The sequence below is a fragment of the Astatotilapia calliptera genome, chromosome 5, assembly GCF_900246225.1.
Source record: "Astatotilapia calliptera chromosome 5, fAstCal1.2, whole genome shotgun sequence".
Classification (NCBI taxonomy): Eukaryota; Metazoa; Chordata; class Actinopteri; order Cichliformes; family Cichlidae; genus Astatotilapia; species Astatotilapia calliptera.
The window spans coordinates 4,635,395-4,779,573 of NC_039306.1; the positions used below are offsets into that span (position 1 = coordinate 4,635,395).

At 41.2% G+C, this 144,179-nt stretch overlaps 3 protein-coding genes across 6 annotated transcripts; all 3 read right to left on the reverse strand.

Annotated features, from left to right (window-relative positions):
* Positions 1 to 2,117: 2,117 nt before the first annotated feature.
* On the reverse strand, positions 2,118 to 30,642 carry LOC113021925 (zinc finger E-box-binding homeobox 1). Of its 2 annotated transcripts, none has more exons than XM_026166787.1 (8): positions 30,384 to 30,642; positions 10,238 to 10,522; positions 8,693 to 8,902; positions 7,808 to 8,001; positions 7,483 to 7,594; positions 5,688 to 7,207; positions 4,940 to 5,123; positions 2,118 to 4,370 (listed from the first exon to the last, which is right to left on the reverse strand). In XM_026166787.1, the coding sequence occupies exons 1-8, from the start codon at positions 30,439 to 30,441 to the stop codon at positions 3,724 to 3,726; spliced, it is 3,210 nt and encodes a 1,069-aa protein (XP_026022572.1). In that variant the 5' UTR covers positions 30,442 to 30,642; the 3' UTR covers positions 2,118 to 3,723. The 2 variants fall into 2 exon arrangements, with proteins under 2 accessions (XP_026022572.1, XP_026022571.1); XM_026166786.1 differs by having other exon boundaries at positions 7,808 to 8,004.
* A 3,820-nt stretch (positions 30,643 to 34,462) lies between these two features.
* On the reverse strand, positions 34,463 to 87,573 carry gli1 (GLI family zinc finger 1). Of its 3 annotated transcripts, none has more exons than XM_026166789.1 (13): positions 87,257 to 87,573; positions 46,859 to 46,968; positions 44,813 to 44,997; positions 43,943 to 44,038; positions 43,657 to 43,855; positions 42,742 to 42,907; positions 42,452 to 42,559; positions 42,159 to 42,299; positions 41,148 to 41,297; positions 40,668 to 40,832; positions 40,090 to 40,332; positions 39,641 to 39,944; positions 34,463 to 39,433 (listed from the first exon to the last, which is right to left on the reverse strand). In XM_026166789.1, exons 2-13 carry the CDS (start codon positions 46,927 to 46,929, stop codon positions 36,879 to 36,881), a joined length of 4,383 nt encoding a protein of 1,460 aa, XP_026022574.1. In that variant the 5' UTR covers positions 46,930 to 46,968; positions 87,257 to 87,573; the 3' UTR covers positions 34,463 to 36,878. The 3 variants fall into 3 exon arrangements, with proteins under 3 accessions (XP_026022574.1, XP_026022573.1, XP_026022575.1); XM_026166788.1 differs by having other exon boundaries at positions 44,777 to 44,997; XM_026166790.1 differs by lacking the exons at positions 46,859 to 46,968; positions 87,257 to 87,573 and adding an exon at positions 45,228 to 45,264 and having other exon boundaries at positions 44,777 to 44,997.
* Positions 87,574 to 111,772: 24,199 nt separating this feature from the next.
* LOC113021927 (inhibin beta B chain) lies at positions 111,773 to 117,397 on the reverse strand. The gene is made up of 2 exons (XM_026166791.1): positions 115,622 to 117,397; positions 111,773 to 114,782 (listed from the first exon to the last, which is right to left on the reverse strand). The coding sequence occupies exons 1-2, from the start codon at positions 115,962 to 115,964 to the stop codon at positions 114,001 to 114,003; spliced, it is 1,125 nt and encodes a 374-aa protein (XP_026022576.1). The 5' UTR covers positions 115,965 to 117,397; the 3' UTR covers positions 111,773 to 114,000.
* Between the last annotated feature and the right edge of the window lie 26,782 nt (positions 117,398 to 144,179).

Consider the following 144,179-nt stretch of genomic DNA (forward strand, 5'->3'; position numbering starts at 1 on the left):
TGTGGATTTTCCCCCCAAACCCTCTCACTCGCTCACTCTGTGGCCTGGGTAATTTTATATTGACTGTGGGTTTGGCAAAAGACAAAAAAGAGCAGAAAAGAGGCACTGCTGTGGGGGTGGTGGTGGAGGGGGCTCTGCTCTGTTTTATTGGATGTATTTATTCATTTTTATGTTTGTATTATTTCAAGTCATGTGAGCACATTGGGAGGGGCTAAGGTTATGTGCGGATGATTGATCAGGGAGTCTATGGTGCGCTTCCAGTTTGCTGCTTAAATTTGATCAACTTTTCACCGTAGACAAAGCATGTGGCTTGTGTGCATTTACTGCATTTACATTTACAATATGGCCATCAGTCAGCACTGCTGGCTTTTCATTTGTTTATTTTAATTTCTTTGTTTTATTTCTTCATCCAAACTTTCAAAATCATACCAAATGTTTCCATTTATGACACCGAGATAATGTAAACACGTGGAAGCACGTGATCCAGCCTATATTCCGTAACGATATCTCGCTATGTGTTTTTTGAATGCTCTCCTAATCCTGAAACTGAAGAGAAATTTCTGTTGGTAGAAACCAGATGGCATTAAAGCGCCGTCTGACCAAGACCAAGCTCTGTGATGTGTTTTATTTCGCTTTGGTGCGATGGTGCTAATCAGCCCCTAAAACTCTAATCAGACAGAGACAGAAACAAACAGACCTCGCTCCTAATCAGCAATTTGTTGGCATCAAAAGTCAGACTCTATTACATCATCCTTACTTTGTTCTTGCTTTGACTTATTTATTGCATGATATATATTTAAAGTAAAGCAAAACACAGCTTGTGCTTTTGTGTCAGGATGCAGACAAGACAGCAGATGTGCTGCAGGCTCGTGGAGAAATTAGTTTACCGATGCATTTTTTAACTGCATTTTTTTCGCACACGCAACTCTTTTTTTTTTTTTCTGATTGATTTTTTTCCTGCTGGCATTCTGTGTGGCATTTATTAATTAGAATTGATTTGTGCTTCTCTGCATTGATCAAAAATCATTTATTTTTCACAATCAACATTTGAATTAGCTGGAACCTTCTGAATCCACTAATCAGCGCGTCTCTAAACGGACTGAAATGAAGTGTGGAGCTAAGGCTCAGGTTTGAATTCTCTTCTTTCAGTTTTATCTTCATTCTCACTCTTGTAAATTTTAGGTTCAGCTTACTGTTGGAAGAAAAGATGCTAGATTAGGAAGATAATGGCTTACACAGATGTCTTGATCTTATTGTTAGATCCACCCACCAGTGGAATACATCTGTAGCTCTGTTCGGTGTGTCACTCAGCTGTTACTGGGAATTGAAACTTAAAAATGCTCAGCACTCAATCTGACAACCTGTTACCCATGACTGGGCCTTCCCGCAAGTGATGCTGCATAACCGAGGTGTTATAGCCCTCTTAAAAACTATAATGTAAAAATTTGTATCAACTTTGCTCTAAGTCAAAGAGCAGGGCCAGCCAGTGCTGCAGTGCAACAGTTTACTGAAGGCCGCTGATGCATGGCACCCAAAAGTATCTAACCCACGTCACTTGGCAGGGTTCGTTATTGTTACGGTTAGCTGACTGTTTACCCAAACTACCGTTAACCTAAAGCTTAGTGTATCAAATATCAGCAGAACTGCTCAACCTCTGTTTGCCCCAGCCACACACACAGGTTCACAAGCGCAAAGCAGGCACCTCTGATGAATCATCATGCAAATAAAGAGAGCCACAAAAAAGCCAGTGTAACAAAACAGTCTCGACATCTTGAGTGTTGATGGAAACTGTTTACTGTGATGGGAAACTGAGTGGTCCCCACAACTGAGCTTCAAAACGGTCTTGTGCAGATGTTTGTGCTTAAGCAGAAAATTCAAAAAGTTGAGGCATTTGATCGTTTTTATAGCGATGTTGACCAGAAAATCTTTTAAGGTGCTTTCTGATTTCAACACTGCTAAAAAGAAACCAGCCCATTTTGGGGCCACATCGTGAGGTTTAATTCAAAAAATCAAGGAAATGAGAGGTTCTGCTGAAAAACGTCTGTACAGTTTTATTACAAATATCCACAAACATGCAAAAAATATATATATATAAAAGATAATACAAATATTGCATGAGTGCTAGGAAAAAATAAACAGTACTTGATATAATGAAAAAGTGTGCAGACACTGAGGGAAAGTAAAACTTTTTTTTTCGCTCACCTTTTTGGAGCAAAAATATCAGGTAAGGAACTATACAAGAGGGGGGTGGCACTTGGCGTGCCACATATGCACACACACACACATGCACACACACACACACAAATGTATTATGACCAAAAAAAGCATCTTTGGCCCAAGGTATGCATGAATGCTGCAAGCTTAGTCACACCTCATGCACCACCGTCTTATCTCATCGTAGCAAGGCTTTGTCGGATTACTCACAGTGTCAGAGTACATCTGAGGCACTTTTCACGTTGACTACACTGCAGTCAGAAAGAGGAAGTTAAAAGCTCATGTATGTGTCCTGAGTCTTGACCCTCTTGCCACACCTCAACAAACAGCCACAAAGTGCGACACATTATTATTATTCAGAAGGTGTGAAAACATGCTGAAGCACATGAAAATTTTTACGAGAAATGCCCGACATTTCAGCACTGAAGGAAATCAAGCCACTCTTTTTAATTATTACATGTACAGTGCGACAGTGCAAATTGTATTTGCTTGCTCTTGGGAAAAACCCCAAAGGCTGACTTCATCTTTGCCCCCTTTAACCTCTCATGCAGAAATGTAGAAATGACTGTCCTCAAGCAAGGTATACACTTTTAAAGGTGCAGTCCGATGCTTTTGGTTTTTTAAAAAAATAAATAACTACCTCCCACTTCTGCCTTCCCCTTTTCCCCCTTCTTACTCTTGGTGATTAGTTAAAGCCACAGAACAGCATAGTTAACCTGAAACCTTATAATTTCACAGCATAAATGTCAAGAGCCCTACAATATAACCTGTACTATACATACTCAAGCAATCGCCGGCTTTGGGACAAAGGACTAACTGCATGTGCATCTCAGCTGAAAACATGTTGCAGTTGTTGCTAATTCTTAAAACAGAGGTAAAGATTTGCATCAAATAAAAGGATAGTAGAAACTGAAAGTTATTTGCACTTGAGAATAAATATGCTAACTAGACATCGTGGCAAATCTGCTTGTAGCCTTTAACTTCTGGCCTTGATGCCACATTAAATTAAGACCAGATGTCTTTCCATCCTGCTTCCTTTAAGCTTCTAAGGCCACTCATTGGTGTGAATCTACACGCAAACAAATAAAGTACAAAAAAAAGTCAGCTGAATCCTGGATTTAGAAGGACAAACAAATGCTTTTTTTTTGTTGTTTTTGTTGTGCAACAGTCAGCAGCAGCAAGCATGTAAAATAGACAACATCATATCTGGATATGTGACATGACCTCAGACTAGTCAACCCATTTTTTTAGAGGTTCTGAAAGACAACAAAAAGGAAAAAAGGCAAATATTATAGATACATCAAGTCTATTTTACAGGATAACGCTTTGAAACTCGTATTCGCACATACATTTGATTGATGGCTTTGTCCTCTATAAGGCCATACATCCTTTGACAGTTCTGTGCATTTTGTAAGATAAGTAAATAACAAAAATCAGTCTTTATTACATACGTAAGAAAAAAAACAAGTCTTAATAGTAAATGGGTTTTAATGGCTGGTTAAAGTCACCTTAAGTTTTAATTCTGGGTAACTCTGTTAAATCCAAACTCAGTTCACATTTGTCCAAGTCTCCATTCCGGTCCTCGGTGTCTCTGTCCCAAGTTTGGCTCTCTGTATTGTCAATATGATCTTGCATGTCATATCTATTTCTCTCACTCTGAACTCCATTCTCACCTGCAGGTGATTCTTGTATGGGGTTACCTCCCAGTTCCTCTGCTGGGTCTGGCAAATTCACATCTGCCTCTTCTTTACGGTCATCGCAAACTCTTTCTTCCCCTTCTTCCTCCTCCTCCTCCTCCTCCTCCTCTTTGAGAGCATCCGGCGCTCCATCCAGACTGGAATCACTGAGAAAAGAGTGTGGAGTTTGGGTTTCATCCAGTGACAGAGGGGCGTCTTCAGAGAGGCGTCCCACAAGACTGTTGCCCGCTCCCGGTGTGAGAGGCATGTCATCTTGGTCTTGGTCTGGATCCTGGTCTTTGCTGCAGTATGCGTAACGGTGGTTCATGTGCTGGGAGTAAGAGCCAGAGTGGGAGAAGCGTTTGCCACACTTGTCACATTGGTAGGGTTTCTCTCCGGAGTGCAGTCGGCTGTGTTCAATCAGATGGTGCTTATGCTTGAAGGCCTTGTTGCAGATCTTACACTCGTGAGGACGTTTGCCTGCAATGAACACACAAACCGTTTCTATTACTGAGTTTGTGTCTGACATAAGTGTAAAAAACAGTTGACGTTTGTGATGAAGAACTAAGAAAGCTATGTAAAGCTAGAGAAGCAGTTGTGTACATTTGCATCAAGACTGGAAACAGGAAAACTGTTTGCCTGGCTCTGTGTAAAGGTAACAATTTCTGATTTATCGCTCTACATGCTATGTTTTTTCTTTCCTGTGAGAAATAGTCTGACACATAACCCTAAAAAAACCACAATGCTTCTTCCTGAGATTCAAACGTTTCAATTTGTGAAATTTAGAGGTATTAGCAGGTTTCTGGACAGTCATGTTAGCTGTGCCACTGCACCATTTCTATCATGTCAACAGCTGTTGGCCTTAGCCCCATATGCACCTTAAAGACATGAGAGTTGTGTTAAACGTCAGCCAGAAAGCTAATAAGCATCTTTTGAATAATTTCAGACTATTTTTTTGAATTTTTTTTAAGAGATAGCACCAATAAGCGGTACGTATATATTACAGGAAATATCACATAACAAGAGCAGGCCATGCGTGAGTCACAGACCTGTGTGCTCATATTTGTGGCGAAGCAATGAGCTGCTCTTTTGGAAAGTTTTTTCACAAATATCACAAGCGTAAAGCCCCTCGTCTGTCTTCTTCAGTCTCTTTCTTCCCGGCCCTCCTTCTCCATCGAACCCTTCGTCGATGAGTGAGAGATAGTCCAGAGCACCACGGTTCAATGCCTCGCCCTGCAGGAAAATGATAGCAGTTATGCATATATGTACTACTGGGGAAAGTTCAGTTCAGTTCAGTTCATTTTTATTTCAAACATTTCAAACATGTGCCTTCACAATCATTACAAAATATCATTCCATTATTTGTTTGAAAAGGAGTAGGCTGAAGTATTTACTTATTTGTCCCTACCCCCCCAAGTTCACTTGGTAATTTTTTTCATCTCCCCAAGATACAGCGGTAGTCACAACCACAAAGGCATTTTTGAGACGGATGTTTGTGTGTCTGTTTTTCTGTGGAAATGCTTCGCGTACACTATAGTGTAACAATCATACCAGATGGAGTCAAAAACTTTACAGGTGTGTGCTTGACACAAAAATAAACCCTGAGTTCAAAGACATATGTAGTGTGATTCATGAATGTAGTAGGAGTTTAATATCTGCTCAACTGTTGCTGATCTGACCGCCAATTCAGCGTTTTATAACATGAGATCATCTAAGTATTGCTCATGTTTCGTTTTTGTTATTTATATAACATCTTCCACAAGTATACGTTACACACCCCACAAACGCTGGGCTCACCATTAAACCTTGTCTCTCCTGATAAATCTTTTTCAGTGTAGCCTCTGCATCTGCCTCCATCATGTAGGCTAAAGGAGAGAGAAACCCCGGGGTGTTGGCCGTCTGGTTGAATGGAATTGATGTGATGCCTTCATGCCCTGAAAGCCCCACACCAGCCTGGCTGAACATTGGAAACCCATTGTACAAGGAACCTGGAAACACAGGAGCTCCGGCCACACTGAAGACCGGATGCGAATGCAGGGGGAGGTGTGAAGTCGGACTTGGTCTACCAAGCTGCTGGGTCCCGAGCTCCCTCCTCTCTCCTCTGCCTGAGCTGCCATTAACAGTTTTGTTCCTACTGCTCTGGTCAGAAAGCTGCTTGGGCAGGGAGAGGTCCAGAGGTTCGTTCTGTGCAGACCAGGGGTTGCTGGTTTCTTTCTGGGGTGAGGACAGTTCAGGAGAACAACTTGTGAGGTCAAGGCAAACCGGAGAAGTGAATCCCGAGGACAGAGCTCGTTTCCTGCCTCGAGGTGATGACAGCTCTGGGGAACGGTGTGTCAGCTCACTTGGGCTGCCCTTTTCCTGGCTCGGCCAGTGCAATCGCGAAGACAGGGCGTTATGGTGGAGCTGTGGGGGCGAGTGCATTGCAACCAAAAGGTGTTGTGGTACGGCGTGCCAGTTGTGCTTCTGCGATGGCGACTTATTTCCAGAAAGACCATTTGTCACTACACTTAATTTGCTGTTTTCTGGTTGGAGGACAGATCTTGGAAAGAATATAGACGGTGATGACGGGGCTTTACTGCGAAAACCCTCGGGTACCTCCGCTGCTTCTCTGTTGAGCTGACAGAGGTGGCGCTCATGATGCAGAAGTGCAGCCACACTGGAGAAATGCTGCGAGCACCAACGACACATTATCCCAAGAACACCCCTCTCTGGTTCGACCGATAGCGTGTCTCTTCTCCTGTCAGGTGAAACCTTTCTCTCATGCGATCCTCCGTTTTGATGTGCTCTTCTTTCCTCTTCATCTCCTCCTTCTCTGACAAGATCTTCATCTTTTTTTATGTCTCGTTGAAACATCTCCTGCAGCATATGCTCAAATTTGGTCCCCCCGGAGTGGAGATAAGGCAGTAGACTGGTCCCTTTGAGCATACTGGCCCTCAAAGAAAGCTCTGATGGGTCCCAAATCCTCGCCAGGTCTGACGCACTGGACAAGCTTGCGGTGCTTTGATTGAGATCCTGCAGTGAAAGCTGAAGGGGATCCACCGGTACTTGACCCAGAGGCCTGGTATTATCTTGGTTCTGCAAAACTAGCACCGAGCCCTTTTCATTACTACTTCTACCCCCACCAGCAGAGGGAGATGTTGGAAATGAGTGGGGGTAGGAGCTTTGGCTGTGTCCATTAAACACCCCGCTGGCTCCTCCTGGGTTTCCTCCTCCATGCCCGCCACCACTAAGGCACTTTTTACTGCTTAAATGGGAGCTGTAGGAGCCAGAGTGAGAGAAGCGTTTTTTGCAGTTGGAGCACTCGTAAGGTTTCTCTCCTACAAGATGAGACACAAAGTGGAGGCATTAGAGTCAGGATGCCACAGAGCAAATTGAAGAAAAAAAACAAAACCTTTCTGCGTGGGTGTGATCTTTTCACATTTTTCACAAGTCTCTTGTCCTGTGATGAATTATACTCGTTTCCTGTCAACACATCAATTTGGGTATAATTTTATACCATATAACTTGCAAAATAAGTAAGGGTTAGCGATAGAGTGGAAACAATAGCAAATTGATGGGTGAGTACAACTGTTTTGATGTTATTTTGTCTCACCGCTGTGGATGCGGAGATGCTCTTTGAGGTGGTGTTTGTACTTGAATGCTTTCCCACACTGCAGACATTTGAACTTCCTGGTCTCCATGCCTTGGTCCAATGTCATGGCACTCTAGGGCGACAGAACATTGTAATCAGTTTTAAACTACAGCACAGATACTCGGCTTTTTTTAGGATGTGAAGACGTAAGGTTGCCACTTCTGTGGATACACAGTTGCAAATAATCACCTTATAACGCTACATAAATGTTAATAAATCATTTTTGAATAAGTCGTTGCGATTTTGAAAGAAATTTAGCTTTGAGTTTCTTTTTGTGTCTGCTCACTTTGTCCTGCACTGGGTTGTGAAGTGCTAGGTGCCGCTCCATCTCCAGCCTAAGGGTGGCAGTGTATCCACAGAGCGGGCAGACCATGTGCCCCCCCTCCCTGTCTGGACAGTACTTGACATGGTCCCTCAAAGAAGCTCCTCGAGGATATACCCTGCTGCAAAATGGGCAGGCCTGCTGGGCCCTGCCTACATCTGCTGACAAGAAAAAGGTGACATTGTTTCTTTTGATAGATCAGCTGAAGTTTTATATAGTTTCATTTAATATACCCATCTATTTTAGAAGCCACAATATATATACTCTCAAGATTGAACTTCCATAGGATGCATCTTAAATAGAAAAGCAGCTGTCAGTATATCGGAGGCCATATAAGCCACCACTCGTACTCTACTTAGTACAAGCAAAGTGACCCAAATAAATAAAAATAATAATCATCTGAATAAAATAAGAACAAATAAAAACAAAAATACAATTTTTATAAGGACAATTAGACAGTGGGCTTAGATGCGTGCTTTAAAATACTCTACAGTTGCCACTTCTACAGAATAAAAGTTTGTGAGATTTAGTGTTATATTTATTTATTATTACATATTCAAAAGCAAGTACACAGAGCTGTGCATGTACAAATGACCTAACCTGAACTATGTAAATTACACTCTCACTTCGCTAACCTTTAACCTCAAACTAGCAGATATATAAAAAGCCATTACTTTGCTTTTTCGTTTCTGAGAATTACATTAGCATATATGATCTGATATATGTTATCACTGCGATTTGCTGTAAGCGTGGTGGTAACCGGCAGCCTCGAGAGGAAAAAGTTAGCATAAATTAATAATTGATTAGGTTCTTGTTGAGTATGATTGCAGCTGTGGCGCTTTGGCCTACCTGGTCCCTCAGGTGAGCAGTGCTGAGCACCTGGCGACCAGATAGCAGGAGGCAGGTCATCGTGCCCTCTGCTCGGGCGGTACACAGCTGCCGTGCCATTATGGTTCAGGTGATCTAAGAAACTAGCTGAGGTAGAGGCCTTCCTCAACTGAGCCAGGATTTCATACTGGGACAGGTCCTCCAAGGCATTCTGGGAGTCTGAACTCTTACCTGCAGGGAAAGTGATAAGCATTGGATATAGAAAAATATAAGTAACTATGAATTTATACGCATGCATTTTTAACTGAAGGTTAGGACTTGATTAATCTGTTGAGATGTGTTTCTGCTTTATTGGCTATTTTAACAGAAGAACACCAGCATCGGTACAAGGTTTGTTTTTCATTCAGTTAATTACCTAAAGTAGAATAAATTTTTTTTAAAGCACCAGAAGAGGCAGCTGTTTATTAAAAAAAAAAAAAAGACGGTGTACAACAAAAAGACCCCCGTGTGATTCCTTTGAAGATACATATTGATATATTACTGTTCCTGGGTTATCCAAAAGCCGGTGTCGGTGCTTTCTCTCTGAGTGTGCGTGTGTTGTCAGTGAAGCAGCATGTGCGCGCAGACTGAACGTCAGTTGCCAACTTTCACTGTGCAACTGAATCTAAGGGGACTAAACTGTTTATGTGAAGACTGACAGATGAAACAATGAATTTAGGGAACTATTTGGCCAGATATGAAGCTAGATTTAAAAATTCTTTGTGATTCGTGCCCTTGAGCAGAGTGACAGGCAGAGAGAAAAAGCCACAGATGTACGCGAAGAAGAGACGGCGCCTCCTATCACAACTCCAGCCAATCAGCTCGGCTTAAAAGCGACTTTGAGAAAGATTTTTCAAATGTTTGCAGATGTTGGCATATTTTGAGCTGTTTTTTAATGTGGTGAAGGGAAGAGCCTGTGCGGTTGAGCGTTGTAAAAACTCTGCTTCGCCTTCATCAGGCAAGGCCAAATCACACGAGGCGAGGGAGCTAAGTGATTGTTAGTAGGCAAGCCGCGTGAGCCTTTGATCTCTCCTAAATAAAAGGGAAAGCCTCACGTCGCGCAGTTCTGATTTCAGTACCGTAACGTCACCTCTTTGATGCATGGAAATATTGTGACATTGTGTGGGATGAGTTCTTTTGTCATGCTTTCAGAAGGCTGCCTTTTCAAAGAGAAGAGTGAAAAAAAGGAACAGCTTGTAGGGAAGGCATGGTTTCACGAGGAGCTGATATGAAGATGTATCTAGAGGGCTCTGAGAAGCATCATGAGACTGGTGGTGTTGCATCAGAAAAACACACAAACTTGTTTACACATACAGTAGTGTTAAACACCCCAGCAGCAGCAGCAGCAGCTTCAGTTGTTTCATACATATACAGTATATGTACATTTTGCAAGCATAACTGATTTGCTGTGTTAGCCTGGGCTTAATTCTGTGGAAGCACAAGCAGCAATATTTTAAAGCTCAGAAAATATGGAATTAATTTAGAATGGCAAATGAGGTGCAGCTATTATGTAAGCTTATAACTTACAGTACATCCTCAGCGGGTCCTGGTCTCCCTCCCTTTCAGTGGACATGAAGGATGCGTCCTCTGTGGCCTTGGTCTCTGACTCCACCTGGCCCCAGCAGTTCCTGCTGCCGGGGCTGAGGCTGTGCAGCCGGGTGGACTGAGCAGGGCTGCCAGGCTCCTCTGTCCCCTCGCTGGGCGTCAGGCTCGTCTTATCCAGGCTCTCCTGGCAGTCCTGGGGCTCCAAGCTCCACAAACCCACCTCATCCTCCCCCTCAGATCCCAGTAAACTCACTTGGTCGGCATCAACTGCAAAAAGATGAGACAAAACTCTCAGTTTGGACACAGGACTTCATTTTTCAATGCGGCAAACCATCAGTGTGCTCATTAATTCTGAAATGGCGCGCTGAAATTTCAGTTTAACCAGAAATACTCTGCGCACGTATATTTATTGAGACACCACTTACTATTTTTGTGCCATCCAAATCAATAAACGGAATTTTTTTAACCATCACTCAAAATGCAGCAACATGTGTTTCTTATCATTTCAGATGGCATTCAGCGGGGTGAGCTACAGATTATTACTAATGAAGACCAGAGACAATGCTCCGCGATTAAATAAAAATATGTGAGGAACTGAAACCAAACAGGGAAGAGAAACACAAGCAAAAATTCAAAAATGTTTTGCAAATTTTAACAGTCCAAAGGGGGGCAAACACAAAATGCTGTTGTTATTTATTGTAGTTTTGCCGGTTGTTTGTTTGTTTGCATTGTTTCTCGGAAAGTAAGATGAATGACACTCTTGTCCTTTTTAAGTCGTTCAGTTGTTTCTCGTTATGAGACGCTTCGTTTGGCTTTTTGTGGTTCGATGTGCGGTTTATGATCAATATAAGTAATTTCTGGTCAGTCTCCAAAAAAGATAGTTTGAGTCTGACGCAACTGAGAACAAAGTGTGGCTTTCATTTTGAAAATAAATGAAAAAAAGACGTGTTACCGTACCCTTAGAAAAGACATATAATATACAAATGTATTAAATTAAGGCCACGATCAAACATAGCATTTTGAATGAGTTTATTTAATTATTCCATCTTTCTGTCATTGGGAACTATTTCAATATAAAATTACTTTTTTGTGGTTATTTTATGTCTAAATTCATTTTTCAATCACTTGATGGTGCGTTGTGTGACTATGCAGCAGGAATGTAATGGAGCAGTCAGAAAAAAAGACACATAACATATCGTAATTTAAAAATATGCCCTATGTGCCCAGAATGGAAAGGCGCATTACTTTTTCCCATGGCAAAGACAATAAATGACAATCACAAACACATGCCTTGGATTTCATATGTAGGCTCTTATTTCCAAGGCTTTTTTGAGGACGCTCTGTTTTTTCCTCTCTGATTAGCAATATCTAATCACAACCGAGTAACGACCCTGTACGACAAAGCCAAACCGTTGTCGAAGGGTGCGCGAAGGCCGTGCCGGCACACAGAGGGCTCCATCTTTAACCTCCTAAGACCCGAACTCTTCCACGACATGCATTTTTAATTTCTCTTTGATATTTGGGCACATTGGGGCCCGATGAATGTAAAAACAAAGAATTACCAGATTTTTTTTTTTACCTTACTTTTGTTTTTAAGAAAAATAAGAGCCACATATGAGGATATTCATTTAAAATTTTGATAGAACAGTAGCAGTATAATGTCCTTGTAAGTGGATATCAGGCGCATGTAGAGCAAAATTGAGTATTTTGGTCTAAATAACCCAAAATGTGATGTCCACATATGTGGACGGCAGGTCCTAGGAGGTTAAAAATAAGGATTCTGATTTGCAGCATTTCAGCCATGCTCTAACTTTTCTCTTTATTATTATAGGAGTGCCTTATGTTAATAAGATCAGAAAGAAAATAAGGTTTCACAGCTCATTAAATTTCATGAAACACCAACAAAGTTTATTCATTAAACTGTCAAAACAACGCTCAGTCACTCTTGAAAGATTTTTTGTTTGAGCTGCTCCAACAACACTCACAATAATTTATGAGTGCTTTGCTTTCAACTCATCTGCACATCAAGCTACAGCCCACAGCTCGCAGTGACACAAGCCAGTGACTAAACAATGACTACGGGAGACATTTTAGAAAAACCTAACTCATCAACTTTACAGCTAGAAGAAACAAACACACGCAGATAACACACACACACACTCACTCACCGTAATACTGAAAGCGCATGAGGGGGTTCAGTACTACAGAAGGGGGCAGCCCACAGTCACAAACACCTAACGCATACTTTACACATATTCCTTTGATTAATGCTGGCTAATCTCAAAGTGGAACACCTACATGTGTATCTGTTTGTATCAGCAGGTTGTGTGATCTGCCCCAACTTCACTGCACCAGGGCACTGAGCGCAGTCAAGCGAAATTCTGGTTCATCTGAGGCGAGTCAACCAATGCATGCTTCAAGCATTGCTGCTCCACAAAGGTGGAAAGCAATGACTTGCTTTTATGGGGGGAACAAAACCGGTCATTAAACGTGCTTTACCGTAGCAGGCACCTATGAAGATATGCGATGCGGTTAAAGGCGGCCCATCGGGCCTGCAGGAGACTCGGGGATGATAGGACGTACCGCTGGGACAAAAATGAGGAAAATCTGGTCTGGATTAGCATCAAATTGGCTCTAATTTTCTCTCTCATAACAGTGAGTGACACTGAGTCTACATGTGCTGTCATTAAAGCACACCGAGCTGGATGGTTTTCATTATCTGGCCTGTTGATTTATTTATTTGGATGGCAACCGCATCCTTCAAATATTTTTTTGTTGGAACAGGACAGTGAGATATTTGAAGAGCGTGAGAGTGCCTGCATTGCCTGCTAAGTAGACACTAGGTACAGAGGAGTGTAAGAGTGATGGATGCACGTAGCCTGTAAGCATCATAAGAAAGTGTAACTTGTAAAATGAGAAAACACACAGCACAGCACAGCAGAAAATAGTACACAGCCATGGTGCAGGAACTTTAGTGTGCGTGGGAAGAATGTGACTCATATCCAGACTGTGCTGCATCATGCTTGACATTGTCGATCATTCAGTCTTCAGGGGACTGATTCTGATCGTTTGACAACAACAGTGTTCAGATCACACACTGGAGTGCTATTTTAATCTGTCTGCTGCTTTCCCTGCATGTCAGTGACAGAACATCTGAAAGATTGGCGGCCTGACTGCCAGAAACACGTCTTTTTTTATAAATCCTGGCACGCCAGTCAGAACACACACTGCTGTTCTGGTTGTCGCGCGACGTGCAGTCCATCTTGAAATTCGTCTTAAGCCTAAAAAGTGAAACTTATCATTTGGTTGTTCCCAACGAAAAAGGGAGATAATGCCTGAACCACTTCATAAGCACAAACAAAGATTTTACAAAAGTAAAGTTCCAACAACAACAAAATCTGGCATAAAGAAAAAAATCCTGTTAGCTCTGAGAAGTGCACACAGTCTCAGTGCTGGCCTAAATCGGCACTGTTTATATGCCCGAGGGCATCTCCTGTACAACACCATGCTAAACTGCAGTTTATTTTACGACGCACACATGTGATCTAGTATTGGCTCAGTAATTATGTGGCTAAATGGTAAACACGCAATAATTGAAATTACCTTGTTTGTTTCTTCTGGTTTTAAATGGCAACAAACAAGGCCAAGCCCAATTTACCGCCCAATGCAAATGTTCCCATTCCCATGTTGATTTTCTACATTTAAAAATTAATACTTCAAAGAAACAGTAAAATGATTTAATATTGTTAATGATATTCAGTAGATTTTTACTGCTCAGTGGGAGCAAAAATTCAATAAAACTTTCTTTTAGGGAAATATTTAAGTCATGTTGGTGGTTGTCATCCAACTGAAAATGGTTACTTCTTTTGAAGAGTGTAAAAGCTCTTGCCTGGATTTTATATAAATGCGCAGAGTATGAAAAAAGGTTGTGTTGTCATTTTTGGTATATTCACAAATCAAATTCTGTGTATATCTCACGACAAGCCTGGTATTAAAATTTGTTTTAAAAATATAAAATAAAAGTCAATATCAGAAATTAATTTTAAAGAGCTCAATTTAGATCTTGAAAAATACTCCATTTATTTAATTTTTGGCTGCAAACTTTGAATTTATTTTACTTTATTACTTTTGAAAGATTCATACTAAATCACAAATCAAGGAAACATTTTTACAATAATCAGAAAAAAATGATGATTTGACACAACACATGTAAATGTAACATGAGTCATGACACAGTCCCATGGTGCCAATCTCACATTAAAATGACATCTGATGCATTTCAGTACATTACTGTACAACATGTAGGTGGTAAAACTGTCAGAATCAACATTCACACAGCTGAACACACAAAATTAAAAGCGTAGCTCTCCGCCATTTCTGTAACACACACTAACTAAATATATATATATACACGCATATCTAAATATACTCTGTGTATTATTTTAAAAAATTGATTTGGTCAGTGTGTGAAATAATGCTTCTCCAATCATTGTAAATTTGCGATGAGTTCACAGGTGTCAAAAGAAAACACAACACTTGCTATTTTGAACTCAATAAATTACCACATGAGGGTCACGGACGCCCACATGCTAAACGAGAAACAAGAGCAGGAAGATGTCTGTATTGCCATTTTACAGTACCTATGAGAGCAGTTCAGAGGCGAGGTAGGTCCATGTTCATCTGCACAGCACGCTGGTGTCGATAGCTATCACCTCTGTTTAAGAATACATCGCAAAAATCTAATATGCGCTTTAAAAAAAATTTCACTGTGGCAGCTCTCCTATTCATACCTGCTGTCTGACATTCGCACAATGAGTCAGGGGAGGACCGCAACCAAGAACAAACACCTCCCACCTGATCTTCATCTAAGCAGCAATTCACATTCTCTCTATGATTCTCAGGGCAAGGGCGACTACTGATTGTGGCACCCTGGCCTGCTTTAGTTACTTACCTTCACAACACTGAGTGGAAAAAAAACCCATGCTGATCCCAATGTGCCAGACATGTCTTATGCCTCTGTTATGATAGTAAATTTCATGGCTGGCAAAAGAGAAATCAATGTTTCCATATTGCAGATTGTTAAGATGCTGGATAGCAATAATATGCAAGTTTAAAGGCGAGCTCAAGTGAATTGTCATCTGAGAAGTTTTCTCATGTTAGTATGCAACTCTTAATTTCAAATTTTCCACATGTTTTACAGATAATATAATGAGGGCTGACAGCAAATTGAAGATTAAATGCTCCAAATTGCATGTTAACCAGTAGGAATGGTGGTAATGTAATGTTTTGCTGCACTTTTACTGCATTTCTGTGGCCAGTGAAAAGGAAGTGCAAACATTCTTGTCTAATGATGGAGAAAATAACCACAAACACATTGATATGAAAGTCTGTGTTTAACAGTCAACTTTTAATTTAACTTGATTGCAGTCGTATCTTTGCTGGTTGGCAGCGAGCCACACAAGCACGCGCACGCACACACACACACATACACACAGGAAAAAAAAGTCTGCAAATGGCTTCTGGCGAGAACAAGACTGAAAGTGTGACACACTGATAGGGATTGTAAAGGTCATATTAGTGTGGAGGAAGAGATGCTTAAATGTGATGTGTGGTGCAGTATGTGATTTTGCATTCTTGCAGTGTGTTTGGTACACAGCGTTGTGGTGCGTGTTAGAGAAATGGGGTGACAACTTGCCTTGCACAGACACCAGTGCAGGAGAAAGATTACTGCGCAGAGCGTAAACTATACTAACGGCAAGACAGAGAGAAAGAAGAGGTTGTTCTGAAAGGAAGAGATAAGAGAATAAGAAAAGAAGAGTGAGGAGTTGATAAGAAAATTGAGAGAAAGAGACAGAAAGCAACAGTGTCAAACTGTCCTTGACACAAATCCTCCAACTGATGCTGAACTGTGAAAACACGTTACAGAGGGAAATTCCCTCTGCAGACACACATAAACTAAGTTACAAACATAAGCTGCGGGCAAAACGGGGAACAAGACCAGCTCACTGTGTCAGAAAACTGCAATACCATCAAATGCAGCAATAAATGTGTGTGTGTGTGCTTGTGTGTGTGTGCGCAAACCTTAAAAGAGTATCTGAACTGCAGTCTGAGATAGAAAAGTGGAAGTCCATGCAATGCCACAGCAGCACAGTCACAGCTCTGTGCTTTAGATGTCCCACTTATTAAGAGACACCACCCTCTCAGAATAAGAAAAAAGGAAACACCACCACAGCATTTGCAGCCGAGGGTCAACATCTGCCTTTGAAAGACACAACAATGAGCTTAAGAGCTAATTTCCTTAAAGCCGATCAAGGCGACGAGAAAACAGAACAGCGTTGCGATTTTGCACACCAAGCATCGACCTTTAAATTGACAACAAAGATGCTGTATTGAAACTATTTTGCCTTTGTTCAGCGTGGTTTTTAATGATCCGGTTCAATTAGGGCCCTTGTGACACAAAAATAGAACCGCTTTTGGCATTTTTATAGCTTCAAAGGCACTGAGCCATTTAGTGATACTAACAAAGTTGATTTGTCAACAAGTTATGCTTTTAGTGTGACTGCGCTGGTGTTAGTTTCATTATTCACATATGAGCTCTCGGTTCAATTTCAGAGGACGCTCGGCAAATCAAAGTACAGCCCCCAAAAACGCCTACTGTAACACACATTGTCGAGCTGTACGCAGCTCTCATGGCTGCTTTGAGAAGGCCAAGGCATTTGAAAATCAATTGATATCAGTATTACTGATCTGTTATACTTTATCAACATAACACATCACTGCGCCAAACAGACCACATGTGCTTAATGGAAACCTGCTCTGATGCGAGTTCAAACAGCTTAGAGATTAAACCAACAGCAAACAAGCAAAAATAGTGTACGCCAGGGCAAGCGAGCAAAATGAACTGTACGCTTACTGTAAATTACTGTAGTTTGCCGGTAACGTAGTCGGCCTCATGGCCTGCTGTTGTCAATAGCTTTCGTCGTCAATCCAAAACACATTTCTTTCTCTTTTCTACATCTGATCGGTCTAATCGCCTCCTTCGCGCTTCGTCATGCGTCCCGGATATCTATGCTTAGTTTCAGCACGCTCTAAATAATGAGGAGAATGTGTGAATTAATGACTGGTGACTATAGCAGCCTAACTGTGTGTACAGAGGTTAAAACACATCTGATTTGGTGCTGCAGCACGATGATGCCATGATAGAGAGTCAGACATCAAGAACGCAAAGGCGAAAAGAAAGAGGAGTAGTCAGAATGAGCAGTGACAGGAAAGCCGTCCAGATAACTTCTATTCTAATCACACCGCAAAGGTGCACTTGCGCCGGCGAGGCGGTGAGAAAAGTGTGACTCAATTTGGAGGTGCATTACAAGAGACAGTGTGAAGAGGGACAGGCACTCTCATCCCCACTTGTACAGTCCCACCCAACTATGTATTCTTAGATTGTGGTGAGTCAACTGTTGACTTCCATGATATATTTTTGTAACCTATAATGATCTTATATGATTTTAAGCACAGAGTTGACAGCTGCTTTAACAAGAACTTAAAAGTTAACAGCTTTACAAGTTTCAGGAAGAAGGGTTATAAATCATTGAGTGTCTCAATACAACAATTTCTATCCTCTAAGATGGGTAACGTCGCTTTATAAAGAATGCTGCTTTAACTTAGTTATAGACAATGCACGCATAACCTGAAACACACCGCAGCGGCACCTTGCCATTCTGGGTTAGTCACTTTGTGTGTTTTCATGAATGCTGAAGGAACAACAGAGCAGGAGGTAAATGAAAAAAAGTAGAAGAAGAACAAGAGGAAGAGCAGCACCTCTGCCTCACATTTTAGCCTCTGCGTGCAAATAAAAAGCCAAATAAATGGGCCCTGAAAACTATTAAAGCAACTCGAGTTAAAAATGACTTGAGCAAATTTTGCGGTTCATCGAACAGAATCACATTGTTTTTTGCATTATGTATGCGAAAATGTAGCAATCAGTTTTCCTCTTTGCAAAAATGAGGCAAGGTGTGGTATGAAGAGGTGTGCAACAAGGCTTTGTGGTTGTCTGTCGTCTTCCTTTGGAGGTTTCCTGTATGCTGCTGCCTGCATGTTTGCCACCGTGTTTACCTGTCCTCCCGACCACCGCAGTGACATTTATCAAAGAAAACAATGTTACCTTGACTGACACAGACTTTTACCTTCAAAGCAAAAGAGGTTTCTGCATCAGTGACCCTCTTTTTGCAGTGCTGCATGCCACACAGTAAAGAGAAAGAGTCAGATGTACTAAATAGTAGTTTAAAAAAATCTATCTATATATTAGGAACTAGAGCAAAAGGCAAAACTGCACATTTACGTAGATTACATATTCAAGTCCACAGTATTCACTGTTCACAGCAATTGACCCCAGTTGAGCTTTTGTAGGTCCGTTTTCATTGTTTTGATTCCAAAATGATAATAAGGCCCACACGAGACAATCAGAAAGTGACCTACTAAAGTTAGAAAGTGACACACTGCCACCATCATTCTGGACTTCCCAACTTTGTCAGGCTAAATTGCCCTTTTTGACTCACTTGGTGTGTCAGTGACTCACCGCTAGTGACAAGTTGACTTCACAACTGCATACATGCTGTGTGCGAGAGCGTGTTTGTGTATGCATGAATTATGCTTTGCTGCCATCGCACTCTGTGTGCATCTGCTGCAACTCAGAACGGAGCTGGTGAGAAAGGTTAGCTCGGTTAGAGGAACACGTTATTTCGAGTTGGCCCTTCGCCTCCTCCTGTGGCGCGGTTTCCGTGTGCCGAGGGATCGGTGCTGGAATGCAGAAACGGTCACGGGGGGACCCACGCGCTCACCACATTGTGAATCAAAACCCAAACTGTGCTTCATTAGACTCCTGTCATTGCAAAGACTCTCACACCACTCTATAAATATCCCAGTCTGCCCCCTCCAAATTTGTTTTCCCTCTTTTTTCTGACACATGAAAATGCTCAGGGACTGTTCCAGACTTCAGATGTGGCTCTTTATTTTGTACGTTGGCGCAAGAAACCACACAATAGTGGCTCCTTTTGAATATTAAAACATTCCCTGACGGGGATACAAAGGTTCTGAAGTTTTTTAATAGGGATAAACACTAAATAAAACTTCTCTTTGAGCTTAACAGTTATGCAATGTGGGATTTGGTTAGTTCAACTCAAGCAGCAACGTTGAGTTACTCACTCCATGAGATTTGTTTTGAGGGGGAAACAAGTATGTCTGGTATCCCACTGACTTAAAACATCTGTATATAAGATGTGTTAGAGGTGTTTTGCATGATTTAGTATTAAGAAAAGATCAAAATTCCTTAATCTGAGCACTTAAAGCAGATTTAAAACAGAATACACTTCTGAGGAACCCACCCCATTAAGTTCTGAAAGATCAGAACACAGCCCACAGTGGTATTCGCCACTGCAGAAACACACTGAACTGCTTCTATAGCTGACAAAAGGACTGATCAGCTTCACATTCAAAAGTGAAAAATAGTAGAAAAAGTATAATATCCAATAACATGTCTTAATCAAGCTTTGTAATAATACATTTTCTTCTGTTCAGACAGCCTGCTGATGAGACATACCTAACATACAAATGTGGCGCCATCCTCTGGCCTATGTTGGCATTACAAATCCCCCAAATGAGCGATTATGACACCAAACTATCAACTATCAAGTGACAAAATGTGACGTCATCATAGCAAAAAGAAAAAAAAAACGTGCCGCTCTGCTTTATTTTTTGGCCTTTCTCTAAATTGCACACGCCCGTGAACAAAATCGTCTCCCCCTCTGCCCTGACCGGCTTTCTTTTGTCACTTTTTCTGTCCTTGAAGCGCGCACACGTCAATAGATGCAGACAAAAAAGAAAAGCACGCGCTATTAAACTGGTCGTTCTGTGGTTACGCAGTTCTCATTAGTAAGATTTATGAATCATACTGCATATTAATTTACACACATGCGAATACTGGTTGCTTGCCACTTGATACGTGCCGTATGTGCGAGTGTGTGTGTGCTGTTGCGCAGAAGAGGCCTGAAAACCAACTCCTTAAAAAAGAAACTAATTAAAGTCACAGAGAAAAAATGCAAAGGCAGCAGAACCACACAAGAAAGTGTGTGCATGTCATTACTGACCTGGCCCACGTTTTAGAAAAAAAGAGGCAAGAAGAGAGAGAGTGTAAAACCTCGACGAGTGAAATAATGTGCATAAAAAAAGACTCAACAAGGAAAACGTTTAAAAAGCAAACTTGGGGAGTTTAAGAGGATCTTTGATGTGTATCAGAAGAGGAAAGCAGCCTTGCGACTGGGACGACAGTAATTTTAAGTCAAAGCAGAAGGCTCGCTGACTGGCTGCCTTACTGGCTGCCTGGCTGACTGCCTGGCTGACTGACTGTGGTCTTTGATGGCGCTGGCTGTTTGAAGTGGTTTTCGGGGGATGGGAGCAGCGTGTGGTGTCAGTGGGACAGGGGAGGCACTCGGAGAGGGGGGGACATGATGGCGACCGTACAGCATTGGGGGAGCCCGGGTTGGGTGGAGCAGACGACAGGGAGAGAGGAGGATCAAATAAAGAAAAGAAATGGATAAAAACGGGAAAGTGAGATATGTGGTAACAGCGATACAGGAGAACCGAGGGGATGATAAAGAGCAGGAAGAAAGAACCAACGACTGAGGGGAATGAGGGACGACAGTAAAAGTTTAAAATCTGTGGATTGACAGTTAATGAATTCACAAAAGTAAAGCTTTCAAATCTCAGTCTCGTCCCAGGATGAGGCCTGGACACATTCGCACCTACCGATTACTTGTATCATTTAAGTGATGTTACCTCCCTCTGATAAGCTCCCAGGGTGCCTTATGACTTATTTCCCCTTGCATCCCTCCTGCAGTGCTGCACACATGCACTCTATAATCATAACTACGCTGCTTCCCTGAGGTACCAAAGTTCACTGTGCAACTAAAAAGGAAAAAGAAATTGATTTTGTACAACTTTAAAATATATATATATTTTTTTTAACTCTGACTTTCCATTTTTCTTTTATGAGTAACCGGCCCTTATGATTAAAAACCTTCCCCGTTTTGGCAATTTTGCAACCTGTCACATACCACCAGAAATTCTGCAAAAAAAAAAAAAGGATGAGATAAGACTATCTAGTAGACTGTTACATGATGATAAATGAGAGATTGAACCAATACACGCTGCACTGCTTCCTTTCTAGCCCATAATACGTCCGGTGTATGCATCATGTTCTTTATCATACCTGAGCTTAAGCCTAGTTCGCATGATCTCATAGTGTATAATTCTAGCATGCATCTTTGCTCCATGTGAGGCAAGTTTGACCAGAGTGTTTTGGACTGACCACGTCCGAAAACATGGCGTTTAAAAAACATACGGCTTTGCAAGAACGGGCATCTCATTACTTTTCTAAGATTTCCAGTTGCGACCTTATCATGTTTACTCCTATGTATGCAAAATCACTTGACTGATAACATGAATTTTTGCTGTGCAGAGGAAATGCATTCACCATCTCTAAAGTAAATGATGGAGAGGCTCAGGGTTTCTTCCACTCGCAAAAGAAACCCAAAGAGTGAGCTAAAGGGAGTGTGATTGATATCAGCGTTTCAAACACCGAAAGCCTCGACTGTTACAGGTGGGCATTCATTCCACAGGTGAGGAATGTTTACTCCCTACCAAGTGACTGTGTGTGTGTGTGTGTGTACACCAGAGAGATTGATGTGCAGGGCAGATATAGGTGGTACCAGGTGATCACAGGTACAGAGAGAGGGAGTTGAACTTTCCCATGCGTTCTTGTTGTCAGTCCTGGCTTGTTAGAAGGCCCTTTTGTGAAGAGGTACTGCAGTGTGGAACAAAAAATAAACAACAACAACTCACAGATTAACCGATGATAAAGTATTCCTTAGTTACAGCACTAGTCTGGGTATTTCAAACATGTGCAGTACTGTGCAAAAATCTTGAGCCACCCCTCATTTCTTACATTTTGCATCCAAGGAGCCACACAGAGCCACACACTGGGCTTTCTGAGGGTCTATCAGTGTTGTTTTACTCAGTTTCACTCAAGTCCTTGCACCTGACCATTTTCAGAGGAATGCTTTTTTAGGCCGCTAATGAATCATTCAAGCAAAACAAAGGTCACTAACTGAAGTGTTATGTTTACACATAACAGACAACTTAGCAAAGAGACAATTACAAATTGTATTTTTAGACACTTTGTTTTTAGTAACAAAAGCACGTAATTTGTTCTGATTTATTTAGCTGAATTGGCAAAAGAGGGCCAAAAGTAACACATTCTGAAAGAATAATATTTTTTCCACTAATGAGGTGATTCCCAGAGAGCCATTAGCTGAAAACTTTGCATATCTTGGCGTGGTGTGCAGTGTGTCCTAAAACACATTTTTCAGAAACTGGACAAGAAGAAAAGAAGAAGTGACAGTCCGGAAAAGAACAAAACAAGCAAAAAAAACCAAAACGTATGCATTAACTGTTCACTGAAGCCTCGTCAGAAGTGGACTAAGAGCATTCTTAAGAAAGGGAAACAGGGAGACAAGGCTGAGGTAGGCAAGAACTGGACTGATAGTCTGTGACAATAGGACAGAAGTACAACAGCGATTGTCTACGGTGGAGGCTCTGTCATGGTTCAGGTCTGGATTTCAGTCAGTGGTCAGAATCAGAATCAGAATACTTTATTAATCCTGAAGGAAATTAGGGTTACAGCAGGCAGCACGCTAATGGCGCATGCACACTTACAAAGGAACCTTCTGACCAACTTTACACAAACATCACATTGGGGAGACATGTCAGAAAGGTAGGCTGATAGGAAAAAAACAACGAAAATACATAACATGAGGTAAGAGGAGGAGAAAAAAACTCCACTCAGACTGAGCTCCTAGTGGGAGAACAGTTTGATAACAGAAAAAACACCTCAGCACAAAAAGCACATGACTATCAATACATGGTGTAGGGGATAGAGGTTATATTATAAATGATAAATGCAGAAATATTTAGTCAGATTTTGCTCCACCGTGCAATACCATGTGGAAAGCACTTGGCTGGCAAAAACATTTTTCAGCATTACAACAAACCCAAACACACTGACAATGCAGTAAAAGCATACCTGGATCGAAAACACACAATGCAACACTATCAGTTATGGACTGGCCTCCTCTGAGCCCGGAAACAGTTTGGTCCTGACAGAGATCAGAACAAAAAGGAAGAAACCTCCAAAGAAGAGCTTTGCATGTACTCCAAGATGCCCGGAGACCTTTTCCTGAAGACTACTTAAGCTTGTTAGGATTTTACAAACTATATATATATATATATATATATATATATATATATATATGCAGCTGCAGTAATGCGGACGTTGCACCGGTCCGTCGTGGTGAAGAGGGAGCTGAGTGTAAAAGCGAAGCTCTCAATTTACCGGTCGAGCTACGTCCCTACCCTCACCTATGGCCACGAGCTGTGGGTAGTGACCGAAAGAACGAGATCGCGGATACAAGCGGCAGAAATGAGCTTCCTCCGAAGGGTGGCTGGCCTCTCCCTTAGAGATAGGGTGAGAAGTTCGGCCATCCGGGAGGGGCTCAGAGTAGAGCAGCTGCTGCTCCACATCGAAAGGAGCCAGCTGAGGGGGTTCGGGCATCTGACAAGGATGCCCCCTGGGCGCCTCCTGGGTGAGGTGTTCCAGGCATGTCCCACCGGGAGGAGGCCCCGGGGCAGACCCAGGACACGCTGGAGAGATTATATCTCTCGGCTGGCCTGGGAACGCCTTGGTATTCCCCCGGACAAGCTGGAGGAGGTGGCTGGGGAGAGGGAGGTCTGGGCCTCTTTGCTTAGGCTGCTGCCCCCGCGACCCGACCCTGGATAAAGCGGATGACGATGGATGGATGGATGGATATATATAGTATTTTGTTTATGTTTGCTTGCTAATGTTTCAATAAATTGCTGCACTTATTTTGCATTTTTCTAGCAAAAGATAAATAAATGTGTGGTGGTGCAAGACTAGTGCACAGTACTGTAGCATTTACACCACATAATAATGCAGCATTTTAAAGCTACATACACAGTTAAAAAAAAAAATAATTAAGCTGGATTTATGGTTTTTATTCATAGAGAAGAATTTTGGGAATTTAACCAATGCAGAGTTTATACAGATGGAGTAACAACAGATCGATAAAGAAGTGAAATTTTTTTAAAAGGAGAAAATAAAATGCTAAAAAAAAAGCTCAGATGAGAGGCAAAGACAAGCTGCAGAGGAAAGTTTTCCTTGTTATTGATTTTGTTGTTTTGCACTTGGTTTTCCGTTGGCAGGAGCCAGGCTAAAAGATCAACAATGGCATGAACAGGCTCATCATATTTTTGACACTGCCCCCAGGTCATGGTAAACACAACTACAAAGTTCTGAGTAACACATAAGGAATACCAAAACAGCACTATGGTAAACCACAGCTCCTTTAATTCCTTTTACCAATCTTTATGTACTTTAGACTCTCTACTTGCAGTTCACATGCACCACGTGTTTAACCCTTGTATGGTGTTCGGGTCTGTGAGACCCGTGTTCAGTTTTTTTCAAAAGAAAAATTAAACAATTAATTATTTTTTCACGTGTAAATGTGTTGTGTCTTTCCACTCACTCCACTTGATTATAACTGATTTATTTATAACATTTTATATAAAAGAAAAACGAGAAGCACATTAATTCATAAATGTGATCTAACAAAGGTAAAGGGAAAAAATTAACCATGTTTGCTGTTCATATGTCTTGTAATTGGGATGAAGTAAACATCTGTTGAGTAATTTAACATAAAATTGTTTGATAGTGTTAATTTGGAAAGCCAAAACTCTAGCGGGTCCACCAGACCCATGAACACTGGCTGAGTAACAAAAATACGAACACCACACAAGGGTTAACCTATCTATTGCAATACTGTGGTAATGAAACAACATTTTTAGTCACCAGAAATGAGTTAAGCACTGACTAATATTCATCTTAAAGACATTAAAAACCTACCCCCCCCCCCCTCCTCCCCTGCAAAAAAAAGTAAACTCTGTCAAGAACAGATGAAAAGCGATTAAAAAGAAGAAAAAAGTGTTAAACTGATGAATCCACAGACAGTGTTTTTTGGCAGGTGTTATGTGGCCTCGCCTTAGCGGTGATCAAGGCAGAGCCCACAAATACTGTCCATCTCTCGACCTCATATCAAACTATTCCTCATTCAATCTCCTGCCCTGCTTCCTTTATATACTGGCACGCTCTCAGCCAGCTGAGGGGGCCTTCCTGCCTGCCAGGCTGCTCTCATTTCTCTCCCTGTCTCTTTTTCTGACTCTCCTCTCTCTTTCTCTGCCACCCATCTGGCCCTTGTAATACATGACAGCTGAAGCAGGGTTTCCAAATTTAATTTGAGGTGTGATAAAAACAGCACATATCTATAAAGTGTATGCAGAGAGCCTGCCTATCTGGATAGTTTTAACCTCTTTTTTCTGTCAAACATGTGCAGCATATCAAACACACAAACGCAGGCTGCCTGCAGTAAAAGAAGATCCACAAATAGACTTGATGTTGAGGAGCAGTGCCAAAGCAATGTCAAAGAACATAATAATAAGACTGCAAATGTACTGAAGGTAATCGATTTGCAGCATCAGGGTATACAGTGTGTTAAACTTTCTCGAATCTCCAATGTGAAAATACAGTTGTTGTTAAATATGTGATAAGTACATGCCCAGTCACCTATATATATATACACACACAAACACACACAAACACACACACATGCATACACACCTCATATGCTTTGTGGCCAGCAGTGTTATCTTACAGTTGAAACGTGTGATCCACAGACATACACTCACTTCTCGAGTTTCCGTCTACCGAGGCCTCTTCATAACTACAACGGAGTTGCAATTTTTCTACAAAAGAATCAGAGTGGTGCAGTTTGAATGAAACCCTCATTACTGCAAGCATCTCCCAGCGATTCCAAATTAATTGCATACTTTTTGTTGCCATACCCTGAAAGGGACGCTTTTGTAACAGCTGAAAAAAATTGGAAGAAACCACGGCACTGCATTAATTAATCATTGCAGTGGCAATATTTTCCAAGTAATCGCTGCTGGAGAGGATCCCTGCTATGGCAGTCGTGCGGCATGAACGTACAGTAAGACATGAGACTGTTTTGGCGGCTTGGCTTTGTAGGAAACATCAGAATGAGCAATAATTGAATGAGCATGTTTAAAAATTCCAGAGGGACTCAATCAAGGGATTCCCCATTTCTGCCGTGTAGATCGGGTATCAAACACGCAGAGCAAGAACGGGAGAAATCTGTGACACTTGGAGCTGTGGGAACGTTTGAGAAACAAACAAGGAAACGCTTAGATTGTCCTTGATCCATCGCCCATCGTGACTCCTCTGTTTCTACCCTACACACCCCTCAAACCCTACATCTCATCTTTTATAACCGAAGAGCTGTTTTCACCGTCTCTGTCAACCCCATCATTTCCCCACCTCTGTCATCTTCCTCTCTTCTCGTCTTCTTCTGTCCCTCCCACCCGCTGGTTCTGACGCCTGAGCTGAGCCCCTTGAAGAGTCCTGGTAATAAACTGTGGTGCCTGAGCTCTTCATTGCTGTCTCGCTCTCCCCACCCCTCATCCCAGAGCGCCGATACATCTGCCATTAAAGTAGGCTCGGTCCAAAAGGCCCAGCCCCTCCGCTCTGTACAGTACAAGCACGTCAGCCTTTAACGTTCCAACGCTTCCCCCCCCCCCCCCAGTCTCTCCTTTTTCTTTCTTTTTTTTTTTGTTGCTCAAATCCTTTGTGTACAGTGTGCTATGCTCACTGTGGCAGCGGTGTGCCAGAAAAACCCACACAAACACACGTATGCGCACACATACACAGTCAAAGACACACAGCTGGGCCCCAGCTGCATACAAAGACTGGGGTTTGGAAATCAATGAAGGAGAAAGAAGAAAGGGGGGAAAGGAGTTTAAATATATTGGCACTTGAAAAAAAGGAGAAAATGAGAAAGGGAGAGAGAGAGAAAGCTTTCTCTTAAACAGGCACATCCACTCAACGACAGAGTGAGGTTTTTAATGAACCAACAAAACATAAAGTGCAAAGCAGCAGAACTAGATATGTTTGTGAGGGTGTGCACGGTCCTGAAAGCAAAGATTCAGTCTGATCACATGTGACAATGTTGTTCTGGCAAGAAATGGCTCAGGGGAAAGCCCAGATACAGTTAGAATAAATTATGCCAAACAAATGCAATAAGAGAAAATAAGATATGAGGAGTTGTTTCATTACGTCTGTTTTACAGAAACTGAAATAACTTCTCACAAATCTGTCTCGATCCCTTTCACTACTCTTCTTCTTCGACAATTTCAGCATCTGTGTCACTGGCTGTGTACAGAGGCCTGATGTTGAGCTGATGGCTGTGTTCTCGGCTAATTAATTCTCACACTCTAACTGGTAGATCAGTAAATACAGGTTTAACTGTATAGGTTTCCAGTCTTGATCGCGGGACTGTTTCCAATCTGCCAGGAATGAAAAGTTGTAATTTCCTCACATTGCTCGATATTGCTGAACATTGACGGTTTTATTGGGGTAGACAGAGACATAATCAATGGGCGCCTTGGAGAGGGAAGAAAAGTTAGTGCTTTTTCTCTTTCTTCTGGTTTGGAAGAGATCCCCAGATCTCTGTCTTATGAGTCGGGTCTGCCAAATTCATTTGGTTTTATCAAGGACCTTTAACTCCCTCCTCGCACAGCCGCCTCCAGCCCAGCACATTCCAAATCCTGCTTTAATACACACATCTGCACTCTAACATGAGGATGCACATGCAGCAAGCATGTTGCACGCAAAAAAACCCTCTTTGCATGCACTGATGTGTTTGTGGCTTATACTTTGTGTAAGTACTCTGGTTGGTGCACTAAGCACTGATAATAATTACAAAAGAGAGCCTAAAAATAGATGTTTCACGGAAAACATCCATCAACATGAGTTAATGTGACTAAGCTTAATATCAATTCATAATCAGTTTCCTTTCAGTTCCTGTTCGTTTTTAACATGCCTTCATTTCTTCAGATCCTATTACTTAATAAATTTTACTGGAAACTGACAGCAGGTGATGCTTATCTCTTCTCTACGATCACTGCAAGAATTTAAAAAAAAAAAGAAAAAACTGGACAGTTTTTTTCTGGTGGCCTGATAAGTGACAGGTCCTTGTCAGTAAGTGTGCTTTTTAGCTGATAGCTTTCACGGTAGCGTGATGCTGTTGATCTGTGAAACAGAGTGAAGTCGGTCGACAAACTGCATCGTGACAGTCAAAGGTGAGAGTGTGTGTGTGTGTGCACATGCACACACGAGTACCCGTTAAAGCTGAGCGGTCAGAGAGGATCTCACCCTGGTGACGCTTTGCTAGAATTCACACCTTTATGAATAAAATGAGGAAGCACTTAAACCAAACTAATAAACGAGCAAACCAACTCCTTACACCAGCTAGCTTTGTCGCGCTTGCATGCCAGATCTGAGGCAAACAACAGCAGTGTATGGTTTGCGATGGCTCTTAAAAGAAACTCCATCCATGTGTTTGTGTGCGCCCTTGCCCTGGCCACTTTTTAATGACAAAATATGCTCTGAGATGACAAAAAAAGAGCCCAAACTAACCCAACTTAATTCTTTCTGTCCTGGGGATTCATTTACATTTAGAGTAATGGCTTTTTCTGCAGTGAAGTGCCAGCAGCATATACTCCATTATTATTAGCATAATTCAGAGGTTTTAGTCTAAGGTTTCCATTTGATATATTTAGAAAGGGGTTTCAAGTTAAATTTAGGGTTCGAGAAACATTCAGTGTTCAATGTTGTGGATAATTTTAGAGTCCGGGGTTAGGGAAGTAGGATTTGATTCCAACATATATTTTCAGTCCTTATTAGAAGGCTGGAAGAACAACTGTTATTTTAAATGTGTGCCTATCAGAACTCACAAACAGAAGCAAGGATACACACACCTGAAGAGCGACAAACAAACATGTGCTGCTTGCTGCATGCAGAGCAGCGTCTTAACAAACTTTCTAAATACAGCATGCAGTCTTGAAGTTCCTCTTAGAACAGTTTTGGGAAGTGCATGCAGAGAGACTGACAAGATCTGAAGCCTCAAGGTCAACTGACACTTTCAGCTAATTCTTGATAATCAAGATGGATAATCACAAAAGAATTAGAGAAAGATAAAAAATGTTAACTGTGCACCATAGCAGAGCTGAAGAGTTGTGCACAAGGAATTTCTGCTTTGAATCACATTTAGAAATTTTGTTTTTTAATGTACATATTTTTTAATGTGTACTTTTATTTTCTTCTTTTTTTAAATAAAACCCTTTTTAGTTGCAGGACACTAATTCAAAGCTTTTCCTTTTTCTCCAGATGCTGCACAGTCTATTTTTGACAACCAGCAGACAAAAGAATATCGAACTGCATAAAAGTTGCTGCAAACTAAAAAAAATCCAACAGTAAAAAATAAGGGAACTGAAACCTAGAAAGCTGCAGTGTCAGAGCAGGTTAACGTTCCGCGTGAAAAGCAACTAAACTGCGTGTCAGAGGTTGCGTACGAGCCAAGCGCACTGCACTACATAACAGGGGGACTGTAAGATGTAGTTTGACAACAAGGATTTCCTAGTAAGGAAAATAAATTAAATAGTCTATCCGACTTCATTACAGTTTATTGGGCTGTATATAGTTCTTTGTGCTTTTTCTTTTTATTTAGAAATGATTTTTTCTTTTTAAATCAGTAAAGAAAAGTCCAAAAGTTTTCCTTAAAAGCGAGCAGCCACAAGTTTTGAATTCCCAGGTAGAATAATCCCTGTGGTCCAGACAGAAACTGACGGTTCATCCCTGTGTATTAATCTGCAAGGCTTTCACAAGACATGTAAGGGAAAAAAAGCGTATGAAGCATGAAATTATAGTATACAGAACAGCACTAAACGGGGGCTAAAAGAAAGTGTAGTTTTCATCTGGAAATCACACAAGAAACGAGCGCAGTTCTCAGTGAGGGCTCCTGCCCGCTGCAGCAACACGCCAACATCATTACCAACTTTTTCAAAAAGTTTTCGTCTTCACGCCTCTTACCTCGGTTTCTCCTGGGGTTGGCTTGTTTCCTACGCTTTCCCCGACTTTCTTCTGTCATCTTTGGGCTTTGTTTATTTTCAGGAAAAAATAAAAAGTTGTCTGGGGAGCGGTGCGACTGCGTGTCCTGAGTGGCTGCCTTGAGAATGAATGGTGTAGAAGCATCGCCTTCGGTCACAGCGGGAGCCTCAGACCTTGATGGGACTCCCACGCGAGCGAAGGCGACGAGCCGTAAGGAGTGATGTCAGCGGCAGAGGCTGGCCCTGAGGTCAGTCTTGGCATCGTAAACATACACCTTCCCCAGTCCGAGTGCTCATACAGCCTGACAGTTACAAAAAACAAAAGACCCGACTCTGTTACACTTTGACAGCATATCTCGAATTTGCTCCCTTGCACCTCCTCTCTACCCCGAAAGCGACAAGGTCCTCGTTGCCTCCATCTATTGGGGAAAAATTAAAGCCATACTGGCCATACTGAAAATGTTCCTCCATGCATTATCTAAAGACAGCTGCTGAGATGAATGAAAATGTTATAAATTATTAATGCAGTTAAAGGTGAATTAGGCTGGGTTGTTTATGGGGCCAGTTATTATTAAGATTTTTTTTTAAAACAATGGTGAGATTTGGTGATGGGATTAAGAGTGTTCTCTTCGTTGCAGGTGTAATTTTTTATAATTTAGCTGATCAGGAAAGGCTCTCCCTGTCTCTGCAGCGTGAGCTCCTTTCTCATGGAGCCACCACAGTAGGCGCAACGTCTCTACTTGAATCTGTAGGCTCTCTGCCTGGGACTAAATTATAGGCTCAGTCTGCAACATTTTTACACTAAATGCAGGTTAATGACAACAGGTATATATAACCCCTCTCCACCGCCCATCCCCCCCCCCCTTCCCCCTCCCCTCCGTGTTTTACGGCTTGGCTATTATTCAAGCCGCAGTCGCACCTGCGCCCGAGTATCCCGGAGTGGACCCCGTCCTGCGCCCTATTCAGCTTGGGATGGCTGTAGGAAGTGATGCATTGACAGTCTTTTGTGTTGCAACCTGCACCGTAATCTGTTTTGCAACTGAAAAAACATCCGAAATAAAACTCTAACGTAGCGTTCAGGACCCCTACCTTGGCTCTCTCTTCTTTTTTTTTTGCCCCCTCCACCTTTGAGTGGCTTTGCCGCATAATAAGAGCGACCAGGTAGCTTTTCACGGCGCATAATGTGTCCCGCTGCAGGGAGTCCACGTGGGGCAAACAAACAGGGACCTGACAGAGTGACCCAGATTAAGTTAGGCTAAAGATGGAGAAGTAAAGGGAGATTATACACACTGACTTTTTTTTAACGAGAAGGCAACCCAACAGCAAACGGAGTAGCCAACCAGAATGAGCAGACTTTAAGAATCAGAATAAGCCTTAAGGGATATATTTGAAATATATAGGCATTTTTATAGTACTCAAATTACTTCCATCTTGTTACTTTTTCCAACACTACATGAGCTCAACTTTACATTTAAAACAAGACCTATACCCCGTCCCAAAATACATTCCCCTTTCATTCCTTTGCCATCATGACATGAGGAGGTTTTTTTTTTCTTTAATGGATTCTGGAAGAGAAGGCATCCTGAAGGTGGGGAGGGAGCACAGGGCAGAAGAAAGAGAAGGACACAAGGGTCATCATGGCTCTTTGTGGTAGGATGGATGGAGGAGAGGGTGGAGAGGAGGTGGATGAGGAGGGGCAATAAACTTTGGCACAGATGAGGGTCACAGGGGTGCAGAGGTGCCTCAGAGGTCCTGGGAGCTGCTTTCTTTCTTTTTTTGTAAATTTTAAATACCTCCACATCCACGTCGATGCGATGGATAGGTGGATTTTTCCAAGCAAAACGTGAAGTGATTTCACTCAGGTTATAAATTTTGGTTGAAGGTCACGTGCTGCCTGAGCTAAAGCATCTATTCAACAAACAAAAAAAGATGCGCTATATTACACTTATTTTCATAAACTGACTACACCCAGGTGGAGCAACACTGTGGTGGTATAGTTTGAGTTTTGTCCTGTCATGCTTAAACAACACCGCTCTCTCTCTCTCTCTCTCTCTCTCTCTCTCTCACACTCACACACACACACACACACACACACACACACACACACACACACACACACACACACACACACACACACACACGAAGGAAGCAGTCCTACTGGGGTTTTGTCCCAATCTGTGGTCTGTGGGTTCAAAGCTTCTTGCATGGGGAGGAGAGCCCTTACACAGCATATTAAGCAGGAGTTAATTATATGCCAGTCTAAGTGACAAAGGGAAAGAAAAGCCTTCTTCTGAATGGCAAGACAAGAAAAGAGAAAAGTCATTATGCTGCCCACTTCTTTGCATTTGAAAAACTCTGTTCTTATTTTGGTATTTCCATTCGCCACAGAAAAATGGTGACCACATTACAGACGAGCAACAACACTATCTTGATATTACTGCCATCTGACTTATTACATTAGATTTTTTTCTTTTTTGACACGCACTCGCTCTGGTTTGGTGAAAGGAGACGTGTTTTGCCTCGCAAAGCCTTTGGTCTGAAAGAAGAAAGAGGATAATGCCCATTTTGAGCATATCAGAGCAGGTCAGTGCGCTTTAGATTTGGTCATTTTGTCAAGCAAGATTACAGTGTAACCACTAAAGCTTTGCAGTAAATCCTTTAAAATGAGCACCATTCAAGTCTTTTAGAAGGCATTATCTTTAAAAGGGTGAAATTTTACTACTTTTTATAGAGCCCATCTCTGTCAGTTGCATCTATAGGTGGCCTCTTAAGTGTACATGGGCGAGGTAAAATAAGTTTGTTTTGCACTAACATGTGCATGTGTATGTGCATTTATTTATAAGTGTAATTCTTCTTTTTGTCCTCTCTCAGCATAGATGCTTCTGCAAACACCTTATGTGACCCCTCTGTGGAAACAGAGCTATTGTTTCAAATCACAAATCTGGATATGCCAGAGTGCAAATCAGTAGTCCCTCAGTAAAACTTCCCCTTGCCTTGGAGCAAATGAGTCAGCTTCAGTATCACTGCCAGGCTGTAGTGGCTGCCCGTGAGTCTGCTGTGCCATGCCACAACACCGCAACGCCAATATAGTCTAAGCACACTGGGGCCCCGGATCAAAATTAGCCACTGGAGAAAGTAAAGGTAGTGACAACATCTTAGAAAGCCAGCTCTGTAATGTAAATCAGCTTTTCGGGCTTATCAAGAAAAAGAAGAAGAATCGATTAAATGACAAATTATTTTGGTCAAAGGAGGAGAAATCTGTGTAACCAGTAGTTATTAGGAGGTGACACTGGTATTCTAATATTTCAGTTTTAAAAGTTTGCCTGTAGTGACTTTATTACAAGTTGCAGTCAGTTATAAATCAGTTAGCTGGTTTGGCTCGTTCGCGCGGTGCTTTTATTTAATGACGTTATGGTTACTACAGCTCACGCGCCTGTAAGGAAAACCGAATGCCTTCGTTTTGACCTTTTGACTGGGACTATGGTTGGGCGCATTTTAACGATTTCACGACAAAACATGAACAATAACGTAAACTGCGACTTATGGTCAACTTACCAAAATTCATAATGTTTCTTTTAATCAGTCGCTCAGTGTTTAGAGGTGAAGTTTGAACAGGTGTACATGGTTCTCCTCGTCCCGGCGGAAGGATACCTCGTGGAGTCCCAGGATACAGCAATAATCGCAAGTTTATTACAGGGAGGAAATATACTTTTCTTTTCCGTTTTCTCTAATTTTACTCCAGTCTGAGGGGGAAAAGACTTTCTGCTTAAACTATTCTTGACTCATGTTCACACCACCATCTACCACTGCGTTTCCACAGTGCCCACTGACCACAGAGCCAGTCCAGCCAGTTTCGCTGCTCATCGACTTAGCAGACCGCTCAAACCCATAACACATAACTGCTATGAGGTTTTAATAATAATAAAAACAATTAGATGGAAACAGTCTGTGGGATTAAAAACACTGATGATTTAGGACCAGAGCCTTCAGCTTGGTCGTTTGGACAGACCAAATTTGAATAATTTGGAAGAGTAATTCCATTTAAACCCTCGCGGGAGTGACAGATTAAGTACAGCAAGCAACGCTATCAGGTCTTCGTTTGCAGAGAATTAAATTTAAAGAGCCTACAGTGTCTGCCCACGCTCCTCATGTTCTACTGCACTCTACTGGAGAAACGGAGTCACTGCATTAACTCACCAGACAAAAAGACTGCTTGTAGCAAGGACAAATATTAAATCCTCTTTATATACAATTTTGTTTGTTAACCTAGATCCATGTTTAACGCATAATTCACTCTTCAACACATGAGCACTACAAAAAACAACAACTCCATATTGCTCATTTGAGCATATGTGGAACAAAACTGCATCACACAACAAGAAACATGCAACAGAAAAGTTGGACCACAAACATTCTGCATCCATCCCAAACTCAACATGTTTATTCATAAAATGGTAAAATATAGCACATATGTATAAAAATGTAGAAAATTGTACACAAAATATAACACTTGGGCTTTTGTCTAATATAGTTATTGCTGCTATTTTAATTTTCGGTAGCTACAGGTGATATTCTTTTGCCAGCAAAAAAGTCAGAATGAAAGGTGACAGTTACATAAAAAAATACACACATAGAAGGCGACATCCATGAAGTTCATTAATATAAAAAGACAATTTTTTTTTACAAAACATTTCATACATTCTAAAGCATAGCACTATCAGTCAATGTTCATGCCCTTATTTCTAGTGTTAGTGTTGTGTTAAAAATAGACTATTTGTGCATGTTTTTCTCATTTGTAGATGTCTTTGGTAGATTGTACTCTCCCCCCGTTCCTGCTAATGCTTAGTAAACTTTACAGTGGCATCATTATTATTATGAGCTGAAAAGTCATGTGAAATGCTTCATCAATACTTTAATGTGGCTTTGCTGAGTGTAGGCACGGTCAGGTGTGTTCTTGAATGACTATTTTAAAAAAATACTGCAAATATTCTTTATTGTCAAAAAAAACCAAGAGGTTCATGTTATTAGTAATAAGAGACGGAGACACACAGTGCTGCAGTCAGTGCAAAGCCACAGTATAAAATTAGTTCTCGTATAAAGCGCTGCAGCCTACTTCTGCATCATACAGCTCAAAAGTTGCACAAAAGTACCTCAGTGTGCCAAGAAAATGACGATTTTACAACAGTGGTAGCAATTATTTATTTAAAAAAAACCCACTCATGCCGATGCCCTGTTGTGGACTATTAACGCAGCATTTTTCATGCAACTCCTCTTTGGGATTAGAGCCAAAGTGCAGCAGCACCGTACTCTGAATGTACCTCAGATTCTCAACAGTTAGGCAACTATTAATAATCTGTACAGACCAGCTGAGTCAATTTGTATCCAGTAGCTTGAATACCCACCATACTCAGCTGAGTCACATATGAGCTGTAGTTGAGGTTAACTTTGAGTAAAGGGATGTTTGAGTATATTACACATGTTGACATGTAGTGGGGATTGTGGATACGTGTTATGTTCGAGCTTTGCTCACTGTATGAACACAAATGGAAAAAAATACATACACAGCTGCTTTAAGAATAATTACAGTAAACATGTGGAGTGCAAACTCTCTGTCTGGAAAGGCAATTACAACATACATGTAATATGAACACCAAAGATTCAAACACATCCTGAGTGTCTCTGTGCGGTCACGTGCAGGGGAAAGTGTGTTTGTGTGGGAATACTGACATTGCTCTGGTAGCATACTGTGTTGCTCCTGATAAGGAAGAAATCCTCAGCGATAAGGAAAAATGATTTCACGATCACTAAAAGCATTTTTTCTCTTAACTTGTCAAACATTTTACTATGACATCCCTCAGCATTAGCCTTCAGAAACCAAGCAGTCCATTAAGACAGGGGTATTACCTAATGTCACATACATGACACGCTGTATAAACTTATTTACATGTTTCCTTCTGTGCTCCATACGTGACTGGAATGCCCGTTCAGAAAGAAGTTCAGCGTCATTCAGGCAAACAGCTCCGTGTGCAGGCACAGAAAAACACCGAGTACCGAGGCAGCAGGAGATAACTGCGAGACGCTGATCAGGCACCTTTGGTTTTAAGGTTTTTGGGTGAGGATTTGTAAAATTTCGACCTGTGTGGAGGGATCACAATAGTAGCTTGGTCTCAACTAAAATTTTCCAGAGAAGTATTAAAAGATGCTCGCTAGCTCGGGATCCTGGTTTTAAAAATACGGAAGATGTTCAGTTTACATATAAAAGCATACAGGTATAAAACAGCACAGATTTTTATTCTGTTTTAAAACTTTTTCTGTTTTTACACAACTCAGTTTTCTTATAATGTACGAGAGAAAAATCATGTTAAGGGACAGAATTTGTTTTCTTTTCTGAAACCTCAGGCTGGTTGCATTTAACCTGGTAAAGGCCAGAGTGTGATTGTTAGCCTTAATTTCTGTATAGCTGCCAAGGAGTTGTCTTCTAAGACAGTGTATTCAGGTACTTATTCTCCCCAGCTAGTGAGGTTAGCATGGATGTCATGTCGCCCACAGCCATGTTAGACAGGCCAGACCCTGCAGCCAAGCTGACAGAAGTCTGGGGTGTGGTGAGGCGGGATGAGGCCTGGGACGAAGATCCCGGTTGATCTTGGATGGGATTGTTGACATCGCTGAACGACGAAGAGTCGGCATCGTCGATGATGGAAGTGAAGTCTATGCGAGCATTGTCCAAGTCCAAGTTTTCTAGGGCGTTTGAAATGGGGCCAGACTCAGGATAGTTAGCCAAAGGGGTGGACTTTGTGCCACCTACTGGGTCCAGACTGGACCCCATACTGTGCTGCTGGTTAAGACAAGGCCCGTTTTGAGCGTCCATGTTTTTCTCCATACCGATGTTTATCTGACCCGAGTAGTATACGTTGTTGTTGTTGTTGGAAGGAGAGAACATTTCACTCTGGGGATGCTGTGGATGCTGGACAGGAGGAAGTCGAACGCCTCGCCTGGGACTGGAAGTGGAATGGACAGGGCTCAGGTGTGGTGGGCTGCCAAGGTAGCCTCCTCCCACCTGTGACAGACTACTCTGGCGGCTGAGAGGTTTTCGGCCCTGAGGAGGTCTGGGGACCACCATTTCCTGGTTATAACATGAACCTTGGAGACCTGCCATCTGCTGGTCTTTAGGTGTTACTGAGCTTGGCACACGGCTGTGGGCCTGAGGACTCATGACCAGGTTCTGGTTGGGGTAAGGATAGGTCTGGCTGGAATAAAGATTTTGGTTTTGGTGCTGTGGACTGTGTTGGATCATCGCTGCCTGACCACTCAGATCCATATTGTCAGAGAGAGGAGAAGGTTTTAATCCACTCTGCTGCTGCTCTTGCTGCTGCTCCCACATGAGTGCTTGCTGGGACTGCACATAACTCCTCACCATCATCTCCTTTACCTGCATCATTGGGGTTTCTGACCTCTGACCATCAGCCAGTGCAGAGCCAGCGCAGCCCAGACTTAATCCCTCTCCACTGGGAAAAGGGTTTTGGTTTGGCCCTTGAAAGTCACACCTGGGGTTGTTAGAGTTCCTCATCATTACCTGCCCTGTTTGTTGTGGGTAACCCTGCGTTTGCTGCAGAAGCATGCGTTGATGATGGAGCTTAGCGCTCTGACAGGCATCTCCAGCTCCCATCCCAGGGTGGAACTGCTGCTCAGGCTTGATTATGAGTTTGTGGGTTCCATCTGAACTGCTGTAGAGGCCTGTTTGATTGTTGAAGTGAGCCTGCGTTTGTTGTGGGTGCAAGCTAGTTTCTGAATACTGCATAGCTTGCTGGTTCTGAAGAGTATGGCTGGATGTTTGGACCTGGCTATGGGTGTCATTCCAGGGACCTCCAGCGTCACCACCTTGGCCTACACTAGGGTAATGGGGACCAGAGGGACTGAGCTGGCAATTGCTCATACTGTACTCAGCTTGTTGCAGAAGTGCATTCGACATGCCTTCTGAATGAACAGGTCTTGCCTGTGCCATTGGATTTACACCAGCGCTGGCAGTCACGTCCCCTCCCTGGCTCGGGTACTGCCGCTGCATGTAACCCCTCTCGGGGCAGCTCAGGGCATCATGGCTCGGGGACAGCTGAGTTGAAATGGGACCTCCATCTACTCCTCCAAGGGTGTGATTGTGTTGCTGATATCCCATGAAGTTTCTCTCTGCAGGTGGCAACATCATGGAGCGATCCCTGTTGTCAGCGTGGTGGGGCTCCATACCTATAGCTTCCATCATTACGTTCTCCGTAATGCTCGGAGGCCGGGGGGAATACATATGGCGGGCAAGGCTGGTGTCAGAGCCACGGTGTTGCAGTGCATTCCTTCGGCCCATCATGGCTACATTATTAAGGCTATTGAAGCGCTTGGGAAGAGCTTGAGGGTCAGCAGCGGCACGAACTGGGTCACTGGCTCGCCTGTTGTTATTACCTGGAGCTTGGTGAGGGTAGATAACACCGGTGCCATACTCTGTGTTGGTGCTATGCCTACGAGGACCAGCTTGCTGAAGGAAAGGAGGCAAAGGCTGACCATGGTACTCACTCAAAACACCTCCTCTTCTGCCAGGAGTACCTGGCTGCTCCATATTAGGTAAAGGAGTAGGTGGTGGTCCACCAGTGGCTGCAGCGTATTTGGCTTTTAGGCTGTACTGCTGAGCTGGGGTTAAATTAGGAAGGCCGGGCAACCCGCCTCCAGGACATGGAGCTCCTCTGCGATTGGTCTCAGGAGAGAGAGGGTCTCCCCCAGCCTGTTCTGCGCCCAGAAGGTGACATCCTCCCCCAACCGTTGCTCCCATTTGCGAGCCATCACTGGAGCGTCGGCTGGACAGGTAAGGAGAAGCCATGGAGGAACGACGGCTCACGGTGTAGGCTGAGCTTAGACTGCTGGTGCCACTTCCTCTCCTGTCATTAGTAGAGCAGGCAACTGTTCCCCCTCCAAGCTCATGATTGGACAGCTCCATAACACGTCGATTTGAGAGAAGTGGAGAAGGTGCACACATTCCCATACTCTCCCCTGGACCTGAAAACAAACATCCAGGAGGAAACAGCTTAGAAGTGTTAAATCGTTACAAATTAACAATATTTTATTTAGTTTTTTAAAAATTCAGTGTGTTCCAGTGAAAACATTACTGAACAGCTAATGTAACAATCTAAGGTATATTTAAGCTCAGCAGTTGTAGTTCTATGTTTATGCATTGATTTTAACTTGTTTTATGACACCATGTACCAGGTATTGCAGGAAGCTTGTTGCTGCCACCGCGTCCAGGAGGGGTTGGCCTGCGGATTTGCTTCAGCTTGTCAATCTTTAGATTCTCCAGCCTCTTCAGAGCCTGCGCTGACATTCCCATTGTTCCCGGCTCCCCTCCACCTCCCCCTCCACCTGCAACACCATCTTCCAATGCTGTGAGGTCCTCCAGACTACCGGCTGCATTAGGGTTCATTTCTACACCGCTGTCGTTGTTGTTGGTGCTCCCCAGTGGAGAACGTTCGCTACTGCAGGAAGACTGACCACCAGGGCTTGGTTGGGATTTCTGGAAGATGTGAGAGACAAAGTTAACTTTAAAAATGGGATAAAGTTTAATAAGAAAATATGGAAGGGGTCCCTATTTTTTCCACTACATTGGAGTTTTGTTATGTTATTCATTTGAATGATATAGAACAAATTGTAACCCTCACCAGAGAAGTCTCAGGAGCCAATAGTTTGCAGTCTTCTCTGCGTGCTTCTTCTTTCTCCAGCAGCAGTTCAGAGTTGGGACCTCCAGGGTTCATAACTGAACCGGGGGGACGAGGGCCAGTGTCTCCACGATGTTTCTTGGTGATGTGGGCCTCAGGGCCGTGCACGGTCTTTACATGTTTACGCAGAGAGCTTGGATCTGTGTATCGCTTGGTACAACCAGGGATTTTACACACATAAGGTTTCTGTAAAAGACAAAAGCACCTTATGTGAACTCCTTGCATTCTACAGTTTACTTTACTGCTGCTTCCCTGCTATGTAAAATCTTATGATTCAAATAGAAATTATTTCCAATTTATGTTGTGTATCTTGGCATGTGAATCTCTACAATACATTTATATTAATTTATACAATTATTTTACATGAAAGCGTGTAATGAAACAGCACAAAACAGTTACATGTTACCCTTTAGGAAGAAAACACATGGTTTAATCAAATAACACTGTTAATAATACAGAGCTTACACAGCAACATGCACGTGACATTCAATAGCTAAGCACTTTTCGGAGGTGAATCTTACCTCATTGGAATGAGTTCGGTTCTGGTGTTTAGCTCGGTCTGAAGCATTGGAGAAGGCTTTGTTGCAGCCTTCATGTTCGCACACATATGGTTTCTCCCCAGTGTGAGAGCGCAAGTGGGTCTTCAAATTCTCCAGGCGAGAGTAGGCCTTATTACAGCCTTCAAACTAGAACAGCAAATATACATAATTGTTTAATTAACACTGTTACAACAGCTACGCTGCAAGAGAGGGGATGATTAGAGTCTGTAAAAGCTTTGACAACAAGCCTGCGGTCCTATAACAATATTAGATTTGAGCTTCAAAACAGTAAAGCGAGTTTTAAAATATAAAAAAAGGTTGTTAATCCACACTGAAAATAATATATGGTATGCATGTCAAGGTACACAGGAACACAGAAGCATGTTGGAATTGAAGATATCTGGACAAGGAAAGAGAAACAAGAACTAAGAGGCAAAGCAAAGACTTAACACATGTGCTCACAGTGCACTTGTGTGGCTTCTCTCCTGTGTGTCTGCGCATGTGAACCACCAGCATGTACTGGGCTTTGAAAGGCCTCTGTTCTCGAGAGCACTCCTGCCAGTGACACACAAACTCCTTCTTCTCCCCGTGGATGTGCTCGTTGTTGATGTGCTGCAAACACAAAAAGATTCATTGTTAGTGACAGATAGTGGATACTCCAATGACATGTTTTGGGATGGAAGCATTCTATAGTTCTATGCTACACATGAACACAAACTAAAGTCCTTCTACACAACACACGGTAAATAAAAACGCAGAAAATGCAAAAGACATTCAGTGTGCCTATTTAACTTCATATATGTTGATGTTTGCCTTATTTTAACATCTATTACTGATCTGTAAATACTTAAATACTACCTTTTGACATAACTTTCACAGGACGTGAAGGTTTGTGTATCCTTAACGGAGGTGGGAGAGTTGAAGAGACTTTCATTGGGAGTGACAAGAGACTAAGATGGTTTGCACATGTGCAGAGGAGAGATAGTGGATACAATGAACAAAGGATGCTGACGATGGAGCTGACAGGCAGGAGGAAAAGAAGAAGATCACAGAGAAGGTTCATGGATGTGTGATGCAGGACATGCAGAGGGTTGGTGTGACAGGCGAGGATGCTAGGCTGAGATGGAGCCATATGAGCTGCTTCCTCTGAATTTAGTAAACATCTGCAACAGCTGGGTATCTCTGTGTAAGGCATGATAAGTGAGGATCCTACAGGTCAGTTAAACTTTGTACTTTTCTCCTTCTCAGACAGCTTAGCGGTCACATACAGAAACTGTATCTAATCCATTATCCACGGCATCTCTTCAGTTTAGCTAGTTAAAGGGTTAGTTCACCTATTTTACTGTTAACTGTTACAATATATAATATAAAGCTATGAAAATGCAATTTGTTTTGTATTGTATTATATAACCTCCTTTCTGTTCCTCTCTCTACTTTGTATCTGAAGGCTGGCAGCCCTGTTCTTAGTCTTACATGAACTAGCTGGTCTTGTGTGTCAAATTCCTTGTTGCAGCTCTCCCAGCGACAGTTGGTCTCATAGACGGCTTCTGGTTCAGGCTTCCCGTCCTCTTTGTCCAAATCATCTCGCCCATCCAGAAGGCCCAGAAGAGGGTCCTGCAGACACATGTGTAGAAATGAAGAATAGCTCCAGTTTATTTTGTGCAATTATCTAAACAACATATTTTCAGCCATTAAATATATAATTTCAGGCACTTTCACTGTTTTTGAATCTCTTTCACGTTGACATATGATCATCATTACTGTACCTGAGTGCCAGTGGAAGAAGGGCTAGCTACATCTCCCTCTGACCTCTCCTCCAGGCTCTTCACATTCATGCCATCAATCGCACCTCCAAGGCCTGGCTCTGTCTTCAGCTGCAAAACAATACTCTCATAATATAATCTTTGTCTTTCTCCTTATTCAAAACTTAAATGTGTATATATAAAATATGCATTCATTCTTTGTCATTTATCCGCCGCTTTCTCTTCCCACTTCCCAACTATGCTCTCCCAGCTATGAGAAGCAGAGGGTGTGCTGAGTGAAAGAATGAGCTTACGTGTCCGTGTTTGGGCGGAGCATGGAGCCGAGGATTGTGGGGAGGTAAACGTGAAGCTTGGCAGGGGCCTGGTGTGTGTCCTCCCAGAGGTGTTCCTCCTCCTCCATACATGGACCCTTGTTGTCTGGACTGGCAATTTATATTGCTGGAATAACCGAGCGATGGACTGTGGAGCGGGAGATAAAAACAAATAAAGGGAACTGATAAGAAACTAAAGAGAATCAGCAGCTAGTTTGCTAAAGATGGTGCAGCTAGAAATACACTCTTAATGTATTTTTTGTCAATTCTTTAAAAATGAAGAAATACAGTTTGTTCAACTTCACATAATCTGCTTTTATTATTTAAAACCATTTGGCTGAAACATGTGTCACCATCTGGCGTGGCTTAAGGGATGTCATCACATCACACCTGATAATAAATATTGAAGAGGGCTAAATGAGAGGAGAGGGATTATCAACACAATTTAAACATGAAAGAAAAAACGTCAGCAAACGTGCAGGACATTACTTTCAAATACTTTAAAGTGGACTTATTTATTGTTTATTCACCTGTTCATCCATGCTCTTCAGAGGGCTATCTATCTATCTATCTATCTATCTATCTATCTATCTATCTATCTATCTATCTATCTATCTATCTATCTATCTATCTATCTATCTATCTATCTATCTATCTATCTATCTATCTTTGCAGACTGGCAATTTTGCATGTGTTCAAAGTAAGTAATAAGGTCAGAGTACATACAAAAAATCCCTGAAACCTTCAGCTCAGGCTTCAGACTGATGATGGTGCTGGAAATGAGCATAATAGGTCCACTTTAAATATTTAACCTCAGGTCTGTTTTTATTGACAAAGGGTGTAACCGAGGAGGATAACAGTGACTTTCAAATCATATAAAATCAAGTGATATCAGACCTCATAGCGCTCACAGAGAGATGACCATAGGAGCTAGCGCCGTTGGGGTTGCAGCGAGAGTTTACAAAGGCCACTAAGGAATTCGGTGAGGTCCGGATTACCGTCTGCAGGTCCACACTGGCATCAGACAGAGGAGAGATGGACAGAGCTCGCTTTTTGCTTAGCTTAAGCATGGAACGAGGTGTGGAGAACCTCGAGCCTACAGGAGAGATGACAATGAAAGCAGAAGGGTTAAATTTCAGGATGGTTTTTTTTAAAAAAATATCTAAATTGAGGTTTTCCTTACCATCACCTGATCCAATCTGATCAGAGCCATGTTGAACTTGGCAGAAATTGTGATGAGACATCATGTTCTGGTTACAGTAGGGGGCGCTGTTACCACCTGCAAAGCATTACACTGAAATGCACTGCTGCAAAAAGCTACATTATTTTTAAGTAGGGGAACAAAGACAGGATTAATGGGTCGCTGCAGCTCAGAGAGTCAGAAAGAAGCACGCACATGCCGAAAATCTCACAAGCAATTTAGGCTGACCTGCAGAGCTGTGCAAGTAAAACTTTTTCAAAACTTTTCACCTTTTCTGTAATGACACATTTCTTGGTGGTATCTAGTCTGGACCCTTTTTTTTTTTTAGACTTTTAGGGGTAATAGAAAAAAAAATTAAAATAAATAGCAAATAAGTAACATGAGGTACAAATGTAAGAAAAGCATTTTAGTACTTTGCATCAGCAGCCACATGAGAGGTTCATTTGACTGTTTTGATAACATTCCACACATGACTGGTGATGTAACATACATGCATACAAATTTAACCAGTTACTCATTAACAAGTAAGTGTTCAGTCATATCTGTATCTATATATGGATATATTTGTACGCACACAACTCTTTTAGCTCTAGTTCGTCTTTATTTAACTGACTAATTTAGAGTAATCCACCCGCCTGCTGTTTTACTGCAACCTCACACTCCAGATTTATATCTCCACAGTAAAGCCAGCCAACTGTTAACTTCTGTTCACTCCTTTTGTACATTGTTTTTTGGTTTCAGTCTCTCAGGTATCCTTAAATCCAAATCAATAGCAGCTGTGAGGTTAACGGAGATGTAAAAGATACTCTGACTCACCCTCTGTGGGCGGCATACCCCTGTGGCCCATCATACCGTGGGGTGGTGGGGCTTGAGGGTGCCTCATATATTGATCCAAGCAGGGGCCAATTCCCTGCCCTGGTCCTGATCCATGAGTCATGGGATTATACATAGCGTGGCAGTCCTGGGACGGGCCGTCGAGGAGCGGAGCACGAAGCGAAGACGCATTACTGTAGGGAGACTGATCTGATGGGACTATGCTGCGAACATCAGAGAAAAACAGCAAAAGAAATTTGAATAAATGTGTAAACTGCAAATACTCTGAAAGGGAACTGTGACAAGGAATGATAATGATTTCTGATACACTGTTGTGCACTCTTTTGTAGCATTTTTATCATTTTATTTACAGTCATGCTGATTAAACAGTCATCTAAACCAAAATCACAATAAATAAATGAAAGCCTGATAAATGGGATAAAATTATACTCACTGGAAAGCTTTATTTCCAGCCTGTAAGCTAGAATTACATATAGATGTTTTCTATTCCATGCCTGGAAAAACTAGCACTGCCTAAAGACTAGAACTACTATTGTGCTGTGTCCTTCCCACCACTAGATGGTACACAGCCCTTATTTCGGCCTAAACTTTGGAAACTTACTCATCTGGGTTTTCCCCTAAGCTACAGACATGAATCTTCATTGGAACTTTCCAGTCTTCATGAATTTCAATGGATTCTCTGACATTTCTTTACTCTCACTGGTTAGCTCAAAATTGGTCTCTCCTGTTCTTTTCTTGCTTTTCTCCGTCCCTGTTGCTCTTCTTCTAAAAGGGAAAGACTGCATCTCTCCACCTTCTCCTAAGTCGCCCTTTGAGTTCTTTAATTCTTTTACCACAACGTGTATTCCACACAGGAGCTTAATCTGTCCTCTCTAATCCACTCTGCTGGTTCCCCCCGAATTTACCTCCCTCCCATTCCTACTTTTCTCTTCTCCCATTCATCCTTTCTGTTATACTTTTCTGTTTCTCTCGCTCTCCTTCCTCTGCAACTCTCTGTCTCTTTCTATCTTCCTTTCTCCCCACACCTCCTGCTCCTCTGTTCTTCCTCTGTCCTGCCCAGCCACCTTTCTCTCCAACTCTCTCTGCTTCTCCCTCACTCTGGGTAACCTGAGTGGGGCGCGAGGCAGTCATGCAGAGCGCAGCGGGGCCTGGTCAGCCTGTAATTAGCAGCTGTCAGAGAGAGGCCGAGTCCACCCGCAACCTGGGTGGCATGAGAGAAGGGAGGGAGGGAGACGGCGCGAGGGTGGATAGAGGAGGCGTGAGGGGCTGAGTTAGCACTGTGTCCACGACAATTGCAGACATATCTGAGCTTCTGTACCCTGAGAATATCTGTGTGATTGATTTCTGAGCCTAAGATATCAGTCGTCTCTGCTTTCTAGGAGAGCTGATGTGATTTATTGTTAATAAAATACAAAAAAAAGTCAGATCTCTCAGATTTTGCTGATCTGTAGCAAGATTAGAAAAAAGAAACAGCTCTGGTTATTAAAGATGACAGCATTGTGCCATTTTTAGCATAAAATCTGGCAACAAACGTGAAGGTCTAGTACAAAAGTACACGACAAACACCTACAAACTTTATTTATTGAGGTTTTTGAGGGGAGTTAAATCCTGGAGTAACTCTACTCTTTGCAGAAGTTTAATACCTTCTTGTCTGCAGGAAGAGAAAATCATTTGCTCGACACCCACACCTGACAAGCTTGTGTCGTCGTAGGAGAAGTTGCAGATCAGCGCCAAGCAGATAATTTAGCTGAGTTTGACCAGACAGTTTGAAATTGTAGATAAAACTAGTATCAGAATGTAAATTCTGTAAATTACAGAACAGAAATATTGCAGCTGTTTTTGAAGAAAGCCAGTAACACTGGTTTATCTTCCAGGCAGCACTGAAAAATCTCAACTGTAGCTCATTCTGTGTGTGTGTGTGTGTGTGTGTAATAATGATGGTGATTATATTGTTATCAGATTTGCTGAAAATGTCGAGCTACTCTCTTGAGTTCTCTCACGTAAAAGAGCTGCGGCTGTTTAAAAGCAACAGGAGGCCTCGCTCCGTGCTCGCTGCCGTCTTACCCTCTGGAGGGCTGGCTGGGTGAAGTCTCGTAGTAATACAGCCCCTGGTGTGGCTGCATGTCCACTGGCATCGGAGCTCTCAGACCTAATGCTCCCCTTACACCCTGGACCTGACACAGAGAGAGAGAGAGAGAAAAATAAAGAGACGAGGACACGGTTAGGATGAAGAGAAGGAAATCCAAACAAACCCAACTCCACCAAACAAAACTGAACTCCACCAGAAAGAAAATCCAAATACAGAGAACAATTGTGGTTGAGGGGGAAAAAAAGAATACGTAGGATGTTAATAACAGACCAAACCAAACTAAGAAAAACAGTTTGTGGACAAAATAAGCTCTCTGAAAGCTTGAGTCATACTTATTTTAAACAGTCCAGGTTTAAAATGCCAAATCCACTGCTTAAGTAAAAGCAGTGAAATGTAAAAGAATTCACATTCATCTTAATTTCATAGCTACAGCTACTCGAGTGCAAGGTTCGACCTCGACATTTAACAAAAGGGATTACCTGATTAAAAACACATCCTGTACTCTTAGAGAGCTTTTAAAAATCTTTCTATCGTGTTAAACAACTGACGAGGCAGCCACGCATGCTCAGTGAAGAAAATCAGGGCTTTGCCTTAAAAAACTTAAAGGACACAGGTTTAGTGATGCTAGCAAGACAAACAGAGAAAAATGAAAGTGGAACAAAGCAGCCTTTTGTGGGAGCCTCATATGGAGACGGTATCTTTCAGCAAGAGTATATGTGTAAGGTAATTCTAGCTGAGAGAGCTCAGGAAACAAGCACCTGCTCATTACATCCAGCCACATCAGTGCAGGTACTAATAGCTGGGACTGTGGGTTCTTACATGTTTCGAAAGGTAATTAGTACACTGATGTCTGAGCTACAACAAATGGAAAAAGGCCAAAAACATTCAACAATTTTATGTATTTTGTCCACGCATGTGTGGACAAATACGCTATTATTTCTTTTATTTGGACATGTGCTGCAACAATAAAATAAAGCTAAAATATAAAAGCATCACAAATCAGACTCTGGATGCTGTGTCCAAATACCACATTACTTGGGTTTATGTGACAAATGTTCAAACCCAAACTAGAGGCGCTCCTGTGCTCTGCAGATCAAAGCTCTATGGTTTCAGTGTAACAGGTTGCGACGCCTGTTATGCAGTAGCACAAGTGTTAAAAGGGCAGTAGGGACCTATTTAAGCCACATGCCACCAGGGGGTGGGGGGTTGGTGGGCACTCCAGGAGTAATTGCATATATTCAGCACAAGCTTTGGATGTGTGTATGATAATTAGCCGGAAGTGCTAAATAGAGATCTCACCAAACACCTCAGCTGTCCAGAACTCATAAATACCAAGAAGGGGTTCCCCAGACAACCTCACACACTGGCACACCTGTCATTCTCACGGTGGGGATGCAGAATCATCCAGCGGCCACCAAGTCTTGCGAGAATGTGTGCCACAGTGACGGTAGGTATACTGAAGCAGTTAGTGCAGAAACTCAGTCGCACAGGATCGGCAGCAGACCACGTGACCATTAACTGGACGAGCAACCTTTGCTATCCCCCCCAAAAAAGTGTTTTCACTCATACACGTTACAGATAATTACAACCATGCATGCACAGCACACTCACAGAGAAACGCAGGTACAGTTACAAAAGTCCAATCATATCTGTGTTAGATGGCAGAGGCAAAGCGGGAGAGACAATTTCTTCAGGTGCAGAAGTTGATCGACAAACTCACCACACTGGGATCACTAACTCTGAGCACACAATATCCTCGGCACATTTCTATTTTTTGTTCAATTTTCGAGAAAGGTCGTGCTTTAAAAATAGTTAAAGACGCTTGAGGGTTACGTTCCAAAGTCTGACCTGCCTCGTGTCCTCCTCAGTCATGCTGTTACCACGATTTCTGCAGAAGCACTAAAACTGTTACCTGAATAACTAAAGTTGAGTTTGCACTATAAGAACTTATGGGCGATATTGGTGTCTAAGTGCGTTTTCATTAACAAATTGTATGAATTAGTGTAATTTATAGTAGAAATATCAGTAGAAGCCTGAGGTTTGTCCATAACGGTGATGCTGTAGTAGCAGGTGTGTATCACAAAAGTGTTTTGGAGAGTCTAACTTGCACTAGAGTGTGTGTGTGGTAGATCCTAGCACGAGAGTGAATAATGTATAAACCTGCATGTGTGCAACCTGGAATTTGTAGAAAAGTGTGTTTGGCAACGTTTCTCCAGGGAGTAAAACAGCGAGTTCAGTGTTCACGCACAGAAATGTGTCTTGTGTAATTAATTTGCATGGTGCAAAGCTCGTGCTCACATCCAGAAAAAGTCTGAGCAACCTTGTCTCATAAGCTAGGTTTACCTCCAACATACGTAAACAGTAAACGTTACAAACACCAGGCATCAGAAACTGCAGACGGTGCAGTTCAATCAAAACCTCTACAGCTGTTGAGTGTAATGTAACTGACCTTATTAGAAAGACGTTGAATTAGACTATAAAAACTTTAGTATTTTTCTCTAATTGGTGATGAATTTTAGGTGGGAAAGTCTTTCGAACCTTTACATAGTTATTACAGAATGAAATACATGGATTTACACATCCAGGATGATTTCATATGTGCGGTGCTGACACAGGTGTTGCGCTATTTCAGGTCAGTATTTTGTGAGAAACTCTGAAGGAGTTTTCTGCCCAGTGTAATTTTGTGGTGCTGGGTTTGAGAGGGATGGGGCAGCAGCATATTAAAAACCCCAAGGCCATAAATCAAACGGCTAACTAAACAAATCTGCTCTAGTGCGGCACAGCTAGCTGGGCAGGAACCAAGGAGCTGGCGATGAGCACAGGATGTCCAGCCACTTTGTACACCCAAAACCTCCACATTCAAACACTCAAGGTTCACTAACTCTTGATGTTACATTTACTGACCGAGTTAGACACTTGTAACCGCTCACTGAAATGAAAAGATTAAAGTTTTCTGTGTAAATGATTCTATCCTTTCTATCTCCTCGGTTCAATCATAATTTTCTTTTATGAGAGCATTTGTGACTTGCAAGCAAAGCTGGACGGGATTGGTCAACAGAATCCTGACAACAAGCGGACTACATGCAGAAACCAGAAAGCTACCAAAGATCTTGGCCCTTGCTTACAGATTCCTCATATTCATGAGCAGATATCTGTTTACAGAGATTATTTCCTGCCTGACTAAGCCAGATCGAGGATAGTCAGACATCCAGTTCACTGAGCTGATGACCACGATGGGCAGCTGGGAGTTGCTTGTTGGCTGACTGGAAAGTGCGACGGAGCCAGCTGGACTTCTCCGACTGAACTGTAGCTGAGCGAAAGGAGGTGAGATTAATGAAGACAGGACAGAGTTGAAAGACGGCCTAAAAGCCCGGCCAGACGTTTGTTGTTGGTGAACAAATTTAAGAATAAAGAGACTGAAACAAAGAGAAAAAGCTCTGCGAGTTAGTTCTATTCCCATTAGAGTGGCCCAAGTCTTTTTAATCTTATTTTTAAATATAGCTAATGACTACTGTTTATGAATGTACTGTAACATGAGGCAAAACAGCGATATCTACTGTAAATAATACCCGAAAAACCCAACCCTATCATAAAGACATAAAGATCACAAACCTGATCTAACTGATGAACTGAATCAGCTGGACAATAATAATCCATTTGAATCATTTTCTTGTTTTTAGTGTGTTGTTTTCTAGTTCTGTTGTACAGAATCATCCTGCTCTGAAAAAAGGAAAGCTTTCTAACTTTACTTCTGCTCTAATAGCACTACACTATTTTTCCAAAGTGTGGCAAATCCATGAATGGGCTTGCTGTTGGATGCCACACTTAACGGTGATATTAGATGAGCTCACCTCCATTAATGAATATTTTAAAAACATCCCTAAGTAGTCTTGAATGTAGCGTAGCCTAATAAATTTCTACCCAGCTTACCTACTTACTAACCAAACTAACAGAGCCTACCACCAACAAATAAAATATGGGTTTGTATCCTTTATTGGGCTATTACTCACTCACTGTCAGAAACCAAACCAAAGACTCACAATTCAGCAAAAACTGATACTAAGTATAGCAGCAGATGTGGCCTGCAGGCCTTCTGTGAAGGGAATAAAACATTTCCACAGGACTCTATGCAGTCCTGTGGAAATGTAAGTGCACCCTTACTGCACCACACAAATAAGGAGTATAAGTAGCACCCAGGTGCTGTGAATGGAATGCATATGATTGATTGATCATCAGAAAGTAAGATCACTTCTATAAAAGCCGAGGTTCTGTCAGTTTTACATTCTCAAGCTTTCAGGTATGTGCTATGACAATGGCACAACCTTCCCAGGAGTGAACATCCGAGCAAACTTCACCTCAAAGGCCGATCATGCGATACTCAAAGAAAGGCAAAAACCCAATAAATAATCTGACTTTACTGGCCTCTGTTGGCATGTTAAATGTTAAAAATCATGACTTCGGGTGCCGGTTTGAGCAGGCGAACATATGCCTCAGAGTCAAATGCGGCAGCCTGGTTTTGTTTTTGACTCGAGACCCTTTGCTGTGTGCACTGAACACGTTTTTTTGACGGGTTGCCAGGAGCCTCTTCTCTCTAAAAAAGGAACATGGCAGCATGGATTATAGTTTAGAAAACTGTAGCTGTACCAGTCACAAGACTTGTTGAACATTGTACTTTGAACGGATGAGACCAGGGTGGAAATGTTTGGTGACAAATCTAGCGCCATGTTTGGCAAAAACCAAACAGAGCATATCAGCACAAACTCTGTATACCAACTGTGAAGCACGGTGTTGGAGGCGTGATGATTTGGGCTTGCTTGCAGACACAGGACCTTGTGGCCATTGGACTCTGTATTCTAGAATCAAACACGAGACCATGTGTCTGAAAGCTAACGCTTGGCCGAAACTCAGCAACAGGATAATTATCCCAAGCACTCCTGCAAATCTACAACAGAGGCTGAAAAAGAAAAGAATGAAGGTTCTGCAAAGTCCAGACCTCACTGTCTGAAATGCTGTGGAGGGAGCTGTATAAAAATGAATGCCCACGAATCTCAATGGACCAAAGCAATGTTGTAAAGAGTGGGCCAAAATTGACAGTTACATGGAAAATGATTACTTCAAGTTAATGCTGTGAAAGGTGGTTCTACGCCTACCCAGTCATGTGGTGCACTTTAATATTTTATTGCCTATGACTTTAACTTTTCATTGGAAAATACATCGGTTGTTTATTTTAGTTAAATAGTGTCACTTTAAGAAGCTGAAGCCGTTTCCAAACATGCACTCGAGCCCTGAACTTTAGTCAGACAGTGAGCAGTGAGAATGCAACTGCCCAGCACGTTCAGACGTTCAGTCTTTAACCGGCAAGCTCTTTGGTACCAAGTCCGTGTTTCATTCACCAGTAGCAAGTGGGCACTAGTGAAAATACATCTGAAGTAAATTTCCTGCTGTATTCTACATTTGAGAAAGGACGATTAAGGAAAATATCCCAAAGTTATCCTCCACAAAGTGTCAGAAGTACCACATGAGAAAACAGCTCAAGGGACAAAATACAGTTGAGGAGGACAGACTTGCTGCAGGGATCTGATTGGACCGGGCTGAAGGCATTTTAGAGCTTTTAGTGCTTATTTGTCCCATTAGATTCAGTTTTCAGGTGACAGTTTGTGTTTGTGGGTTACAAAGAGAAACATTGTTTAGAGTCTCACAGTTTCGCCATTTGTGACATTCCCATAAAGTCCTGATCCTCCTCCCTCCGAGGAAGTCTCCAGAGAGGACAGACATTTCCACAGGTCACTGGCTGTGTCACACAAAAGGTCTGATCCGCTCTACTTCTACACTCCTTTTCTCTTGGGTGAAACACTAAACTGGGGCTCACACATGCCCCCCGCCCCCCGCCCGCGCTTCCTCAGCCAATATAAAAAGCGGCATTTAATGACATCCCCGTTCCTCTCAGCCTGCTTCTCTTCTAATCTCACATGGGAATGTGAGTATTCAGTCTGTGTTGCTTGTTTGTGTTTTTGCTAAATATTCTACACAACATTTACACGCACTCAGCAGCCTCAATAAAACTCAACACACATCTTCAGAGGTCGCTGCATCGAGTGTAAACACCCATCTGAAAGCATCTTCTTTCTCCCCCACCCTCTCCTCTGCTCCCTGCTGTCCTCTTATAATTCTGCCTCTTCCATAGCTCTGTATCTCTGACTATCTCTCGCTTTCCCTCTTCTCCCCCGCTGCCTCCACCCTCTCACTCATTCCCTCACTCCCTCCTTCCCTACGCTCATTCCTGCTCTTGCGACCTCTCCCTCGCCCCTCCCCCTCCTGGCGGAGCTGCAGTCGAGGTGGGTGTTCTCTGGCTGTTATGACTTGAGAGACGATAATGGCAGCTATAATGTAGCCAGCCGTTCCTGATGTGGCTGGGCTTGTGGGGGATTCTGTTGTGTTAGGGCTGGAGACGGACCGCGGGAGGGAGGAGGGAACGGAGGCGGGGCTCGGGCCTGCAGCCAACCACAGCCCAGATTCTACCTCGTTTTCTTCCATTTTTCCTCCCTTCCTTCTTTCTTTTTTTTCTCTTATGCTGACTTTTTCTAACCCTGTTGTTTTCCTTCAGTGGTAAACTTTGTTTTTAATTTCTGCCTTTGTTTTTGTAACCCCCCCTCCAACCCCAACACAGACTCTCACCCTTTCCTGCTTTTCTCCCCCCCCCCCCTTGTGTTTTTTACCCCTTTTACCCAGAATCTGTGAATTCCTCGCAGCTGCTGTAATGTGATGGGGGCCAACAGTGTGACCAGTGAAAGGCCACAGGGTTGGAGACATCACTGTAATGTACAGTAAGCTCTACTTACTAAACTGCTGCAGGGAAGATTAATGTCATATCTACTTAGTAACAGCAATTCTGACTTTGATTTAAACTGCTTTAATGCCCATTTGGTCTTTAAAAAGATACAGAACAGACATAAGCCTCATTGTGTCAGACGAGTAAGACCATCATTCAGTATTTTAGTTAACTGACTTTCATGCCATCAAAATGATCTTCATCCGTTCATTTTCTTAACCACTTATCCAGTCCAGGGACACGGGGGGATCTGGAGCCTATCGCAGCTATCGTGGGGGGAAAAGTGGGGTACACCCTACTTACAGTACTAACAACAGCATCACTATGAGACACTGTGCTCCCACATTTCAAATTTATTTCCTAACTGATATTTTCGGCTCAAAATCTGCTATATGAGAAGTAGCACCACAGTAAAAGTACTCATTATACACCAGTTCTCTTCATGATCTCCCTACATGTATTATTGAATCACAATTATTTGGATGGACGGATCGTTTTCATATTCCAGCTGGAGATGACTTAAATTGTATTGTGCTTAGTACTTTTAGGAATACAGCATAAATATATAAGGATATTAGTATTTTATTAGTATTAGTATTTTAATCTACATACTGTGACCACACAGTGACCACAGCTCTGGTCCCACCCAGGCTCTAACTCATTGGATGCTGCACACACTGCAATTATATTTCATGGGGGCACTTGCCACCCTATTCCCTCCCTCTTTACACCACTGTTTAAACTATAAAATCATACGGCCATTTTTAATCACCTGTTGCTTTGCTTTGTAAACTTGGGCATTCAAAGAGTTCTCACTCTAAATATTTTGTTTTCTGTAAAGCTCCAAGAGCTTGATTATAATCTGCTGTGGACCCGGACACAAACAGCTGAAGACCCGACGGTCGAGCAGTCCACCGCCTGGAGCGGATGTGTAGTTGGTGCACTGTAATGTAAATGCTCCATGGATGAGTCCATGCGGTCACAAAAGCAGGCAGGCACACAGACCCTCGTGCTCACTGTCGGACCCGAGCAGAAAAGTATAATCCCGGCTTAATGACCGAGCTATAATGCAGATAATGTACAGAGTATACATATACTTATGCATATTATCCATTAAAAAGACAGAAATTCATCAACCAAATTACTGCATTACTGTCAATATATTTGAATGTAAAAATGCATACTAAGGAAAATATATTTGAATATAACAGAAGCATACAAAGTCTGAAGGTGAGACACATGACAACATTTCTTTGGTTTTAAAGTTGGTTAAAAACTTAGTCTGTGTAGCCATGAGACGGGAATCCTTTACTATCCTTTTAGACACAGTCGACACCATAACCCCAGTCTCAACCCCAGCGGTTCACACTTCACGTATCCCTGTACTGTAAACTTTGTGCTGGTGAAGCTGCGGTGCTGATGTCTCAGTGCTGGGGCTCTCACCTTGTCAGAATGGCGGGATGAAACGTTGATCCCTTGTTGTTACACAGTCAGAGTGACTGATGAAAGATATTAGGGCACTGGAGGGCTCGAGTACAGCTACTCGGCACAGCTAAGGTAGATAAATCACAGCAAGAAAAATGACTAGAAAACTCAGAGTTTTGAGCCGTCGCTGGGTTTTTGTAATGTTTAGGAACGCTAAACATCATTTTGTATCACCAGCCTGATGAACACCTGGTGCTAGGAGTAAAAGGTGCAGAACAAAAGTGAACTGTAAACATAATCTTTGCTTAACAAACTGACAATGAAAATATTTTGGCCTCAAAAGTCCCATCATTAACTTCCTTTACTGTCACGTGAACAGCCAACCTTAGCGGCACAGTCATGATTACTGTTTTATCACCTTTGTAACCATTGGCTTCATCAGTCGGTGACTTGATCGTGTTTGTTTAAGGATTAGGAGCGGTTCACCTCTCCTTGTATTCATTTGCCTGTACAAGCACTGTTTTGCACTGCTGGCAAATGAGCTTCACTTTCTCAGGAAAGCAGTTAGACTTCTCTTCAGGGGTCTCGACCAAAAAAGACTCAGTCGAGCTGACAGGTGTGATGCTGACAACACATGTAAGGGTATTTCCTTCAGCTTAATCCCCACATGACTTGCGATTCCTTCACTCTTTTGCTTCTTCTGTCCTCTCTCTCTCTCTCTAGGCCACCCACCCACCATCCTGCACATACCTGTGGTTTCCTGTACCCCGCTCCTCTCCACCCTCTCCTCTCTTTACCTCCAGCTTCTTTTTCTCCCTCCCCCATACACACACACACACATACACACCTTCCTCTTTTCTCTGTCTACCACTGAAGTCTTGCCTTTTCTTCTCCTACTACTACTTCTCCTTAACTTCTACATGCCTGTATAGCAGATAGGTATTGCCCCAAACCACAAGGATTTCTTTGAACTCCTTTTAAGGAGGAGAAGCAAAGGAAGCGGGGGGAGAAGGAGGGAGAGAAGGATGGATGGATAAAGCAGATGAGGAAAGGTTGATTCACGCAGCTGGTTCCCAGCTGTAGACGAAGCAGCACACAGGACTGCTCCATCTGTAAACAAGTAGGAGCCCAACCCCCATTTTTAAGAAAACATGAACAGAGCTTTGTCATTGTAAATTCAGCATTCCTCTTCACCTTCGACAGCACTCCTCACCATCACCCAGCTTCTTCTGGCTCTTTTCCTCCCTCTCTGTGGCTCTACGTCACTTTTACTCCAGGATTTTTATTTTTAATGTATTTTTCGTCCACTCATCTCATCCGATGCCACATTGTTGCTGTGTCAGTTCAAATACAACCTCCTGCTAATTCTTTGACAAATGTTCCGCAAAGACAAATTCAGTGGAGAGGGCAGCTATCTTGTGCAGTAGGGACCTGCACAGGGCAACAAAAAACAGATAATAATCTGTTCAGTTTATAGAAAGACCACAGTGATTATAAGAAAAATAATAATCCTAACAGTCTTGGGTGGGCAGGGAATATTTATAGCCGGCCTGCTGCTCCTTATATTCTTTAGCTGTATAACACAGCTGGAAGCGAGGGAGGAGAGAGAGGAGGTGGAAAACTGACGAGGAAAAAGAGACCGAGGAAAGAGAGACAGATGGGCTCCAGGGTATAGAAGTGGAGAGGATGTGGAGGGGCGGATACCCGATGCATGTGTGCGGTTGAGCACAAGACAGACAAAAACAGGCAGAAAGGGAGACAAGACACGTGCGTGTATTTGTGTGTTTGTGTGTGCGTCTGTGTGTTTGTATTTGGTGCGTAGGAGAAACCGCAACACAGTCTCTACAAAACACGACAGCGGCAGACGAAGCCTGCAGGCCACCAGAGGAACACAGTGACCACAGCTCTGAGAGCCTCTCACTGAGAGGAAACAAGGAGATATATGGCACAGACAACGCCGCCATAAAAACTGTGCAGACACGGTTAATCGAGACAAAGCCGTGTGGAATTTGTTGTGCACTCGTTTTTCTGCCTGAGCTCTTGTTTTAGGGTCTGAAAGTCCTTTCCTGTGTAGAAGAAAGCCATATTATAGGTGGATATAAATGGGGATTCTGAACAGGTGTATTTTTGGGTGTATCAGTGTCAAACTCCGAAATGTAGACATTAAATCCTTTGACTGGCAGGTATATGGTTTCCTTCCACTTTCAAATGCATGTTAGGAAACTGATGACTCCACAGTGTACCTTGCCTCTCCCCGACTGAAGGGCTGTAGTTTCTCTGCTACCCTCTGGAAGTCGAATAAGCAGTTAAGAAAATGGATGGTTGGAAACTTCGCAGTTAGACAATCAGACTTTAAATACCCTCTGGGAAAATTAAAAACAACTTTTGTAGTTTATACTTAAAGGAGTTACGAATTGTCTTGTCTTCTTCCCCTCACGTCCAAGCAGTCGCGAGCCTGGTTCTACCAAAAAGAGAGTTAAAAGAGAGTTTTTCCTTCCTGCTGTTGCTAAGTCCTTGCTCATAGGAGGGTTGTCTCATTGTTGGGATTTTCTCTGTATTATCTTTATCTTACAATATAAAGTGCCTTGAGGTAAAAAAAAAAAAAAAAAAAGCAACAACAAAAAAACCAGAAGAGCTTAAATTACCCATATTTCAGCCCAACAGCCAATAATTCAGCAAACTCCACTTGTTTAAATATTTTTATATACACTTAAAGCCACCTTGCTAGTACTGGATTTGACTGTCTTTGTCCTTCAGAACTGTCTTAGTTCTTGGTGGCATGGATTAAACAAGGTGCCGCTAACCTTTGGTCCACAATAACATGATTGCTGCAGATTTCTATGATGTCAATCTTCTGTTCCACCAGTTCCCAAAGGTCTTCTACTGGATTGAGATCTGGTGACTGTGGAGGCCATTTGAATACAGTGAGCTCAGAAAACCAGTTGACATGCTAAGCAGCAGTACTTAGTTAGCCTGTGGTGTTTTAACTATGTTCAGCTGGTACTAAGGAGCCCAAAGTGTGCCAAAAAATATCTCCCACACCATTACACCACAAACACAAGCCTGAACAGCTGATATGAGGTAGGATGGCTCCATGCTTTCATGTTGTTTACATCCAGTTCTGACTGCATTATCCAAATGTCACCACTCCAGCAGAAATCTGGACTCATCAGATGAAACACACGTTATGTAGTAAAATATAACAAACCTCTATATCTTCAAATCAGCTGACCTGTGATTTAGTGAAACATGTAATAGTTCATGTTTTCAGTGAGTCCAAAGTAGCAGAAAACTGCACAAAGGCTGCAGAGGTTGTGAACACAGGCTTTCACTAACTAGCTAACAACTTAATGCAAACACACCAAGTGACTCCACACCAGCTGGGCCATCTGCTGTATGTGCTGCAGACAGTGCTGCGAGCACTGTGAACAAAAGAGAAGAAACCACTCTGCCCCCAAAACTGTCATGACACCATATCTCAGCTACCTTAACCATTGTTCTTCTGGAAAAATGTCCTAAAAAGGCGCATGTTTTCAGAAATGTAGAAGAAGGTACAGCATGCAGTTTAAGGAAACCCATCAACCTGCCAGCATTGAAGCTGTTCTGATTGGAGGAATGGCTTCAACTGAAATTCCTCAGAGCCAACAAGCAGAAGCGATTGACAGCGACACAAGAGGGGTTTTCATTTTGTTAACGTGATAACGTGAAGGAGCTCACAAACCTTCAAGCACCACTGTTGCATCACTGTCACCCTGGATCTTTAATTTGAAATCAAGGGAAATTAAATACACAATTCAGTGAACTGATATAATCTATAAGCACATCATTATGTTCTACAACGCAAACCACCCCCTCACTGTTGCTCTCGTTCTCCATGTTCTTATCTCTCTTGCCCACCTCAGTATGTAAACTGTAGATAAATTTGTCCCAGCAGATGAACACACATGTGGCGACTTGTCTTCATCAGTTCAGAGCTGTTCGACTAAATGTGCACAAATACAGTGTTATATCCTCACTTTTACACTGGTGCTTCCTCCGAAGCTCTGCCCCTGGAGTGCAAATTGTGAAAATTTCTCACATTTTCAGTCTTCCCGCTCATCTTTTATGCATTTTGCAAAAAGATTTTGAAAAAAATATAGAACAAAAGTTAAGTTTGTGGGTTTCTCTGTCTACAACTCCTGTTCCTTGTGTCTCTGCAGGGCCATTTCAGCAAACTCATACATACAGAAGTTGATGACTGGTGAAATATGATGACAGGTTAGTTGATATGAATCAGTGAGAAAGAAAACAATGTTCTCCTTTTTCTTTTGTTTGCCCTTTAGTTAGACAAACCTCATCGTTTTACATAGTGAACAAGTTACAGAGCGAGACTGTGTGCTAAAATGTGCCCCTTCTCCTGTGTGGTCCTCCTCATAGCTGCTGACTTCATAACTAATATATCGCAGGCGTTTAGCTTAATACCCAGATGTTGGTAGGAGAAAGGCATCTGGGCCTGCGTTAGCTTTTAATTGGCTGGGATCCCTGAGCTGATGTTTGGGGCTTAGCATGTGACTCAAGGAAACAGACACACACACTCACACATCCAAAGGAAAAATGGTCACACACTCATATTCATACACACACCTTCCCTGAATAAGAATGAAAGCAGTCATGACTGTCCAGAGTCTACAAATAAACAAATGCAGACAACACAACCACGTACACAAATACACCCAGTTGCATCTTTATAGTCGTGCGACTGTCTGACACCATCCTGCTGACAGCTGTGGCAAGGAGCAGCCATGATATCTGCTGAGTAACTGACAGCATGAGATCAAAAGAGTCACACAAGAGAAAGACACACACACACAGAATGAGAGAGAGAGCCTTGAGTACTCACCAGGGCTGTAATTAGCTAGCATTAGCATAACTACAAGGCAACAAATCAGCTAATCAGATGGCCGTAAATTGGAGGGGTGAGAAGCTTAACACACCCACACAATCACACACTCATGCACACACACATATGAAAACATTTAAACACATAACGGAAAATACACTGATTCCAGTCACACTTCAGTTTTGCTCTCAAATAAACACGCTCACAAACTTGTCAGATCAAAAACATGCGAGGAATTTCAGTGCACTGAACTGCAGCTCATTTAGATTGATTGTGAAATCGATCCTTAAATTGAGAACACATTTTACAAGATTTTTTTTTTCCCATTTTCAGTTGTGGTAGACCTCACACATACACAACGTTTTCTCAGTTTTGCTTACAATGTTTAGCTTTGTGCTTAATGCTAGACACAGACAAGTAATAATTGTCCTTGAGAATAGCACACACCCCAAAAGTGACATCACATCGGCTAACACAAGCCCTGCTTTGGTCTCATTTAGGGCTGCCACAAACGATTATTTTGATAGTCGACTAGTCACCGATTATTTTTGCAATTAGTCGACTAATCAGATCATCATCCATTGGACGTACAGCTTATTGCACCAGCAGCATCTGCTCTTATATAACTATCATTAGCTTACCGTTTTAAGTGTTTAAGGTATGTGCTAACTAAAAATAAAGACAAGATGATAGTTTATTAAATTTTAATGAAATTTGCAGATTGTTTCGGTGAAGTTTAATAAACTCCTTGCTATCTAAAATATAACAGGACACCGGAGTAAATTCTCGAACATCTCACACTTCTGATAATCAGTTGTCTTCTTAATGTTTATTCAGCTGTGTAAAAACTATAACTTTAAGCTCAGCCAAACCGATTTACTCAGGAACAAATAAAATACTAAAAAAAGCCAAACAATAACATTTTTAAGTTATCTAAGTCACTTATATATGTTTCACCTGAGTAGCGAAAGACGTTTGAAAACGATCTGCCGGGAGTCCGGTGTTCTCACCGGCTCTAGTGAGCCTGTAACCCCGGCTAGCTATCGAGCTAGTGGGTAACAGACGTCTCCGAAAACGTCGGAGCGCTTTTGAAAATATGTGGTGTCTTGATAAACTGAGCCGATATTTGAGGTTTCCACAGCTACATTCTCGCCTGAAAATATGCTAAACGTTTATTTTGTGACCCAGAAAGAATAATAAGAGTAACATTAAAACTAACTAGCTGCCGCCATTGTTGGAAACTGAGCTGGGCCGCGCTATGAATTCTGGGACACAGCTTCTTCTTCTTCTCCGGGGTTTAACCGCAGCTGGCATCCTTGTACATGCAGTGCTGCCATCTTCTGTTTCAGTCCGTTATTACACTCTTAAATCCTGCTACTTATTCCTGCGTCTTTTGGGATCTTACAAAGCTTCAAACAACGCGTCGACTATTAAATCAGTCGTCGACGATTTTGATAGTCGATGTAATCGTAAACAGTCGACTAATCGTGGCAGCCCTAGTCTCATTTAAGCCAGTGAACCTCAGTTTCTGTAACTGGACTGAAAGCGCGGACGCACAATCTTGTTGGTTTTTACCACCATTATAATTATACAGAAGTAGATGATGTGATAGCTTGAACCCTTTAGAAACTGGTGCTAAATCCGGCACTTGAACCACTGATTGGTTAGGCCGGCACATAGCTGCTAACTATTAGCGAGCTCTGTATCTCTGTATAAAACAATTTGTATAAGAGGAGGGGACACAGGACCAGTCAGATGTGTCACATTTCTAAACTTTTGTCCCTCACTGCTACAGATTCTGAGCTGATCACCTTTTGCTGATATGAAAACATATGTCAAAAACCTGTGTTAACAACGTGACGTTAACTTGTCTTATTTTGTGTGTTTCACAACTATGATGACAATGTAGGACCAAGTTGAAAAAAGACCCTAGTCAGACAGGCTTAGAGACTGGTCAGTGACCATCTGGCAAGCACTCGTCATGAAGGACAAACCAAGTATTCACTGTGCAACTGGCAAAAATCTCCTTGCAATGGCTTTTGACAGGTCCAGTCATCGTTTGCACAGAGCTGATGGGCTTTTCCTTCAAAGTAAATGCTTCACCAAACATGTATCCAAAGGTGCAACTTTTACTTTGAAGGCAAACCTTCTCCTTTTTCAGTTTGCTTCTTTTTCAAGTGTTATTACCAGTTGGTTAGTGTTTAGCAAGTATTTGTTGACAAACATGAAAAACTACAGGCAACCATGGCGATCTCCTACCAATCAAAGCAACCCCTAGGAGCTTTTTGGTTCAGCACCTTCTTTTAAACCAATTTCACCCATCAATAACGAGGGACCAATGCCAGACAGTGTGGGAAGATGCATTTTTCCCGTAGCAGCCGGTAGCTGTATCACTTCGGACAATTCTTGAACAATAATGTCACATGAGAAACGTCAATGCATGTAAATAATGAACACAGTGTAAAAGGATGAAGAAGCCTGAGAACTTTCCTCCACTACTTCTCTGATCGTTCTTCATTCGCATACACTACATGGACAATCTCTGAGTTCAGGCGTTGGGACAGGTGTATAAAATCAAGCACCAGTCCATGCAGTCGTCCTTTATAAACACTTGTGGTCATTCAAAAGAGCTTGGGTGTGGTACTAACAGGATGTTGTCACTACAACAAGTCAGTTTGAGAGATTTCTTCTCTCCAGCTAAGTGGTATTGAATATTGGAGAGGACACCACAACAAATGTCACAGTGATTGGCGGATGTAGCCTATAGATTCTAACCACCATAATTTACGTCTCATGAAATTGACCAAATTTTGCTACTAAAGCTAGACAACAGTTTGTTTCACAAACTCTCAAAATACGGGCCAGTTCTCAAATAGCACCATGACAGAAATGGATCTAGGATGGCAAGAGCAGCAGCACAAATTGGTGGAAAAGAAGGAAAAGGTGGCTTCTGATTTGGAGCTACAAGCAGTTTAAACTGTTAAGCACTTGAATCCACAGCTGCAGATGCAGGAGAACTAAGATTCAGCAAGGATTTGCACTGAGACACTTTCCACTCTTAGGAGACCAACGACAGGTTGGAAAGCTTTCCACAGACCTCTAGACCAAGCTAATTCTTCCTATATTAAAATAATTAGAAACTAGACTTCAGAACACAAGACAACAACTATTTCCCCCATTTTTTCCAATATACACGATGCTTGAGGGATTCAGTGTATTGCTCCAATGAACTGCTAACACTGCTTGCTTGTTTGGTTGCCCCAAAAAAGGAAAAAACACTTCATTTTTCTGAAGGCTGACAAGGTTCCAGCTTTTCAGCCTTCAAATTATGAGAGCACAGTATAACTATTAGAGTATAGTATATAAATAAAAAGATATCCCATTTGATCTATTTATTGCAATCAATGAACAGATAAACTACAAACCATCAAGCATCGCTGTGCCCAAAACATTAACGACCGGTGTTAATGGCTTCCATTTTTTTTGTCAAAGCATGGCCGAATGAAGAACATTCACTGCACTTTACATGAGAAAATGGTTGGAGATGTTTTGCAATCACAGAAGCTATCTGCTATTTGTGCATGTAAACACTGATGCTATCTCATGCATGAGGAAGGGGCTCCCTTTCACTGCGTCTCAGCCCTAAATTCCAGGCGGTATCTCCATGCAGTGATCAGCGATGCGCAGGGAGCACATGCACATAAAGCACAGACACAAACTTTCACTCGCTCAGGCGAACAAACACAGTGTACACACTGCAAAAATATTTACACATAACCTGTCATATATAACTAAACAGATGCAAATGCGCACAAAGGTACGGAGCAGCAAGTATACAGACACGCGCTGAGAGAAGCCGGCGGTTGGCTCAGATGACCCACAGACCCGGTGTGACGAACACAATGAGAAGGGCACCGTTTACGTCAGCAGCAGCAGTGAATGGCTCGCTAAAGACATGAACACACACACACACACACACACACACACACACAGAGTTGATCCTTCTCCATTACTTGGAGGTTTTTCAGGCCAGAGTTTTCACTGCTTGTTGGCTCGTGCCACGCTACATCTGGACAACGTCGAGGGAATCGGATGAGGACATTGTCCGAAGTTCTCACATGTAGCAGACAGCAGAAGACAGTCAGCTTGGGATATTTTCTCACTCATATTTTTTTGGATATTCTCAGATGCACCTTTGCCGATCAAGGTTCAGAACTGCAGTAAAGTAAAATAAAGGGAAGTAAAATGCTAATGCATAAACTCAAAAAGTAGAGTACACTTCTACTATTGTTTCCTACAGAGAAAAAAAAGGAGGCAGTTGAGATGGAAAAAATCTGGTGGCAGTGATGCTGCTGTGCAGCGTATGACTCAAAGTCTGTGTGTGGTATTTGTGTCCTTCTTTCTCCTTTATAGAAGAAGGATTGGGGGAAATTAAATGCAATACAAAAGACAGAACGACAGAAAGACAAGCGGCAGGGAGGTAAAGAAAATGAGAGTGACAAACAGAGACAAAGGAAGAAAATCAAGTTGATGGAAGAAGAGATGGAAAAAAGAGAGGGAGCAGAGTTGAGGCACATGCTTGAGCAGTCCTTTTGACTGACAAGAGAAGGGCCGCAGGCCTATTGTTGAACCCCCATTCCTCACTGTATTGTCTGACCTTATAAATGCACGGTCGCCGGGAAAAATGGCAAACACTGCAAGTTCTCTCTCCTATTTTTTCTAGCACTGCAGAATTATCTTGCTTTTGTGACTTTCAAACAGGTCAAGAAACTGTTTCTGATATCCTTCAGCTCTATAATACAAATACTCCTTATTTATTACTCATTCTCATTTTTCAGTTCAGCTGTAAATTACATATAAAGTTATGCTACTTAATTTAGGTTTCAGTTGGCGTTTATCACAAATGTATCAGCACTTCTAAAGACCTTCCTCTTATTTAAGAACTTCTTGATCCATGTCCTCTGACTAGTTGCTTAGGTGGCTGAGTATTTCCTGGCAGGAAACAGCAACTTCCTTCACTAGTTAAACCACGGCAACCAGCTAATGCTTGGTTTATGCACAAGCAGGGGTAGTGTGCAGACAGTCCGCAGGCAGACAGGCACGTGCATGTTAAGTGGAAGGTGTCCTGACAAATGCAGCTTTAGCCGATGGGCATCTGCTCAATGTGTTTGTGCCTTTTGGAGCCCTTCAATTGACTATTTGACTAACATTAGGTTTGTGCTTTAGTTGTGGCGAGTGAAAGTCTAGTATTTTCATTAGCCTGTTTCTTAGCCCTAATCTGCCAACATGTGCATTTTAGCTTTGCAGCCGTACAGTTGACAAAATGCAACTTGCTAACCAAGCTAGCAAGAGGCAAAACACACATTGGCACTCCATTCTTTCATCAGGTATCTTCAGGATGGAAAAATCAACATGAAAACATTGAGTCCACACGCAACAGGCTGCATCACACTTGCTTCATATGTCGTGGATACATGTTAAAGCACTCCTAAACCCACAATTTATTTTAAATTGCTTTAACCCTTGTATGGTGTTCGGGTCTGTGAGACCCGTGTTCGGTTTTTTTCAAAAGAAAAATTAAACAATTAATTATTTTTTCACGTGTAAATGTGTTGTGTCTTTCCACTCACTCCACTTGATTATAACTGATTTATTTGTTTTGTGTATTTTATGTTCAATATAGGTATTTATTGTGCCTGAAAATGAATAAATAAATGAAATGAATGAAATGAATTTATAACATTTTATATAAAAGAAAAACGAGAAGCACATTAATTCATAAATGTGATCTAACAAAGGTAAAGGGAAAAAATTAACCATGTTTGCTGTTCATATGTCTTGTAATTGGGATGAAGTAAACATCTGTTGAGTAATTTAACATAAAATTGTTTGATAGTGTTAATTTGGAAAGCCAAAACTCTAGCGGGTCCACCAGACCCATGAACACTGGCTGAGTAACAAAAATACGAACACCACACAAGGGTTAAACAAATGAAACAAAGAAGACGGAATATATGAATAAGTGCATTGTAGAGCTGTTTTTCTGCCTTTGTACAGACCCCGCTGGCTAAACCAATGAGTTTACTGGACAGACATAACCGTAACCAAGCATTCATGTGTATGTAAATACAGCAGTACCCAAATTCTAACGGTGAAACCAAACAGGAACTAACAGGGAGTAAAATCAATACAAATCTATAGTATGGCCAACTAAGTATCTAAGTTATAGTATAGAGGTAATAGCTACAGATGTAATACAAAAATTACATGGAAAATCCTTTCTTTTTATCCATATTACACAAGGCTGTGTACAAGGAAAAGAAAAATTCCACCTGTGCAATGGAGAAAAGAAAAAAAAAGCCTCCCCTTGGGTCACCAGACGTTTCTTATTCATTACGAGCTACAAAGCATAACAAAGAGAAGGCTTCTAGCCCTTCATCTGCCTCTTCATTCCATCGCTCCCTCTTTTCCTCCAGCTCTTCATGGAGAACAGAGAGGGGAATCATTCAGTGGCTGAAAAGGTTAAAGTCTAGCTGTAGGCTGGAGTTCCTGCGTCTGCCAGGGGCACCTGAAGAGGGGCAAACATTTACCAGCTAAGAAAAGGGGGGGAGAAAAAAAAATTAACAGCCTGCCCGAGAGCTGCAGGGTCTGCGGTGAGTGGTGGTGTAGGGCCCTTGGAGAGTTTGTCTTGTAATTGAGTCAATTGTTGACCCCCTGTTCACGCTGCCTCTGCAAATCTTGTGAGGAAAAGCCTGCCGAATAACTAATGTTCTCTCTCTTTCTCTCCCTCCTGCTCTTCATCTATCCATCTCCCGCTCCTCTTCACTTTCCCCCTTTCCTCCCGTTGCTTTCCGTTGTCTCGGGAGGATAATTGTGCTGCGAGTACAAGGCAGCCATTTAGGGAGGGGAGGACTGTTCAGGGATCTGCTGAGGCTTACAATCTTCTTTTCACCCCAAATCTTTCTTACCCAGAGCTCTCACTCTCTCGTCTCTCCTGCATTCTCTCCCTTTTTCATTCCTCCTTTTGTTTGCACCGTGGGATGAATTTTAATCACTCCACTCTCCACCTCCAATCTCAGTCGCCCCCCTCCTCATTTTTTCCCTCTTTCCCGAGCCTGGCCACTCAGTCCCGGTTTCCAAGTTGCATATCCAGCACCACAGCACCTTCTCTGCTTGCCACTCCTCCACTGATCATCTCCTTGCAAGTTCCGACACAACCAGAACACAGATGAAGCCCTTTGATGATCGGAAAAAGAAAAGAGCACGTTATTTGTGACTCCAGGTTTTAGTGCGGGCCAACTGTCTCTCACAGGGACAGATGTGACTTGAGAGTGAAAGAGAAACAAGGTGAGAATGACAAAGAGAGGAGCATCGCATTCTGTTTGTGAAGAGTGATCATTTTTAAATGCCTCCTTCATTCGAGAACACTTTGTTTGCACAAGGGCTCTGCTGTTGTGCTCCCATTGAGGCAGCTTATCCCGAGGGACAGTGCAGGCCAGGCAAACTGTTGTTATTCACATTTCACACATGTACTAATTAGCAGGTCCTCTTAAAAAGAAAAGTGCTTTATTACAGCTTTAAAAAGTGAGAGTAAAAGTGTGTTAGCATAAGAAATAAGTAAAAGATAAAAGTCAACCCTGGCAAACACATGTCACGCTTCCTGACAATCTAAATATCCTTCATTTCCTTTCTTTGTCCTGCACATTTGTCTCACTCTCTTATTGGCCGGCATCAGTTAAAGACAATAATAAATTGATTATTATGTGATTATTTGCGGTGACACGATCAGTAGGTCTTATAACTTACAGTTTCATTACAGAGCAGACAACACAAACTCTTCTTGAGCCTTATGGTTCTGTTATTGCTGAAAAGCAAGTTTACAAACTTAAAGTACTTTTACTTAAATACTTGTAGTTAAGTACTTGAATAGATCTTTATAAAGGTACTCCAACAACATCTCGCTCTCTCTTCTTCTAGCTTGTATTTCTTCCATTTTTTCTGATTTACTCATTCTGATACATTTACAAAGATGAAGCTTATAAGACATGTGATAAACTTAAAATTGACTTTTAGGGTCACAGTAATGGAATAAAGTGACTGAGAATCAGAATCAGAATACTTTCATAATCCCTAAGGACATTATGTACATGATTGAAAAGAAAGAGCACTCTAAGTAAAGGACAAAGAAATAAGTAAGAAAACGTTAAGCTAAAGAGAAAAAGCAGGAGCAACAGTGTCAACAGGGTGCATGCTGGTTGATGCATGCGCACACATGAATGAGTTTGTTCTTGTTATTTCATCACATCCTGAATGAATTTAAGTACTTTTGTATATAGTTAATTGAAGAAAGATTGTTTAAGATGCCATCCAGTGAAATCCTTTTTAGAATGATGCTAACAGGACTTTATAAAGAAAGAGCATCATTTCAGTAAAGTCAAAAGACTTCAATGTTAAGGGATTAACCACAGAAACTTTTAATTTGAGGTTTTTAATTTTCAGGATTAAAAAGTTCAACCGGGCTTTGCCGATCTGCAAATAAACCCAGTTACACAAGAGCTTTCAAGACTAAACCACTCAACAGTCTACCATGAAATAAAAATGCTTCTTACAAGTAATCAAATTAAGACATTAACGCTGTAAAAGCACTCATTTAGCTTAATATATGCTTGTACACACAATTAACCACTTGTTGCGATTAAGTAGTTTCATTCAAAATTCTAACAGATTTCTTTATGAATATATAACTTCAACGGTGCTAGCATATTATGGCTTTTAAAGTCAAGAATCTCAATACCACCAGATGCTAGGGTGTTTACCTTTAGTTTTAGGATATCAGCATCCAGTCACCATAATTGTTTACTGCTCTTTCATCTGTTGTTCCTCAGGGAGAGTCAACTCCTAACTGCCTCTCTCTGCCTCTCCTTCCTCCTCTCTCCACTAACCACGGCCCTCCTTGTGGAGTGTTTGTTAGGAAATCCTGAACAAACCGTGGCTGTTTGTTCTCTCTTTGTCAATGACAGGTTTTTATAGACTTCTACTATTGACAATCGTGTGACTCCTGTTGGCCTCACACAAGCTGGATAACACTGTGCAAATAGGTATATGTACACACACATTCACAATCTGCCCAAAAAACACTCAAAACTGTGTCCGAATCACCCAGAGGTCTTTGCTGGTGGCAAGAGGAGATCAATTAGAAAGGGAAGGATTTATATCGATATGCATATACTGCTCAGTTGGAATCATCCTCAAGCAAGAAAATCAAACTGCTTAATGCTGCAGTTTAAGGGACCTTTTAGGACCACAGTAAGGAAACACACTGAAATTTGTGCAGTATTCCTTCAGCAAACCCAGTTATCATGCTGCTGAACAACTTCACAGCTCTTACATTTTATTTGAACTATATCTGCTGACCGGCATCAACAGCCAGTACTGGCCTGTCACAGACATATATCAGTATGTATATCTGACATGTTCCAACTTGAAAACTCTTTACTGACAGAACTGGAAGCAGAAATCACATTATCGAGTTATGTCAAGTAGAGTGGCTTCAGGGAGCTAACTTGTGAGTTAATAAACAATAAATGTATAATTTTTACTTTTCAATAACACAAACATGCTGTTTGCAGTGGACTTGTGCTTCTGTAAATCTACACCGTAAGTATGTCAAACCATGACCAACGCCACCAGCAAAAGGTGGCCCATTCAGTATTGTCATTTCCTCCTATACATTTCTTCGTCTTCTGGATGAACTGGAGGAGAGAAATGAACAACTATTGGCTTCGTGACGCAGCTGCAGAGCAAAGGAGGCAAACGACACACGTTTAAATGCTCACAACAATGTTGGAAACTTGCACAGAGTCTCTGCATAGATTCAACGCAGAAGTCTAAAATAAGCTTAAAAGTATGTACTGGTATCAGCCCTGAAATTGCAGTATGGGTCTGGCCTAGCGTGCATACGTGATATATGGGGCTCGTGCAGTAATGCAAAAAATTTGGGGTAATTTAGGTGTGAAGCTTTTACTACGGACAAGGCTGCCCATATACAAGGAGACATAAAGCACATTTTAGTGATGCTCTATTACAAAATTCTTCGTTGATTCAAATAAATTACATAGTTTCATTTAATTTTGACATTTTATTTGGAAAGACCAACGGCAGTCAACAGGGTGAATGGTGCAGATACCTGACGTCCACCTCCCTGGAAATGTAACTACATGTCAGGTCAACACAGACGCGACTATTATGAGACTTCCTGTGCATTTCCAAGTACTTTTTGCCACAGTTTTTTCATTTTAACTGTGAGAGAATAACAATCATCGCCTCGATATAAGAAGTAATAATCAATGTCTCAATATAATAACTCACAAATTACAGAGCTGCTGAAACTATTGGAATGGATGCGAGGGAATGTACAAAGATGGCGAAAAATAGAGAGAGAAAATATGTTTACCCCTGAAAAAGACTGACGACAACAAAGAGTGGGGAACCAGGAGGGAAAAAAGTCCCCGTACTTTGTTTCTATCTGCTGGTACTACATAAAACACCGGGACACAACCACACGGTAATTAGCTGCACCAGCACAATCTCACTTACGTAGGTTACATCAGCTGTGTTAGAAAGGCTAAAATCTTTGCAATGAACAACATTATATAAAGGCTTAAGCTAAAATAACATGATAGCTTGCGGTTGCATTGGTAGGCTTCACATTCCAGCCTGTCCTGTCAACAAAATAAAATGTTAACATTTTAAATAAATGGCCTGCCACTGAGTACCTCTACTGCTATTGGTACTGATCACTAGATTTCTGGTATCGTGACATCTCTAATTGACCTTAATGAAACACAGCGACAGTGGCCCGTCACCACTGCCATCAACAACAAGACGTCAAGTATGAATTCAGTTAAATGAAACGGCAGCGAGAAGGACTCTCCAGATTCTTTTACTGTGACTCAGAGCAAAAAGAAAGCTGAAAAAAGGGATCGTGCAAGTGACTGAGAGAAAGCGAGAGAGTGAGAAAGAGGTTGACAAAAACACACTGGGAGTAAAGCAGAGCTTCTGTGTCAATGGGGGAGATCATGGATGCCAGCAGGGGTCTCAGTCTTCAGGACAATAGACCCCCAACTGAGCCAAGACCCTTAATACCCATACTCCCATTTCACACATCTTTGCGAAGCACCCATACAACCCACATCCATCTCTACCCCCCCGGCCTACATGCTCTGGCAGCTTGGAGACAATGGCGTGAAACTCCAAGTGGTGCAGCAAGGGGGCCTTTGGGAGGACTCATACATGAGCCATCAGGACACCTTGTCTTTGTGTATTGTAAGATAATAGCAACATCTCAGGAAAACCAGTAGAGGCTTCCTCTGTCCTGGAGTGAGCTGTTAAGAATGACCGGGGCATCAAGTGTCAGTGATAAATGGATCATTATCATCTGATCTAAGGTGAAGTGTGGACTTCATAATGAGTCTCTGTGTTAGGATCACAGCTGCCATTGAGAGCCTGTTGTGCTGCCACTTAAATGACTGCTGCGACTGCTTGGTGACCTTCAGCATAGGGAGATTCTTCTGGGATACAGTTGGTTTTGTACTGAAAGTCAATGTGGAATAAAAATGTCCTCAGTGTCCACCTGCCAAAGCATAATTTAATTTTTTGTCCCCCCAAAATTTAAAAATCTCACATTGACTGCAGACAAACATCTTAAAATCTTTTGGGTGTGATCGGGTCAGCGTAACGAAAGAAACATGCAAATATTTCTCTTATGCAAAAAGAAAACATGTTGAAAAAACTCATCGTTGGGAGTGGGGAGGAAAAATATACCTCAACATCCTGGGCAGCTCCAAGGGAATTCTGGCTCAGACCCAAACGCTGGAAACAGGGTGAAGAAGGCCGGGCTTTGTGGAGTAATGTAGCAGGGAGCACACTGAGGGGCCTTAACTAACTAAGAAATGATTTGCTTTGGCAAAAATTTGAGTTTTTGCAAAAAAAACAAACAAAAAACACTTTTGACACACCTTCGGAAAATAAAAATGTTTGTGTGCACATTTCATTTTCCCACCTAATTCCCTAAAACGAATCCTTTGACAAGTCATTATTTGCTTTTTGCTGTTAAGAAAGCTCCCTGCATCTGGACCACTTGGGCATTATCAGGGTAACAAACTTTAGTCACGACCTAGCTTAGCTCCACTAGCCTCTCGACTCGGCTACTGCCCTCCACTCAAGTAGACCCCCTCCTCCATTTACAAGGCCCTTCAGTAGTCGGCCGGTTGCTAGACAATGTGCTTGGTTATGTGGGTTATGTAAAGACCCTCCTGCACACAAAAGCCAATGTGGGCGCCTGTTATGTGCAGCTCTTCAGAGCCCCGGGTCAGTTAGCAGAAGAGTTCTGGCACTAACACTCCAAGTTAAAAACGTTTGCTCTTCAGCGTGTTTATGGAGAGGAGAGGAGGATCAGTGAAATATCTTCTTCTTAGTAGTTTCACTTCCTGTTAACTTCCAAACCCCTGTGGGCTGAGGTTAAAACAACCCCCTTCTTGACTTCTGGGTGTATTAGTTTGTGTTAGTAAAGGTGAACGTGTGTGCACATATGTGCATGCATGTTTATATATACACTGGGATTATGCAGCTCTGCTTCTTGCTTATCTCACAGAAACACAATATTCTTGCAATCATTTCCTCTAAATTGGCCAATATCAAATATCCAATTCCTTACACACTCAAGATGCTATTAAGTAGAACTAGTAGAAAAAAAAATGTCTTCACAGTGTTAAAACTAAACTTTAGTTACTTTTATCACAGAGCACTTTCCCTTGATCAGACATAGTGACAGTTTCTTAAGATTTCCATCATAGCACAAGTCTGCGACAGCATATAGTAAAATACAACCAGAGCTCCATGGTTATAACTGTGAATATCTGAAGCCATTTTCACAAGTTAACCTCAGACCAATTTTCCAGAGTTCTAACATTTTGCACCAGACAGCATCTTCACTCCCTAAACCACCGTTCAGGATGGCATAGAGAGTGCATATCGGAGCTGCGTGTACTAAGGAGGTGGTCAGTAAAAGATCCTTTACTGTCCGATCTTACTGTGGCAGACATTTGCCTTCACACGCAGCTCTGTCAGGAGACATCTACATAATTTTGAGGCTGCAGCGCACACATTAAAACAGCTTTGGCCCAGTCACATAGGCCGGGGACCCCACTGCCAACCACCACTTGCTAAAGAAAAATGTGTATTGCCCGACCATTTGGTGGGTGCTTGCTTACTATAGCTGGCAGTCACTGGGTACAAAGAAAGTGCTGCACTAAAAACCTTGTTGCAACTGGCCGCTAGGAGATTTCCACGGTAACCCACAGTTTGGATAGATGGATGGTGACTCATCAACCGCTTGACAAGTGGTAGTGAAACTCAAGAGCGTGACACAAACTGTTGCACTTTTTCTAGGTTTTGCTACAAATCAGGCGGCAGTTTGCAAGTGTTTGCAGACAAGTCGTTATTTTCCGTGAAAACTACGTGCAATCGTGGAAATCTGCTAGCAATCAAAGCATTCACAAGGTTTTTGGTGCAGCACCATCAGCACATGTATGAAGGAAGAAATGTAACAAAGGGGGAAAAATCTGTGCAATATTGGACCATATAAAACTATCAGCAAAAAGCTTTTACATTTAAATAAAAGCATAAGGAAAGAGAAAATTCACTTCCAGTTAGATGAAACCACAAATTTTACATCAACAAGGCCTCAACTTTCAGCTGGCTGTGGTTCTCTTATGTTCCCATTTCATATATCATATGCCATTAAAATGTTTAATTCCATACTAGTAAATATAAATTACTTACAGTGTTGGTTTTTCACTTGGAGTGTTTATGATAATGCGCTCGTGTCAGCGACTTTATTCTGGATTAGTCTGTGAAAGGAAGCACAGCATCTGTCGGTGCACAAAGGTGACAACAGACAGCGAGAGCCCTCCAGGCAGTGACACGGTGGTAAGCCACACACCTCAGACACACCACAAGTCTTCTCTGATGGCCAACCAGCAGGGGCAGAAGCACTGAGGCAAAGTGCAACGCTATGTGTTCAGCACAGAGACACACGGTTTTGCTTACACAGTTATACACATACATTGAATTGATGTTTGCACACCACAGTGTCTCCTAACATACTGCCAGTAAGTGATCAGACATGAAGGGGACCCACATAAACATGCCAAAAGCCTGACTGTGTGAAATTACAGAACTGAACACTTTGGTTTGAGGAAAAACCGCAGAATTCGTTTACAGAATAAAAAAAACTAAAAAAGAGTGAATAAAATATGACTGATGACATTTGTTAATGTGACAACTTGTTTTTCAGTAGAATATCGTGTTAGTCACACTCCCAAAAACAAGAAAGAAATATTAAAGCTTAAATAAATATTCTTATGATTGACTCTTGGTTTGCATTATTTAAAAAGTAAAAACGGTGGCTCAGGAATCTTCAGTGTGCATGTTTACTGTGTTTTTGTCTTGTAAACAGTAAATCAATATTTTGTGGGAGTCAGCAGACAAACAGGCATAACTGAAGATGCCAGCTTGGGCTTCAGGAAGTTTAAAAACATTAACTCATTACTTGGATTTTGTGAGCATAAAATCTTTATCTTAGTCCGAGGGATTACCAGTTACAGGCTAATAAAGAGGCCTGTGTGTAAGTTGTGTATATATACCGTTTATTTTCCATTGCAACAAGAGACAGTAAATGTTTTACAGTCTTTTAAATTTCAGACACTTTTTTCCGCTGCTCTCCCACAAATAAAACTTACAAAGACAAACTGTGTTTAGGCAACCTGAGATGAACGTGGACTGCAGTGAACTCCTAATTGAAATTTCCATCTTGTCCTAGACAGTCACCTCCACCCACAGAGAAAGCGCCCGTATCTCTGAAACATCTAAACACACACTTGCACAAGGAGACGACCAGAGACACACACACGTATAGGCGCTTACATGCGCGTGCTCTCACTCTGACACCCCATTGCCCTCACACAAACTCAGTCTGACAAGCTGGAGCATGTGTGACCGAGCACGCTGGCTGGAAACAGACATCTCTGTGCCCCGAGGCTCGGCCCTATCCCACAGGAAGCTGGAGTGTGAGCTGGGACACACAAGACGAGGGAAGGAGGAAGACGGGGAGCAGCCGCAAGGATTCGGCTCACCATTTACTGGAACATGTCGGTTCTTTTGTAATTATAACACTGATTTGTTGGGGTGAGTTGTTAAGTAACTTGATTATGATTGCAAGGAACTGAGATACAAGGCGAAAACAAAAAGTGCTGCATTACTTCGAAGCAAATCTTTGAGGGATGAAAAAAATCTGATCTGAAATGAGGGTGGAAAAGTGGACCCATCCAGGACTTCAAGAAAAGTTTGAGAAAAGGTTAAGCTGAATTACTCTGACACAGTGAAGAGGTCATAGTTTTACTTTAGCTGTTTTCTGTATTTGTTCTCTTTCCAGTGTTAAAACCACAGATTCCTAACTGTAACCCCGTTTCCAAGTAAACAGTCTCTTTTCCATTTCAATTTTTTTTTTCAGTCAGAAAAGATTGCCCCACACTCACAAATGATGATTTGAGATTTGACTGATTTGAGATATTAGTGACTGATTACATAAGAGAGCATTTAAAGTCACAACCTGTGACTTTGTTGACCACAAAATAATAAATACCCCCAAAGATGGCAGCTGCAAAGAGTGTTGTCCCATCTTTACCAGCTCAATTCCCATTTCTCCGGTTTTGTAGAATTGTTTTGACCTGTTGATTTCAGTACAATTCAGTCATTGTTAAACGTTGATTCTGGTTATTAGGCAACAATTTGGTATTCTGAAAGGGGAAGGAGCATATTCTCGCCCCTAAAAATAAAAAGTCAAGCTTACAAGCAACACAATGCACCTTTGCTGGATTATACAAATGTCAAATTTTGCAGCGTCACTGATATTTAAGAGTGACTTTGCTGACACGATCTCAGAGTTATCCCTTGTCCTCTCAGCAGCTGCTATACAGAGTACTATACACGAAGGCTTGCTTGTTGTTGAATGAAATGTTTCACACAAAGCTCAGGAGTTCAAAGTCTGAACTGACTGACTCTTAGCATCTGATAAAAACAGTGCACCCAAAAGTTCACCTAATCACCAACAACTTCCTTCCTTGCACAACATCCACATCTGGGACCCTTCGCCCACTCTGTAAGCCCAGTAAGCCCAGGCATGTGCACACAGCACCTAACATTCGCACATACACAAAACCGAACGCACAAGTGCTCACCACATTTCTGCTGCACAGCTGCGTGCGAAGACAAGAGTCGATAAATAATGCCTTTGAATGGGATCCTGTGGGTTTTTGTTGTTTGAAACTTTGAACATCCACCGACTGTTCCCTACAGCATAACAAATTCCCTTTCGTATCCCAAATGAAATGCTGCCCTTACGACACCGAGAACACACAGACGACCGTGCATCTGTCGGTCTGTCAGCTGGCCCGAGCTTTAAACGGAGTACAGGTGCCAGCAAATAAGGGCCAATAAACGGGCTCCAGAGGAACAACTGCCTGACCTGTCCTGAATAGAAATGACAAAGCAAAAGGTTTAACTGCAGCAGACGGGAAAGTCCAACAAAGTCACAGCCTGCTGCTGCTTAGTCATCAGATTAGGCCTGCAGTGAGAGTGCACGGTAATATGTTAATTCAGAAATATTCTTTATCAGATTATAAAGAAAAGGGATTAGAGGATCAGCACAGACTGTAAACTACGTGGAACTATGCTTTATACACAACTTATCTAAACCTTAATCAAAATAACAGAGGAGACGTTCATGTTAGAGAAGCTAATCTTATATATGGTAATCTTACAAGCTCAAGAAAGCAAAATGCAGCTAACACCAAATGATTACGCTCAAACGTCAGGTGTGCGCTCCACTTTCATTTTACTACAAGACCACTTACTTTAACGAGGACTATTAAAGAAACATCTTTAATAAAACTGTCAGTGTTATTTAAAATTGCCTTTATTTAAAATTGATTTTACTAATAACGTCATAAGAAGAAAAAAGCATGTCTGTGTAAGCAAATTTATCTAGAAAAGAGGATTTAAAAATGCGCGCACACACAGACACATTGTGACGTGCATAAAGATATCTGGAAAAAAAGATCTAAACACCTTGGCAGTATTTTTCATTCATTCTGTATGGAAGGGGGCTGCAGTGTTTCATGCATGCACTGGGTGAAAAGCTGGGAACCACAGGTTGCCAGACTATCACAGTGAGAATCCACAGCGTTGTACGTGGGGTGAGAACAGAAAAGTGAGCGTGGATCCCTGTTGACTCTCTGTGTATTCATCTGAGCCCGGTCCCATAAGCCCGACATAAATGCCCAGCATGGCACTGCGATTCCCCCCGCAGCCCAAAGACCAAGAAGCGCAGTCTCACAGCCTCTTCCTTTCACTGTACCGTGCCCTCTCTCTGCTTCTGCCCAACAATGACAGAAAGACAGTGTCTCACCCCCCAGCTACTCTTCCGTTGTCTCACGCTCTCCTCAAACTTCTGCTAGCAGGTGCAATACTGTGGCAGCTCCGGTCCCACAGGCTAACCCCACTGCACCACCCCTCTGGCATAAAGACAGTGAAAAGACATTGATGAGAACAAGAAGAGGAGGATGAGAGGACAACAGCTACAGACCTGAAACAACAACAGCTGTGACAGTCACATTGTCATTCCAACATTTGTTTCACGCTGAGTGCAGCGGCAGGTCAGTTCACGGCATGGGAAGCCCGGGACTGCACAATTTGCATCCTGAGCTCCAGACATATCAAATATAGTGTATCAAATCAGAACAGCAGACAATAAGTAGTCGTAGTTAATGGTTTGTTTCCATTGTTTTTAAGCTGTGGTTTACGTTTTCTGTAATTACACTCAAATTTCCATTCCACCTTAACAGCAGCTCTCCTCAGGAGATGATGTGAAACCACAGGCATCACACCTGCATCCATCCAGTCACAACATGTAGGTGTGCCATCTACTCCAGGTCCTCTCCAAGAAAAATGGCCTGCAGGGAGCTTTGTGTGTGGCCAACAACAGTGGCTACTGGTGCTCAAGAAACAACAAACTCCACCACAAGATGTAACTTCAGAGCACAGTTTTACTGACAGCTGTGTTGCACCATCACTCGTCTCAAGCTTTACTTTGAAATTCCACAACAACCAGTATGTGAGAAAGTGTTTTCAAAGCACCTTAGCAGGATGAGCCGATGTTTTCTTTCAGACGTGACGTTTTTAGTTGGCTTCTTCCATTATTTCATGTGGTCTTTGGGTCAGAGTTTCACTCAGACACACACAGAAAGTGAGCCATATGAAATGGAGATGCTACTTCAGTCTAATACCTGGTTCTTTTCCTCCCTAATGACTGTATAATCACACCCAGAAGGTTCTGAATAATTAGTCCTAATGGTGTTGATTTTAAACCCACAGTCCAGAGCTACAGTGTGAGAACATTTCAAAGAACCCCGAACAGAAAAGTAGTGGAGACTTTTGTAATGCCAAAGTTAATGGCTGTCTCACCACTCCCACCAAGAGCCAATCATCTGCTTCCTAACAAAATATGAGCCAATCGTGTTGCCACAATAACACTTGACACCAGCTGAGGTGGGGTGACGGGCAAATCTACTTAAAGATTAAAGATGTGGGTAAATGTTTCTTGGTCTACTGCAGCCGTTATAGCGGTGCTGTTGTGAAACTTGCAACGTAGTGTTGAACTAAAGAGGATAAACTGTTTTTAAACCTTAATTTATGGTAAATTCACCAAACTTTTTGAGTCTTTAATTTTTTTATGTCTGGCTGGAAATGTAAATTAAAGCATAAGCCCCCCTCCCCGTCCACTTTGATAGGTGCACAATCTTGTTGACTCAAAACGGCTGCCTTGAGGTGACGCCAAGATGGCTGCCAAGTAGCAAAACATTCTTTTACAGAGACTTTGGGTTAAGTCATATAAAAGAGGAAATCCCATTAGAGCAAACAATCAAATGACTCTGTAAACAGGGAGTCTGAGAGTCCTTTTTATTATTGTTTTGGTTTTGCGCTTCTCTCTTATTTAGAATCCATTGACTGAGGATATTTATCCATATTCAACTCCAATGTCAGGTATTTATTAAGAAGAAGAACTACAAGTCCTGTAGGCCATTAAATGTTTGTGGAAATGGCACAAAGAGAAATTCCTGCAATTATTTCTGGGACAGCTTACGGTCCAAACTAAAGTGATTATTGTGACAGGCCTGCTCCACACAACGCTGCAGCACAGCCTGTGGACTGTTAACCTTGGGAGGCCTTGTTTCATGTTTCACCACATCCCCTAAAATCATATATGTCTTAAGAGTTCTTCTTTACTGGCTCTCTTTCTATTAGTTATTGGCTACAAGGAAATGAAGGCCGTCCCTGCGTAATTAATGGGCTCAATTACGTAAGTGAGGAGTGGTCTGCAGTTTGCTGTGAGCAGGACCAGATGTCCCACGGGCCCGCTAGTTGAGAAACGCAGTTGTTCTGATCACTTATGGTGGGGTCAGTGCCTGTACCAAGACCTAGCTCGCCCCCACGCACTAACCCAGACCCTCTTTTCTTTCTCTTGTAAATAAAGACTTAATGGTTTACAAGCCCTCAAATAACCATAATACCTTCAGAGTGAATTAGCTGGCAAAGCAGCCAGACACACAGGCAGAAGAGGTGCCCACATAAGCCTCTCTCTTTTTCAGACGTAGCTTTTTTAAAATGCTTTAACTGAAGTTTAATTCTCTTTCTTAACTTAAACGTTTTAGTTTAGACAACATTTTAAATACTTTTTGATACCACAGCAACAATTTGTATGGTGGCCTTGTATGGTGGCAGTGTGTGTGTATATATATATATATATATATATATATATATATATACACACACATGTATCATTAAGCTTGTGAGTGTCAGCACATTATCGTGTTGAAAAAAACACCATTTTCTATATCTAAAGTTTAGACGTTAGCTGTGCTGCGAGCTGATTTACATGCTCCTGATGTAATCCCCTTGCTGTGCATTCAGTCCTGTGCCGGTGCTGCGGCAGGAAAACCTTTCAAACATTTGTGAAACTGAGCAGGTTTTTCAGTGTAAAAGTAGGACTCGACATGAGGAAAAACTCGGTTAGACTGTTTTACAGTTTCACTTTTATTTTAGATCTTTTTTAAGTATATTAAAAGGTTGAAATGATGCTGGGGGCAGCTTACATGGAGCCCTGGATCACTACAGTGAAAAACACTGCTCGATAGCTGGTTGTTAAGTGAGCCACTCTCGCTCATCTTAAACATCAGGGAATCTATTTGTAGGCTAGATGTGGGCCCGGATCTTTCCCATGCTGAGCAAAACAAACAGTCATTGCTGGCACGAAATACAGAGGAGCCAGAATTATGCCTTATCTGATCCAAGTTCTTAAGCCGAGATGTGAATTGTTTCTGTCATTGCTTTTGTACAAAATACTTGTTGGAGGAAATCGTTTGAAGTGAGGGATTTTTTTAAAGCTTGATTTTTGAAAATAAATCTAGAAAATGCACAAGAACTGCAAAAACACTGTAATCGTTTCTCACTTCTGAAGACTTCGAGAGAAGACTGAAAACAAGAAAGACGTCACTTAAAGCTAGAAATGCCGTCAAACACACTGAAAAACCGCGGTTGCTCAATAAGCTTCAGAAAAATCAGTCCCTGTAGTTCAGTCAGTTAGGGCAGGGCCAGGCACTCAGTCAGCCAGTCAGGACGGTTGAGTTGTAAATGTGTTCCAGCAGGAAAAGCTTCAGAGCAAGGCGAACAGTCTGGAGTCGGCAACTTTCCCCTGCTCCATCTAGTGCACCGCCCTCCCTGCAGCCCACCCAAGAAGCAGCCCATGGGCATAAATTTGAGAGCCTGACTCGCTGCGGATTTAAAACAATCTGCATCTCTCTCCCTCTCTCTCACTCCAACTACTCCACAGCCACTATGAAATATTTTACTCCTTCACCCTTTACTCTCTTTCTCCCTTCTTTCACTTCCCCCCAAAAAAGAAAATTCCACTGTTAATGAAAATGGAAAGTTCTTTCTCAGCGTCTGCCAACAATATTGTTTTCCTAAAGGCTTAATTAAGTTTGCAAATATGTACCAAAATCACGGGAAGTGTTTTTTTCTTCTTTGTCTCTACTGTAAAGGAGACAACAACAATGCATTTTGCTGAAATGAAGTTAATTGTGTCTCACAAAACACAATCTTTCACTAGTTTGTTGTTTCCTGATGGGGATTGTTTTCTCAATAGCAACAAAGTAGGCCAGTTATGTTTTATGTCAGCAGACCACAGGGGACATAACTGTAAACAATACTTGATGCTGCAGAAGAAGAAACCGTTCAGTCGCTTCAGTTTAAGGCGTCAGAAACCCGACAAAACAAGCACACGCATCGCTTTTGTTAATCCTACGCTGCCGTGCTTTCCAGCTCGAATGGGTTTGGTTTGGTTGCAGATGCTTCTCTTTGTAGGCAGATTTATCATCCTGTTCCTGCTAGGAAAGCAATCAACAGATGTGACTTGTAAATTAAAATGAAGGTGGAGATTTCTGTTTGAATCATCTGTGAGAGGCCAACTTTCCATACGGAGCATGAAGTCTGATCAAAGCGCTCTGCGGACTGAACATCATGTCAGGTGTGCTGTAGTAAAAATGAGGCCGTATGACCGCGGGTGAAGTAACCCGCAGCAGATTCGTGTCAGTGTATCACTGGCAGTGTTCCTCGCATTTGGCTCGCAGTGGTAGCAAGTTATGCGTGCGTCACTATACTATGTCCGTGAATGCGGACAGATTTCCTGTTATAGCATCCAATCTGGTTAACGTGGCATTGGCTGGCCACTGTAGCTTCTCACAAATCACACTTGCTGTAGTTAAAGAGCAGCGAAGCAGGAATAGAAATAGACGTAAGAGGCTGAGCAGCCGGGAAAGAATGAGAAAGTAAGAAAAGACAAGGCAAGCAGACAAGGAGTAAGATTTATTTAGAAAGAAATTGAATATTTGGAAGGGAAGTAACAAAAGAAGACACACACACACACACACAAAGAGAAAGAATCTGTATCTTTCTCTTTGTGGGTCCGACTGACCACACCACTCCTCTCATAAACATGCAGTACAAAGCCACAATGATATGTGGTTTAGGCCATTCATTGTTTTAAATTTGTTTTGTACCCCTATAAACCTGGAACACACTGACACTGAGGTCATTCAGAAAAAAAATGTATACAAATGGGTAAGTAGATCTGCACAATCTGCTTAGCTTCATTTCGGATTGGCAGACTTGGCACACAAAGTTCTTATCTCCGAGAAATGTGATTAAAACACACAGATGCTCCTCTACACCGTGGCTGGGTATCGGGGGGAACTAACAGAAGTGTTGCAGTAACTGCGAGTATTTTAAAGTAAATACTAGGCCTAAATCTTATCTTGTTATCTTTATAACATTTTCTTAAATCATGCACTTCAATATAAAAAAGGTGAAAAATTTCCCATTAACTCTGAAGCACTGACTGTGATAAATGTTTATATTGTGCACACTACCGTGCACTGTGACGTGTGATCAAAAAAGTAATGCTGCACTCACCAGTGACGTGTCAAAAAACAAACAAACAACAACAAGAAATCAAGACACACACTGCTATCGACATCCACGTGCATCTGCATCTCACTGCATGAAAAATGCAGCATAGCACGGCACGATTAAGCGCATATTTTGTGCTATATATGTGTTTTATACATACAGCTGAGTATATGGTTCAACTGCAGGCTTCCTGAGAACATATGCCAAGCCAGGAATCCTAAGACGTTATCTCATCTTAGATAACAGAGCTGTTCTCCAGAAGACCCATCACAACACACGCAACACGAGTACGCCTCTGCACTTCTTAACTTCTCGTCTCACTCTGTCTACTTCTGTCTCTAACCAAATGGGATTGGAAATGATCGTTCCAGCACACGGAACTGTTGGAAATGTTGCTGCTTCCACATAAAGTGCTAACGAGGAGCGATCTGTCTTCTTTTTGGAGAGGAAGAGAAAAAAGAAGAAGGAAAATTCTGAAGCATGCGTCCTGTTGAGGAAGTCAGAGGTCTTTAACAACTCATCGTATCAGGCGTGATATCTCAGGGCAACCCTACACCGCTGAAATCGTAAGGGTAACACCGGTGTTTATCCGTTTGTATTGGTGGAAGTCAGCGAGACGCAGGCAGCGAGGAGGGTGACTATAAGACAACTGTGTCGTAATTACACTGATGATGGCAGCACCCGAATGCATCGTGTCTGCTCTGCGTGTCTATGGCAACCTGGTGAAATAATAAACACCGCCTCCTCTTCGCTTTCTGGCATGAGTCACCAGCGGCTGAGAACACACACATTGAAACACACGCAGCAATCGACACTCACACATACGGGTACATAATCTTGCAAGAGCACAAAAACTCTGTGAATGAACCCGCATGCACACACGCACACACATCTGTAAACAACAAGCTCATTACATAGTCACTACTCACACACAGGAGCTTGATTGGCTTTTACCAATCTGATCGGACGACTGAATATAATCGTTACAAAATTACAACATCAGATTTGGTTTTCTCTTCCTTTCTTTTCTCATCCACAGTCGACCACCATCCCTCAAAGAAACCCCCAACCACACGCCCATTGTTGCAAACCGAGTGGGAAATGAGTGTGTATCCATGTGGGTTGTTAGTGCATATAAAAGCTATTCACAGTCTCACCTGGATCCTATTAGCACCAGTTTGATTTCTAATATCGACCACATGAGATGATAGTTAACAGTCGACCTACTTTGCTGCGCTTAAACGCACACATGTGCACAAACACATGAATGTATAAAAGACCGCCACCCTAATTCAAAGAAGAAGAAAGGATGATGGAGAAGGAATCGACCCCACCTTTTACTGCGTGCAGCATGCTTAATATCACATGCATACACATATTCCCTCAGGCTCAGTCTTAGGATTTAATGTAAAAAAGAACCAACATTACTCTTAAAGTTTCCTGCTGCGCTCCACTAAAGCAACAATGTTTCCACACTGGAGCCACTCCTGATTTTTTTTTAAATAAGGAAACAGCTGGACTGCACCTATAAAATTTGATTACAGCTGCCATTAGCAGTTATTCTCATCCCTGATTAATCTGTCAACTGTTTTGGTTGATTAGTAGATAAATGTTTCATCTACAAAATAAAAATCAGTTGTGGGATCAGTCTTAACTCACCACTGTGGCTTCAATTTTTCATCATCTCTCCACCAAAGCAATTATATCAATTCCAGCCGACCTGTGTCTCGTTTTCCTACTGCTTTGAACTGATTATCTCTGCAGATTATTATTATTTTTAATCACCACTAACGCAATTTGTCTGGTACATCCTCTAGTGGCTGGGAAAGCTCCAAGTGACCACAAACAGTGATTTTCTGAATATTTCCCATGACTGCAACATTTCCCCTTTCTATTATGGCTGCCCTTTGGCTAATGTGATTCAAGATTTCTAAGTGTCTAATGCCTTTGCCCTCTGGTGTCAGCCCACTACTTAGTAACAACCACCCTCCCCGCCCCCTCATTCCTCTGCTTCATTTAAGCATCATTTGACGGATTCTAGGAAGAGGGGATCTTACAAAATCCTTTGTGTGAACTGACTGTAGGCTTCAGTTTTTTATGGTGAAAACAGACTTTTGGCATACATGTTTGAGGCTTCTTGTAGTAATATTCCTATTTTGGGGGGCTTAAAGATAACCAAAAATGTCATCACAACCAAAATGTATCCATTCTCAATGAACAATTGCAGATAAATGGTGACACACAAACTCAACTGAAGTTTTCTTGTAGTCTAAACACACAAAGAATCACAACCTGAAGAACCAGCATAAGCCTCAAATACCAGACCCCGTCATCAGAGATCTAATCAAACAGACCACCTCTTCATGAGTCAAAGGAGCATAGTCGGAGTTGAGAAAAGAATAGCAGGGGATACAGACAGAAAGGACTATCTGTGAGTCTGTGTGTGTCTTTGCTTATGTGTCCTTTGGAGCATCCCATGCCTGTCTACTCTGTTCTCTCTGCAGCCGAACCCGATTGGCCGTGCACTGTGAGCCTACGTGGTTTAGGCCAGGGCCGGCACAGACAGACAGCTGCTATTAAACCCTGATTGTTTCAGGTTCACAGGGTGTGAAAGGGTCTGATTGAGGGGCTGTGATCCCAGTGAGGGTGGTCTTTCTCCCCCCTCTTTTCCTCCACCTCACGCCCCCCCCTCTCTGGAAGGTGGGAGGAGGGTATTGGAGAGGAGGAGGATTGTGTGTGTGTGTGTGTGTGTGTGTGTGTGTGTGTGTGTGTGTGTGTGTGTGTGTGTGTGTAATGGGGGGGTGTTGTAGGCATCACGTGACACGTGTTTCTTGCTGAGCGGACTAAAATGGAATCTGGACAAAAACACAGCACTTGTTGCTGCCTGCTTTTGGTTACATGTGTATCACATGACCAGTCGCCTTATAATGCCAACATTTAAGGTTGTCCACACCATAAATGCCACAGACAGCTATTTAAAAATTCAAGTTTAGCTGTTTCAGTGTCCAAAGTTTTATTCAAATGTAAAGCAGATGCAACAAATGTCTTTCATTTAAAGTGACAAACATTTCTTCCTTCGTTTTTACCAAGATGGAAGCGGTTCGTGCCACCACATCCAATTGTATTCAGCTTGAGAGAGACTTATCACTGCTCTGATATGGCTCTGATAATCCAGCTCAGTCCTCACCTGTGTCTGGCTCTAGGAGGACAGTCGCTTCCTGGATGGTGTATTTGTTTAAGAGCATTCCCATTAAGAAGCCTTTTGGTCTTAACACACGTGATAAAGACCAGGGAGGGTGAGGAAGCTCCCCTGCAGAGCTTTTCACATGTGACCAAAGGACAAGTGCACTTTCCCCCCTCAGTTTCTCCCCCAACTCAACCTTGAGTAGAGTGTGAATACTTGTAAAAAGCTAAATCTATGTTGCACTGAGTTTCACTGAAATGGAATTGAATAAAATATATCAACGTCGCTTGAGTGCGTGACACAAGAAAAACTGACTTCTGAGCTAAACGCTTCTATCACGCTCAGCAGGTATCCCACAATGCCTCCAGACCTGCCTATAAACCTTTAAATGTAAATTTATTTCATTGTAATTTATATCTATTTATAATTCTATAATTCTCTTCCCCTCACATGTTATTGGAGTGTATATATTGTGTGTGCATGTGAGCGCGTCTGTGCAAATACTGTTAAGGGAGGTTGTGAGTTTGTATGCCTAGCACTTCTCACTGTCACTTTGGAATAAATACGTGTTTGGCTCTCCCATTGAGTCCAGTGTTGACGCTCTTCAGTGCAGGGTCACTACATGAAGTCCAGCAGCCTAATCTTCTCACATTAGCAGCTACAGTGGCCTCTCGCAGAGATAATTAGATTAGAATCCATAATCTATCTCAGATTAACAACAGATTATGGTTATTCAATTCATATCCCCTTTTTTTCCCCAGAAGAAAGACAGAAGTGAAAGTCAGTTAATAAGAGATGTACAGGAGCTTTTTGTCCACTAAAGCCTCACACAGTGAGGTGTTGTTTTGTGGGTGCCCTGGCAGGACCTCACATTTGGAGCAGACACTGGCACCTCAAGTATTTCAGGTTACAAGAAACAGCTGTTCTCGGGTGGCCTTGCCGCCCTCCTCAGTGCCGGATGAGTGTATACCGTGCAGGCGGACAGACCTCTCATGGAAGAACTTCTCCAGGAGATGAACGCACAACTTTAAAATGTCACGTCCAAACTCTGAGCCACTCCGTGCATCTCCACAAATGGGCAGAAAAAGGCAGAAGAAACAATTTGCAAGTGAAGATGGACCAATGCTGAACTCGGTTTTGGTTGATAAACAGAGAAATTAAACAGGTCCAATACTGAAATTTGGAGTGGCAAACTGTAAACTTTAAAAGTATAGAACCTGAATTAGGTAAAAGTCACGCAGCATCTGCTAAATGACCATTAGTGACACAACTGAAATTTATTTTCTCACTTTAAGAAAAGTTTCAAGTACTTAAACTCAACTTTCGGAGGATGAAGAATCTTCAGCCCGGTAACAATTACCAGTAATCGGCTGTGATTTGAGGAGCGAGCATAAATGAGCGGCACTGCTTACCTCAGGTTAATGCAGGGACATTCAGCATGAAACTTTCTGACTCGGTTCCCAGAGTCCTTGGAAGAGCGCTGAGGATCCAAGGACCGTGAAAGTAAGTCTGAGTTTCCAGTAAAGCCTCGCGTCTCTCCTTTTTTCTCTCTACTTTCTGCCAAGCGCGCTCGGATGGAGATAAGTGAATTGTTCACAGAAACCGACACATTGTTCTCCTTCAGGAGCGCTTTTCCATAGTTTGGTTCTTCAGAGCCGCTTTACGTAAACGGTGACAAAATTAAACCCCATGTTCGACTATGGAGTCCCGCAAAGCACCCTGGAGTCGGCTGCACAGCCAATGCGGGAATGTGCACCCCCTTCCCCCTCGCTCCCTCCCTCCCTTTCTCCCTCCCTTTCTCCACAGTCTGTGGACCACCCCGAAACAGGAAGTTCACTTTTTGTTTTTCTTAAAAAAAAGGACCACGCTGCTTCAGCCTTCCCTTCAAAGTTAACATGCGCACCAGAATACCCAACGAAACCGAGAGATGGTCCATTTCTCACCCCATTCCTTCTGAAAAAGGCAGATTCGTTTACAGCAATAAAGGTGGTTATGTAAAGACATTACAGCATGCGCATGTTTATTAAATACATGTATGGACATGGCTGTGTCTATATAAAGCGCGCTCCTATCTAGTAATTGGGATAATCTTTCTATAAATGTTTGTGTTTACTTTACTGGTGTAACTTCGTAGCAGCTTCTCGGACAGCGTGTGTGGCTGGCTTCGTGTGGGGATGCTGCAGATTGCTGCGCCTTGCCAGTAAAGGCCAAAACCTGGACTGGAGTCCAGTCTGCTGGGAGCAGGAACAGGTCCACGTTCTTTCATTACTGTTCTCTAAGAAAATCTGGAGGACATTAGAAACACAAATAAGCCAAGATTATTATGTCGGGGATATGCAAAAAGAGTCACACATGCGTTATAATACGGAGTTTTTTTGCGCATTTTCTTTTTTATCCATGCAAGTTATGCGCACAAAAATTGGCACAACTTTGGCAGGTCCTGGATTCATTTAGTGTCAGCTGGTTCCTGGTCAGAGGTACAATAACATTACTCATCTCTGAGCGGCTCTTTTTACTTAGTCATTCTCGCCACAAACACACGCACACACATACACACACAGTTCTGTGATCTCATTCAGCAGCAGCAGTAGCATTTTGGTAACATACATATGCAGGCAGATGTTGGGATATTTTCTCTGAAAATATTGCTACTTTGCTTATTTACACATTGTGTTGTCTCTTCTTGTTGTTTTCAGTCTGGATTAATGGATGAGATGAACATGATTCCTAAATGTCTCCTCCAAAAGAGATGAGGGATTAGTGTATTCATGACATAAAAGGTTATAAAAAAGAAAACCTATGATGCAAAAAAAGATTTAAAAAGTCCAGGAGCTGATCGGTTAATTTCTTACCAGGTGACCAGGTGAGACATGCACATGTATGTAGGTTAATTTCCCAAGCAAAAGGCAGAGAAGTATCCCTGTATGAAAAATAATAACTATTTATGAGCTTCACTGCATTAGGATGCTTGCATATGTTGAATTTTTTGAATTTTCCTGTCAGTAAATGAAACAATTTCCACCATGAGCTCATATACAAAAAATAATCATAATGTGCAAAATTTAGTGTGCCCCTCATCGATGTTCAACTGAAACCCCACCAATTCTTCTGGTGATCTAATCCCTTTATTTATTTTAACTTTATGTGTCTCAGCCTTTATTACACAGAGTAATTTAAAAGGCTAAACAGGAAAGTAATGAGAGAGTCAACAGAATGACATGCAGGAAATGTTCTGGGGGTAAACTCAAACCCTGCAATAGTCCCTGACATACGGGGGTCACCTATTCAACCAGGTGAGCTCTAACAGCACCTGACAATATGATGTTTTTGTTAAAGTATTTTCAGGTAGAAGAATTTTAGCAAAACAGGTCCTCCTTCACCCCACCTTGTAGAGACATGCCAAGTCTCCAATGATTTTAATCTATAATGAGCTTATCGGTGGATAGAAAAAGTTTTGTTTAAGGAAACAGTTTGACATGCAGAAAACCTGGAATCAGTTAGTATTATTTCAGCTGTGAGCACGAACTGCTTTCACAGTTTCTGTGCGTATAAACGACACTGGCATGTTTCTGTCTGCACACTGTACAAAATGAGAACTTTGATGTTGAGCCAGAAGACGGTGTGCATGGTTAGCATTTTGTCCCCAAACTACAGCATGTTGTCCTGCCACACTCAGTCCATGTATTCATTCATAAAGTTTTGTCATACAGATTGCATTAACAGCATTTATGTGATAAATCAATTATGATATATCTAAGTAATATTTAATAAAGCCAATATTTACCATTTTCCTGTAAGACAGGAAAGCACAAGGATGATTGAGGTCTGCATGGAGCTGAAAGGGAGAGTTTGGTGATAAATATCTGTGATATCATCGTGTCGTTGTATGCAGAAATGCCCCCACTTTAAAAACCAATCAAAAGAACAAAGCTGTAAATTTTAAAGTAAAAATTGTTGTTACTTCCCTGAAAGTGGTGAAATTCCAGCACCTTCAGTCACGTAATTATCAGGTTAAAAGTTTCATTGAATATTTCTGGACATTACATGCTTACAGTGAAGTAGAAAGTCTGGCTTTACTTTCATGCTTGTTGGTAGACCTCAAGATGCTGTTTTAATAATCTGGCTATCAGAAAAGGTCAGTAATGGTCAGTCACTGAGAAACCTTTACGCTGTGTGTTGTCATATCAAAGTCCAAATGATCCACGGACACTTGTACTGGACTCTTACTCTGCTAGAGCATCTCTATGATTAATGCCACTTCAAAGAGTGCTTACTCCCTGAATCATAAAGTATCTGTAGCTGAGTAACATGACATTTAAGGTCGTCCTAAGGTTGGATAAAAGCTTGTGTTTCTTGCGGTTTGTATTGTTAACGGTCACACATTATACATTATGTCAATGCTTCTCTGTGTTTGAGTTCCTAAAACCTTAACCACCAACACATGGAAGCTAAGAAACATACATGGTTACAGCATTCGACTAGACTAGTTTCACAGGATAACCCACATCGGCCTTCATATTAATAACTTGTCTTTTGTACGTGGTGAAAAAAAAATGATTAAACTGAAAAACGGGACTAAAAGCTAGAGAGTATCTTTAATAGCTAAAACCACTTGGATCATAGTCCAGACCAACAATTTGCACAGTGTTCCAACTTACATACATTTTGCAGCTGATGATGTAAGAGACACAATTTACAATACACTGGTAGAAAATAATCTAGAAGTAGTAATTATAAGAGAAAATTTTAAGTTAAAATGTTTATTCAACTGATTATACATTACCTTTCAGGCTGGTGGATCACTGTTGAGCATATCACTGATAGCAGCTCTTTCTGCCTGTCTGAGGAAATAACTGCATTTTTATTGTGAGGAAACAATGAAAGCTGAGTCAAAGTCTGAACAGTTGGTGACCCGTACCAGCCCGGCATCCTTTGACAGCATACGGCCAGCGGTTAAATCAGATTTTGTCAATGAGAGTTGTCGGCTTAAGTCCTAACATATCTGCTGCTGTAGCAGCCAAGCAGGGAACGCTTGGCTGTAAATTAGCTCACAGATGCTGGAGCCATATGCTTAATCTGATTGTAGGGAGAATCCAACACTGCCTTCACTTGAGATTATCAATGGATGGGATTAAAAGTGAAGAAGTAAATCTTGTCTTACTGAATCACTCACTGTGAGTCACTGAAAAACAAGACAAATCACAGACGCACTTTAGAAAAGTATTTTTGAGATGTCTTAATAACGTGTTTGTGTATCTGCATTGTGTTAATCTGACAAACAAGTCAAAATAAGTGAATAGTACTACATAGATAACCTAATACAAAGCTATTCTCTGACAGCTGGATGAACCCTGAAAATATACATTAGTATGACACTGGTAGACTTTACAACCTTAAGGACATAGTCTGTTGACCCTTTAACCTTTTGCATGTAACATTATGGAAATGGGTGTAATATAGCATGATACAATGTCTTCAGAGAGGCAGTCTAGCTGAGATTTGTAATAGAACCGACCCCAACAAGTTCCCAAATTTGGCTGAAAAAGAAATGTGTATGGGACAGGGATTAAAATTACAGATGCCTGCCTTCAAAGCTCATATAGAGCTTACATCAACAGATGGATTAGAAACAATGTTGGTACTGTGGTGTAGGTACAGAAGAAGCTTTCAGCTATGGCATTTCAGTTCAGGTGACTACTGAGAGCTGTAAATACGATGCTGCTTCACTGATCAGGTTGTTTTCTTGAAACCTGACGTTAGTCTGTTAAAGTCTTTCACTGTCCTTAATCAATAGATACAGTTTGGTGGATCATAATTACATGCGTGACTGAGATATTTAGGTTTACTTGATCATCTATTATTGTGTAATATATTTATATCTACATATATCTATACCTATCTATATATCTTTATATATATGAATGAGAATATGCACATAGCATGAAGCATGAAGTGCAAACATTACTAAATTAATTACATCATAAAGTACATCTTTATTGTAATGTGTGTTGAAGGTTAAAGAAAGTGCTGTATGTGTGCAGAGTTAAGGAGCATCTTGAATGAAGCCGTTTAAGTATTTAACCTCACTGGAGGAAACAGAGAAGCATGCATGTTAGCCAAGTGAGAGGGAGAGAAAGCATCTGTCACTAAGACCCAAGGCAGCTGGACGCCATTACCCCGTGCTGCAAAATCCACCAAATCTTTTACAGGATTTCGTTTTCCATTGCAGATGGTCCTTTGCACATGTTTTATTCCCATTGGCCCGGGGTCCCGGGCTGACAGTACTGCAGCTATGCAGGTAGTGCATATAAGGGTGCACTGTGTCTGCACCAGGCCCTTGCACACTGGAGAGGGGGAAACTGGAGAAGAAGGACTGCAGGGGATAAGCAACATGAGAGGAGGAACAGTATGCCTTCAGTCACTGCAGTGGAAGAGGTAAGTGCTGCACAGAGGTCTTGCAGTGTTTATCAAGAGATCTAATGGCTGGTGAATTTAGTGTAGTGGTTTTTACAATGCATATTAACAACAGGGACCACGTTTGCCGTCAAATCTGCAGCATTTATTACTGCATAGATTAAATAGCAACAGTAGTTCCACTGGAGTGCAGAAAAATGCCATTGTTCTCTGTTTTACAACATTTCTTTAATGCATTTGTTCAGCTGATTTGTCAATTCCAAATATATATATATGATCAGTTTTTATTAAACAGAGACCAATCAATTAGTCAGTTTATCCGAAACATCAGTGCAAATATTTTACATGCATGAATACTAATAAAACCATGTTTAAATGGGCTTATTTAAGTACAGTGAATACAGTTAGAGTTTTGCATTGATTAAATATCATCTTGTTGTCTAGAAAGGGATGAATCTTAAACCAAGTGTTTTGACATGCATAGATTATTATTATTATTGTTAGACTAGTATACCTGTTAAACCCCTCTGTAGCTCCTTCTAGACAATTCATCACAAATGATCACAGAAATGTATGAAGTCAACATGGGAAATAAATATATAAATATATAAATCAAATAAAATTATGAATTGATTAAAAGTATAATAAACTGTAAACAAGTATAAACTATGTAGAAGTCAGCATCATCAGGAGTCTGTTGTAAATATGCAAACACAAAGAAGACCATGCCAGGTGGGTAGAAGAGAAAAGAAAGACTAAACACATGCTTGCACATGAACACGAGCTTTTAGCCAACAAGGCTCAGGTTAGACACGTTGGCTGACAAACATCCTCAGTCAGCCAGTTACTCCCAGAGTAAGGCTGGGATCACCTCTGGGACAGTGGGAGGACAAGTTTATGTTACAGTCCAGCTTGTGCACGGTGCGAGCTGGAGATCGGCATCAGAGTTTGGAATCAGATTTTTATTTCAGGTATAAATGATCTAAAGTTAATAATCAGGAAACGCCTCCCCAGGTATGGTTTTACAAAGAAGCCAATGCAACAGCCAAAGTCTCTTTGACTGCAGCTGCAAGGCCAGTGTGTGTGTGTGTGTGTGTGTTTGTCATAAAAGATACAGCAGAGTATTCGAGATGTATTAGTTATTTAAACTAAATGATAAATTTGTTTTCTGCAATTTAGCCAAATCTTCCCAATTTGTATCACCTATATTATTTAGGTTTTGTTGTTTTTTGTTAGAATTGCATAAAAAAATAATATGCTGAAGATTTCTGTTTTAATTTTGGTTTGGTTTTCTTTTATCTGAGGTCTACAGTGTTTTGCTACTGCCTATATCTCTATCTACCTAATCTATCTAACAGTAGATTTTAATATACAACAAAGGGAACTCTGCTTACAGAGTAATGAATACATAATATAGCAGATCAAGTAAGAACATGAAGTCATGGAGGCGTGGATGATAAACATTTTACAGCACTGGCTGATAGTCATTAGCTAACTAGTCATTAGACACTAACGCAAAGTACCTGTTTAAATGCATTTTCAATAAACTGAAAAACAATTTAAACAAATTCAATGAAGACATTTTATTATTTGCGTTATTTGAATTATTTGTGGTATTTTTGTGTTTAATTACTAAAACTTCAAAAGTTTAATAACTTTTTTTTTACTTTACTCTGATTTTGATAAAGGTTGCAAATGAAAAACTGATATTAAATAGATAAAACAAGGACAGCACATCATTATATGAATATGCAGTTTATATATATTATAATAAACAGTTCTTTTCTTTCTTGCTATGTGAAGTATATTTCTTCATATAAATGTTGTTACTAAATAATATGAATCTAAATAACAGTAAATGAAAACAATTTAAATTTAAATTATTTCACTATTCAAATGTAGATTAATTAAATGAAACTAAATCATTTTGTAAACAGTGATAATGATGAAGTGTGAAATGTTTTCATTTTTTCCCTTTATGAGACATTTCATTTTGAAAACGAAGACTTTTTCTCTTATTTGACTGACGGTCACCAGAGGGCAGCATTATAAAAGATGAAAACAGGGCAAACCAAAACACCGGGAAACACCAAGAATGTCCTATACACACCATTTACACTTGCAAATCTATAAAAATATGGAGGGTGATATCATTTAGTAGGATAAGGTATAACTTGTGTACATATGCTCCCTATATTCCTAATATTTTTAATTTGTGCATAAAACACACTGTATGCTTTTATCACTTATCTTAAGTGACCCAATGGATGATTACATTCCCCCCTTACCTCAATGAATGAGATGACAAAGAGAACTTCAGATATGCTGCTTAACCCACAATTTTGTGAAATTACTAAAAATATTTACAGCCGTTGTGTCGCATGTTCAGTCAAATGTTGAACTGTTATGTTTCAGTGTTGCAGATCTACAAGTTCCACCAGTTATGAATCAGGAGAGGAAATCTGATGACACTTTATGTTGTGGGATGGGTATGTATGGATTCAAATGTAACATAAAAAACTTCCATCTATTGATTTTTTTTCTGCAAATCCAGTTCAGTCCCACACAGACCCATGCAGAAAAAACCCAGCCAGATACTAGTTTGGAGTTCAGGACTTTCTTGCTGTGAGGTAACAGTACTAACCACCACACCACTGTGCTGCTCCACATAAAGATTTGTAATGAACTTTTCATTTTTCCAAGGTCTATCAACTAAATCAGCCTGTGACAGACTTCTCTACCCCGTCTTTCACCATATGAGAGCTGTTATAAGCTCCAACGCCCCTGATTTGGATAGGTAGAAGAAAATGGGTGGATGGATATGAGCATGGGTAGATGCTTGGATGTAGCAGCTAAGTGAAAGGATAATATCCACATTTATCATGAGTAGCTGCATCTGTGTTTTCAATGTAATCAGTTAAAGAAGATCAAAGAAAGGAGCCTGCTTTGCTCTTGTATTACATTTTGTGTCTTTCAGTTTAAAACGTACTGACCTAATTTACCCAAGTAAATGGCTTTGTTTTTAATATTTCACCAACAAACTGCGCCATTTACTTATTTACTTATCTTTAAGCTGTGACGATACACACCTGAGAAGCTTGTGTACAAGAACTTGATTGGATGGATTCTGTTTAGTTGTATCTGACAGAATTAGGTCTCCACAGGAAACTGAGTGTGGTAAGACCTGAGTGTGGGTTAAGGTGAAACAGTGAGGACTGTGACATTAATTCCCTGAGCTGTGCTGATGCAAGTTCCTGCTGGATCACAGACTACTTAAATACAGCAGCCCCTGTCCTCATTGAAACACTTTCTCACAACCCACCTGCTTTACAGAATCGTAGAAGATTCTTAATCTGAAGATGTATTTGAAAAGTTTCATTCAGAATCTGAAAAAGGTGGGATTTTTTTTCTCCACAATTACGTTTTCCCACATATTTTTCATTCGTTGTGTTTAGAATAAAACAGTGATGAGTTTGGCTCCCTCTGATGGCTGTATCAAAAACTCATTGTGGAAGACCACCACACACAGCTCAAGCTCCGGCTGAAAATGACACAAAGTCAATCATTTCTCCGACTTTGCTGTTTTCCCAGTTTCTCAAGTTGAGTTTTTATACAGTTGTCTCTGCCCATGAAAAATGTTCTTAATAAAGTAAGAGCATTTATGTATTTTCCAACAGCAACACTCTTTGGGGGATCCTGTGGTCACAGTTTGACCTCTTACTGATGTTCTTTTCTTGTTATTATAAACTAAACAGTAGTGGTTGTACATGGAATAAACACTAGGATACTTAAAACATGATCAATCAGTATGTTTACACTAACAATGGATCATGAAAACAATGGATCAGGAACACTGTAGGGGTAGTGTCTCGAGACACCCACAGTGAATAATCATTTAACTCTACAGTTCTCCTCAGGTCTGTAGAAATTAATGGTGCCTTTCTCACAGTGTTTTTGCTTTCTGTCACACAACATTTACTTTCATTCACTTGTACAGCTCTCATTTCAGCCATGGTAGGCAGATTTCCTCAAAAACTAAGTACCATAAACCTAATTATGACTAAATACCAGTAAAACTCAGTGACCATTAAGCAGCTCAGGAGCCAAATCTGGAGCGAGACAGGATGACCTGGACTCCTGGAGCCTGGAGGACATCACTGCTGTGAATGGTTATTACATTATCTGAGTTAATAGTCAACCAGTCATCCAAGTGAGACAGGACAGGACTAGGCAGAGGTGTGCTCATAAAGTACACATTATATATGTATATGTATATATAAAAGACTTTTACACTTCCCACTGGCCACATACTGTATATATACTGAAATTGTAAACATTTTCTTTACTCTTTCACAATTTTCATTGCCGTTTTCCTAATCAGAACTTTTGTCTGCATTTACTTCACTGTTTCCTTTAAGTGGTCATGTGCATCAGCCTAGTCCACAGCTGATCCATTTAGCTGCAGCAGAGCTGTTCCAATCTAGAATCAGCAAAGGGAAATGTAAAGTGAAAGCTTGACTTACACTTTAAAGACACACTGAGATATGACTCTAAACGAATGCTAAAGCTGATCATTGCCTTGATTCACTTTAAAATGAGCTGTTGTCATCATTTCAACTAAAGGTGATGCATCAATATTAGTGTATCAGTGTTTTAATTGCTGTTTTCCGCTGTCCCCAGAGGCCAAACTAGGAGTTGCAGGTTAAATGATCCGTTTGTAGTGGAATCAAAAGTTTAAAACAGGGGTCTCAAACGCGCGGCCCGAGGGCCACTTGCGGCCCACATCACCCCTACTTGTGGCCCGTATATTTACGTGTCAAAAACGAATGTGTACACTTATATCTGCATTTTTATTTTGTTTAATACAAAGAAAATTATAGCAGAAGTGCTGCCACGTGTTCGGCCAGAAAGAGAGTACCAGTTTGTTTAATTTGCAGTTCAATGAAAGGCTTCAGTTAGTTAAGAGTGAGAAAAAAAAATTGCTTTCACATTTGCAGTTTTGTCTTGTTATACAATATTTGAAATGTGAAAAAACAAACAAAACACTACATTTCTGGAAATATTTGTGGGTGTTTTCTTGTTTGTTTGTTTGTTGTTGTTGTTGTTGTTTGTACTACTTGAACACTAAAGTGGCCCACAGCTCATTTTAGTTAAAGACCCCTGGTTTAAAAAATGAAATGCACCAACAATTTGTAGAGGTTCCACAGCAATTCAGGAGACTGGGCATGTTAGTAGGACTTGATACACTGCAGTATAATTTGGTAAAGTTATCTGTATATTTGGTAGATGTTTGAAATTTGGGATTAATCTAATTATCATTATATTCATGGTGTGTTTTGCTGTCAAGTCACATAAAGCAGGTATTTCAGGCTATTCTGGAGAAGGCACATTATGGTCCAGGTTTTATGTTCAAACATATTATTGTTCTCTTGTCACCTTTTTTTGTCAAAAATCTTAAAAGAAAAGATTAGTGGCAGAAATATTGTTTATTCTTGTGCCAATGAGTTGTCAGCAACTGAATGTACCTGCCGAGAAAGAGATGTTCCATTTGGTGAGGAGCCAAAATAAATGTTTGTTCATTGATCCAATGTAAGCCAGAGGGCCACATTAGTTTCACTAGCTATTAACACTGTCACCTAACTTTGTAGAATGTGCAAAAAATGGTTGCTGACCGAATTTATTCTCTGAGAAGGATCTGCTTTTCCGTTACATTCATTTCCAGGAGGCTGATCTTCTGTTCTAAACCAAAGTCTTATAGTTCCGGTGTTGAATGCCCAAAGGTAGACCGGCAGCACTTACACAAACCATGAGGAACAGCTGACAAGTTTCATATTTTGGCTTTGGTCAAAGACATTTGGTCTTCACCAGAGCACTGTTGTTGACCTGTATTTAGTTACTCCCAAAGGGGCTGCTGGGTGTTACCAACTGGCTTGCTCATTAGGGCTTATTCCAGGTACACTTACCTGAGATCTGCTGTGCCCACATTCAAATGACTCAGACACACGATAGAGAAAATATTGGCATGAGATTGGGAAGAACTGAGGGAAGCCATTTGGCTTGTAACTATTTGTGATGTAAATAAGTTCCCCTGGCAGTATTCAGACCACATTTGTGGCGGTCCATGGCAGAAATGGGCAAAGATGTTTGAGATGCATCAGGAATGTCATTCCTCAGCTGCAGTATCTCAAACTCTTCTTTCTGTCTGGGTTGAGGGGCAAGTCTGTAATGCATGTTTACGACTTTCTCATTTTGGTTGTTGCAGTGTCTCAAACTAGTCTGGGAAACTGTTGATGGCTGTCTCTGGAACCATTTTCCAAGGTTCTACCTGTACCCCCACATCCCGTGTACATGTTGACAAGAAAGGTGCTTCCAAAAGTCTCAAGCAAGAAATGTTCAAGCAAGGTATGTGAAAGAATATATTTATGTTGAAGGTTGTGTGTCAGTCATGTCATTTGAAGTGTTAGTTACTATGTTACAAAGAGTTTGCATACACTGCAAAATGCGTAAGTGGTCAGCACGGCCAAGATTCATAGCTATTCAGCTGAAGAGACAACAGACACAAACAAGGGCACCCAACATCCATGACCTTTTTTCTTGTTGACAATGACATTCTTGCTTACTAAACTGTAAACAGCCCATATGTCAGGACCACTTTCAGCACTTGTCATGTTTTTCACATTTGTGTTTGAGGTAGTATTTGAGCCTAGGTCTTGACACATTTTTATGCATCATCATTAAATTGTCTCTAAGTGGCTTTCATGTGTGGCTGAGGAAACACATGAGTACATCTGTTACTTTTTATCCACATATCTGTACAGTGTTTGTTTGTATCAATGCATCTCATGTTATTTCAACTTTAGATGATGCCAAAGATGGTCGACAACGTGGTGCTGTCTTGATGTTGGGTGGTCTTTGTGGTCAAAAATGTAAGCTGTCAGGTAAGTGTCTTTAGGAAGTATAGACATGTTTCTTGTTGATAGGTACAAAGAATAGCACTGATATCACTGATAGACATTTATAATGTGCCCATTTAAATATGTTTAGACAAGAAATTTTGGCACACACACTGATTTGCTTCAGGCTTAGCGCCTATTATCCTTCTATTGTAGCTGGAGAGAAGGCTTATAGAGACCTTTCTGGCAAGGGAAAAAAGCAGTGTTCTGGTGAACTCCTGCATCTTTTGTCTTAGGCCTAGGTTTTTAGTGCCCCCAAAATCACATCAGCCTCTATGTCACACTGACATCTTGCTGCATTCTGCTCTAAAAAACCATTTGCACCATGCAAACTGGACAGTAAACATCCCAAGTGTTTGCAAGGCATCAGCGCTTCTGATTTACCTCTTTGATTAAGGAAATGTTACTTCTCCGATAGTGCATTTGTTTTTTTTTACCAACAAGCAAAGGCTTGTATTGCAGACACTGCTGCCTAATCGCTCATAAAACTAAAGTTAACTAGAAAAATCCTACTTTGGCATGCCCAGACACATTACAGTGATATGCTCATTACATTGTCAGAAGTCAGACATCTAGAAGTAACCTTGTGTGTGTTTTCCACCCTATAATTAACAAAAAATAAATGCTAACATTTGAAACGAGGACTGAAATAGCTGTGTCCTTTGGGTAGTTGTGCAATTCCGTGGAATATGGTTCAGGTGCTGGGTGTCTTTCCTTAATAGTGTACTGGATTCCTTTACAGCAGAGACTCGGCAACATTTTTCTAAAGAAGATGCATAAAATGTTTCCCATCCAGTGTTCTTCTGTGGTTCCAGCTGTGTTTGGCATCAGGGTAGAACTTAATCACAACATTACAAGGAGCGTTTTTAAGGAATGCCTTGAATAGCTGTAGATTTAGCTCCCATCTTCATTGCCAGTACTGCTTACTGACGCATACAAACAAACAACAAGTCTAGTGCCCTCTCCTGACCAAACTTTAAATAACACTTATAGCAGATAGTATTCCCTCCAGTCATATCTGTTCTTCTAATTGGGGCCAATTTTAGAACATTGCAAAGCGAGAGGTTGCACTTATTTCTGATTCCAGGTATAATATTTTTATTAATCTGCTCCCTCAAAGATTTGAAAGAGAATACCTCATAAATATTAATTCTTAATAATTAGTTAATTGAATTTGTGTAAAATGTAGCTCTAAATAAAGGCTTTGTTGTGTGTAATAAGTCAGACCTCTTCTCCTGTTATTGTTTTGTTTGTGCAGAGTTCAGTACGTTGGACTTTTTGACTCTTGGCGGAAACGTGACAGAGGGAAGAGCACGATCACAGCAAAGTAGGGGTTGACTTAATTGGATTTCTGTAGTATATCTGAATGAATGACCCTCAGACTCATCACTTAAACAACGCCACCAAGAGTGAAAGTTTGTGTCTGATGTTGACTTTTGCAAACAGTGGAACTATGCCAGCGAAAAAACTTCCAGTTAATTTGTTGGAACTTTTAAATGATCACACATTTTATATGAAATTTTAAAAATGTTTTGGAATAATTTGGTATTTAAAAAATCAATTTAAGATTTGTTAATCTTAAATTAGTAGTTTTCTTCTTTAGGTTACTAGTAGCAACAAAATTAAGATTGTGCCATTTCTGCAACCCATTTTAATACAAAAACAACACATTTTGCATTTTTTTATTTTGAAGTTCTGTGACCCTTTTTTGTGGTCTTTCGGGAGGCCTGTAGTCTATGACGTTATCACACTGTGTGCTCATTATGCCTCATTATCTGACAGATTTTCTACTTTTGTTAGGACATACTTGGACGAAATGCACTCCAAAAATGGTTCTTGGCCTTCCTAAGCATGAAGCAATAATCATGAGTAAAATATATCTGAAATATATCAAATTGAAGGTCTATTTATTTACATAACTAATCATTGAGGAAAATATGCCTGATGTAAACTGAATGTATATCAACCAAGTAAATTTCTTTTATACAGTTCTAATAAATAGGGATGGGTATCGTTTAGGTTTTATCCGATACCGGTGCCAAACCAGTACTTTTGAAACGGTGCCGGTGCTCAAACGGTGCTCAAACCGGTGCCTAAAGAATGGAGAACACAAAATTGGTCCAAAAACCTCTCATGTTCAGCTGTTTTTTTGTAAAAAGATAACAATGTTAGCCTTTTCTGCAGCTATGGGGCATATATGGTATCACTCTTGGCTGGAAGCAGTGCTTAAACAATGGAAAAAACACAAACTTTGTCCAAAAACCTCTCATGTTTAACTGTTTTACACTTTTTCTTTGGTCATTTTAGCCTTTTTAGCCAGGGTGAAGGGAGTATCTGCCATCAAACAAGAAGACAGCCGCATGTAACTACGACGGTGTTTGCTAGTTCACCTTAGATGCATTAATTTAATAACGTGGTTAGCCTACTCAACGTAAATTGCACCCGAACAACACGCAGAGTAGATGATGCTGCGGCCATCATCATCATTTCTGCTACACTGGCAGGGCTAGGGGCCAGGACTCTCCTCTTCGGGTTCTTGGGAGATGTTGCTAACTCCGGGTCTGTTAACAGGCACCACACCCGCAGTAGATGTGCACGGTGTGAGGTCTCGCAGCAAGCTATCAAATACGGCGCATTTTTCGGCTTTTAAAAAAACCTCTATGCTTCGCCAGGTGTTTCATCACATTCGAGGTGTTACCTCCTTTGACAGTATCACAGTATCAGCTTAAAGCACTTGTTGCTGCTGAGTTTGCATATTTTGCTGTGAAGTACAGCCAGACTTTTGACCGCTTCGCCTTGGGCGTTTTTAATCTGTAGCTCTGCTCTAAAAGAACGTACGTACCTGGACCCGCCTACTATCCTCGGAAACGTAAAATGATTGGCTACAATCTAAAGTGTATCACAGCTCAGGAAAAAAAAGCACCGAAATGTGCCCTGCTTTTCGGTCTGGTTACTACCGTTTATGTCAGAACCGATACCGGTACCCATCCCTACTAATAAATTTAACATTTTACGTTGTACTTATGAAACAAAATTATGTTTAAATTTACATGTAATTAAAATACTTAAGTTAGCATTTTCAGGTATAAATATTTTGAGTCTATCCCATAGTCCCTTCATCCCAGCTCTTGCCCTGTAACAGCTGGGGTAGGCTCCAGCTCACCAGTACCCGTCTGAAAGCAACCCTGATAGGCAGTTAAGATAATGAAATGTAGCGAGTCTGTATTGCTGCATTGTTATGTGTCATATGGAGTGGTGCAAATAAGACAGCTGATGCATGATGTAGGCTAACTTAAATGTTTATATAAAATTTCAGGTGGATCTCTTCTGCACTCTAACCTCTAATGACTTTTAGAAAAGATAATCCAGTGTGTGACCCATTACTTTCTCTAAGTTAGTATGACCCCGCTAAAAAGAAGAAGAAAAACAAAAAACAGTGACGTTCCAAACACACCGAAATACTAAATTGGTCCAAGACTTTTGAACAGCTACAGTCTTTTTATGTGACCTATTAATGTGACAGCATTTCTGCTTCTTTTTATCTATTATAAATGGGATGGCATGATCGATTAAATGATCTTTAATTTTTTAATTTAATTTATTCAGAGAAAACTTTTGTCGAATGACCTCTTTGACTGTGCCCAACAAGTCAAAGTAATGTAACACACTGATGTAACACATAGAGATAAAAGAGGTAACTAGGCCTGATGTAATGGGATCATCCTGTGGATTTAGGAGTTATTTGAGTGCTCTGTACATTGTACTTGTACATTGAAGTACACAGGCAACACAGAAGACACAGGCCCATCTAAAATGACTATCAAGATATAACTTCAGTTGAATGCAAAAAAACAGATTTACAAAACAGATTTGACAAGTAATAAGATGTTTTTGTACTCTGTCCTTTTACAGCTTGTATACCCATTGGACATGTTAATGCTCACTTTTATGTTTAAGTCAAGTTTTGATATTGCTGTTTAATAAGTATCAGCAATTACCAAGACATGTACGTACATGTACAAAAGAATGAAATACCTGAAATAATAAATTGCACTATTAGTCAGCCGGCCAGTGTCATATTGCAAAATTAAATCTGACCTCTTTAAAGATTTGATTTGACAAGTCAGGTCAAATAAATCAGACACTTTCCTTCAAGAATCTTAGAATGGACAGTAAAACAGTGTGTCAAAGCATAGTTAGTATATGGTGCGATCATTACTGTGAGTAGATGTCTGAGTGTTGTTTACTGTTTGCCTGAAAGTCTGCTGGGAGAAAGGACAGTGTGTGGGAGAGTTTCTTACCGTCTTGTCCTCATGACACTGCGGGGGGTGGGGGGAACAAGTCTGACGGACACCTTAACCCTCCCTAGAGGATTTTCGGGATTGTGAGTGGAGTAAAGGATTAGGGACTTAGTGGCAAACAGCAAACAGTGGGTCTGTGGGTCAGCGTGTCAGTGTATCAGTGAGTCAGTAGGCTTTTGCTTTTCCCAGAGTAGGTCAAATCTTTGTTTTCCATGAGCAGTGCTAATGCAGCCACTTCCTGGTGTTAGAGAGTACTCACCTGCTCACCTCACATGTTAACATCAAACTGTCCTCATGGTTATCCTCTAAAACCATCACACGTGCAGCCACAGACTAAGGCGTTATCTATGTTCTTCTTCAAACACAGGCAAGAGGCCTCTTTTCTTGTTACAGGAAAGAAGAGCTCTGCTTGCAAAGTGCATTTTTTTTACCATCTATCCATCCATTCTCTTCCACCTATCCTTTACAGGGTCACGTGGGCGCTGGAGCTTATCCCAGCTACCATAGGGCGAGAGGTGGGTACACCCTGGACCGGTCGCCAGTCTGTCGCAGGGCCAACACTTAGAGACAGACAACCATCAGATTCACACCCACATTCACACGTATGGGCAATTTAGAATGACCAATTAACCTAACCCCACTAACTGCATATCTTTGCAAGTGTCCTTTAATTTTAAACTTCAAGACTGTGAAAAAAACTAAACAAAAAGTTTTCTGCAATTCAAACCAGGCTCATAAAATTCAGACAACACCTGCAGAAACCAGTATCTAATTCTTAACATCTCATTAAAGTGTTATGCTAGGGTTGGTCTTCATGTTGATATTTTCTTTGAAATGTAGCATGCAACTAAACATTGTGCAGACCAAGCACACCCTCTCATTGCAACGCCTTGCTTTGATGCCTTTCCCACCAAGACAATACATCTCGCCTCTCTCTAAATACTGCTATTAAATGCTTAAAGAAGACATTACAGAGGTGAGGACATTAATCCAACTTCTAAATACCTCAGATTCCTGACTAATCATGCATTGATGGGATGGGCCGAAACAAGTCCAATCTATGTAGGCCCCGCACTTAAGCCACGGGACTTCAGCTCTTTTGCAGTGCATCACATGACACCCCCTAGAGCAGGGGTGGGCAATCTCAGTCCACGAGGGCCGGTGTCCTGCAGGTTTTAGATCTCACCCTGGGTCAACACACCTGAATCACATGATTAGTTCGTTACCAGGCCTCTGGAGAACTTCAGGACATGTTGAGGAGCTAATTTAGCCATTTAAATCAGCTGTGTTGGTTTGAGGACACATCTAAAACCTGCAGGGACACCGGCCCTCGTGGACTGAGATTGCCCACCCCTGCCCTAGAGGTCCGGGGGGTGTTATATGGTGTTATATATCTGCATGAACGGGACTTCCAGTCTTAGCCAGATGGTTGTACTACTGTGGAAATCTATGGTGTCAATTTACTGCTGCCCATCCATATTACAGTTTTTCTTGATTGCTTTCACCTGCCTAAGGAAACTGGGATCCACTCAGTTTTTATCATCACTATCTCATCAGAGCAGAAGACACCTTTTGGAAAAGTGTTAACCTTTTCTCAATGGATTGACACAGATGTCATTCAAGCAGTCCAACCCCCACTGTTTTAGCTATGGTAACCAAACAGAAAGCACACATTTATTTATTTCAGTCCAACTCATTGCAAGAAGCCAAATTTGACACATGTGGAAAGATAACACATGTGGAAAGATAACACATGTGGAAAGATAACACGGAGGCTATGTAATGGGCTACATTGACAAGCAATGGTGCACTGATTTGCACTGAGTGCTGTGTTTTGTATTTTGCTGTCCATTGTGTAATGACTGACTGGAAGAGCTCATACACATGTTTGCAAGCTATTTTATTTGGAGGCAACATTTGCTTTTGTTTCATATTTCAAATGTTTTGGCACGGTTAGAGCCTTATGCAAACAAAACATGCCACTTTGACAACGAGAGCCTCTGTTTAGGTCTGTGTGTTAACTGTTTGGAAAATGTGGAGTTTGCTGTCATGCAGCAGTCAAGTCAATCAAGAAAAACTGTACATCATACGTCTTACTTCTAAAAAATGTTTTAGTGGCTAATGCCGATTGGTTTTTATTGCAAAATTTAGCAGGTGACACAATAGTTGCTTACTTCATTGAGAGCTGTACGATTTTTCTTCTTCAGTTCATTAGCCATCAGATATTTAAATGTGCACCTCGAAGGTGGTGGCACCTGACTAGTGTGCATCGTATCAGGTAGTCTGCACTGCAGCTCACGTTGACTATAAGCAATTAGCTTCTGTTGCGCTACTTACTTTTGCTTTGTTGACGATCAGGATTTTAAGTACCATGTAGTACTAACATTAATTTCACACAATATTTATCAGTTTATTTTAGTTCACTGTCCATCGCTGACTCGAGGCAGTAATAGTTAATAGAATCTCATTTAAATTTGCATCTATTCACAAATTTAACTGTTTACTGTAATGTGATACAAAACCTGTTCGGGACAAATGCACCCCACACCCTACGCTATACTTCTTATCTGTGTTCCTTTATGTTCTCATTCACCTGCAAAAATCTTATCTCTCACACACATTGTAGTTCAAACTCCTGAACTGTCAAAATGTGCATACTTTATACACTAAGGATTGAAAGAAAACTATAACAGAGTCTGTGCAGAAAAATAAGCCGGTCTAATAAAGGTCTTACGCAGGAGATAGATGAGACTGCATCAAAAGCATTGCGACACCAACATGGTATACCTAGCATTAAATATAGATGGAACAGCATCACATGAAGGTAACATGGACTTGGGCTTTGTGATACAAAACACAATAATTAGTCTGTTTGGTTTTCCCCTCGTTTTTTGCTAATGTTTCTTTCACAGAGACCAACAACTCAGTTTAGCCAGGAATTCTTCGATCTTCTGTTAATACAGATGAAAGCGACCTTTTAGTCCAGTAACAGAAATTTAAATAAACAACCGCTATCATCTAACACGATTTTAGTGCCAGGTTACACGCAGACACTGATTATAGTCCATTTTGGATGGTGTAACATCAGCATCACTGTTGATTGTACAGGGGGAGTTGGCAGATTTTGGCAGGAAAGCATATCATGGTACAAGTCATGGAGTCTGATAATTGATCTTTTGGACATTTGCTCTGTGGTGGTTACAAAACATGAAAAATGTTTATTATTTATAATCTTTTAATGTTCTTGATATAAAAACTGTGCTTATAAATTGTTACAGCGCAGCTGTACTGGGCTGTGACTGTGATTTTATTCCACTGGATTGATAATGTAAAAATCAGGATGCAGATTCTTTCCATTATTGCTCTTTTTGAAATTTAAATATAGATCATTTAATATTTTTAAATATTATTTCTACTGAGATGTGTAAGATTTAGATTCAGATCTATCCCAGTTGCTAATGTATGATGTGAAAATGACAGCATGCCAGGAGAAAAAGACAACTGTTTACACAGCAAACACAGACAGTCCATAAAGCCACTTTTACTGTTTGAATGAGTAAACACACCCTTTGCCTCTTAGACAGTACAAATGTGGTTACACTGCAGGTGACTTGTTTCTCAACTGGGAATTTTATAACCTTGTTTTTACATACAAAACAACCCTGTTAATTAATAATGATGAATTTCTTGATCAAAACATATTTTTCTACTTGAATCTGAAAAGCAACGCTTACCAATGCGTTACATTTGTCCAATGAGAAAAAAAGAAGGTTACTATTTACAGTGATGTGCAAAAGTCTTGAGCCACACCTCTTTTCTTCATATTTTACTAGGAAAATGGGAAATATGTTCAGAGATTATTGAAACACATGCAAACATACATGGAAATACAGTATATAAGGAAAGAACAGAAAGAACAGAGTGTGTAATCTTCTAACACGCCTGAAAGTCAATATTTGTGATGATCACCTTTGTTCTTCAATACAGCCTGAACTCTTTTAGGCAGCTTTCTTGTAATTTCTTTAAGTAGTCTTCGGGAAGGTTTCTCCAGGTTTCTTGAAGGAAGCTCTTCTTCACTTCTTCTGCCTTTTGTTCTGTTTCCACACTGCTTCAGTAATTTTGAGGTCCTGGCTCTGGAGAAGCCAATTCAGTTCAATTCAATTCAATTTTATTTATATAGTGCCAAATCATAACAACAGTCGCCTCAAGACGCTTTATATTGTACAGTAGAAAGATACACCGACTGATAGTGTCTCACTATGTGTTTTTGTATTTAGGTATGCTTTTACTATGTTAGCAGCATGTTTGTGGGCACTGTCATGCTGAACAACAAAGCCACTGCCAATCCGACACTTTCCAGATGGAATTGCATTGCAGATCAAAATCTGACTATAGTTGTCTGTGTTAAATAATTCTGTTCAATTTTATTTATATAGTGCCAAATCACGGCAACAGTTTCCTCAAGGTGCTTTGTAGTGTAAGGTAAAGGCCCTACAATAATACAGAGAAAAGAGAGAAAAGCCCAACAATCATATGCCCTCACCCAACCACCCACCCTCTATGAGCAGGCACTTTGGCGATAGTGAGAGGGACAAACTCCTTTTTAACAGGAGGAAAGCAATAGCAGAACCAGGCTCGGTGAGAACCACCAGGTGACTAGTTGGGGGTAAGGGGAGGAAGACAGGACTAAAGACATGTTGTGATAGAGAGAGATTAATAATAGTTAATGATTAAATGCAGAGTGAGGGAAAAAGGTGAGTGAAGATGAAACACTCAGTGCATCGTGGGGAGCCCCCAGCAGCCTAGGCCTATTGCAGCAGAACCAAGGGAGGAATGTTCACAAGATCCCCAACACCACTGACTGAAATGCAGCCCCAAACCACGGCAGCACCTCCACCACATCTTATAGATGGGTATAGACACTTGCTGTTGTACCTCTCTCCTGACCTGAACCAAAAAGTTCAAATTAATCATGGACTGAACCTTATAAAGCGCTTGTCTACTCTCCCGGAGCAGTCACAGGCTTTATACATCATGCCACATTCACCCATTCACACAAGTGCTTTCTTCTAAGCTTTTCAGTGCTTTCTAGCTAACATTCACACACATTCAGTCTCTGATGGCTGCATTGGAGATCTTGCCCAAGGATACTTGGCATGGAGACTGGGGGAGCCAGGAATCAAACGACTAACCTTCCAGTTAGTAGATGGACCTGCTCTACCTCATGAGCTACAACAACCCATAAGACCTTTTGCCACTGATTTTAAGCCAAGTTCTTGTGTAATCTGATATACCTCAGCATTTTCTCCAGACCATTTCTTTTTTCTTTTTTTTCTTTTTTTTTGTGTCCCGTTTGGATCTTTAGCCATCAGAATTGTTGTCTTAAGGCCAAGAAAGATGCCAAGCGGATTTATTTTACCAAGTGGATCATCATGGCCTTGCCATATTGGTCCATTTGATTGACGTTTATTATAATTATGAATTTATTTTATTTTCGGTTGCTACAAACGGGACAGACATGACTGGGGGATAGGACAGGGAGAAAGAATGAAAGAAAGAGAGGGAGAGAAAGAAAACCAAAGGGGAGAAGAGACGGTGAGAAGGGGGGGAAGAAAGAAAAAACAAACAAACAAAACACCTGGATCACCTGTATGGAGAAAAAAAACAGAAGAGAAAGCAAACAACACAGAGCAACATAATAAAAAAACAGCACCATCACAATAAACTAGCTAGCAGTAGATAACAGTAGATACTAAATAATAAACGATATTGTGCAGCACGCAAGATAGACAGCGCACAATGTGCTTTGAGGCAGCAGCCAAGAAAGGTGTAGTCCGCGTCTGTGCACACCTGTGTGGATCAGCATGCTTGTATTCCAAAGGCTTCTCCATGTAACGATCTGCTAGGGAGTGTGGGGAGCCATAGCCCCGTCCACCAGGGTATGAAGCAGGTATGGAGAAGATCCAGGCCCCAGATATCCAGAGGCCCCAGAGTACAAGGACCCGAGGAGGACCATCAAAGGGGGGGGGGGGGTACCGTGCCACCCTCCTGGGAAGAGCTGAGTGGAGCCCCAAAGGAGAGGTCACCCCGCAGCTACGGAGCAGAGGCCAGAGGGGGTTGCAGTGGCGTGCCCGCGGGCTCTGCCGGCAGCCAGCTGTGGCAGAGAGGACCGAGCTTCAGGCCCAGAGGCCAGAGGCCTGGGGGCATCCCACCCCCCGGAAGGAGCCCAGCCAGGCCACAGGCGCCAGGCCCCGCCAATCGGCCACCAGGAGTGAGCTGGTACATACATGAGCGCCCAGCCCCAGACGACAAGGAACACCAACACACCAACGTCTGAGGGCATCAGCCACCGGCAGGGAGTGTGGTGAGGGGAGATAGGCCTCCGTACTTTAGAGTGCCTGAGATGTACCCAGAGAGGTTGAGTCTAAGACCCAACCTGACTTAAAGACACAGACGAACAGGCGCACGCGGACACAGACGTGCATTCCTACCCCATATACACAACCAAATACTTGGCACTCACCCAACGTGTAGACAGACACAAATAGACACTGCACAGACAGTCGCACTCCCCAAACATACTCTATATCCCAGGTCCAGGTACCCCCGTCCTCAGAGGGGCAAGCTGCACCTAGACCCAGGAGATGTAATCCTTCTCTCTGGGGTGGAGGCAACCGGACCACCTCCTTATCTGCAGTAGCAGGGAGGCCCCGCATCCCAGACCCCAGTCTGACGGCCAGCACCTCCTCCCAGCCCCCCAGCCCTGACGGCTAACAGAACTGGGGTGAGTGAAGACCTCAAACCTCCCTACGCCCGCTCATATGTAGTGTTGCTGTGTGCTGTTCTAAAGTGCATTTAAAACTCAGGAGAGCATGGTACTAGCTTCCTCTCAGAGAGCAGCACGGCTCTTCCCGAAAACCCTTAGTGTCTAAATGCATTTAAAATTGAGGGTAGGGCACCAGCGCCAGAGGTGGGTTGGAGTACACCGACCATCCTCTGGATGCTGTATAACGTGCCCACCCCCAAGGCCCTATATATATGTGTTATGTGAGAGTGTGAGTAATGTGGATGTCTAGGTTGCAGAATAAAATTGAGGCACAGGCGGCCAGAAGGGGACAGAGGGGGAGTGCCTCCCCTGCATCCTGGTGACATACCTGCACCCCAAGCCCTGCGTGTGTGGGTGGGTGTGGTAGAGCGGGAATAGGGAGGCAGCTGAGGATGGGGAGGGAAGAAAGGGAGGGGCAAGCGGCCCCTCCCTGGGGCCAGCTCCCCCGCTGACCCCAGTAGGCACCCCCACACTCTGGAACCCACCAGGGCAAGGGGGCCCAGGCCCATCCGGACCGGGGCCCGCAGCAGCAGCACCACCCAGCCCCACAGAGTCCGGGGCAGCCCACCCGACTCCACCCCAGAGAAAACTGCACCCACCCCATCATCCAATCATCTCCCAAACTACACAAGACAATAGACACCCAGGTTGAGACCATTTCTGATGAGGCTTTGGTGATTATTAGATTAATTAAAGGGCCAGATGCATCTCTCAGGTTCTGTTTCAGGTTTTTGCTGGATTCTTTCCCGTCTTTGTTAACATGATATTCAGAAACTGATCATCTGCTGTGGATGCCTTTTTTTTTTAAGTTTGCCACTTATTGTTTTGTCTTTGATTTGTTCAGTTTCATCAGATTTATTTTAAGAACACACTACATACCATGCTGAGATATGCCAAGGTTTGATCTAACAGGTCTTTGGGAATCAGCTTGTTGGTGCAAAAATACTCTTTTTAAGTCTGTTTTATCTTTGTTATTTTTTATAGATTCAACTAAAGCAATGGGAGGAAAGATGGGCTCAAGGCTGTTGCACAGTACTGTACTTACATTTTGCTGCTACAGTTGGCTTAATTTACCTAATAACCAATACTGCTTTTGCTGTACACTGCAGTGTGTTGTGGCTTATATTATTGACACATACAATAAAATGCCATTTATACAATAAAATACAATGAAGCAATTTAGTCTGTTTAAAATATAGATTTATTTATTAATTAAAAATAGAATCATGACATTTTATCACACACTGACTTTTCTGAATTGTATTTGCTCTTACAAATTTTTCATTTACATAAAACAAAATAATATGATACAAAAATAACAACGATTACAAATTTCAATTGAAACAGAATTCAAATTCTTGCATTCTGTGAATGCTCCAAAAGTACACACACACACACACACACACACACACACACACACACACACACACACACACACACTTTTAAAAACAACTAGAACTTTGAAAATTGACATTTTCTTTCTGTAGGCCCGCTTTTAGGTATTTCAGGTAATGCCAACCTGATGCATTAAGTGCAGTAATAGAACTGTCAGCACACTCTAAAATACAGTAGGGTGATAAAGTGCTTAATAAGATATGTTGCAATGGCACTTCAATGTCACATTAAGTCTTGGACAAGAAGTGCCTACAATATCAATCATAATATTAAAATACAACAGTTTTATAATTATTTCACACAGGTGTAAAGTAAATTGCTTTAATACAAGAGCAGCACATAGAGGCAAGAGAGAGAGAGGTGAAAATAGTTTATCAAATATCAGCACAAAATTAAAATAAAAGGGTTTTTATGGTCTTTGGTAAAAAATTCCCCCATGCACTGTTTCAGTTGTTTCCTTTGCATTATGGCTGTAAAATCCAAGTCCGTAAGACATATAGTATATCAATACAGCCAAGATGAACACAGTGTTAATACAGGTAGAAGTAAAGAAACCCTGGGTATCATCTCTAAAAATAAAAATGTGATGTATTGATAGACATTAATTTATTAACACTCTTCCAGGTTCAAAGTTGGGGAAACTAAAAAAAAAATCTATTTCTGAGCTCCTTTGCTTTCTCGTTGTTGTACTGCTGTTTTCATTTTTCCCTTCCTTGAGTAGATCTCAGTTTGCACCGTTTCCCACCAAATTTAAACTGTGAAGTGATTTTAGTATGGAAATCGGTAAACATTTGCTTTACTTGGTAATGTTCCGATAGACATTCTGCTATACAGTTAAAACTATACAGCTATGCAAAGATTGTGAAATTATGAAGCGTAAATTATGCTACTGGGACACATGTACGATGTTTCCAGCATATGAAAGAAACAAGACTGGCTCCACCTGGAAAGCATGAAATTTTGCAATCTTTAGACTTTGAGAGCTAAAAATGCCAGCGTGCAGCAGCACATGCTCACTGACCTACCTACCCTCCAAACCTTCACCTGACACTGAAGCAATAGCTAAATGTTTGCTCACATTGCTGAGAATAACCTTGCATTCATATGCTGTTTGAGCCACAGTTGCCCAAATGATAAGCCAGGTTGTGTAAATAATACAGTGGAGATGCTGATTAAACATATTCCAGCTACATGCAGCATGGGGTACCCTTTGACAGAAATCAGTCCAGATTTCTTGCATTGTAACAACAACTTGTTCCCCTCGCAGCCTCACAATGTGATCAAAGTATTTGTGGAATGTAAATGTATTTGCTTTAATGTCATCAGAAGTTAAAGAAAAAGGCACGCTTTAAAAGTTTTTCATTGCTTTGAAAGCATTTCTGTAAAACAGCAGCATTTAGGTGGATGAAGATTTACAATGAAAGAAATAGTTACGTAAAAATGAAAGTATAGAATATATATATAATTTTTTTACATTTGGACACTGATTATAACACAAAACAGACTATAAAACATACAATGAATTAGGAAAAAAATGTAGTGCATCTTTGAACTTCATCCCGGCAGCATGTGAAAAGTAAAAGTTGTAAGGTACAAACGACAAAAGCGAAAATTAATTAATGCAAGACTTTATGGGTTTATATAAGTTTGAAAATGGAACCTGATATCATTACTGTACATTTGTATTCACTGTACTTTTTTGCATTGAAATCTAAACTTTATTATTGAGTCTTTCATATTTTAGTGCTGCTCTTTGATTTTTGTCTCTGACGTATAAAAGAATAAATGTATCTGCATCCAGACTTAGCGTATTTGCTCACCTCTAGGCACTGAAATGCATTTGAGATTCTTTAAATACTGACTACAAGAGTTTAGAAATAAATTAAAAGTTACTACAAGCAGTAAACTGTATCAATACCTATTTCTTTAGAACATAATACTTATATACTCATAATATTCTTTTTTGTGCCCATAATTTTCTTAATGTAAACCTAGAGTGTTAATTCATACGTTTATGCAAAAATACACACAACACACCTATTGAGTAACTGCTATAAAACAAACGTGTTTGTATTTGTAAAGATAGTCTAGTAACATCCTCTGTCGATAATTTAAAAGTCTTTTGGGTGGGCATTTCTCATTTTAAAGTACTCTGTGTAAAAGTTGTTTGTCCAAAGTTGGTCAAATTTGTGTTTCTTTAAGTCAACTTGTCTACAATACACTCAAGAAAATAATTAATTATACCACTAATAGTAATACTCAATTTTTTATGTGCATCCACAGGTCTCCACTATCATGTCAGGGACATCTGTTTTGACAATGCTGTGCTGAGAGTTGAAGTAAACCATTGAGAGTGGTCGACGCTCTGTGGGAACGCAACATGAGGCTGTAGCTGTGTTAATACCATTGACTTTGAGTTGGCTGAAGACAGTGGCATGGAATGAGGATGCTATACCTGGGGAACCGGACAGATGTTGGGGGCAATGTCCCATGCAGTAGTTCATATGGTAGCCTTCAGGCGCAATGATCCACTCATCCCACTGGATGTCTTTAAACTTGATGTAGAAGTCTCTCTTGCAGCAGACTGTTACATCGTCACCGCAACGCACTGAGCGCTTCCTGAGCAAATGCTTGGAGTGGTCATCACGGAGACGCACCTGAGCCACCAGGAAGGGCTGGTAGGGGGTTTCAGCAGAGCCATCTAGGGAGCAAAGGTTCTGTCCGTCTTCTTCGCAGGTGACCTCCAGCTGCAGCCGATGTTGGCCCCCGTCCAAGAAGGTTTGCAGGGTGTGGGTGACAGAGAAAGTGTGCCAGTTACTCTCCTTGACGTGCAACATCTTTTCCATCACCAAGGTCCGATTAGAGCCTGAGATGTCACCATCTACGGAGAGGAAAACCTGGGCAAGGAGACGAGAGTTCCGTTGTGGGTCCTCAGAGGCACGGGCATAGATCCACAAAGAGGACTGGAGGACCTGGATACTTTGGCCACGTTCCTGCAGAAACTGAAAGGTAAGGCTAACGCTTGCCTTGTCACTGCTCTTTGCATCATCTATGAAACAATGACAATTAAGAAAAACACACAATGTTAATATTTGGAAAAACTTCATAGCTCATCACCTTTCTTACCCTTATAAAATTAATGGAAGTAACAATCCTCTTTCACTGTTTTAAGCATTTTACCTTATGGTTAACTTTTCCTACAATACAGCACAAGGGATATTGTATTTAAATGTTTAGGCAGATTACATGTATATTTGATTTTAAATATAAAGACCCAAATGCAAGTCCTGGAGCAAGCAGCCATCTTCAGACTTCTTCAAATTTAAATGCACCGTTGCATTTTATGTTGTGAATATGTATAACAGATTTTGGAGACCCCAGCAACAGAAACCTGAGAGAGGGCTTTTAGTCATTTGCACTCCTCTTTGCAGAAGCTGTCTATGCACTTCATACAGATTTTGATTTACATATTCATTCTTGTCCTCTTTGTCTGCCACCCAACTCCAAATCAGAATCCTATCACCACAACCTGCACGAAATTACGTAAATTCACTTTTTATTACTTTCCCGTGTAAATCTTGTTAAAAGTGCAACAATGTAACACTGAAAGATAGATTCCTTTTAAAGCTTGCTTACCACCAGTTCATGTATTTCCACTTTAAAAGGCAATAAAATATGTAGTTTGCCCAAGGGGAGCAAACCTTTTTGCACATAAGTAACGATAGATACTTGGATCCTTAATATTACAATATAATAGTTCAGGGAACCCTAGCCTTATGTTATCTTACGCAGGAAAAGAGACCTTATTAATCACAACGCGCTCTCCTGTAGCGTTATTATGCCATGCGAAAACAGCTTTATAGCATAGAAAGTGGATACAAGACTTACTTATATCTGCAAAGCTCACTATTTCATAGGCTTGATCTCTGGTTGGTATATTGTTTTCTAGTTCAAGGGTACCATCCTGTCTGACGCGCCCCGAGTGAAGTTTGCGCAGCGCCGTGAGGAGCGCGACCCGGGGCACGGTGTGAGTGATGTTTGGTTTCTCTTTCAGGTGCAGTTTGTCCAAAAGTTGCTGCTTGGCGAATTCTATCATCATCCTTTCCTCTGCGTCCTTATCCATCGCTGACAACCTGCAAGACGCGCAGCCCGGGGAGCCACTGACCCAGAGACCCTTAAACAGCAACGGTGCCAACAGGAGGAACGCTGAGAGTGACAAAGACATGGCCATCTTCGATCTTGAAGTAAATAACTGCGTATTTGTACTCGGACTGAGGTAACTAATAAACGTCCAGACTTCTAAACTGGAAAACCAATAAAAAAAATCTTCAAATCCTTCCCCTTCTGAGTTGTTCTTTGCGAAAGAGAGTCTCCCGAACGTCAGAGGTCCTTGTTGGTAGCTCGTGAAGAGAGGAGCTGAGTGATGTTTCACCCTCCTGATGGTAAAGATATCTGGGGTAATCCACCAAAACTGGTGACACGTTGGAAGGATGCACCAATGAGCGCATCGGGAAGCTTGGAAATTACTGGCAAAACACCTCTGTCCTCTCTCACAACACACGCACGGGGACACGCAACACACACGCACGCAACACGCGTTCACATGTAGGTTACTGTCTCACAGTCGCTGCATACAGGTGCTACATGATATCACACGCTGCTTTAGATTAATTACTACGCAAGTCCATGGCTGGTTTGGACACATATCGGGAAAGCCCGATAAGGTCTTGAGTTTATCACAACAGGTATTTTCTGTGCCACGTTTCTCCACTTCAGTGCCACTGATACGTAACCTGCCAACGCTCTTGTCGATCAAAGTTGAAATTCTCTGCCCTTTAACCTACTTACAGAATATTCGTGTCCCACAGACACCAAGCAATTGAATCCGTGGGCTTTAGCTTAACCTGACCGAAAACACTCGAGGATATGAGGCGGAGAGTTTAACGCGGTATTTGAAACACGTTCCGTCATGTTTCCTGCAAGGTGTCATAATGTGGTGCAGTAAAACGATGCCTCGTGTGTGTATGTGTGTGCGTGTGTGTGTGTGTTTGAAGGAGAGAAAGAGAAAGCTGGGAAAAGGCGAATCCTGCCTTCATGTCGGTACATGATTTGTCTGTCTGGGTTCTCGCAAAAGTGCTGAGCCAGCTTGACATAGCCTACTAAAGATAACGCTGCCAATAAGCCGGACAGTGTATGCACTTAAATAGGCAAAAATACGTTAAAGTGACCCTCTTTTCATCATGTCGGGGTCCAGGTCCAGTGTGAGCAGGAAAAACAATGACTTCCACAATCATTTAACACATAAACTACATGCATATGCACATGGAAATAATAATTGTGAAACAGATTATCCTAAAGCGGTCACGTGTTGATTGTGCGCACATCTCCACAAACATAAACTGTATGGATCACAACACGGGTTGCACGCATTTTTATTTCTTTTATTTTCTTTGTGTTCACGTTTAGTGTTAAATGTGAGTCAAGGCCTTATCATGTTAAAGGAGTACTTGCCTGCCCACGTGTGGGGCATTTTGAGAATTACAACTGACCTCACCAAGTGGTGTCAAAGAATGTGCCCAATACATTTGAATAATTTAAACGTTAAATCAAATAAACACGTTACATTTATTACCTAGAATTGTCAGCATTTTTCCTAGGGAGGTTTGAAAAATAAGGTTAAAACCAGCGTATTTTTAACTACTGCCGTGAATACAAACAATAATAAATATATATATATATATATATATATATATATATATATATATATATATATATATATATATATATATATAATGTTTATTAGATAGACTAGATGTTATAGGCTATAAGAAGAAAAATATCATCTTAAGAAATGTGAAATCGTTACATTTTATAGTATTTAAACAACTTTGAATGACACATCTCCTACAGAAGTGGACAGCTGTCAAATTACATCCCAGTAATAGATTTTCAAACATCACTGAGATGTAACGAAACTGCATATTACATTTTAACGCTTGATGCACAAAACAAAGTTCTCATGCATCCTGTAGGCTACGTATCCGTACGACTAGGAGGTACGCCGCTGACGTCAACTGTCGGTGAGGGGAAAAAAGTGACGCTAACACACACAAGCCGGAGCCCTGACGGGGGAATAGCGTTTTGTTTCTTTTTTCTTTAGTTTTGTGTCATTTATTCTTTAGGGTTTTGTTGTTATTTAGCAGTATTCCTGCGTCGGACTCGACCGCCGTGTTCTTCAGCGCTTGCTATCTCGCATTAACGTCCATGCTGCTCTCCCCTCACGCGGCGCTATTTTGACAGTCGGGGTCGCGGTGAGCCAACTCAAGCTAGCAGCACCATTATATTAGCATCGGTAAGTCATTTGGAAAGCTTGCTAACCGTACTAGCTAGCACCTTCTATTTTGAGACCTGACAGTGCTTGTACATGTCCACAGCAAGTTTCGCCATTCTGTGATCCATGGCACACTCTTATTGAACAGCGAGTTGTAATATTAACGTTGTGTTTCATGGACGCTGAGTAGCTAGCGTCCACTAAAAAGAAAAGGCTAGCTAGCGGGCTAGTATTAGCTAGGTAGCTAATTATACACGCCGGACGAGGCAGGCTAATGCTGTGAACTAGCTATTGTTAGCATAGAGGCAAGCTAATATTTTCAGTCAGCTGCACAGCTACGACTCTGACCAAACTGCCATCTGTCTTCTACAGACCCAAGTTGAAGGATTCTCCACGCAACTCAAGACATACTGCCAACAACACGGTAAGCCGAACCCGCGAAGATGACTCAAGAGCCACTATCTTTAATATGTAACGCAACGTTAAGCACCATCTTTAAAGTCCGCCTTCTCTATGCCAGGCACGAGATGGCCATGTTAACATTTTATCCTTCCAATCGTGACCGAGAAGGTTCACTAAAACCCTGGGAATATTTGCTTTTTCCGAAGCGATTAACTATCTGGATGAATCAAAATTAAGTAATTGTTAATTGCGTATGGCTCTTCATTGAAGTCATACTCAAAACACACACTGGATACAACAAAGTTTTATTTATTGACGTGTGTGACTTTCATATAACAACTCAAGACTTGAAACGTCAGCTAACAAGGTTGAGATATTAATACAAACCAACGGAAAGTTACAGAGCTGTAGTGTTTTTATAGGACTGAGTGCCGGTGGGTTGCATGGCGGAATGCAGGTTGTACTACAGTACTAAGCCGTCTTCACTGCTCCAAGCAATTTAAGGTTGTATTGTGTTAAGTGTTTTCATTAGCTTGCTTTTTGACATTCAAGTAAATATCAGTGATTTTAAGCCTTGGCTCTTCCAGTCTTAATTCCTTAATAATTCATTATTAGTGACTCAGAGCTGGCTAGAGATTTGTGCCCCAGTAAATCGCACAATCGTAAGTGATCAAGAAAACAGTGGGGTTTTCTCAAGACATACTTCACACGTGGTCATCACTCTCGGAGTCTTGGCTTTAGCTTTAATTTTTTGAAACTCAATCCAAAAATAGGCAGCAACAGTGCTGTGAAAACAAGGTGGGATAACAGCATAGAATAAGTGGTTCAAACATCTGCTCTGGGAAAATGACACGTGTGCCTGGGAAAACAACAAAAAACTCCCCCCCCAACATATCAATTGGTGTTGGCCAGTCATGTGACAATGAGAACTGATAAGTGGCAAGCAGGGACTTCCATTTTAGTTCCATTTGATGTTGAGATTGTCATAAAAATGCTTCCCAGTTAGATTAATAGTAGTCCAAGGTGATAACCCCGATAAAGCAATGTTAGTTTTTCTGGTTTAAAGCACTGTTACTACTTTATAATCAATTTTTTCCCTAATACAGCTTTATTCTCTTAAATATTTTGTAAGCAACACAGAGTATGATTGTTGGTGTCAGGGCAGTATCATTGAAAAGTATGGTCCATTGTAAGATCTGTAGGAGGTGAGTCATTGAATCAACAGTCTACTGTTGCTAAGGCCACCAATGAGAAAGATGGAGTAACCTGCCTCTCTGTCAACATATTTCCCTCCCTTATACCCTGCAGCCTGTGGATCTTTGTGCATATACATAAATTCATGTAACTGTGAAGTATTGATTGCTTATGGAGTTTTATGAAAATCAGGAAATTTGTTGATTACTATCTGTTAAGTATATGTAATTTCATGTTTGTGTTTATTGTGGTTTGCAGGGTGCTTTCGCCTATTCTAGTAAATCATGTGGTTTTTATGCTAACTTGCTCACTTTAATGTATTTGCTTCCTGCATTCATGTATTCATACAAGCCAATGTGGCCATTGTAAGCATATTTTAAACCTAGAGTAATTAAAAAAAGAAACTTATCCAATAAGATTATATCTGTGTATTTATCACTCAGATATCTGCTTTTGCCTCTGAATCTCTGTTTGCAGCAGCATAAGCAGAAGAGTGGCTTTTTCTAGAGAGATTTGAAGAGCTATTTATAGATCTCTGCCAAAGCACCAAGCGTGGTGCTGTTGCTGCTGCTCCTATCTGTCTCTGCTCTTAACCGCTCCTGCTTCTGTTTCTCTCTCTCCATCTTCATTTGTTCCCTCTTCACCTGTTCTTAGTTTTCTGAACTCATTTTCTCATGATGTCTTCTACTCTGTGTTTGTCAGTCTTCTTTTTCCTTTACTGTCCTCCATTGCTTGCTTTGATGTAAATTATCGATCAAAGCAGAAGGGAAGTGACATGGTTATAAGTCAGGCCTCAGATTGGTACATCAGCTTGACTAACTTTAGTATACTTTGTTGCAAAGCTGGATGTTTTTTGCATTTGTTAGTAGCCTTTATTTAGTAAAAGATATGTCTCACAGTCCTCAGACCATGCAGAATCACAGTAGATAAGGTGGGTTTGCCTAAATAAAGGTGTTTTTGTAAAAACCTGTTATGACTGCTTTGAATATTTGCAGTGTAAATAACAACAGCTTTCCAAGTGTTTCATAATAGCTTTAGCTTAGCTATGCTGCATGCAGAAATGGCAGCATCTTGTAAGGTGGTTGTGTTCCCACTCAGTCTATCTGTGGTATCGTTGGCTACTGATCCTCACTCAGCCCCTCCCCTTTCTTCCTTCTTTCTAAGCCCTTCTCTTACTGATCTGTGAAAGAAGCTACCTGGCTGAAGAAGTGACAGGACAGGTTATGAGGCATTAGTCCATGCAATGCATTTTATCCCAGTCATGTTGTTAGCCTGAGACTAACCTTTTTTCAAGGCCATGCTAGGATTGTAGAATCATTGGTTGGGTAAGTCTGGTGTCTTAAATTAAGCAATGCTAGAAAAGATGTTCGATGCTAAACAGCTGTTTATTAAATTTCTCTGGCTGCTTATGTTTTGCAGGGCCCTCTCAAATGTTAGGTGATGCTACTAACCACTGAGCCACAGTACTGATCTTCTGCTCAGTGTTTCGACTTTAAAGGGAAATTTATTGTACAGTTAAGTGCATAAGTGTATGGGCTATGGCACAATATTTGTAATTTTTCCTCTTTACACCACCACAGTGGATTTTAAATCAGATAGTCAAGATGTAAGTGAAGTGCAAACTTTTATTGTCACTACAAGGGGTTTAACAAACACATTGCATTAATTGTTTGGAATGTTTTGGCGTTTTGCATAATAACACAATTTCAAAGGCTCAAATGTGACTGGACTAACACAATTTGAAATATAAAAATGATCATTTTAAATACCTGGGCAAAGATGACGTGATTGTAGTGACTGCCTGAAGTCAAAAACCCCTGGACACCACTAAATCTCCCTTGAGATGCTCTGCCAGCCTGTTCTGCAGCCACCTTTAGTTGCTGCTTGTTTGTGGGTTTTTCTGCCTTCAGGTTTATCTTCAGTAGGTGAAAAGCATGCTTTGTTAAGTTGAGATCAGGTGGCTGGCTTGGCCACTGAAGAAACTCTTAGGTTGCATTTGTACCGTAGTCTGTTGTAATTCATTATCCATTCACTCCGTGGAGTGATGTTCAGTTTTGTAGGATTTGAATCTGAGCAGAGACTATAGCCTTGTACACTTAGTTCATCCTCCTACTACTACTTTTATCATCATCAATAAACACTAGTGGACCGGTTCCACTGGCAACCATACATGCTCATTACAAGATTTGACAGATAATATGGCATGCTAAGGTAGGGCTGTTCGATGTAACGATATATATCGGATGACGATATAAAAATGTCTATCGTTTCATTTTACGCTATCGTTTGTTTCATGGTGTCGCAAAATAAACTGTTTAGGCATTATTTTCTCATAGTTTTGATGGTCACTGTAGTGGCTATATTAATTTATTAAAGTTCTCTCTTTCTCTTATATTTAATATAACCACACAACAGACGGACAATCGCCTGTTTTTATGCGTTGTCGTTAGCAACAACGATGGTAAAACCATTGCATGTCCGCTTGTTTATTTTCCACATAAACCTTTCACAATAAAGCTCAAGATCCTGTTGAGACTTTTCAAAGTAAACGGAATCATGTGAAAAAGTATGCAGAGTATTTACGGATGAGAAGCAAAAAGGAGCCGTCAGGTGCTAAAAAATAAACCTTAGACTCAAACGTTAGAACAGGCTTTCCCCCGTAGCATGCCGTGTAATAAATACAAATGTTGTATCGGCTGCTGTTTCCTATGTCTAAAAATGTGTAGTTTCATGCATCGGTTAAAACACTCGACTCCAGGTACACAACGCCCAGCTGGAAACACTTCAGCAGCCCAAGATTCACAGAATTTACAGAAAATGTTACATTTTTGTGATTTATATTGTTATCGGATGATAGATGTTTTATATCGGGATATGAGATTTTAGTCATATCTCACAGCCCTACGCTAAGGATCATGAGTCATTCGTTACCTTTTCAGTTTGTCTTCCCTTCATTATAGTGCAAGCTGTGCTTGATTTAATTAATATATGTCCAAATATTTTTTCCCCCAGATCTGGGCAGGTTCTACGTTCAGGTTTTAGATGTTTTCTGGCAAACTGTATTCTAGCTTTCTTGTTGTTAAGTGTAATCCATGTATTGCACAACTGCTGTAAACCCTCTGTATTTAAATACCCTGTGCATCTCTTTTAAACTCTGACAGTGATACCTCTTTGAATATGCTTGAGTTAGGTAAATGTTGTGAAAGATATTTCTTAACCACGGAAATAATTCTGCGATTATTTACTTCAGTTGGTTTCCACCCTTTTAGGGCGTTTCTGGTGTTGCTGAGCTGGTCAGTGATTTCTGCTGATTTTGCCATTTCTCAGTTTTTCTGTCTCTCATGGACAGGTTTATTTATTTTTGTACCTTAATTGACAGTATGTGACCAAATACCTCTTATTAAGAGTGAACAGTGAATAGTTATTATATGCACTTGAAAATAATCTCAGATTTTTGATGTTGAATTTGTCATCGCAAAATGAGGAATGAGGAACAGACTTCACCTGGCCATGAATCTGCATGTCAGTCAGTTGTCTAATTACTTTTGTGTCTTTGCAGAGGTGGCACTATGTATATTGTCAGCCTTAAAGCTGAACTCTGCACTGAAATCACATTTTGATAGTTTGATTCAAATTATGAAATATAAATGAAATAAATATCGAGGATTGATGTGAGTCTAGATATATATTTGAACATAAACTGCCCTCTCCCAAAGCAGGAGAAAAGCATTACAGAATAACCTAATAATTACTACATGTACTATAAAAGTAACAAAGCTCAGAGTACCCAAGTTGCTGTTGGAGGGTTGTTTCTATGTTTCTGCGTGAACTTGTAGTACTGTAACTCTTTACCTGAAAGGCTACTAGAAGTAATCCTTGAAGCTATTTTCTGAACTGAGTGCTTTCTGTCATATTTCATGCCTGATCACAGAACAAAACAACTGGGTTTGTATCAGAAGTCAGTAAGGGTGGTCTCTGCCTACGCAGCTACGCCTGGAAAAAACATAGAAATTGTTCTAATGGTCATCAAACCACATCTTATGGATGTACGGTATATGCTGATGTGTCAGTGATATCAAGGGTCCAGAGGAGGTTGCATTTATAAGAGGAAAGGGTTAAAACAGTTTTGTTCTATTTGAATAAAGATTGGACACATAAAACAGTGTTTTGAGAAAACAAGATTTACTGAGACTTTTAGCTGACTAGAAATGTAACACTGATCTGTGAAACTGGTGAAAATGATATTCTGATATGCATTTAAACAGGCCTATATGTCAATTGCATGCAAGTATCCATGATGGACGGGGGTAGAACTCCCCACAAAACAATGTGCACCATTTTTCTTCTTCGACTTCTTCGTCTTCAACTTCTTGAAGTCCAATCCTATGGCGTGCATCTTTTAGTAAAGTCTGTTTTAAATAATAATTTTATTTGCCTTTATGAAATCTTCTCTTAATTGTAGACTTAATATTAATGATCGACTTATCCCCTGGATTGTGTTATAACTTGCATGAAGTGAAACTTGGTGAAGCTGTTGGTAGGTGAAATTGTGTGTGGACTTTGAGGCCTTTTTATGCTGCACTATGGTTTTTTTTTTTTTTTGGTTTTTTTTAAAGCGGTACCAAAGTTTTGACCAGTGGTACATTAAATTTTTAATTTTTTAGCGAACTAAGGATGTGCAGTCTAACTTGCATCGCGAGCTCCTTTGTCTGCAAGTTGTGAGTTGATATTCAAATGACTTTTGACTAATGATTGAACAATCAGTCTTTTTTTCACAGCTGCATGAATACAATTTCTAGAGGGACCACATTCTAACATTTTTCTTCAAATTTTGCTCTATAAAGCCTGGTCACATACTGTCAAGCCTGAAACCATGAGACAGATAATCCTCCTGATGTTTTCCTTGATGCTGAACTTTTGACTGCATAATTTCCCTCCACTGCATCTTTCAGCTGTCATTTGCAGTGGGGGCTACTGGGAAAACATGCAAATGTGTTGTCTTGTGGGATTAAGGCTTTTCCTTGCTAATGAGGTGGTTTCATTATTTCACTCCATCTTCCCTTCCTCCTCTTTATTTTTTTTTTAAATTGTTTATATATTGGAGCAGTTGTCTGGTTCACCAGCATCTGTCAGTACTCATTTAGTTTGTCCAGACAAACGCCAAAGACAACGACTTCAGACTTTCCATATAATGAGTGATGAATGGGGACTGTGGCTTCTGCCTGTCTCCAGGTGTTTGATTATTGCAAAAAAAGTTCCAAACCTTAACCTGTACCTGTAAAAGAGTCTATTTATTTATTTATTTATATTCATTCATTTACTATAAGCTTTCAGTGGTGCTACTGTTGTATCAAGTGACATTATAGCGGATCCAAGCAACTCTTTAAACAGCTTGGCTTCTTGCGCGCCATGGTTTGCCTGTCATTGCAATTATATTGTTTCACAAAGGCAGAGAGCAAACAAGACCTGTAAGAGAGAGAGAGAGAGAGAGACAGAATCCACACGAAAGGGAGGGTCGGAGGAGAAGGGAGGGGTGCATACTGTGCGCATGATGGCATAAGTGTGGTAGTGAGAGAGGGAGCCAGCTTACAAGCAAGATTTTCTTTCTCACTGCTGTGCTTGTGCTTCATTCAGAAAAAGAAAGGGGGCAGTCGAAATAGAGTTTTTTGACCGTTTTCATGAAAGCCATTAAGAAAACTGAGCTGGTAGTGTGTACAGACAAGAAGACAACACGGCAAGCTTGAAGACGACAAAAGTTGAATGAGCTGAAGAGACGGAAGAAAGACCTTAAACACCCTACAACTCCAGCAGGAAATGGGATACATTTATTTGTAGTAATAGGGGAGAGAAAACTAATGACAGCGTTGCCCAGATCTGCTTCTGCTGCTCATTCTCCTGCGATGATTTGGTTTTATCTGAGACACCTGATCTGATTTGGCTCGAGATCCATAGAGCTGAACTCTAAATACAGGAAGGATGTGCACTGTAAGTGAATGTGCTTGTGCGTCTTTGTCATTGGGTGTTAATAATTTGTAGGTGAGATGTAGCTTCTGTAGCTGTAGGTGTGATTTTTAGCATGAAGCCATTGCTGCTGCTATAATTAACTCTTGTTATGACACATTGCATTATCACTTTTGTGAAGTTCCTAAAGCATTTTTAAGCAATGTCTCATCAACAGTGCAAATATGATGTATTAAGGTTGACTGAAAGGTAGTTTCCTATAGTGTGTATACAGTTTATTTTATCACATGTGATTGCATTTGCACAGAAAAAATGTATACATGAAAGCATCTAAGATACTATAATGTGTGGCGTATTTACCAGTGTCATGTGTACAGGGTCATGAAACATGTTTGAGGCAAATGCTGAGGTAATAAGGAATTCCCTTCCACTGTCCCTGTGTGGGAGGAGGGACAGAGGAGGGTGGAGGTGGGCTGGTGGTGTGGAGAGTCACTGAAGTAGGCGTTGCTCTGCAACACTGTCATACCGATTGTGAGGGAGGGAGGTGTGCAGAGGAAAAGGACAACGTATGGGCTTACATAAGGCATGTGGATTGCACTGTATTTTAAGCAATAGTGGTTGTGACTGTTTGTGAATGCACCTGGAATTTAAGACTTCTCCTTTATTTGTGGAACACAGTGTACGGGAATGAACAGACTAGAGAGGAGGTGCGAGAGAGGCAGCACAGCCGTGAGAGATGCACAACAGCAGAACCCTCTTGAATAAAAAATCTGTCACTATAAATAGCAAGCCATCCTCATGGCTTGAGCACTGCTTCAGGTTTAGAAGACCTGGCTTTCCCTCTATCACTGTTCTGGTGGTTATAACCCTGAAAAATCAACCCACAATCCTCATCATTTCCTGCTTTTATTCTATTTTTTTGATTGCTTGCCCTAGATCTCCCTTGTTCTGAACATGTCCTGTTTATATAATTCATTTTTTATGTACACGCATCCATCTCTTTTAGTCTCCTAAGTAATGCATCTTATTGAATTAGCTTGATGTACATAATATGGCAACGAGCCCATCATTGTACCCTGTTCTCAGTTAGAAATTGAAAAGACAGACAACTGCCACAGCTCCAGATTAAATATAAAATGCTCCTTTGGTGTTATGTTGCTAGAGCTATTGCTGTTTTTCTTTTGCTGTTTATTAACATGTGAGTCTCTTCTCTTGTAACACAACACAGATAGCTGAAGTCAGGTGATTAGCGTTGACTGAGCTAATAAAGTCCATCCCCTCACTTGATAAAAATATGTGTGCATCCTTGCATGACCAGTACTTTTGCTGTTTGTTTGTGATATTGGAGTTCTTCTCCTTACGTAGTTGGTGCACCTATAGCCTCACTGCTGCATACTAATTGTTAATGCGTGGGAAAAGCCTGTGTATCAAACAGAGGAAGCACGAGAGGGCGAGAAAGAGAGGGGGAAAAAAATCAATAGCAAACCCCTGAGAAACTGCTGCTGTAATTGCTTTATACGTCAGAAGGTTCACACCTACTCCTTTGAGACTTTAAGAAAAATCTAACTCCAAAACTTTTATTTTGAATTGATAAATACAGTCTTTGTTACATGAAAAAAGAAAACCAAATCATCAAAAACAAACAATAAGGAAGCACTGATTGAATTCTATTTATCTGATTTCACACTTTCCCTACTCATCTGAACTTTTACAGCGGTTTTTTATTTTTATTTTTGATGTGTCCTCATTTGAGCTAATTATAGTATTAATACATGCTAATTTATGTGTGACCTTTTATAAATACATCAGTTCTTTTCTGATGAATTGACATCTGCATTACAAATGAATGTACCTGACACAAAGCATAACTTTAATGAAGGTAGATGGCTAACAGGAGCTAAAAGGAAGAAGGGCCAGTAAAATCCAACTGCAATTATTTGAGCTGTAAACTATAGAGGCAACTTGTGCTTTACTGTGGGGCTTATATGTTCAAGTAAAATGACTATGTGGCTCAAGGTAGGTCAGCTCAACCTTGTATCTACTTTATCCTCAGATGAGACTGGGACAGACGTGTGCCCACTTGGTGAATTTTAATGAAGAGACAACTAAAAGAAAGCGAAATATAACAGCAGGAGTCCTCTAAAGACGAGAGGTGTTGGTGTAAACAAGACAAGTTCAGGAGTGCTTCTAAACTTGGTGTATTAAATAGCCTCAAAAATAACTTGCATAATTAGGCGATGATGAACACAGGAGCAGAGAGGCAAGCAAGCAAAACTGTAAGAAGAAGGGAACAGAAATTGGTATCCTTATGCTGGCAGACCTATTGGGAGCAGTTGGCTTTTACAGGTAAACAGATGGCATGGCACAGCACAGCACACTGATGACCTGCCACCGCTGTCAGGTCAGCTACGTGATCTAGTGAGCCGCTGCAGTGTGCGGTTTCTCTAATTAACTGTACTTTCTGATCTGTGCTGGGGCTGGTGCGTTGCCAGTGTCATGCTAACATTCTCACAGCTGAGGAGAAATTGTCTTTAGAATTCACCACATCAACACATTTCATATCATGAAATGTCCAGAATTTATCAACTGGAATTTGGTGACTAATTGGTATCAGTGATTAACTTATGGCTTGTTAAATATTGAGGGACATTAAAAAAACAATCAAACAAAAAAACAACATTCAGATGTGCTGCGTTCCCTCCTTAAAGCACAGTGTCATTTGAGACACTTAATTTATCAGTACTAAGAGAACTAATATTATATTTCCTTTTGTAAATAGGTTTATATTTTGTCCTTGTTAGCATGGTTGTGAAGTCGTTGTTTTTACCATGGTGGCTTTAGACAAGTCTGTTGACTAGTCAGATTCTGTGTTACTGACTTCTGACCATTAGAAGCTGCTTTAGCATGCAGTAATGGGTGTGTTTGCTGATTGCCCCTTGGTATTGCTTAAATTGTATTACATCAGATCCTCTTTTCCATCTAAGACATAGGTCATCAGTTAACTCGTACGTTGTCTCATAAAATGTTACCTGGTTAATACCGAACTCAGATTTTCAAACACTAACAGAGTCTGGGAGCTGAGCGTCAGACAGCAGAGAGCAGCTGTAGCTTTTAAAACCCCAAACGTTCAGGAGCAGCAGGACTCTTATTACACATGCTTTCAAAAACATTAAAAATAAAGTGATGAAGTGTATCGTGGCGCTCTCTGCTCGGTGTATAAATATGCTCGTGGTTAGTAAGCACTGACAGACAATGCTTTTGGACATCTATTCCACCTGACCAGCTGTTTCCAGTAGCAGCTGGACCAACTACAGTCAGAAAGTACATCTTTTACATAGATAGGTATTACCAATATATCAGTGCTGAACTGTTGTCCCTTCTAAAGATAATAGTAAGTTAATGTGAAACACTGTAGCTTGTTTGCTCTGTTAAGTATTTTGGGTTTTGTTGGCGCAATCATAGAATAGCAGTTTTTAATGAAGTTTTTGGCTATTTGAGTTAAAGTAAACACGGCAATGTTGAATTATATCTGAATGTCAGATTCTTAATGTACCCCGCTCTGAATTTTGCTGTAAATATCGCAGTAAACCTGTGGAAAAGTCGTCTGTTTGTCAATTTATTGATTTAATAATTACCATGTCTAATTGAGAAAATGGTGTAAATTAGCATCCTTAGGATACATTACTAAACTAAATTCACTGTAGTCTATACAATTTGTTTCATTTTGCATCTACAGCTCAAGTAGCCAACAGCAGGCCTGTCTTCCTCCCCTTATTTTTCTATTTTAACACAGTGTCGTCATTGTTGAGACATTGCAGTTGTAATGTTAGCTCATAATGGACAGAGGCCGTGACATTTGTGCTTTTAGTGAATTGTGTGATGATGGGTACTCGTCTAGAGGTGAGTGATTTGGCCAGTGGATAAGATGATTTGGGGAACAATTGACATTCAGATGCTTTAACCAAAAGGCATTTCCAGTAGAAATGGGCTGACATATCCTGAGCATAACCATGTATAATATCCACTGAAGTTAAAAAGAGGTGCTTTGCAACATTAAACTGCAGTGTGCAGTACGTATTTTTCGGACCATAAGGTGCACGGGATTATAAGGCACATTAAGCGAAACAAAGCAGTCAGATAAATCAAACTTTATTAAACTCATTCTTCTTGCTTCCTCCACTTCTGTACCATTGATTCATTAATGTTGAATTCTCTGGCAGCTGCTCTATTCCCATGTTGTTGCAGTATATTAATGACTAACCTTCTATTGTGGATGGATTATCTCAGTTGTTCTCCTGACTGAAGTTTGGTCTGTTTACAGCATCCTGCCATGCGATTGCATTTGTCTCTAACTATCAGGCACGTTAACTTTTATAAGTGGAAAAGTGTTAGTGTTCGTCCTCCAGCTTCACTGTTTATGTTATGCTAACATAGCTGTGTCGCTAGCGATCACGTAGCACATCATTATATACCAGCTAGCCCAACTTCAGTAACCCTACAAACGTCACTGCTGTTTAGTTTCCTGCCTTCATTTATGTTGGAAGTGATAGCAGAGCTGTACGTTTGAATTTTTCAGAAATCTCTCAGTCAGAACATGCTATATCATGCTTGGGTAACTAGCGAAACTAGCGAGCTAACTTCCGCTAGCTTCCTGCTAACTTCTAACTCCGTTAAATGTAATAACTTTTGTTTTCATGGATGCCCGGAAGTTAAACTTCATAGTTACACCTGGTAAAGCAGCAATGCTGATCGTTTTATTAAAGATGAAAGAATTTAGACAGTTTTTAACTCTCAGTGATGCTGCAGTGTTCGTTTGACCTGAAGTATACGGAGTTTAGGACCCAGATTACTCCCAGATTTAAGAGCATCTTAGTCCGACAAATACGACAATAACGACGGCCGCTTGCATGTTCTGCAAAAAAATGTGCTTTGTCGTGTATCTGATGGACAAACACCAAACCAGTTCCACATCACTGAAGTTGCACCATTTTTACAAACCAATTCTGGTTCATTTGTTTCACTCAACAATCGGCCATGTGCGTATGAACACAAAGGCACTGCGCATGCGCGTTTTACTCATATTCTATCGCGATATTTCATTTTCCTATCGTTGCCTAACATTATACCGGTATTACCGTGAACGGTATAATATGGCCCAGCCCATACGGGCGATCGTGGCTCAAGAGTTGGGAGTTCGCCTTGTAATCGGAAGGTTGCCGGTTCGAGCCCCGGCTTGGACAGTCTCGGTTGTTGTGTCCTTGGGCAAGACACTTCACCCATTACCTACTGGTGGTGGTCAGAGGGCCCGGTGGCGCCAGTGTCCGGCAGCCTCGCCTCTGTCAGTGCGCCCCAGGGTGGCTGTGGCTACAATGTAGCTTGCCATCACCAGTGTGTGAATGTGTGCGTGAATGGGTGGATGACTGGATATGTAAAGCGCTTTGGGGTCCTTAGGGACTAGTAAAGCGCTATATAAATACAGGCCATTTACCATTTACCATAGCCCTAATTCAGAATCTGAATTACAATTCTCCTCACAGACTTAGTTGAACTCATGATCACATAATTGTAATGTGATCATGTTGTCTTCATATATATCTATGTAAACTTTATGCCCTGATTTTGTTCTAAAAGTTTTGGAAGTTACTGTAATTTTGTTTTTCATGCATGGACATGGGTTATTGTTCTTTGGAAGTATTTTCTGTAAGGAAAGTTCTGTAGGCATGAATGTACCCCTGCACCATGTTGACAGGAAGGTCATGCTGTGGGCAGGAGCAAAAATTATAGCCACCTAAAAGACATCACTATCGGTTTGCATGTATGATGTATTAAGAAGCTTTTATCCTCTTAACCTGCTGGTTGATGGTTAAGTCAAAGCTGGTACATCTCAGAAGTTTGCGACTATAATATTTCAAATAGGCTACTTCAGACCTGAACTAAGTTGCCATCCAAACTAAATAAAAAAAAAAAAAAATCAAAGAAAACAGGGCAGCATTAGGGCAGGGCAATATGGCCAAAAATATTTATCACGATATATATTTGAAAATTTGCGATAACGATATAATTGACGCGTGACAAAATACTTTACAACTCCACAACTTTATTAGTGCAAACCCCCCCCCCCCCCCCCAATCAATGTATTTTCACTTAAACAAGCAGCTGTTTTTTATGTGCATTAAAGTTATATAAAATTTTAACAGTGCAAATGCAAATTCCTTGCTGACAATTTAACCAAAAGGCATTTCCAGTGGAAATTGGCCGACATATCCTGAGCATAACCATGTTTAATATCCACGAAACTTAAAAAGAGGTTATACACACACAATGCGGTAATATTATGTTGAAGCACAGTACGTATCACTCCGCGAGGCTCCTGACTATGGTAGCCGCAGTGCTCCGACAATCCATCAAGCGGTGCGGCTTCGTAGCTTAGCAAAGTCGTACTAAAATATTTTTGACAGATTTTTGAGCGCCGTGTACCACATAAAATCAGTTTGGTAATAACGATGGCCCGCTTGCATGCTCTGCCAAAAAAAATGTGCTTCGGTGTGTATCTGACGGACGAAAGCCAAACCAGTTCCGCACCACTGAAGCATGGTGTCATTTTTGTGCCTCTATTCTAATGAAAACATTAGAGCATTTATGCAAATATGTGATGTCTTGATAAATCTAGCAATTATTTGAAGTTTACACAGCACCATTCTCGCATGAAAATATCTTAAAAGTTTATTTTGTGACCCAGAAAGAGTAATATTTCAAACTCCGCCACTCTGTGTTGCTCCGCCACTGCCTCCTTTGAGTTTTGGACGAAATGGATTCTGGGATATTGCATTTCGTCATTTCGAGCTGATTGGAGACCAAAACAGCCAATCAGATTTTTTTTGCATCCATATCTGTGATTGGCTGGTTTTGTGGCACAAATATAATGGTGCACAGAAAAAGTTGAACGTGCACGGGCAGTAATGTTGAGAGCGCAAGCAACACATTGCGAGCAAGTGCAAATGCAAAAACTGAGCGAGAGGGGCTGCTATTGTAAAAAAAGATTTTTTTTTTTTTTTTTTTTTTTTGCATGCAGCAATGAATTTTGTTCACTCAAATTTAGCTTTTCTTCGCTCAAAATAAATTTCTCCTCAAAATACAACACTTGCACCTGCAATTTTTTTTTTTACGTGCGCTCAGAATAGTGGCACAAAAATATCACCATACTGAAGTTGCACCATTTTTATAAACCAATTCTGGTTCATCTGTTTCATTCAATGATCTGCTTTCGCCCTTTGCATTCTCTGTCGCCGCCATACTTTTTTCTGCCATGTGTGTATGAAAACAACGGTACTGCGCATGCGCGTTTTTACCCAAATTCTATCGCGATATTTCATTTTCTTATCATTGCCTAACATTATACTGGTATTACTGTGAATGGTATGATATGGCCCAGCTCTAGGCAGCATGTCCTTTTTTTTTTTTTTTTTTTTTTTTTTTTGTCAAGAGACTAGAATATGTTTAAAAGGGTTCCTTCTTTCACTGTTGCCACACATACAGTTTATCATCAACTTAACCATCACTTTATTTATTATTGATCCAGTTCTGTGTCCTTTCTTGAAGCAGGAAAGCAATGAGAGTGAGGGGGCTGTTTGAATCAGAGGGTTAAGAAATCTTTTATGTAATGCAATATCAGACAGTAGATCAGTATGAAAAACACTCTCAATCTTAATTTGACTAAAAAATCAATATATTTTTAAGGAACGCATATATTGCCATCCCTAGTTTTAGCATCATTACAGGTTTAACAATGCTTACTCGATATATCTGTATTAGAGTATAATTAGTGATGTTGTTGAATTATTCCAGTAAATATTAGAAACTAAATAATAAATATATTTGCTACACACTACTCTTCATCTTGCAGTGAATGACTTCACTCACTCTGCAAGCTACAATCAGCCTGATGTAATTTATTTCACGACAGATTCTATATGGCTCCTCTGACAAGCAGGTCATATGCCAAATTAAGATCATCGTATCACCAACCACTAACCTCATCTGGTATGCGTACAGAGATCTTGTTTGGGGTGTGTCTGTCTTGTTTTCAGGCCATGGACTGTGGTATATGGTATTTGATATTTATTTGGCAAAACTAGCCCTTGGGACTAAAGAAGGGATTAGAAACACTGCAGAGGATGATGTCTGGTGATCTAGGGAAATGAGTATTCACTAGCTGGATGGCTGAATGAATGGCAGTGTTTCCTTCCTGCTGGTTATTCTTGAGTGCACAAGCCACATTGTAAGAGACCACCACTTTGCACTGGCCTAAGATAGACAGCCTGGCAAGTTGACTGGCTGGATGCCTGACTTCTGGGTTTGGCTGGCTGGCAGTACTCAAGAAGCCAACAGTGTTGTGGTGTTGGCAGCCCAGAAATACAGCTGTTATTAAGTCTGGCTCAGGCAAATAGAGCCATTTGTGTAGATCACAGAGGACATCGGTCACCATCTGGACACATCCAGTAGTTGGTTAGCAGTAGTCAGACTTTATAATATATACTAGACCATTATGTTCTAATATCCCAAAGTAGCACTGTAAAATCTAATAGCGTGTGCAAGCAAACCCTTACTTATAACCAGCCCAGTTCTCGAAAGCTGTTTCTAATGTTGCTCATCAGTTGTCATGTAATTTTCTTTTTGTTTTTAGTTTCCCCTCTTGGCCCATCTATCACAATTAGCTATTCCACAGCCTGTGCCTCAGTCATGGGAACTGCTTAAGCCTGTACTGGTCTACAGTCTACACTTTTGAAGAGTGGGCAGTTTATGTCCTAGGTGGCTAATCATTTCGTCAACAAAGCTTTGAATTGTACATTTCTAATACAACAAAATGCTTATGGGTTTTAACTTCACAGTTTTGAGTAGTGCTCTGTTTTGATCAAAGCAGTAATTAGTGGGATTGTTGCAACAATCCCAGTACATGCTATTATTAAAAGATGCAGTGTTTCTAATCCCTCCTTTAGTTTGACTTCATTCTTTTGTTTTTTGGATGTCAGTGTAATTAACATTAAATGAATATAACTGATTAAGTGGTGTGTGTGTGCTTCTAAAAGACAAGTTATAAAGAACACACTTAAGTAAATGTCATAACACAAGACACTAACTTTGGAGCACAGTGCAAGCACATTGGGGGACAAATGTGTTTGTAATACTGCTCAATTTACCAAAGAATCTGTGTTTAGATATTTTTTTTAATTGGAAATGTATCTGTTTTGCTGTCAAATAGAAGCACACTCTGACAAAGGATTCCTTGAATAACTTGCGACAGTCACATACTCATTCATGAGTCCTCTATAAGCTTTTTAAAGACTAGACACTGCATTTTAAATGATGTGTAATTATGTGGTTTTTCACTTGGTGTGAAAATAAGCAGCCAGAAAAAGATTTGGTTTTGTCCACACAACATCCTGATATTAAGTAGTACTGCAAATCCACTCCCACTACACCATTCCATCCATACAGTTTATTTCCCTGAATGTTGACAAGATTACATAAGAACTGGCAAAGTGAAACTGAAGAAACATCATGCAGAGGTGGAGCATGGGCAAAGGAAGAACCCATGACATTTTCTTGATGATCTGGATCTCTTTCTTTAATGTTGTGAGACAGAACATTATCAGAGTGCACGCTCTTCAAGTGACCCCGTAGTGTGTGTGTTTTTTTTTGTGTCCCTCAGTTGTTTGCGGCACATGTACACAACCCAGTGCAGCACTGTCAATATCACCCTGGGGAGATTGCATTAAATATTACATCTCCTCTTCCTCCACCTGTCTATAATTGTCAGCTTGTCACTTCCACTTAGACTGTGGCAAATTTGAATTTCATCCCATGATCACACAGAAAGTCTTAAGAATAACTTCTGAGGAAGCATAACTCAGTTTTTAGACTGAAGTGATTATGAAGTGGTTTAAGGGGCAATAGAAATCGTTGCTGCTCCACTCTGCTCTCATATTGTACAGAACAGAAAATAATAGATAGGGGGCAAAAGCAAACAGGTTTTTATAGCATTTCTAAAATGCTAAACTGTGAAAACTAGCTGGATAAAACTTTTTGCAAATGTCTTAATTTTTTCAGTTGCTATCTCTGTGGAAAGGTGAAGATGCAAGGAGCTGAGGTAGTGAAAGTGGATGAGTTTAAATACCTGGGGTCAACCAGCCAAAGCAAAGGACAGTGCAGTGTAAGGAGGGCACGAAGGGAGTGCAGGCAGGGTGGAGCGGGTGGAGACAAGTGGCATAAGTACTTTGTTACTAAAGGATGGCAGCAAGCGTGAAAGGAAGGATTTAGAAGGTGGTAGCGAAACCCGCTCTGATATATTGTTTGAAAATGGTGGCACTCACAAAAGGCAGGAGGTGGAGCTGTAGGTGGCACAGTTGAAGATGCTAAGATTGGGACTGCCCAGGAGAGACGGGATTAGAAATGAGTACATCCGAGGGACAGCTGAGGTTGAGCGGTTTGGAAACAAATGTAGAGGCGAGGCTGAGATGTTTTGGACATATGCAGAGGGGGGATAGCGGATATATTGAAAGCATGTTGAAGATGGAGCTTTTGGGCAGGAGGAAAAGAGGAAGACCACAGAGAAGATTCATGGATTGGTGTGACAGAAGATGATGTCAGGGATAGGGTGAGATGTTGGCAGATGATCCAGTGTCACGACCCCCAAAGGGAGAAGCCGAAAGACGGAGCCATTTCCTTTTATCACACTCAACTGTGACTTGCTGTGGGGAACAAAATATAATTGGAGCGTACCTGAAGATGATCTAATGTCTCTGGAAGGCTTCAGTGTGAGCTATAGCATTTTGAATGGATTCACTTGAGAGACCTATGTCCTGTAAATTTACTGTGAGCTAGTTTGAGCAATGTCAGCAATATTTAAAATAACATTGATGCACAAAGCTTTGAGTGTTTAATTTCTTTTTGGCTGATGGGTGTACAATGACCTTTTACTGTGCATAATGTGCATCTGACAGAAAAGGGCAGTTACTATCTGCTGGGGCCTACTTACTTATTCTGGAAATCTGTTCTTGTGTCTGTGAGCTCAGTCTGTTTAGGTCAAGGTTCAGCTCCAACAGACCTAGTAGTTAGTCACTGCTTTCATGTGAATGGAGACAGTCAAGGACGTCATGCCCAAAGTGCACATTTAAACAAACTGTGAATGAATCACATTCTAATAATTTTGTGTTAAGCTGGTGTCCCCCTGTGTGTTTGCTGTGTCTGCAATTGAGCTGTGTTGTTTAGGCTATATGTAACCCACGATGCTGCTCTTTGTGTGTCTGTGTGTGTCGTTTTTGTCTTTACAAGAATACCCAATGATAAATACATTGAGCTTTGTAATTGGGGATAGACGAGGGTCGTGAGAGAGAAAAGAAGCGGAAAAAAAAATATGGGGGTGTTGAGGGATATGGCTGCTTTTCTCTTGGTGACAGAGCTTGTTGCCATGGAGCTGGTCCTCCCATTGGTGGAAGTCTGGTCCAATCACTTAACAGTGCAGATTGTTTCATCATTGAGAAGTTTTTCCTCTCTTCCTGTCTCGGTAGCCACCCCTTGCTCCTCCATCCTTCATTCTTTTCCCCCCCCTCTCCCATCTCTTACATCCTCTTGCACTGCTTCTCACACTAAAAGAAGCTGATATGTTACATAAGGTTTATAATGAGTGCAGTAGCTGCCACCCAGTTTCATTTTGACACAGTTATTCATTTAACATCAGCGGCTCAAGTGTGGGAGGCAGAATCTTTCATAAATCTCTTCACGGTGCTTGAGGAGACAAGATAACTCTAAAATCCAATATACATCTTCTTGAGGGCAGCTAAGAAATGTGATTATTTCAAATCACGTTTCTGATTGCCCAGAAGGGTTAAACACCGTGAAGTGCCTAGCCGTTGGACAGATTTTTTTTTCCTTATTTTTTTTATTAGTTGCTAATGCTTCAGTAATGCTGTGTCTAAAATATTAGATTTAGCAGAATTTGAGTTTGTTCCCATTTTGCACAAAGTTTCAGGAATATTTCAGTTGTAAAACATGATGAATGCTCATGACATTTTCTCATTTTAGTAGTGTTGTCTTCGGCAGATAGACAAATAGATATTTGTCTGTTATACATTGCAAAACAAAAGAATGCCCCATTTTCTTATTGGAAACAGAGGTGGGTCATCTGTGTGTTTGCTTCCTCACATATTTGTAACTGAAAAGTAGCTTTTGGGCCTGCAATGTGTAAACACTAGTGGTGCAACGGATCGGATCACGGTTTTAAGTCACGGATCGGATCAATTTTCGGATCAGCAAAAAACGAAAAAAGACAAAAATTTAACATTTACTTATTCAGTTATTGAAGTATTTTTTGCCTGTTAAAAACATTCAACTCAAGACTCATTCCACGCAATTATTAAAAAAAAATTATGGTTCAATATAGGGCAGTATAGGGCTTTGTATCTACCACTCAATTCAATTTTATTTTATTTATAAAGCGCCAAATCACAAAAACAGTCGCCTCAAGGCGCTTTATATTGTAAGGTAGACCCTACAATAATACATACCGAGGATTATATCGCACTCCACTGTGATATAATGAAGTGTCACGGTCCCGTAGCTTTCCATTGCCCTGGAGCTCCACCCATTTGTAGTAGTTAGGGCAACAGAAGATGCCTGGGACAGTTCAGCCATAACTTTAAACTTTTCCTGCTCATACATGCTTCGGGAGTTCGGCCTCCCGTCTGCAGCTAAACACCCCAATAGCTTTTGTAATAGCTTTAGCCCGGTCGGACTGGGCAGCAAAGGGCTGCTTAAATACCGAAAACTCCTCTGCTCCTCCACTTCGACCGCTAGCGCTGGCCATAACGATCGCTTGACAGACCCACCATGCGCACCATACACATACTTTTTTCTTCTTTTTCGAATCTTTGGATCACGTGCGTGCCGAACCGTGGAGTGGGATCGGTTCGGATTACGGATCAACCGTGATCCATTGCACCTCTAGTAAACCCTGTTCAACACTGGTGTTGATACACCTTTTGATTGATATTTAAATATGCATATCAGGTGTACAAGGTCTCTGTTTTTCTGCTTCATCGCTAACATAGACCCCAAGCAGTTATCCCTTTTGCCACAAAATAAAGAAATAAAATGCATTATTTTGAATGAGACAGCATGGTTACGATTATTTTGGTCATTGTTGTAATTTCATATATTTTACATGATTATTTAAGTTAACAAACATCATGCAGTCCTTGAAACATGCCTCTTTATACATTTGATCTTTATACATAAATCAAATGAAAACAAGTCTTGAAGTGTATATGGTGGGGCAAACAGGGTTTTTCTACTAGGGAGTTGGCCCATAGAAGATGATGATTATGAATTCAACCCCAGCTCATTGCTGGTTCCTGCCAGCATGCAACTTTAACTATGGGAAATTTCAAGATACAGACAGGGGCAAATAGGGGCTTAGGCAGCAGCGGACTTGTGTACCTTGGTAGACTTGCATGGCAGCCTCGGGGGTAGTGATGGAGGCCTAATCTGACAGTTAGTTGGCACCACCAGTATAGGGGCTCAAGAGTTGGCTGGTCGCCTTGTAATCGGAAGGTTGCCGGTTCGAGCCCCGGTCGTTGTGTCCTTGGGCAAGAAAAATACTAAATTACTACCACACACCTTGACAGTGACCTCAAAAAGCCTTTTACTAATATCTTGTGATAAGGATAGCAGAACTGTTATTTTTAAATGGATATTTTAAATTTCATTTTTTTCTTATATTGATAATTTTTTAAATAAAAGTGGTTATTTCACAACTCTTATTTACTTGTTTAGTTTTGGCCCACATGGAATTCAATATTTTTCTTCATCACCCACATTCCTGCACTCTTGCCTTCATCAATAATGCATCCAGGATCAAGTTGCCCCCTCTCTCTCCACTGGCGTTTGTTCATTATGCAGAAAAGATAGTCGTTTATGTAGCTAACACATCTTTTATGCCATCACCCACTTTGTCCTTGTGTGTTTTATTTTGTTAAGTTTTTTTCTCTTTATATACGTTCTTTATGTTTTTCCACATGCAACAGTGGAAAAACGACTTATACATAGGGTATAAGTAGTGAGCCACAGAGAGATGGTTACGGAAAGGTATGTAGGTAGGTAGGTAACTAGGGAGGAAGAAGAGGGAAGGAGGGAGAGAATGAGTCATAGCTCGTCCCACAGGACTGAGTGGGCTGGCTGAGTGGAGGAGGATGGCGTCAGCACCAGGCTTGACAATTTAAGAAGACACATTAAAAGAGGAAGAAAAAGAGAGGCAGAGAGAACTAACATTTATTAGTGGGTGGAAGGAGAGAGAGGTATTGATAGGAGGGGTTGATGTGGAGGGGGTGGAAGGCAGGAAGGGGTATCCTCATAACACAGAGAGAAACGAGGGGGGGTGGCAAGGAGAAGAACGGAGAGAAACATAAATGGAAGAAGAGAAATCCTTTCTTCCGCTACATTCGACCATTTATGTTCCCCTCATTTGTGTTTGAGTGCTGACAGAATGCTTTTTTCCCCCTCTCTGTGTCCTTATCTCTAACCCATATAATGTTCTTAATCCCTTTCACGGAGCTTGTGGCTGAAAACTATATAGACAAATGACTTATCTACAGATATTTAAGTGAAGCAAATGTGCATGGACCGCTATTCTACAGTCCCGAGTGCTCTGCCAGCGCCCTCGTCCCCTCCCTATGTGAAATTGTGCAACCAACGCAAAGGGGAATCCTCTCTGACACAGACAAGCACTGCTACGCACACACTGCGAGGGCTGCTGATATATGATATGTGCAGGCACTGAGCTTGCACAAACTCTGCTTTTACTACACACACATCAGCCTCCACTCTGCGAAGACATAACCTTGCTGCCTTTTGTGAAATGGGTTCTCTCTGACGTCAAATGGGCGAGGCGTGCAGCTGAATACAGAGGAGATGAACTGGGTCGAAGCTGCCTGTGTACGTCTCCCACTGCTCTCTGTGGGTTTGTGTGTGCATGCTCACTCCTGTTTGCAGCGATCTGCGATTTCATTCACCTTCATCTTTCATTCAGCCTCTGCAGAGAAAATGGAGAGGCATTCTTGCTACGCATGCTTTCCCATTATGAAATTTGAAATGATGCAGTGAATGAACTAAAAACTAGTCCTAGGTAGCAGCTATTAAGTTACCCTGAGAAAATTATAGGAATATACTGTGATTGTTCTGTTTATTTACCCTCTGAAGATTCCAGTGTATTTCTTACTGTTCTTATTGTTATGGTTTTTTCCTGAGGTGTTTCATGTTTTTAACAGTTTACAAACCCCCTCCCCTAATATTATCATACTCGGCTGGAAATGTCCACACTGGACTGTTAGTACTCTACGTAATAGTTAGATATATTAGAAATGTATGTCTATTATTAACTACCATTCCACTTGTAAAACTGTGTTTTTCGTTGGGTTGACTGATTTATTTTTGTTGAGGACAAAGAATTTTAAACTGGCCCCAAGTCTCATTCTGTTAGGCATTTGTTGTGTCAGCCAGTCCGTAGCATTTGATATCAATAATCTTACTGCATTTATAACCGCCATGCAATTCCTTTCATTTCTCTGGCTTACCGGACTGCTAACTATTGCAGAGACCCTGACCCAGCCTGACCAGATGGAAGCTAAATTTGACAGTGAGCTCATACCTGCAGACAATATTTAGTCTGGCTAGCTTACTGTCTGCAGTGGTTATATGCATACTGTGTGTTTGTAATGGTGTGTGTTAGTTTTAAGGCAGTGTTTACCAGCCTTACTGCCTTTCTCTCTCACACACACATAAATGCGCACACCCGCCCCTCATTTCTGATTCAGGGATCCTTTCCAGTCTCAGCTTTTGATGTGGTAACCTAAACCAGTGGGCTGGGTAGCTTATCAGAATCAGAATCAGAATACTTTATTGATCCCTGGGGGAAATTATTTTTTGTTACAGTGCTCCATTTTAAACCAACATTAAGACAAGACAGACAATACACTAACTAAGAATAGTACAATATATACATATATATATACATACATACATAAGTCACTCATAAATAAATAGTTGGAAAAGAAACATGTGTAGTTGTAGCAGCAAACAGTGTGTTAAGTGGATGCGTTGTACAGGGAGATGGCCACAGGCAGGAATGATTTCCTGTGTCGTTCAGTGGTGCTTTTCGGTAATCTCAGTCTCTCACTGAACGTGCTCCTGTGACTGACCAGCATGTCATGGAGTGGGTGGGAGGTGTTATCCAACATTGTCTTTATCTTGGACAGCATCCGCCTCTCCGACACCACCTTGAGGGAGTCCAGCTCCATCCCCACAACATTGCTGGCCTTACGGATTAGTTTATTAAGTCTGTTGGCATCTGCGACCCTCAGCTGAGACACATATGACCTATGTGTCTCAGCATGGACCCTGTCATCAGGGTCCGTGCTACTCTGCAAGACCAGTAATGTGCATGATGTGGGTCAAAGTGTCCTGCACTGCATCATGACAGCTGATGAGGATTGACTATATTTGTTATGTTGTCAGTGGGTGGGATTTGTGGACCTCGGGTAATGTCAGACATACACAAAATCTTACCTCTGCAATCAAACACAAGTAGTATGTGAGAGTGAATTGTGCAAAAGCAAAAAAGCTTGACAATAGCAAAAAAAGTGGCATAGGTTAGTAATGACCCCACTGTTAGCTTTCGGTAAAAATAAATAATCTGCTGCATTGCCCGTGTTTTTTGTTGTAAGGTATGGCATAGAAGATGGCATCTGGGACTGTAAAGTCTAGCATTGCATTGTGCAGTGAACTTTACAATATGACACAGATGGTAAAAACAATTTGTGGTTGTACCTGGCTTTGTGGAAACATGCTTTCGACATAATTTGCAGTGTATGCTTTTCTAACCACATTATTAGTTTGCACAGTGTTATTCTCATGGCTTTTCATGTTGCCTGTCAAAACATTGATGGACTGAGTTCTCTTGCCTTTATATTGACCATGTCTCATATTTATATTGAAGAAAAGTTATTTTGTGATTATTATCAGTTTTATTGGCTGCCCTAGCAGATAGCCAAAGTGAGATGTCAGCATCAGGCCCTCCACCACATTGACTGAACTGGGGCACAGGAAGGAAAGAGCAGTGCTGCTGCTGATAATGTAGTTGTTCAGTCTACAGTGTCCAACCCTTAATATATCATAATGTAATCGTGGTGTATACATTTTTGATAAAATGGTCAAAAACAACTAAGGCTCAATCTTTACAAAACCTGTTGTTGCCCTGTTGCTCATAGGAAGTTTATTTGATTGTTAGGGCTTTTTCCAGAATACTATAGGGCAGGGGTGTCCTGCAGGTTTTAGATGTGTCCTTGATCCAACACAGCTGATTTAAATGGCTAAATCACCTCCTCAACATGTCTTGAAGTTCTCCAGAGGCCTGGTAATGAACTAATCATGTGATTCAGGTGTGTTCACCCAGGGTGATATCTAAAACTTGCAGGACACCGGCCCTTGAGACCTTGCAGTATAAAGTGGCTTGAGGTGTCTGTTGTGATTTGGCAATATATAAGTAAACCTGAATTTATGTGAATTTAATATAGACCCACACACTATATAGTGATATTGCCCATTGTTTAGAGATGCCCCATTTAAAAAGCCAGGGGTTAATTGTTTAACAGTTTATTTTGAGGCTAGATGTTACAAATCAGGAGTGGTTTTGACTATGAAACCACACATTTATTGAGCCTGTGATGCCCTGGATATCCTTTCAAAATGTTTGGATGGCAGTAATTTACAAAATAGACTTAATGTTGTACTCACAATTCCCTGAAACTAGTGAGTTTTCCTCATAAACTCTTTAGGAAAGTTTTTTTTATTCAGGTCACAGGGTAAGGGAGCTTGAGGCTGTTTCCCTATAGATTGCTAACTAGTCTTTTTGCAACCACAGGTGTTGCCACTAAAACAGATTCAGGTTGAAGGAGATAACTTTTCTTTTGTTTACTGATTTAAGAGACCTTAAATTGGTTGTAATATCAGAGTGCTCTGTTCAATCATATAGGTGTGACTTTCATCCTTGCTAGCTAGGAGAATGAAGACACAACTTTCCCTTGTCATGTCTATACCAGGCTATACAGTTGGATAAAAATGAATGATAAATGCTGCTAGTGAATGTTTTGACATCATGTCCCAAGATGTTTTATCAAAATCAAAAGGAATATCGGTGTCATAATGCACATCGGTGGGAAAAGAAAAATAACAAGAAGAAAGATTCTGATAAATATGCAGCAGTCTGAAAGGTGTAGTCATGTTTATCATCATTTAGAGCAAGGAAAAGCACAGAGCAGGTTAAAGGCAACTGAAGAAGCCTCACTACTCACTTATCAATTCAGTAGCATTAATTTGATGTTTTACTACTTGATATCCTGTGACCTAGAAAAATGAGAAACCACTTTGTTGTCAGTGTAAGATTGCCTGAACTTGAGAAGGCGAAAATGGAACACTCGTAATGGCGTATCCGGGCTCTTGCTGTTTCTT

What these genes read in the sequence shown, in the direction of transcription:
- LOC113021925 (XM_026166786.1), bottom strand. Translation starts at nt 30,441, where the DNA reads ATGACAGAAGAAAGTCGGGGAAAGCGTAGGAAACAAGCCAACCCCAGG. An exon ending in CAACCCCAGGAGAAACCGAG is followed by an intron (nt 10,523 to 30,383) that starts GTAAGAGGCGTG and finishes ATCTTTTTGCAG; the next exon opens with TTGATGCCGACCAAGTGAGT. An exon ending in CCACAAATATGAGCACACAG is followed by an intron (nt 4,371 to 4,939) that starts GTCTGTGACTCA and finishes TGTTCATTGCAG; the next exon opens with GCAAACGTCCTCACGAGTGT.
- gli1 (XM_026166788.1), bottom strand. Translation starts at nt 46,929, where the DNA reads ATGCCAGTGGACATGCAGCCACACCAGGGGCTGTATTACTACGAGACT. An exon ending in CTTCTTCCACTGGCACTCAG is followed by an intron (nt 42,300 to 42,451) that starts GTACAGTAATGA and finishes ATGTGTCTGCAG; the next exon opens with GACCCTCTTCTGGGCCTTCT. An exon ending in CACAAGACCAGCTAGTTCAT is followed by an intron (nt 41,298 to 42,158) that starts GTAAGACTAAGA and finishes TTGTGTTTGCAG; the next exon opens with CACATCAACAACGAGCACAT.
- LOC113021927 (XM_026166791.1), bottom strand. Translation starts at nt 115,964, where the DNA reads ATGGCCATGTCTTTGTCACTCTCAGCGTTCCTCCTGTTGGCACCGTTG. An exon ending in AGTGAGCTTTGCAGATATAA is followed by an intron (nt 114,783 to 115,621) that starts GTAAGTCTTGTA and finishes ATTGTTTCATAG; the next exon opens with ATGATGCAAAGAGCAGTGAC.